Raw genomic sequence first — 140,372 nt, 5'->3', positions numbered from 1 at the left:
AAAATAAAAACTGTGTAAATAGATAGGCTGTGCAAAATAAAAAAAAGTTTCTAATATAGTTAGTTAGCCAAAAATGTAATGTATAAAGGCTGGAGTGAAAGGATGTCTAATAAAACAACCAGAATCCAACTTCCCGCTTTTCAGCTCTATAACTCTGAGCTAGTTAGTGACTTGAAGGGGGGCCACATGGTACATTTCTGTTCAGTGAGTTTGTAATTGATCCTCAGCATTCAGCTCAGATTCAAAAGCAACAGATATGACCCATGTGTCCCCCCCTCAAGTCTCTGATTTGTTACTGCCTGGTAGCCAGGGTAACCAGTCAGTGTAAACCAAGAGAGCTGAAAAGCAGGAAGTAGTGTTCTGACTGACAAGTTATACATCAAATCACTCCAGCCTTTACATTTTTGGCTAACTAACTATATTAGAAACATTTTTTATTTTGCACAGCCTATCTATTTACCCAGTTTTTATTTTTACACTGAACAATTTCTTTAAGTACGTTAGCAAGTGCAACATTTTTTAATCGGTTTACTAGTTCACATACATGTGATTTTAATCATCATATTTGCCTGATGTCAGAGTGAGTAAGGAAAAGAGGAATATATTGTAAAGCACTTCAGCTTTAAAGAATTCAATGCCCTTTATACTGTTTATCCACGGCTATTGTAGTAGCAATGTGCTAATATGTCTAGGGCTGTAAAGTCACGTGACATCAATGGCACATGCCACAAGAGATCACCAGTCCAGTAAGCAACAAATTGCCAGAAAACACCTTTAGATTTACAAGTATAGGGATAGGATTTGTTTGGTTGACGACTTTCAACATAGGAGATTATCCCTTATATATAATAAAAGGCTTTAAATGTATGCCCAGGAGCAGTAACCCATAGTGCCTTTTATTACATAACCCTCTAAGGTTCTTGTTACTAGTACTAGACCATTAAGGAGTTCAACTTTGCTCTTGAGATCAGAGGTACATTACTGTGCCCTAAATGAAATTGGTAGAACATTAAGGGAGCTTAACTGTACCTATTAGGAGCCATGGACAGATTACTTGTGCCTATGGCAATGGTCTTTAAAGGTTGTGCTCCACACCTTGTAATGATTTAAAAATACAACACAAGGTGCAGAGCACAGTGCTGCTGTGCACAAGGAAGCCTTGTACTTAATGTCTATAAGTAGAAGGCTCCACAGAACCTTGTGCCTACTGACAAGCAAGCTAGGGACCAGGCCCGGACTGGCAATCTGTGGGTTCTGGCAAATGCCAGAGGGGCTGCTGTAAGGTGCCATAGAAAGTCCGTATTTATTGGGCTGGTGGGGTCTGTTTAGGCCTCTGTGTGGGCTTATTGGGGCTCTGTGTATCTGAAATGCCAGGGCCTATTTTGATTCTCAGTCCAGACCTGCTAGGGACATTCCAAGTGGCACCCTTGTCCTGCTATCCTGCTCACTTTCTACCTACTCTGAATGCTGTACTGCCTGCAGTTGCAGTCCTGCTTTTAGGGTAGGACTACATGGACGTTTTCGGCTCGATCAGACGCGATGCGACAAAACACCGGAGTCAAATCGCATGCAACGGAAATAAGGTAAGAATGCATTATCGGATGAAGTTGTATGCGACTGTCGGACGCAGATGCTGCACGCCGCGTCTGCATCCGACAGTCGTGTCGCATCGGATCAACGCTGCAACTTCATCCGACAATTCTCTTACTTGATTTCCGTTGCATGCAATTTGACGCTGGCGTTTTGTCGCAACACGTTGGATTGCATTGAAAACATCCGTGTAGTACTACCTTTAGATTGATGTGGAACTCTTTGTGCTGCATTCTAGAACCACCAGGAGTGGAGAAAAAACAGGATACTTTGCACCTTGAACAAGGCTACATAAGTCCTTAAAGGAAAACAATACCCCTCAAACAATGTAGATCTCTATTAAAAGATACTGAGTAAAACAGCTCATGTGTAAAACCCTGCTTCATGTAAATGAACCATTATCATAATAATATACTTTTTTAGTAGTATGTGCCATTGGGTAATCATAAATAGAAAATTGTCATTTTAAAAAATAAGGGCCTCCCCCTGAGATCGTAAGATTCACTGTGCACACATACAAACCACATGTAAGGTCACATGAGCCAATTAACAGACAGAGTTCTGCCTTTTGCTTCCTCACTTCTTCCTGTTACAGTTAGGGGCACATTTACAAAGCTCGAGTGGAGGATTCGAATTAAAAAAACTTCGAATTTCGAAGTGTCTTTTGGGCTACTTCGACCATCGAATGGGCTACTTCGACCTTCGACTACTACTTCGACTTCGAATCGAACGATTCGAACTAAAAATCGTTCGACTATTCGACCATTCGATAGTCGAAGTACTGTCTCTTTAAGAAAAACTTCGACCCCCTACTTCGGCAGCTAAAAGCTACCGAAGTCAATGTTAGCCTATGGGGAAGGTCCCCATAGGCTTGCCTGAGATTTTTTGATCGAAGGATATTCCTTAGATCGTTGTATTAAAATCCTTCGAATCGTTCGATTCGAAGGATTTAATCGTTCGATCGAACAAATAATCCTTCGATCGTTCGATCGCAGGATTTGCGCTAAATCGTTCGACTTCGATATTCGAAGTCGAACGATTTTAGTTCCTAGTCGAATATCGAGGGTTAATTAACCCTCGATATTCGACCCTTCATACATCTGCCCCTTAGTGTTGTAGTATTTCTGGTCAGGTGATCTCTGAGGCAACACAGATATAGTCGCGAAATGGTGGTTCAAGGCAAGAGATGTAAAAGGGCAATATTTATGTAAATATATATTCCAGTTTGGTAAGATTCTTTAATATGTCATTCGATTTGATATAAACTATCTGTTGCTTAAGTATTCATTTTGGGGGTATAGTTTTCCTTTAAGGTAGTGGAAGACGGGGAGATTAGTCGGCCAGCGGCAAATCTCACCTTCTTTGGGCGACTAATCTCCCCCTGGCAAAAATACGAATCGCCGGTGGGATGGCATACATATCCGAAGTTGCCTCTCGAGGAAACTTCGGGCAACTTCAGAAATCCAATTCATATGCCATCCCGCCGGCGATTTGTATTCTTGCTGAAGGAAAGGCATTTCAGGGAAATTAGTCACCCGAAGAAGAGGACATTTGTCGCAGGGTGACTAATCTCCCTGTCTTCCACTACCCTTAGCTGTGATGCTATGCGTCCAGTATGGCATTAGTTCAAAATCACTAGTGGACATAATCCTTTTCTGCAACAATGTATCATGAAATCTGTAGAAGCTTGAAACTTTTTGAATCACACACAATTATGTGCACACCATCACAAACGCCTTGTTGTGTATTGTAGCCATATACACTACAGTGCATAACAAAACGTATTTAGGCAGTTAATTTATTTTATGTAATAAGAAATTCTAAAGCATTAAACACAGAATAAGGTTTTTTTTTATTAGTTGACAATATTCTAAAAAAAAATAGGTAAATAAACAAAATAACATGCCACTACCCAACCCTCAAGCTTGTCTCAACAATACATTACGTGGACCATGTTGCCCCTTTTCTGTACAGTTACCTTGGAGACTTTACTACAAAGAAATGGACTAAATAGTTCACTGTAAATATTTGCTTATGCAGACAACCAACTTTTCTTTATCTCGAATCCAGCGATCTCTAAACCTTAAGCTGGCCATAGATGCAAAGATAAAGTCTCGTACGTTTTTCAGACCACGTGGATCATCCCGATATTCTTCGTACCATGGACATTTAGTTGATTGGATAGGCTAGAAGATTTCTGTCTGCCTGGATCGATCATATCAATGGGTGACTGTCACTACTATTTGTCAGACATAACTTTCGTTCTTTTAATATTTTATTTAATCTGAATGGTTAGCGGCAGGTAAGAAGACTGCCACGTCCTATCATTTGTCGGATACAAGTCTATGGCCAGCTTAATGGAACAGTAAGACCAAAAAATTTAAAGTGTTTTAAAGTAATTAAGTTATAATGTACTGTTACCCTTCACTGGTAAAAAAAAAAAAAGTGTTCAGAAATATAAACAAGCTGCTGTATAGCCATCGGGCAGCCATTCAAAGCTGAAAAGAGAGAAAAGGCTCATGTTTACATAGCAGATAAGCACTGTAGTATTCAATGGCAACTTTTCTGTTCTCTTTTATTTAACCTGTGCCATCTCTCCTTTTTCAAAACTGAATGGCTGCCCGCCACGGCGACACAGCAGCTTGTTTATATAAACTATAGTTGTGTTTCTGAAGCAAAACCACCAGTTTTACCAGTTCAGGGCAACAGTACATTATATTTTAATTACTTTAAACATTTAAATTTTTTGGTGTTATTTTCTTTTAACTTCTTAAAGGGATTTGAAAACATTAAAGGGGAAGTATACCCTCCTGTTCAACAAATAGGGCTTGTACCAAACACATTGTTCATGTTGAACAAACCCAATAGGATTGTTTTGTCTTAAATAAGGATTAATTATGTCTTAGTTGGAATCAAGTACAAGGTACTGTTATATTATTACAGAGAAAAAGGTAAGGATTTTTAAAAATTTTAATTATTTGAATAAAATGGAGTCTATGGGAGATAGCTTTCCCGTAATTTGAAGCTTTCTGGGTAACAGTGTTTCAATAACACATCCTATGTCTGTATACTGCCCTTTTAAGATTACATTTTAAAAAATGTAACCTCCTTAGAATTTCTTCTCTCCCAGGTCAAGCGTTCTTTCCCTTTCAGGCTAAGGTCATACTATGTGGATGCCTACTTCTGTGTTTTTGGCCTGATATTCTCTTGTTTGTTGGAAATGTAAATATGATAAAGGGATTGTATCACACATGCTAGAATTTTTAACTAATTAAGCATTTTTACAACAAGGAAAGGAATTTCTCCCTTGCTTTACTATCTACACCAGGGGTGCCCAAACGGTAGATCAGGATCTACCAGTAGACCTTTAGCTGGGGTTCAGCAGATCTCAAGACAATGTCAACAAACAGCTTGTTTAAATCACCCACCTATTCATGATTTTCATTCAGATATTTATTATATTATGGTTACATAAGAAATAGTTGTTAAATATAGCAAATAAAAGTAATTTATATTTAAGTAATATTTTTCATGGAAGAGAATGCTATCAATGCTTTTATGGATGTAGATCATAATGGGACATCATCACTAAACGTAGATGCCACATTAGTAAAGTATGGGCACTCCTGATCTACACAATGGGAAGCAACTATTTTTGTATGACCTAAGAACCATATAAAAGAACCATTTTACCTACTCTGCCAGAATTCTAAAGATGAGATCCAGAAAGACCAACTCAATTTCAACCAACCACTATAGATTATCTACTTTAAATGCACAAAGTTACAAGTTAGAAAAGTATAAAATACAAACCTATGATCGAAAGCAGGAAGAAAAAATGAAGCACAAATGGCTTTATTGGCTTAGCTTTACAGAGTCACAGGTGTACAAAGATATGATAGGATGTGAGACCCCTGGGAGATCCTCCAATGAAACAGAAAACCACGTCTTAAGAACCTGATTCTAAATCATGACAAAAGTGACTTGGTTAGTGTTGCATGGTATGATTATGATGCAATTTACTCCTATAATTACTCCACTATTTGTTATTGAAACTCAGTGTCTGGTTGCAGAACAGACACATCAAAAGCTTGCAAGAGGCATGTTGTTTTATTTCTAAACCTTACATCTTTCTTAGTATGGAACAATGTATTTAGCCTATACTGCATTAAGTTCTAAATGGAAAACATTGTATCTGGCAAATTGTCAACTGTAGCATCACACTCAAACAACATTTTATGCTGTTTTTCCATAAAATAAAGAATTTGTTAAAAAAAAATCTGAAAGATGCTGTGAGCACACTGGAAGACCTTAGTCGCCCCAGCAACTAATCGCCTCTTCTTCTGGGCTACAATCTCCCCAAACTATACCTTCCCGTCGGCTATAATGAAAAATCGGCAGCAGGATGGCACTTGCAGCGCTTCGTTTTCTGAAGTCGCCTGAAGTTGCCTCACGAGGGAACTATAGGATCTGTTATTCGGAAAGCTTAAGATTCACTTCTTTGGCAATGTCACCAAATGAGAGGATCTTTGCCCAATTTGTGCATAGGGTTGCCACCTGGCCGGTATTTTACCGGCCTGGCCGGTAAAAATTATAGTTAATCCCAATGTTATTAATAGGGAAAAAAAAATAGATAGAAAGGCCGGTATTTTTTTCCAGAAAAGGTGGCAACCCTATTTGTGCAGGACCAAATAGGCTAATCCGATGCCTCTGGGCCAACAATTGAATCATAATGGATATCAATGCACAGATTTGGTTCTCGTCCAACGGGATTTTCAAACCTGTCTGATAGATATCTGTATGATTTTCAATCAGACATCTGTCAGGGAGGCTGTCTGGAAGGATCGATACATAGGCAAAGAAGCTGCTGAATCTGCAACAGAGGCAAAATTATGTTTTCATACTTTGAGTTAATGCCCTTTTTTATTCCAAGATGGCAATTTATCTGTTTTAGTAGCCACAGAGTGACACTGCCTGGTATTGGACAACTTATTATCTACAAAAAACCCTAGATCCTTCTCAATTAAGGGAACCCCAACATAATGCCATTTAGTGTATAAATCATATTTATATTATTTCTGCCAAAATGCATAATTGACCTTATCAACACTAAAACTCACTGAATTTTCTGCTTAGTTTTCTATTTTTATCAAATAGATCTGCCTCGTGGCAGCATACTGCATGAAACTACTCATGCACCATGTCTACACCATAAAGGTTTATCCTTAGACAAAATTGTAAATTTGAATCTAATAGAATTGCAGGATTGTCTGTTGAAACTGACCCATGCTCTAATTTACATGACTAGACAGTCAGACAGTTAAAAAGCCCAGCCAAATAAGCTCATGCACAGCCAGCTTAAATTCAGCTTTGTGTTAATATATACTTGATCAGTATATTTTACTTTATTGACATAGGCAGATTTAAGATGCCTATTTGGACCATTCAGACTTTCACAGATGATTTGTCCGTGTATGTTGGGCCAAGGGCAAAAGGTTTGGATTAGGCCAATATTTCCTACGTCAAGATCCGTGAAAGATCTTATAATTTAAGGCCAGCTATAAACAAAGGCATTTTTAATTGTGTTCCAGTGCAGTGGCTTTTCGTCTGGAAAAAATGGGTTAACTTCTGTGTTCCTCTGCAGTGCATTGCAGAAAAAGATATTAAAATGACCCATGTTTTATATAGATAGATAGATAGATAGATAGATAGATAGATAGATAGATAGATAGATAGATAGATATAGATCCCACCCAAAATGAGAGGAATAGGTTGGAGACATTTACTGGGACTTCCTATCTTCAACAGGGTATAAGAATGCCGCATCTGTCTTATCCTCTGTCTAATCCTCCCTTTGTATCCTTTTATTTGAGAAAGGGGGGACGTTTTGGTATACCCATCTGAGTTATTTACAGTTTAATTAGTGGTATGTTGATCAGATGGCAGGAAAGGGTTGTGTGTGCACAGGATGTACGTTTATTGCTGGGAGGGGGGAGAAACCCAAAACCTATTAAAGTTTCTTATTTCGGCCTGTTCATCCCCCACCATCACCCATACATTAACTCTATATTGTCTGACAGCAGCCTCAATGCTGGTGTCTAATTGCTTAAATATGTTGAAAGAAATGCACATTTGCTGCATATCATTTGCAAATGTTTAAAATGTGTGAAATGTATAGGTCATACCCCTCCCCAAAAATACATTTAACTTTATATTCATAGTGCTCTTTTGAGCATTTTTGCAGTTTAATTTTGCTAGTTTCTCTACTAGTTAATGGCTGGGTCATCACAAAAGCCAACAGTTTCAGATGCATCTGATTTAAAGGGGCTATGCCTCAATAATACGCACTGGGTAATCACTGCATAATATAGATAAATATAGGCAAAAACATCTTTAGTCTTGTTTAAATGTTATCTTTAGCAAAGCTATGTTTTCTTTGTATTGTAACATAATGGAAACTTATATAAATAGCTGCAAATGGAATTGTATTGTCAGGGCTAAAAAAGCTAATAACACACCACTGCTGCCCAGCAATGGTCAAAAGGAACCTGTCATCTGTCACAGCTACAATAAGAATGACATTATGAAGCACACAGAGCAGTGACATGCATACTTCTACTCGGACATTCTTGTATAAATATTTTTGAGTGGAAAACAGACCACACCATGTGCCTCCTACACTGAACATTCAGAAACATTTGCAGCTGTGGCAGACAGACAGACAGGGGCATTCACTGTTCCCCACCATGTGGCATAAAAGTTTGCTCCATGTTACGTTTAGTAAGGGCAGAGACACATGTGAAGATTCAATCGCCCGGCGTCAAATTGGCTCTTCTTCGGGTGACTAATCTCCCCAAACTGCCTTCCTGCCGGCTAGAATCTAAATCACTGGCGGGATGGCACTCGGAGCAGTTTGTTTTCTGAAGTCGACCGAAGTTTCCGGGCGACTTCGGAAAACTAAGAGCTCCGAGTGCTATCTGCGTGTGTCTCTGCCCTAAAAGGCAAGATCATGTTCTCCTCAAGTAGTTCTTTTTTTTTTTTTTTTTTTTTTTTCATTTAGTGTTGACTTAGTCCACAGGCAATTACAGGGATTATACATCATTCACATCCCCAGTGGTGCTTACAATCACATTATTACATTCCCACAGTCAATTATCCTTTTTGTATGTTGGAGTGTGAGAAGTAACTAGAGTAACCAGAGGAAACCCAGGAAGAACATATAAATGCCCACCTTTCTAATGCTTGCTCCACTTCTCCCCACCCCCATGCCACTTTCTCAACTGCTCTCATCCTCTCCTCCTGAATTCTCTTCCCTCCCCAAAAACAAATTTAAACCTGTCTTGCCGTGGCTGTCTCCTATTGGTTGTGGTTTTACACTATGTTTTTTACATTGAACCCATGCTAGCAGATTGCTTCCTTGTCTGCCCTGCACAAACTATCCACACTAGTATAGAATGCACAAGTAGATATATCAGAAAATCTCTAACCTTTGCCCCGTTTTGATGTGGATGATTTGTGCAGGTCAGCCAGGCAAGGGAGCAATCTGCAATGTCATTAATTTACAGAGAAGCAGGCAAAACATCCCACTTAAATTAGGTGGGTTGCTATGTTTGAGTAAACCCTTGCAAATAATTAGCCTTTTATTTATCAATGTTGGAGAAAAGAAGGATGTAACAATTAGTGGTGAAAAAAATACAAAATACAATTAAAAGGTAAAGAACAATTGCAGATTCTCTTTATATATCACAATATATGCATTATCAGGCAAGCTGTCTCTTTAAAGGGATCCTGTCATCGGAAAACATGTTTTTTTCAAAATGAATCAGTTAATAGTGCTACTCCAGCAGAATTCTGCACTGAAATCCATTTCTCAAAAGAGCAAACAGATTTTTTTATATTCAATTTTGAAATCTGACATGGGGCTAGACATGTTGTCAATTTCCCAGCTGCCCCAGTCATATGACTTTTGCCTGCACTTTAGGAGAGAAATGCTTTCTGGCAGGCTGCTGTTTTTCCTTCTCAATGTAACTGAATGTGTCTCAGTGAGACATGGGTTTTTACTATTGAGTGCTGTTCTTAGATCTACCAGGCAGCTGTTATCTTGTGTTAGTGAGCTGCTATCTGGTTACCTTCCCATTGTTCTTTTGTTTGGCTGCTGGGGGGGAAAAGGAAGGGGGTGATATCACTCTAACTTGCAGTACAGCAGTAAAGAGTGATTGAAGTTTATCAGAGCACAAGTCACATGACCAGGGGCAGCTGGGAAATTGACAAAATGTCTAGCCCCGTGTCAGATTTCAAAATTGAATAAAAAAAAATCTGTTTGCTCTTTTGAGAAATGGATTTCAGTGCAGAATTCTGCTGGAGCAGCACTATTAACTGATTCATTTTGAAAACATTTTTTTTCCCATGACAGTATACCTTTAAGCATGTAATATTGATGTTGTGGGTGCTGCCTTTTTAAAAGGTTTTATTTATGTGTTCCAACTTTAATGTAAGAAAGCAGTCAGATCAGAGATACATTAGTTGTCTGTGTATAAGCAGTGTCTCATATTGTCACAAGGGATCATTTCCAGTGATTAAAATTGCTTATCTAATACCCTTCTCCTATTTCTGTAATAGTTCATCATCGCCATCTTCTTCAGCTCCTTGTGTCTTCTCTTTGCTCCATTCCGGTCAGGTGCAAGCCTGATCTTGGAAAAAAGAAGACAGTGGCAAATCAGCTTCTACAGAAATACACTGGGTCTGTGCAGTTTTTGGTGAACAGGACCACTGGCCCAGGGAATCAAATGAAGGATTAAAATCACTGGGGGTTCCTAAGATTTGGCACCCCCAGTGATTATACTTTTCCTGCTTTTTTAAAGGTCTTAATAAAGTATGATTGGCAGAGCCCAGCTCAATATGTTGTCCCTTTCTAGAGTTTTGCTTTAGTTCACTTAGGTGGGGGTGTCTCCTAAAGGGAAAATGCAGCTTCCTCTTTACCCACAGGCATTTTTAACTTGCACTTGCCTTGCAGTGTCCTTATATGTTTCACCGCATTCTGCCCAATTATTTTTCAGTGTTGGTTTGTTTCCATGGTAATAGACTGAGAGATGAATGAAATCAATTAACACAGGAGTGCCCATACTTTACTAATGTAAGGTCTACTTTTAGTGATGTTGGCCCATTATGATCTACATTCATAATAGCATTGTTAGCATTCTGTTCTATGGAAAATATTACTTACATATTATATTGATTTATGATAGAATTCATATTGCTATATTTAACTATTTCTTATGTAATTGAATAAAATCTGAAGGAAAAGAATGAAACAGGTGGGTCATTTAGTCAACCTGTTTGTTGACAGTGTCTTGAGATCTACTGATCACCAGCTAAAGGTCTACTGGTAGATCCCGATCTACCTATTGGGCACCCCTGAATTAACAGTTGCTTTGCTTTGCAGTCAAATGCATTAAAAAAAACGCCATCAAGCTCAAGTAAAAATGTCTGTAGGAACATGGCCTTAGAGGCAAACCTCCTATTTAAAGCCTCAGCACTATATAAATAAGATGATACTAATAAGGGCAGAGACACACGTGGAGATTTGGGGAACATTAAGTCGTTCGGCGACAAAATCGCCTCTTCTTCGGGCAACTAACCCCCCCGAACTGCCTTCACGCTGGCTAGAATCAAAATCACCGACGGGATGGCACTCGGAGCACTTTGTTTTCCGAAGTTTCCCAAAGCACTCCGAGGACAGGACTTATGTTTCAGACAACATGCATGTTTGAAACACCTGTTTGATGTCCTAAATATTATTGGAGTTGGCTGCCACAGCAATATCTTCTGTATATCTGTAGCATTGACATAATCCAAAGGATGACCAAAAACTGTCCTTTATTTGTGGGGGTGGGTGGCTTGCAAATGAAAGGCTCTGTGATGCTAGATAAACATTACTTATAGTTCTCCAATATTTGCCTTCAGTTATTGCAATAGGGGTTAGGTTACTGGTTGGCGCCCTGGTATCTCTAGTTCTGCTTATTTTTTTCAGTTTACCTAAATTTAATTATTTCATGTATGTATTTCCTAGAAAATGCTAGCATTTATTTAACAGAAATTTCCCTAAATAATAAATGGAATTACAGATTATTCAGTGTGTAGACTAAGAAAATATTTTCAGAAAGACAAATAGGATTATATGCAGTTAAAAGTATAAAGGTATTTAAAAGCACGTGGGAACAAAATAAATATTAAAATAAAATCAAACTGCTAAAGAATTGTTCCCACAGCCAGCCACTAGTAGGAATTTGCAGCTAGTTCTGTGTAATGTGGTGTAGGATAAGCGCCCCTTTGAGATAGATCCAGAGATTTGAAAGCAAGACATATGCTGTGGCTGATAATGCCTTGTAAACGGCTTCTGTTTGGTAGCTATGTGCAATTTAACTAAAGGAGAGAGGAACGGGGAGTGGAGAGGGGAGCAGAACGAGAACAAGTTTGTCAGCAGGAAGTATTCATTGGGGCCTCTTTATTCTGGGGGCATAAAATGTGAAATATGCTAAGTTTATTGTAGCTTTTATTTAATTTAATGATCTCAACAACACCACTTCAAAGGCACAGAGAGGAAGCACACCTGAAAATCTCTCACCCTCTTCCCATTAACTCCCCCCCCCCATTTGTGTATGTCACACTCAAACGACTCAGCATAAAAGTTAAAGGAACATAAACAGAGGTGGGAGCCAAGCCGGTGGGGAAGCATTCAAGATGTCACCCAGCCCTTGACTTTCCAAAAACATTATAGTAATAGGGAGGGGCAGTAAGGATTCCCATGAACAACAAACAACATTTTCCTAAAGTATCAGTATACCCAAGAATAAATACCAGCAATGAAAACAGTTCTGCTGCATCATGCAGTTCTAGGAAATGCTTGATACACAGAGGGAATATGAGACAACAGTAGGGTGATGAGCTCTCCTCCTATACCTTTGTTAACCAATGTGCTTGCAGTCTTTTCTACTATGGGGAATTAACAGTAATCCAATACAGGCATGCAAATGCTCTACTACAATTATTTTCTTACCTTATGAAGAAATGGAAGGACTCAATACACAATATTACACTATTAGCAATACCCCTTAAGGTTGATATGTCAGTGTCACCAGTTTTATCACACACCCTGCCCCAAATCATTATAATAAATGCACTCATAGAACATTAGCAGTGATTTACAGTACTTTTTTCACTCACTACAACTTTTTCATTCACAAAGAAGCAAAAATAATTTGCTTGTTTTTACAAAGATAGTACACAATGTGGGAGGGGTGGAGAGAATTAGAGAATGAAGCAATACAGTATGTTGGTTTTACAGACGCATTCCAGACAATAACCCTCAGGGGAATTAGCACAACTCAGCAACATGCTATTACGGCTAAGGTTACACTTGGGGTTTTCTCTGCAAAGAAAACACCAGTACCCCAGATACTTCCTATGCCTATTGCCAGGGATTTAAATTGCATCATGTAGTCCCTGTAGACATGGGGAGGATTTCAGGCCAAAACACTTGTATGCATTTTCAACCACAATCCACACCGTGTGTGCATTAACAGGTGGATGCCTTTGAAGTTAATAACAACAGGAATTAATGGTACTGTGCAAAGTGTGAAATTAGCCTTAAGGGTGGTGGCACATGTGCAGATTCAGGGGAGAGTAGTCGCGACAAATCGCCTCTTCTTCGGGCGACTAATTTCCCCAAAATGCTTTCCCGCCGGCAAGAATGTGAATTGCTGATGGGATGGCATTGGGATTGCTTCATTTTCCAGAGTCACCCGAAGTTGCCTAGAAATCTGCACGGGTACCATCACCCTAAACTGGTCAAACACACCAAGATATTGCCACCCATATGATGGCAATCAGCTAGATGGATCTTCAATTAGTGATTCTGTGTCAGCACACAACTCCTCCACTGTTTCTGGTGCACGTTCAATGGTGGCCACCACACACCGTAGACAATTCAGTATAAACGAGAACAGCACCTTCTTAATGTGATAAAAAGGCCTTTATTCAAACATGGCACAGACCAATAGTAGCAACGCTTCAAGCCATCTCTGGCTCTTTATCAAGCTAGATGGATCTGCCATCATAGGAGCCTAGGCAGGACCATTGTGAGTGAACATGTTCAACAACCTTATGCATTCATGGTCCAATGGGATTTCTCAACCTGCACAATAGATATTTGGCTGACTCCATCAAGATATTTATTCAGGCAGGCCATCAATTTCTCACCAACATAGGCCAATAAGCTACCAAACTGGTCTGGAGCGGCTGAGTAGATTATCAGCTCATTTGGGCCTGCCTTTGACTACACTTGCAGTGAGGGACACTGAAAGTGTGTTGCACCAGTAAACACATGGAACTGAAAAACAGTTATGTACTATAGGTTGCCATAGGAGGATCTCCTTGGCCATCTGGACTGAACCTTATGGTAATGTCAGTCAGGTCTGTCCCTTCCACAAGGTCCATCCCATTAGGCCTCATGATGATCATCTTTACCATTTGATTAATTTCCATAATCTTATAATTTAAGGACTAATGTCCATCCTGGTCTTTTCTCCAACAGTGAATTTGCATGGGCTGAAAAATTCCCAAAATTGCCATCTGTGACAAAAGAAGAACTAAAGCAAATAAAGCTGTAGATAAGAAGAGGCAACTGGGGTTGGTGTAGTAGCCAGAATGGAGGAAAGGATAGTGAGAAGAAAAAAATACTCTCCCCCAGTGAGACAGGAAGTAGTACATTAGGGATTATCCAGACAAGCATGTTTGTCTTTAATTGAAGCTTGTTTAGTGTCCACTACAAATAGGTATTTGTGGTTTTCCAAATTAGGAAAAAAAATGCAAGCTGTGGTCTGATAAGGGCGCGTCTTAACACATTCCTCACCTGCCATCAGAATGTTTAGCAGTGTTTTCTTTGACTGGTGGCCTTTTATTTGTGTTCTCTTGCTCCCTTCAGGCTGTATTTTGCTTCAGATTCAGTAACCAGCACACTGACCACCTTAGGAAGGTGGTAATTGCCATACTTTCCATACATCTGAAGGCAACTAATAAGCATACATGCTTTGCCAGAGTGGCTATGGTTATCTCTGAGGTAGCACTTCCATCCCAAGTGATCCTACTGCTTGATGATAAAACTTCACCCAATTCCACTTAAAGGCTTTGCAATAAACCTCAGTGCCTAGATAATCATAAATATAGCTTTCCTTCTATATACAAAGTATATGAAAATTGCCTTTGCACACCCACTACTACTACTACAGAAACGTTCCCTCCTCTAGTAATTTGCGTGATCATTTTAATACACAGCCACGTATTCACTGTTTCATGTCCATACAAAAACATTAAAGAAGGTGTGCTTCACATGGAAATCAAAACATTAGGGAAATGGTTGGCTGTTTATACTTTTCAGGCCAGTTTCATTAGTATTGTCTGTAATCCAGTACTAACTCAGTATTATATTTTCTGTCAACACACAGGCAAAGCAAACCACTGCTTTAACTAGGCAAATATTGTGATTAATGTATGGTTTTCCACTTTACAGAAAGGTAAGGCATATCCTGGATGATATGCATTTGACAAAACATATGTTGCAAGTAAATACAACTGTGGCAATCATTTAGTTTCTTTGATAAAGTGATATGGAAAACATTATCTTTTTAATGTAAGAAAAGGAGGATAGCAAGAGATTAGGTTCATTTTTCAATAACCAGCAATTTAATGTTTACCTGTTGCTCTTTTGTTTAAAGTGCTGATAATGCAACGAAAATAACAGATTGTTTTTGCCATAGAAGGGGGGAAATTTACCATATTTGCCTTATACGTTGCATAAATATAAATAGTAACATAATTAGCCCAAGCTTTGTTAGCAGTGTATAAGATGTTGACTATGCTGATTTGTAATCTATGTAGAATGCTAATTTCTGATGACCTGAATCACAGCATTTTCTTTCTAGTATTTCACTTTTCATCCTTGAACCTGATAAGAATTGAAAAAAAAAAGATGAACAGTTGAACTGTCTTTATTAGGAAAAAAATCAATAAAAATTTAATGGAAATGTATTAACTGTTAAACAAATAATTATTTTATTTCATATAGTTGTTTATATATTTAGCAACTGATCTGTGAGTTCTAGTACCTCACCTTTTTTTCCGATTGGAGACAACAAATTGTTGCTGTGAGGTGCTGACAGATATTACCTGCCACGACTGGCTGAATCCATCATGACTTGTTTGCAGTAGAAGACAGGGTGCATTGTTGAGGATGCACATTTATATCTCAACTGCCATATCTAAGAATAATGAAAAGGAACTAAAGACAGTCCATTAATGACATCCAGCGTTAAGCTAAAGTGGGAAACTTTATATTGTCCCTTAAGGGCAGAGACACACGGTCAGATTCGGAGAGATTAGTCACATGCGACAAATCTCCTCTTCTTCGGGGCAACTAATCTCCCTGAACTGCCTTCCCGCCAGCTAGAATGTAAATTGCCGTCAGGATGGCACTCGGGTCGATTTGTTTTCCAAAGTCGCCCCGAAGTTGCCTCATGAGGAAGCGCTCCGTGCGTCCATCCCACTGGAGATTTACATTCTAGCTGGCGGGAAGGCAGTTCAGGGAGATTAGTCGCCCCGAAGAAGAGGAGATTTGTCGCCGGGTGAGTATTTTCGACGAATCTGACCGTGTGTCTCTGCCCTAAAAGAGACAGAAAGTCAAAATCAGTTAGGGGTGCCAAAAGTTAGGTATCCCCAAGTGATTGTAATCACTTACCTGATACCCCAGGCCAGTGCTCTGTTAGCTGAAAACTGCCGAGCCCAGGTTCTTCTCAGCGAGCACCACCGAACAATTCTCTTTTTCTTTCTTTCTTTCAAATTCTGGAGGTGAAGCATGTGCAGTAAAGTGAAAAGGCAAGCTTTTTTGTTAAAGTTCGCACTGAACTGCGCACCCGTGCAAAGAAAGAAGAAGCAGGAAGAAGATCACTCAATGCTGTTTTCTTGAAGAACCTCAGGCCGGAGCAGTTTTCTGCTGTTAGGAGCACTGACCTGGGGTATCAGGTAAATCAATAGAATCACTGGGGGTTGCCTAACTTTTGGTGATTTTTGCCTTTCCTTCTTCTTTAAAACAGAATTTTGGTTTCCAGTATGTATGTATAACTTTATTTATATGATGCTAATAGTATATTCAGAGCCGTACATTTTTACACTACAATAATAGTAGAAATAGGGAGGACAAACACTGCAATACATAAATATAAGTATACAGATACCTGCCCTGTAGAATGTCTGCAGATGAATTGTACTGTATTTTACACCATTTTTACAGGTGTCTATTTACCATCCCTTTATTTGATTGAGCTCATGCTTTGTCAGTTAAACTGACAGTCAAATACAAATACAATTTAAACAGTCCAATCCTTCTCTGTGCACTGGAAGATTCAATGGCCCCTACAGTTGCCTAGGAGGACGCTGAGCCAGAGAATCCTACATGCACATTTACCATTTTGGAACTTGGAAATTTAGAATCTACACTACTGCCATTTAATGGGTTAAATATACTAGGGCTAAATTCCTAATTATTTGGAAAGGGAGTTTGCAAGCAAAGATATAAACAACCTTTAGCCAACTGTATTGTCTGTTGGCTGGTAGGGATATTGGTCAAATAAACAATTTACTTAATTAAGAATCACCCATAATGAGGCAAGTTTTATTCTTCCTTATGGTGAACTTCCCATTTAATGCTTATTTTTATTATTAATAATGAACCCTGCCTTCCCTCTGAAACATGTATGTATGTCCCAATTTACTTAATTAAGAATCACCCATAATGAGGCAAGTTTTATTCTTCCTTATGGTGAACTTCCCATTTAATGCTTATTTTTATTATTAATAATGAACCCTGGCTTCCCTCTGAAACATGTATGTATGTCCCTGCCTTGGCGTTTGCATGCGTGAACTATACCAAGACCTCATCTAAACTGGAGCTATGCTGCCCCTTAGTGGTGAACTATACCACCACCAGGCAAATGAATGTGAAAAAACTAATAGTAAATATACATCTATGTAAATAGACTGAAAGGACAATTACCATTGAAATTAACATTAAGTAAGATATAGACAATGTATAGACTCAGCCGAAAGTATTTTAAATTTAGAACCCTCATTTTAAATTTTTCAGATGACAAGGAAAAATTTGTGTAAAAACAACTAGTTATTCAAAGGACTCAAGGCACACAAGTCTGTTTTACTTGATTTACTTTGAAATACAATATTTACTGTTTTAATGACAAGGCTTAAGCACTGCAGCATTAATGTTACACTATGGGGGGCATGCGCAAGGCCTCACATACACAACCTAAAACAATAAGTGATTGGTGTATGACTGTATGAGGTTCAGACTTGACTGTATGAGGTTCAGACTTGACTATCTGCAACCAGATCCAGGGCACAGTATGAATCTTGTTAATATTTTTAACTTAATGTTTCTAATAACATTCACAGAAGACAGGCAATGTTGGGAACATTAGGACAACATCATATAGGGTATATTGGTAATTTGGATCTAATACCTTAAGTCAACTAAAAAGTCATTTAAACATTAATAAAACCTAATCCATTGATTTGCCAACTTAAAATATCAATTATATCTTAGCTGGGATCTTGTACAAGGTTCTGTTTTATTATTACAAAAGAAAAAGGAAATTATTTTTTAAGAATTGAATTAATATGATAGTATATAGGAGAGATCTTCCCCATTAAACATTATATCAATTGTGACTCAAAAGGTATCATTTATCTACCTGTAGTTGACGGTGTAATATGTAGGTAGAACATATAGATTACTTAAAGAAAGGGTTAGAGAACACCTTACACCCCTAGATCTTGATAGAATAGAGGAAACAAATCCAGTTAACAAAAGAACATCAGCCATAGGCAAACATATTATGTATAAACATGGGGGTGACTTTAGCCATTTCAGATTCCAAGGCATAGAGAGTGTTTGCATTGTGGGACTTGTAGTTCCTTAACAGCTGGAGAGCCAAGGTTCCTGATCACAGAGCTAGGACCACGTGGAGGAGATATTAAAAGGATAATTGATCAAAGAGAAACATACTGGATATTTACTCTAAAAATACGGCACCCACTTGGCCTTAACAATGATTGGGAAGTAACTTGCTTTTGCCAACCATAATACTTGTAACAACTTTTTATTCAAAATGTGCATAAGTTGTTCGGCAAATGTTTCTTAACTTAATTTACTTTAATAACTGTTGTAACTTATATGATATGTAACAAGCAAAATTTGTTTTTGCTAAATTTCTTTTAATAATAGACATTTTAATAGACACAGGTATCTAAGGCACAGGATATTCTGTGACCTCACCTCTGATGAAGTGTCAGAAAGAGGCATGAAACGCGTCAGGTGACCACACATGTCATAGAGTAGGAGTACTTCCTTGATTGACGCCTGTTATTTTAAATAATACTTTGATAAAGTCATCTTTTTGATTTTAACCTCCGCCTACTGATTGTTTTCTCAAGTATATAGGAGATGAACTTCCCATAATTCTGAGCTTTCTAGATAATTGATCCCATTCCTGTAAGTGGGAGGATGAGCCCACAAAATGAAAACAATGCTTATGAACTTTCATGATTTACAGTGCCACAGTTAATAACCATTAAAACTGCACACTTCATATGAATAGTTTGGAACTCATCAATGAGTGTACTACTGCAGACGTGTCATTTTAGATGCATTGGCTAGATATTTTATTTATATTACAAGGCCAATGTAATTTTATATGGTAAAAGCCACCTAGGAATGAGCTGACTTTCCAAAGTAATATGTTTTGGGAAAGTACACATTATAAAAATATGTTAAATGGGTTGTTCACCTTTCAACACTTTTTCAGTTCAGTTGTTTTCAGAAATACAGACATTTTTCAATCACTATCTATTTATGACAGTTTTTCTATTATTGAAAGTTTTGTTTTTCACTAGTTGATTTTTCATTAGTTCTTTGGCCCTGCTGAGCACAATCCCTGAGTTTCATTAAATGCATTTGTTAGAATTCTGCTGAGAAATGTATCAACTAATGTAGCAAATTGTAACGGTTCAGAAACTGCACCTGGATCACTGAGTTGCCAGACTGAAACACCAGAGACAGGAACATCAACCTTTAAACTCAAATTTGTAGATAAAAACCGATAAAAATTAAACATATAACGCAACTGAAAAAAGTATTTATTTCTGGTGATCAATGGAAAACCCCTGTATTGTTTCCTATAAAATACCAAACTGTTTTTTTAATGAAATTTTAAAGTTTATGCCGAAGAACATTGTAAGGTGCAACACTGTATATCCTACAGGTTCAAAAGTAAAAATATAGAACCTCATAAATGTGAAGATCACCAGTCTTCTGAATAGTTTGTTACTAAATATATGTAGGATTACAAAACTATGCAGCAGGAAACCCCATAATGAAATTATTATGTACAATTTATTTTTTACCGGACAATTCATCCGGTTCATCAAGAAGAAGAAAGAATGTCAAACCAATCAAAGCAATGAAAAATGTATCACACTGCGAGATGGGATATCAGAATCCCAATTTCCCTTTTCTTGATGTGCAAGATGTCCATATTTTATGGGCACAAAAAAACATTTACCAGCAACTAAAAATGCAACAAAACATCTGCCAAAATTCAATAAAATTACTAGGATAAAAACAGAGAGATTAGATCAGTGTTAATTCTAATTTCACTGGGCAAATTTCCGTAGCTTTCAGAAGTAAAGATACGGAGGCATTTTATTGCCAATAGATTAGCCACAATAGTGCAAGCTAGAATGCTATATTTATTCTGTAGAATGTTTTACCATACCTGAGTAAAAAGCTCTAGAAGCTCTCAGTTTATTTAGGCTAGTACCGTTAGCCAGTACCGTAACTAGAGGGGACGGGCCCTGGTGCGTGACGCACAGCCGGGCCCCCGCCCCCCCTCCGTACGGCCCGCATTTCAGGGGCGCGGGCTGCCAGGGGGCCCTTAGGGGGTGCGGGCCCTGGCCCGCTCGCACCCCCTGCTCCTCCGATAGTTCTGCCACTGATAGTAGCTGCAGTATTAGCTTGGTGTGACCTAAAGTTCTGCCTGAGTCTCTCCCTAATCACTTATAGCTCTGGGCTCAGAGTACAGCAGAGATGGGAGGGAAGGGGAAGAGGAACAAACTGAGCATACCCTTGCCTGGGGCAAAGAGGTATAAGCTGAAGGCAGGAAGTCTGATACAGAAGCCCATGTGTACACACTAGATGGAAAGAAATGCAGTGTTTCTTTTGACAAAGGACTCAGAGCAGCTCTACTTTGAGGGTTTACTGGTATATTTAGGTGGACCTTTCTGATAACGCTTAATTCGTTTTCAACTTTCCTTCTCCTTTAAACACATTACAGTAAAAAAATAGATAACAGATAAGATAATGGTGGTGGCAGGAGGCAGATAGATTATTTCTATGCCCGGTTATGCATGAAGGACAGGCAGATCAGGGGCACAGTGCTCAATGTGGCTCTGGGATTTCAGGTTAGTAATTGAAGTCATATATATATATTTTTCCCTCTCTTCAATATTTTCCTCAGAAATTTATGTACCTGTTAAGAGTAGATCAAAAACATTTAAGGATGGAATGGGTTAACTGACTGAAGTCTTAATACACCTTATTAATTACTGCATAGGCTTCAAGTAGCAGGAACTGTACGTCAGTAGATATGCTTATGTAACTTCAACAAACACATGTTTAAATAACTTTAATTCCCTTTTGACAGAACAAACTTCCCTGCCAGGAGCTATACAGGTATCATCTAAAACATGCATCCAATCACCCTGAACAGATAGATGACTAATGTGTGGAAATATATAGGTGGTATACTTGCAGCACAAGATTAGGATCAATATTTTTAGAGAAAATATACATATTAAGACAGAGTAAGGGTCATTGTAAAACTCTCACTAAGTATTAGGTGCTGTTTGATATGCACACTGCTGCTTAAAGGGCATCTCTCATACAAAACCTTTCCCCCACGTGGTTCTTTGGCATAGGCATAGCTGGGCCAAGTAGTATCTGTACCCAAGTTAGGAGGACCCTCCCCCCAAGGGGCACCAATTATTATACTGTCACCTGGGCCCCTGGACAGGGCCTTGCCAATGAGAAGAAGTTTGCCCTAATGAAAAAAAGTTGTCTTACATGCCCAAAACCATACCCCTGATCCGCCATAGTTGTGTCCCATTTGCTGAACCCATGCCCACAATCCACGCAAACCCCACAAACCATGCAGCATGACCCACCCCCTTCATGACCCACATGGGGGCTCCACACTACAGTGCCTCCTGTACCTCCCTGATAGTGGCCCTGGGTGTATATACCAAACTTACAGATTACATACAAATATTGACTGATCCAAGAGGTAAAGCTTTTTTCCAGGTTTATCTCCCAGGTGTATACACCAAACAGAGTTTACATACAAATATTGACTGATACAAGACGTAAAGAGTTTGAAGAGAGATCTTTTTTCCCAGGTTCATCTCCTACTTCCTCATGTGCAGTGTTCCTGAGGGAGTTAATTCCCCTTGGTAATTGCACTGAGGTGAGAGAGTGAGGAAAAGGCAACAGCAGTGAAGAGTGCTCCAAAAATTAAGAGGACTCTAAAAGGAACTCTTTAGGTCTATAACGGGCATATAGACTTTTTTTTTTTTTTACAGCCGTGAATCCCAGTAGGGAACCTGTCATAGTAACTGACCCATCTCCTATATTAGTTAGTTCCCATTTAGTAGCAAGGGATTTTGTGTGCGTGTGTAGCTGCAACTTTCTCAAAAGCTGAATTTTCACTGAACATTTTCACTTTAAATACCAAACAACTGGCATGTTTGCTTCAGAAACACTACTATAGTTTATATTAACAAGCTGCTGTGTAACAATGGGGGCAGCCATTCAAGCACAGGATACACAGTAGATAACAGATACGTGCTGAAGAATCCTATTGTATACTACAAAGCTTATCTTTTATCTGCTGTGTTTCCTGTGCCTTTTCTCCATTTTCAGCTTTGAATGTCTGCCCCGATGGCTACACAGCAGCTTGTTATCTGAAGCAGGCCCACCAGTTATACTAATGCAAAGTAACTGTTCATTAAATTTTTAGCACTTTAAAACGCTTTCATTTTTTGGGGTCTGTCCATACAGTCACACCCTCCAAAACTGTCTTACTAGCTAACACTTAACAATATATTGCCCCTGTTTAGGCTCACATTCATGGTAAAGAACATGTATGGTGGGAGGCTGGATTGGAGGCTGCAGGACAAAAAAACTCCTTATTTTTTTTTTTTATTATTTATGAATAAAAGTGGCCATAGACTTCAAAAATACGCTCTTTCCTGGAAAAGATCTTTCCAAGAAAGATCTGCATTTCAATAGACACGTGTAGAGCTGAATCATCAGATACACAGGTAGAAACAATAGAATTCTACCTGTATCTGACGATCCAGCACTAACAATGGCCATTGTACGGGTGCCTACAAAGGTGCCCAATGAAAATTTTCTGGACAGCCCGATCGAGTTATTCAAGTTTTCTGCTGATATCGGTCGGCTTGTCTCCCACCATACACACGCCGAATATCATACGAAAATTCGTTCTGTACAACATTATTGGTGTGTCTATGGCCACCTTTAGAGTTACCTCACTTATGTAGGACATGGCTCTGTGCAGGGCCGCCATCAGGGGTGTACTGGAAGAAGGAGCCCCAAGAGACTTAAAAGTGTGATTACAGGTTGTAAATGGGAGGCTTGCAAGAGAGTTGGCAGGGGTTGTGGGTGAGTTTTGAGTATAATGGGCATGTCTTGGGTGGAACAGCAAACATTTATTTTATGTTTTCATTGGAGTCCTATTGTACTTTACTCAAGAGACAAGAAATAAGACAACTTTACATGAAAAGTAGGAAAAACAAGAACACAATTGCGAATGACTAGGAGAATGCAATGGAAACATTTTGGATAAGGATCATATTATGTAGATAAAAAACTCTTGATCAGCACATCTTCTTGCACAAATGGACAGACTTGTGCATGTTCATACAGTGCCCATGTATCACGATATTGTACATAGGTCCTATAAACAGCACCAAAGATGTTTAAAAGCCTTTATGTCAACATGGGTTAGACTCTGGACTAAAAAGCTTAACGTTAAAGTGATATTTAAAAATCTACTTTTTAAAATATGAATGTATATTAAAAGTTACCTATAGGTCACGTTGTCCTTTTTTGCTGAGAGGTTTGTTTTTGTAAGTTATTGTTAGTTGAAGTTTCTAAACCTGACTGTTTTTCCAACCTGACTGTCCCATCTCAGCCTGTCAAGTTAAAGTTTCTAATGCTAACAGACTCCTGCTGCACATATATGGCAGCCCCCTCATACAGGAACATGGGGCATCAGACAGGTAATGTAAGTAGCTTTCAAAGGCAATATTATGATAGATGTAAAAAAAGAGTTTAATTTCTGGTAATGTCAGTATCTCTTTAAAAAGCCTTTATTTCAGCATGGCTCTGGACAAAAAGTTTCAGGCCACAAATGGACTTTTTATAAGCTAAATAACAAATGGAATACACTTACCTTTTATAGACAATACGCCAGTGTCATCTAGTGATAACAATGTGTAACCACTTAGAACAGTACTCATCACAATTATGGCAACATACAATATATACATTGTCTATCCTTTTTTATCCGTATTCTTTTTATCCCAGATTCAATGCATAGAATCTGTAAAGAACAAATAGAAAAACAATTAAAACCACAAATCAATGAAAAATGGCAGTTCATATTCCCTATTTAACACAGATGGTATCAGCATTTCCTGCATTTCACTCTGAGATTGAGATCCTGCTTGCGGCACCACACTGGCAATCGGTCAGTTTCTCGGCACACTCTGATGAAGTGTCAAGTCTTCTGACACGAAACGCGTTGGATGTAAATCCCCTCCTTTGTAGTTTTAAAAGTGCATAAATAAAGCCAACACATTGATATTAACTTTACCAGACTCCAAGAATGCTTTGATCAGCGCTCCGCAGCGGTAACAGTGGTTTGATGTAGTAGCCGGTCAGAAGGAGCCGACACATTGCGAGAGCTGCGGCTTAGCAGGAGCTGGCGTGCATGGAATGAGCTCCGCCATTGCCACATCACTGTTTTTTGTTAACACAGATGGTATCAGCATTTCCTGCATTTCACTCTGAGATTGGGATCCTCCACACTGGCAATCGGCCAGTTTCTCGGCACCAGACTTCAAAGAATCATGGAAAATTAAATTGTTTGGCAATCACAGAGGGGAGCTCTTATAGTACCCTTAGATGAATACTATTAGGTCCTGGACTTTTGTTTAGTTTCACATGCTTGTTTTTTTTGAACTTCCATCTGAGTTGCCCATCCATCAAAAGTTATATTGTTACAATTGGATTTATGAAAAAGGAAGCCTGCTATCACATCATACTTCTCCACACACTTGGTTTTCCACTCCCTGATGTCCCCCCCTTGACAATGCCATAATGGGTAAATTCCAGAGATTTGGTTAAAAACTGGTGAATAGGATGCTTCTGGTTACTAAATTTACCTACTTAGCCAGGGGCTGCCACAGCAAGTTTGAGTAAATATGGAAACCTGGAATAGACATAGAAGGATTGAGTCTCTCAAATGAATACAATACAATGTCATTTGATTGTGGCTTAATATGCATTACCCTCTATAGAACTCCTAGGCAGTGGAAAAATCCTCCTTTCTCCCATCTTTAGCCTTTTTACCACCCTCCCCCATACTACTTGAAAACTAATAAAATCAAATGTTAAAAAAAGGAAGCCTTTATTAGCCGTGACCTCAATTGTGTAAACAGATGAAAATTAGGGGCAGATTTATCAAGGTTCGAATTTCGAAGTTAAAAATACTTCGAAATTCAACCATCGAATTGAAATACTTTGACTTCGAATATAGAATTCAAAGTTTTTTTCATCGAATTTGGGTATCCTGCGGTCAAAGTAAAATCGGTCAATCGAATGATTAAATCCTTTGAATCGAACGATTCGATGGATTTCACCGAACGATCGAACAATTTTACTTCGACTTCCAAAAACTTAGAAAAATGCTCATAGGCTAACATAGCACTTCGGCAGGTTTAATTTGGCAAAGTATTGAAGTCAAAGTTTTTTAAAGAGACAGTACTTTGATTATCGAATGGTCGAATATTCGAATGATTTTACTTCTAATCAAATTCGAAGTCGTAGTAACCTATTCGATGGTCGAAGTATCCAAAAAATTACTTAAAATTTCGAATTTTTTTACTTCGAAATTCCCTCAAATTCACTTCGACCCTTGATAAATCTGCCCCTTACTCAGTGGCGTAACTAGTTGTTACTGGGCCCCATAGCAAATTCAATTTAGGGCCCCAAAATATTTATAAGTTGGCCTATTTTACCAAGATATACTAAAATTGCTAATTAATTAGGGTCTCACTGGGCCCCCTACACTCCTGGGCCCCCCTGCAACCGCAGGGTCTGCTTCCTCTATAGTTACACCCCTGCCCTTACTGTCATCAAGCAATTGCCCTCCCTCTGATACTTCTTGCTTAATTTTTTTACTATTTACATATTTTAAAAAATAACTTTTGATTCATTTTGAATGTTTTATTCACTGAACTCTATTTCTATTAAAGGTGGGTGGCTTGATCATACACCTTTGGAACCTTGGCGTGTTTTATATAAAATAGTAAAACCTTTACATGTAGAAAAATGGTACATGTAGTGGTGAAACCCAGCCAGAGGGAGCCCATAGAACCTTTGCAGACTGCGACCATTCAGTCCACATGCAGTCCACAATCAATGCTATGCCCCCCACTTCCCATTAGAATCCCGATGCCTCATGTCAATGTTATGAATAGGAAAGAAAAATTGAAATATAGGAAAATTATCACTACCAGAGGGAAGAATGTAATCTGGCTGTGAACATGGAATGGGGAGTAAAAATGGGAGAGACTAGCTCATGGGGCAGGAAAGACTGGCACATTGTGTGGGTCTAAGGGCTATGGCACATCAGGAGATTAATCACCAGTGATGCAAAAGCTTTCCCACCGGCAATAATATAAATCACTGGTGGTAAAACCCATGTGTCACTTCAGCCTTCCAAAATCATCCGACATTGCCTCAAGAGGAAACCTTTAAGCAATTTTGGAAGACTGAAGCAACACATGGGTTTTACCACCAGTGATTCACATTATTGCTGGGAAACAATGGGATGGGAAACAGATTAGTCGCCCACAGAAGCAGAGATTTATCGCTGGTGATCACCTGGTGTGCCATGGCAGATAGAAGGGCAATCTCACACAAGGAAATGAAAGGTCGCACACCCTTGATTTGATTAGCCTGGTGCACAATATTAGAGGATCCGGCAACCTCACAATCAATATGGGAAGAAGATATGGGCACACAAGGCATTCAAGTTGCAGGGAGTGCCCTGCTTGTTTTATTGTGCGGAAATAACAAGCAGGGTACTCCCTGCAACTTGAATGCCTTTTGTGCCTATATCTTCTTCCCAGATGGAAGGGCAATGATATATGAGGACATAAGTTGTGGCTAGTGGCTACAAATCTCCTCTTCTGCAGGAGACATCCTCAAATACTTTCCCACTGGTGATCAAGTGACTCTCTAGGGTAAAAAAAAACATATCTGGTGCTTGATTTTTCCAAAGTTGCCTGGTGATGAAACTTTTGCCAACTTCGGAAAAACAAAGCAACTCCCATATTAGTGGCCCACAGAAGAGGAGACTTGTTGCGGGTGACATCCCCTAATGAATGCGTCACTGCCCTCACTCTTCACCGTCTGCCAGTCTCTCCTTACAACCCACACTATATGCGTCTACCGTTACTATTCTACCAATGTGCCTTTCTTTTTTACAGGCGACAACGTTCATATATTTGAAGTTGGGGCACGTCGACACATTTTCAGGCACAGCCACAATAACTATTTCTGGGCACCATTTACGTGGGCAAATCAGATATGTATTCAGGCAGGCTACCCACGTGTACTTAACTTTACTCGCTATTTATCATATTACTACAAATGGAAATAAATAAACGTATACTATGCACCCTCTATACGCTCCTATAAAATACGTTCGCTTCACGATCACGTGGTCTAAAAGACGCCCATACCGTGTTAGCACGTGACTTTCCGTTCTGACTAAAGATGGCGGCGCCCTTAGAGCTAGTGCTTAGCGCTGATGCTACTGGGCAAGTAGCGAACTGCACGGTTTGGGAGCCGGTAACCGGTTCTGTGCTTCTGACTTATAGAGGGGGTAACACTTCGCACCGGGGATTGGCGGTACTCGGTGGTCAGTACTTGCTGGGCGGACAGCTTGGAAAGAACTACATCAATGTGTGGGAGCTTCAGAGAAGGGTAATGCTCTTACTTTATATATTGTTTGTAGTGAATGAGACAAGACACGTTTTTATTTTCTTTCAAATAAATGCGGATGCTAGGATTTCAGATCTGTCTGCTTTTGTGCTTTTAAAATGTCTGTATTTAGGAGAAACCCATAGCGTGAAAGGTTTACTCGTGTACGTGCTGCATATATATTTAATATATTCTGAAATCCAGATATCATTTGTGTACTACTTGTGACTACTCCATTCCAGCTATGGCTGAACTACACCTACATCCCCTCACAGCCAAAGGCTGAGTATCAGGGGGGCACAGGGGGTACGTGTGTTTCGGGCCTGAAGTGGGGCCCGGAAGAGCTGAACTTTGACAGCGCATGAATAACCATCGCTCTGTCATATGTGCAGCTCTGGCCACTGGGAAGGCTGATACCCCCTTGGCTAGACATTTTATGGCTGATACCCCCTTGGCTAGACATTTTATGACATGCAAACATCCTTTGCCATCCTTACGTGCGATACTTATTGACCATATTCCGCCACTACGGAGAGGTGGTGATAGGCCTAAACTTTTATTACAGAAGGAAGCTAAGTAGATGCGAACTCTGGACACAGTGGCCCCAAGAGGTCTTAATGAAATGTACTCTTTGGCAAGCTTCATTTAATCTGTAATTTACAGTAAAAATATTTTTGAAAATGTTTTGATATAATGGATAGTGAAGCGGTAATGCCCTCTTAGCCCTGTAGGATTGGCATACCTTTGATGGGGTGGTAGTAAATGCCATTAATGGGTATATATGGACTACCACAGTCGATATAGAGATCTACTTAATCCTGCCAGTGTTTAGTTTTGTGGTTTCTTTCCCCCTATTTCTACTCTTTTTCTACAATGTGTCTAGATATATTGACTTAGATAATATTACGAGTTGTATTTTGTTACATTTTCTAAGATCTTGCTGGCAATGTTGATTGCTCAATAGATAAGCTTTTTGATACATTTCGATGAGACACTGTGGATGTCAGTGTGTTTTTAAGAAAAGTTTATTAGATAAAATCTTTTAAAAAAATTTTTTTACACATTTTTATATGTACTATTATATGTATTTATAGATTCTCACTTGATGGCCTAATACACAGATTTTGGATAGGGGCCTAGATATTTCAATCACAGTATATATTTGAGATGAGCACTGCCACTTTAAAGATGCACTTTTGGCTATATGAATGGTTCACACATATGTGAAATTGTAATGAGGGATTGACTCTGATTGGTTGAGGGGATGATATAATGACGCACTACACTTCCTGTCGTTATCCTGACGACGGCTCCAGGTGAGCCGAAACACGTTGATACACCATGCACCAATAAATAATGCTTTGATACACGCTGGATGGCGTTCGCTGTGAGTGCTTTCATGGACTGTGAATTCTCTCTCTCTCTCTCTCTCTCTCTCTCTCTCTCTCTCTCTCTCTCTCTCTCTCTCTCTCTCTCTCTCTCTCTCTCTCTCTCTCTCTCTCTCTCTCTCTCTCTCTCTCTCTCTCTCAAGGCAATTTAACCTTACAACAGCAAATAGCAATTAAAATGAGGTGCATGATTGGCTCTAAAATAAAGGGTTGCATAGTGGATTGCACAAACTTAATACTCCAAATTGTATGGATCAGGTTATGGGATGACTGAGAATGTTATTCATCAACAGCTGGTATAGAGTACCAGTGTCTTAGTTCATTGGGGCCCAATGGTGTCTAGCATGAAGCTAGTCTTGAATGACACACTTGGCTCTTCTAACATTTTTTATTTTGTTTTACTTCTGATGTGAACTAATCTATAATGTTTTTTTATACTTTTGGAGGAATGTAATCTTTCATTAGCGTAAAAAAGTTTGCAAGTACCTTTGTGAACATTAGATATCATGTTTGCATCCTTGTTGACTGATTACAGACCTCAATGACTTCCCCAATATTTTGAGCAAATGGCTTTTGCGAACATGCGCAGTGTATGTAATATGTATAACGCAAAGCATTTTTTGCGACAAAGTATTTAACTAAACTTGAGAACAGGTGTAAATGCTAATCATTGCTTAGCGATAATGGGCAATGTAATATTTGCCAGCGAAAGATGTTACAATGCGAACATTTGCAAAAACACCATTTTAAATAATGCTTGCGATTTTTAATTATATTCCCCCCCTAAGTCTGCCTGTTAGCACCGTCCATCATTGTTTCATCTGTTTCTATACTTTTAGGACCAGTTGCAGCAGAAGATTGTATGCCCAGGACCTGTGAACTGCTTGGCTGCTTCTCCAAATGGACTTTACCTAGTGGCTGGCATTGCAGAAAGTATTTACCTTTGGGAGGTGAGTTGTTCTTCAAGGTGTGGGATTTGCATGAGCAGGGGAACTCTTCTCAGCTTTCTTGTTTTTTTTTTTTTTTTTTTTGTTTTTTTTTAATGATTTTATTTGCGTAAAGAATCCCACACCCCAGTTCCTACTCGCTTTTAACATTTAGCGGTTCCTTTGTTTACACATCTTTTTAGTTATTCACCTATGTTCAAATAAAATGACAAATAATGAGCATAAGGCTATAAAGTTCTATATTGCTCATGTTCCCATTTGCTTGTCTTTACTGTCTTTATCAGGTCTGCACTGGACACCTCCTTGCTATACTAAACAATCACTACCAGGATGTAACCTGCTTGACTTTCACAGATGACGGCAGTCATATTGTATCTGGAGCCAAGGACAGTTTGGTTCTGGTGTGGAGCCTTTACAGGTAACAACTCCTTAAGCAGTATGTGCAGTTAAGTGCCAAAATAAAGTAAATAAGGAATATGAAGGTGCAGGTTCTTCAAACTCAGGCCTGTTACCCGAGTTAGTATTACAGAAGGATTATGACCATGTCAGACCAAGGCATAGTGGCCCATGGACAAAGGAAAGCTTTCCCTCTTTGTATTTTAGATACCTGAGGCATACAAACGTTATAATAATAACCCTTGATAGGGTGCTGCATCTTGCGAAGATAAAGATTACAAAATATTGATGGATGCAGGCAAAAACCTTGTCTGCTCTGCAACTTAAAACGTTTCGAATTTCAGTTTGTGAATTAGTACTGGTGTTCCCATTTGAAAGAAATTTTTGTGGAATACATATATAATTTTTGTGTGTAATTCCTCCATGGTAAATGATGACTGGCAGCAGTAACTTTCATTATATCTGTAAGTGCCTTAAAGGAATTGTTCAGTGTAAAAAAACATTTTATATTTTGCACAGCCTATCTATTTACCCAGTTTTAATTTTTACACTGAACTGTTCCTTTAAAGTGGACCTATTTTTACACTGAACTGTTCCTTTAAAGTGGACCTATCACCAAGACATAAAAATCTGTATAATAAAAGTTATTTTTAAATTAAACATGAAATCCAAATTCTTTTTTTTCTTAAAGCATTCATAGCTGTTGTAAACTCGTTTAAAAATCGAAGCTGTCAATCAAATATTGCCTGCCCCTCCTCTATGCCTAGGCATAGAGGCAGGGCAGGCGATTACTTTCACTTTCCATTCAGCACTTACTAGATGTCACTGCTCTTCCCAAGTTCCTCCACTCTCTTTACCATTTAATTGTGTAACCAGTGCATTGGAATGGACATCATGCCTCCCATTCTTGTGCACAAACAAGATTTTGAGATGATGTAAGACTTGCCTTAATAACAGTGGCAACAAAATGGCTCCAGCCTGCTTGCTATAATTATGAATTCCCAGACCGAAGGAAAAAAGATTCAAATACTTTACAGTGTAATTAGTTAATTTTGTGATAAAATAGGATTTGAAACATTTTTTTTGGGTGACAGGTCCCCTTTAAGAGCCAGCACTGGTTTTTATAATTGGGAATAGATCCAGGATAAAGAGTTAAAGAATTTTTGTTCAGTGCACAGACATCTAGTAGTTGTTATGCAAATATAGTTATAGTATAGCAGTAAAGACAGTGAAAAATAAACATCTGGAAGCTGAAAGTTTTCGTGTTACAAAAACTTTGTTGATCCAGAGAGAGAAAAAATTATTTAAAAACCTCTCTGAAACCATTTTTTAATTACCATTCAACCCAGCCCTGTATAAACATCATAGGAATTACAGCTTGTCAAGCAGTGGTCTATTCTGTTGTGGTAGTCCATAGTTTAGCTGTCCCTCAATTGTTTATGTTCTTTTAGTGCTTTGCAGGTAGAGACTTCCCGAGGGCCTGAACCTCGTTATGTATGGTCCCGTCACAGCTTACCTATCACAGATTTGCAATGTGGTATTGGAGGTCCACAGTCTCGAGTAGTCACATCTTCTCTAGATCAGACAGTCAAGGTTAGTATGTATGTGTTTTGCGGTACACGTTTTAAGTATCTGGGTGGCATAATTCTCCTAAGAATTCTACCTTGCAAATACTATGGCTAAACCATTTTAAACCAAAGTTCATAAGAACATGGTCAGGAGCCCTTATCTGGTTTGTATTTCTAGTGATTCGTCAGTGACTGTGGAGCACCATAAGTCAGAATGTGAGCTATTCTTTGGGGCATAAGCAATATGATTTGATATAGGGCTCTTTAGGCTAATGGAACATGGGTCATTTTCTCTACTGGTGTAAATATGACAGCTGAGATAATGACCTGTGTGCCAGACAGTATTTTCATGCAGCTGTAGCCATGAATATTCTGTGATTTCAAAAAAAGTGCTATCCCCTGTGTCCTGGAAGTCACTGCAACATTTTCTAAATACTGTTTGCTTCACTATTGTTTTCATAAAGTCTCTTGTGTATTTTCCAGCAGAGTGTCGGCATGTTCAGATATGAAGCAAAGTGTAAGCAATGTACAGATAAAACACTCTTAGATATTTATTCTTTCTTGCAGCTGTGGGAGATTTGCTCAGGTGACCTCCTGGTCTCTGTGCTCTTTGATGTTCGGATTATGTCGGTGGCATTTGATCCAGCTGAATATCATCTTTTCTGTGGCGGCAGTGATGGCGTTATATACCAAGTAGACCTCTACACTACGGTTTGTGTCCATAATGGCTTTATACAACTACACATATAAATGCATAATAACTGAAGTAAAAAAGACTTTGGGGGGAATTCACAAAAGTGTCGGGAACGAAAAAATGTCTTTAAAATGTCGTAGAAAGTGTCGTAGCAACAGCCGACAAATTCACAGAGCATTTCTCCGCCAGTTTTCCGACATGTGCGACACTTTTGAATTAGTGTCGTTAAAAGTGGGCGTGGTTTTTTCTGCGCCACTTTTCCCGACATTTTTATGAATTACTTGTAAACTCATTTTTTTTACCGACAATTTTTCAGACACTTTAGGCTCTCCAAAATGAAAATGTCAGACAAATTGTCGTTTAAAAAGTCTTGGTAAATGTCGTTTGTACGATGAAAAGATATACGACATTTTAGAAAATTGTCAGACTTACGAGACATTCAGAGATGGTAACATCTGCCTTTGTGAATTTGCCGTACGTACGACATTTTACAAATTTGTCGACCGCCACTTCTGGGTTACTTTTTTTACCGACACTTTTGTGAATTCCCCCCTTTGTCTTGCAGCCAGAGCAGAGAGAACGACAATTCCATCCTGAGCAGGAGATGGTGTTAAAAGGACACAGGTAGGAACAAGCATTGTAGGGGAACAACCACAGTCTATATTAATTCAGATTCATGGCACCAAAATTTAACTTTGTGAAAATAACCCCTTTCAAAATCTTCTAACACTACTGAAATAAAGCATTATAATAACATTTTCTTCTTTACTCTGCTAAACTCCTTAAAGTTGTGCCCTTAAATGCATCCTTCATCAGAGTTGAGAATTTGTCTGTTTGTACTTTCCCCTTATTGAATAAACCTTATTGAACTAATTTTCTGTTGCTTTGCTATGTATGCTAGCCAATAGGATATAGAGCTCAAAGTATTCTCGTGAACTTGTATTCAGAACTGAGTGTGCTTACTCCTAATCATCACTGCGATGACTTCTTGGTTTGTTAATGGAGATATTGGGCACTAACTACGTTTTTTCCAATAAAAACTCTAGCAGATTTACTAAAATATGAACTGGGGAATCTTTGAGGCTTCCCAGCTGTATTCATTTTCAATTTTTGCAATTTATCTTTTTTTTACCAGACAGGAGCTCTGGAACCTTGGAATGGTGAAACATAGCATAGTAATAATACTAGTACATATGTTGCCCCCCTGTCAGCTCTAACACAAAGCACATTTCAGTATGTTATAGAATGCATATTAGACCTTTTTGGTTCCCATAATATATGTGTTTTTTTTCAGGAACCAGGTTACATGCTTATCAGTGTCTCTGGATGGGAGCATGCTGATCTCTGGCTCTCATGATGAAACTGTCTGTGTTTGGGACATTCAAAGCAAGCAGTGTCTACGTACTGTCCCCCATAAAGGTGTGTGTGTGGGTTTTTTTTTTTTTATTTATTTATTTTTATTACTTTGATTTTGCTCAAGACTTTTAATAGTAGGGGGCATTCATTTTTGTAATATGTACAGAACCTAACAATGAAAATGACCAGATTTTGGATGTTAAATGACAAGGAAAGCTGCATTCACTGTCAAATGTAAATAACAACACAGGAATCATTTTGTCGGTCATCCAAAAAATATTCAGTATAATGTTTCAGAGCTCATAGAGACTTTGAAAAGGACAGTCTTAAAGGGCATGTACAAGATGCAGTAGTTATTTTAGAAAACGCTATTTCCACACCCGGAAAGTTTCTTTTATATTATATCATTTTCAAAACATTCTGAAACATGTTCTGTATCTTTTCTTAACTAATATTTTCATGCAATTTCATTTTCAGCCTTTTGTTTAATAGAAAAAGTTAATGTCTGACACATAATTTATATTAGATCTTGGCTTCTATCACTTGCACCAAATGTTTTTATGGCACACCTTCTTTTTCTTATAGGTCCTGTGACAAATGTATTTATAATAGCTGCTCCAAGTAACATGTTGCGATCAGAAAGTAAGCCGAGCTTCCCTCTACCACACTTCAGCAAACACCTGCAGGGGGCTGAGGGCTGTGACGGTCCGGAGAGTGGAGGGGTGATCCTGCGACTTGGGAAGCAGCAGGTATGTATTGTAACTGCAATTAAGTATTGCTACAGCTTAGTCATTCCTTTCTTTCTCCATGAATTTTTTTTTTTTAAACGTGTATTTAAAATTCTAGGGATCTGAGGAGAACACATACCTGCAGAGAGCAGAGCAGTTACAGTCCCTCCTTGGTGAAAGTGAGGGCAAGGTAAGTACATCCTGTGAGATCCAGGTTTACTCCCTTATTGTGTACACTATTTTCTGCTCTTTGCTCTCAATTGCATTTATCCTGGTATATCTGTATTTTCAGCCTCCCTCTAAACTACTCTACTACATTTCTTGTAGAATCTTTCAGGACTAGTTGAACAGCTTCGCTCTAGAACCTCAGAGCTGGAAGAGGAACTTAATGTGGTACGAAAAATCAACAAGGATCTCTTTGACTTCTCAGCCAGGATTATCACCAAACAATAATATGCTTGTTCACACATATATTTGAATCTTATATAGTAAGCATTTGGAACATATAAAATGACAGACTGAAATGCACAAACGAATTTTAATATTCTGTGCCAATTTTGGATCAACATACAAGTTTTGCTTAACACTTTCTGTGCTATGTACCTGTTATGACCGCAAAAGATTGACTCATTAATTATTATTTCACGCAAATGTATCAAACCGAGCTGAAGTTCATCTTCCGAATAATCAGCCTTAGGCATTAAATGGTATTTACTGATGACACGGATACTTCCCCAGTCATGTCTTTTTTTTTTCCATTACCATTTCCATTGTTTAGGGTAGTGACACACAGCATATTTTGGTATGGTAATTATTCTGACCCTGCCAGTGTCATTAGGGGTCAGGTGATAATAGTTTGGACAGTGGAGATTTTATTGTCTCTTGTTAAGCCGTGAAAGCTCTGTGATATAATTTAAAATAAGTAATGGCTAAACTATATGTGCACATGGGTGAACTGTTCTGACACGGCAGCATAAAGTACTACGTTTTGTATTTAGTACTTTTTTTTTTATTGTGTAATAAAATCTTTTTATACATTTTTAATCTGTTCTCGGCATTTATGAGTTGAATTGTACAGTAAGGGAGTGCAGATCTGTAACCTTGAAGTTTATTGTCCTTCAATGGTACAATAAACATGAGTACTTGTCAGTTTATGGTGACTTAACTGGTGCCCCATTCGTGATGCAAAACATTTTGGTTTACCATGCGCCTCCATATTTGTTCCTTTTACAGATTTGTAACATTTATCACATTTGCTATGGTTTGTAAGTTATTTGTATTGCTATTAAAAGCAGCGTTGACCTGTTCATTCTGTTCTCTGCCCTGGTGGCTATGGCTTTGGAAACAATGCAACACAAGCCAGACTTGTCTTGCTGGAGCAGACTGGTTTTTGCAACATTGTTTAAAAAATAACAACCAGGAGTTAAGCTAATGCAGTTTTCAATATTGCTAGCAGTCTATGGAATAGTTTATGGAATTATTTATTATTATTTCTGTTCAGACCAATTAAAATTGGTTTACTTTGTGTTATCTTCTTAACAAATGTATCTCTGTGTGAGTTTTCAGTAATGTTTCCTTAGTCTTTCTGACAGGTTTGTTAAATAACTCTATCCTAGTGTAAGTTTATATAGTATATTACATCATTAATCATTAATAATAATAATAGTAATGTTAATGTACCTCAACCCACTTACTAGGGTTTCTGGTTCTTTTGAGCAAGCAGACCATGAATCCACACCAATGAGCGTATAGTAACGTTATATATTGTAAAATAAATCAATTGATTGTTATACATAAATGATTACACTCGGACTAAACAATTATTACAATATTTACAGTTACACATTACACAAGTCTACATTGTTGTTACCAAAAAGGCAGGGGAATAGAGTTCAGCTTCATCTCTGCCTTCCCCTCTGGTCTTCATTCCTCACATGTTGTCTTGTCCCAGGTTCCTCTGGCTTTTCCAGCTCTCTAGCTGCCTCCTCTCAGCTGCCCAGCTCCTTTTCACATTTGTCCAGTGTTCTTTTATCCTGGGTTCTCACCTGCCACCACATAAACCCTCCCAACTGCCAAGATGCTGCATAAAGCCCCCAACTTGCCTACATCCTGTTGAGCAAGTTTTCTCGGATACAAAATCAGTTTTATGGTCCCCACAGCAGACATAGGCCTTAATATTCACAGGAAAACCTTTGTTATGATAATCAGGGCTTCATGTAAGTTCCCTGAACAACAGCTTTCATATTAAATAACAAAATCAAGATGGCAATTTCTTACACTAGGATCACCCACAAAGATCCATATGGATTGTTTAGGTCATGAAATAGTTTTTTGCCTAATAATTATAAAGTCTGGCTAATATGATATTCTTGATGAAGCAGCAACCTTCAAGCAAAAAAGTGTGTGTGTCCATAATTGTTTTAAAATCATTCACAGAGGCTGTTGGGGTAAGACCACTATTTGTGTTGTTGTTAGAGTAGAGGATAGATAATTTAAACCTTTATTCATCTGATGGGTCTTTTGTGGAAATATATGCCCCTGGATCTACTGTGTATTTTTTGCAGGCCAAGAGAAGCAGATTTACTTCATGCCCTTGCATTATTGATCGATGCTACTTCCGCTTGCATGTAGTCAACACAGCACAGATGTCAGGCCTAAGATGCCTCCTTTAGTGTATTTGGGCTGATATCTGCTTCAGCCCACGGAGCAGATCCGATGCTCTCGGACTACTAATTTTTGCAAGCTACAGCATTGTTTGCCTCGTAGCCTTCTTTGTTTTCCCTAGTGGTAAGTTTAGGGTTTTTTCCCCCCTCCGCAAATAGAAGTGAATTTGTGGAGTCTGAAACCATTTGATAAGACAGATACCTCAATAGAACTGTATAAAATTAACTCTCAATATTTAGTGTTGGGCACACCTTTGTTGCAATTCCCTTAATCATTGCTGCCCAACTTCTGTTTTACCAAGGGCTGTAACAGTTGTGGCGTACGGGGTGGAGGGCCAGTAATGGATGCCTGTGATAACCACCCCCTTTATAAAACAACATCCACTTTAAACCATACTCCTCTTATTACAAGAAATGCTAAATTGATACCCACATTAAAGGAGAAGGAAAGCTAACAAAGCAGTTTGCCAATAGATTAGCCACAATAGTGCAAGCTATAACACTATATTTATTCTGCAGAATGTTTTACCATACCTGAGTAAGTTGCTCCAGAAGCTCTCTGTATGTTTAGGATAACAGCTGCCATATTAGCTTGGTGTGACATCACTTCCTGCCTGTGTTTCTCCCTGCTCACTTAGCTGTGGGCTCACATTACAGCAGGCAGGGTGAGAGGGAATGAGGAGCAAACTGAGCATGCATAAGCCCTAGCCCTGGAGGTTTAAGCTGAAAACTGGAAGTCTGAGACAAAAGCCTATGTGTGCTCAATAGAAGGAAAGAAATGCTGTGTTTTACACTCACAGCAGCATTACTTTGAGGTGTTACTGGTGTATTTATATAGACCTTTCTAAAGAAGCTTACTTAATTTTAGCCTTTCCTTCTCCTTTAATGGTGGTAGCACACAAAAAAAAAATCAAGTGCTTGGTGCTCACTGTAAGGGTATCACGCAGCACTCATATGTGAAAAAATCCATATGCCTCTTCCTCCCCTGTGGGAAGAACAGCAACCCCAGCATTTGATTAAACCTTAGGGACCCACTAATAAGCATTTCCAAATGCTAACAAACCCCCACCAGGCTCACCTCCAATAAGCAGAGTAGGGCAGGCAGAGTTTAACGCACAGGCAGTATAGGGCAGGCAGAGTATGGCGCACACAGGTAGCATATGACAGGCAGAGTATGGCAGACTAAGACCGGCAGAGTATGGCACACACAGGCATTGTAGAGCAGGCAGAATGTCACACACAGGCATAGTAGAAGAGGGTAAGACCACTCTACTGTACAATGTAAAATGACACAATGTCAGTGCTGCTCCTACAGTCTGTTTGAGTTGTGAACAACGAGGGCACTGACAGTGTGAGGTGTGATCAATGTAGGTCCTTACAGGTTTGAATAATACATAGTTAAATCAGGTTGAAAAAAGACAAAGTCCATCAAGTTCAACCCGTACAAATGAAAACCCAGCATCCATACACACACCCCTCCGTACTTTCACATAAATTATATATACCCAAACCTATACTATAACTATAGAGTTTAGTATCACAATAGCCTTTGATATTATGTCTGTCCAAAAAATCATCCAAGCCGCTCTTAAAGGCATTAACAGAATCAGCCATCACAACATCAACCGGCAGTGCATTCCACAACCTCACTGTCCTGACTGTGAAGAACCACCTTGTACGTTGCCTTAAATTAAATTTATTTTCTTCTAGTCTGAAGGGGTGGCCTCTGGTACGGTGATCCTCTTTATGGGTAAAAAGGTCCCCTGCTATTTGTCTATGATGTCCTCTAATGCAGCGGTCCTCACCCTTTTTAGGCCCGGGGACTGGTGTAGATCCAAATTTTTTGTAAGGACCGGGGGAGGGGGTCAGCATCCAATTCTGTAGCGCCGGCGTCCAATTCGGTGCACTGTGTTAATTTCCCCTAGGCTCGGCGGCCCAATGGGGGCCCCTGCTCTAATGTACATGTAAAGTGTAATCATGTCCCCTCTCAAACGCTTAGGATGGTCTCACTGAGCAGGATTCAGAGCAGGAAGGCTACCGACCAATTCGTTGTATGTCGATTTTGCAAAGGAGGTCTTAAGGCACAAAAATAAAATCCAATTTTTACTTTATTTCCTGAAAAAAAAACAATCAATTGACTTTAAATCATTTACATTATGCTACTTTCATTAACATTAACTTAAAAGAACATTTTCTCAGGGCCTTCTTCTACTCGGCTTTAAAATCCTCTGATTTTTCCCAACTTCCAAAAGAGTCAGATGATCCTCTAGGCATTGTTATGTTAAAACAAAAATTGTTCCAGAAAAAATTAAGTTGTCTTAGAATTAAATTTTTACTTCTGGTCATGAAATATAATTTATGCTCTGGCCTTTGTTTTTTTTTGTTACATGAAGAGACCATTTTGAACAGTCCATTTTAACAAAACTTGTAGTTTGTGATCACAGTTTATGGGCTTTATGTGTTTTTTTTCTGTCAAAGTAACTTGCCATTTCAAATTGGTAAATAAACAACAAGCTGTTGGGGACATCTTATCGATGAACGAAAGGAGAGCGCTCACCCGCAGATTAACTGCTGATAATTATTTATTATTCACACTGCTTAACACAACATGTTTCGGGCTACTGGTGCCCTTTCTCAAGTGTAAAAAACAGATACAAAGTGAAAACATTTAAACACAGCCCTCCCACCCAGGTGATTTTCAGCATCCAATCCTGGATAGTAAAAAGATAAAACCGTAAAAAGCGTAGTTCAATAGGATGTTATTAAAAAAAACAGTTCAAATACCCTTGACAGTACTATTCAGTGCAAAAGAGCAAATAGTAACATTTGTGCCAAAATGTATAGATACAAAATGTCCACTGTGAAAGGTTATTCATTATATTTAATATGTCGAATATTGTATCATTGTGCAGGAATATACAAAAGAAAAGCTGTTGGGGACATGTTACAGCTCAGGCTAGCCACAGCAAAGGCAAAATAAAGCACAAGGTCAGTGTACAGGTAACAGATCAGGACTGTCACGCAAGCAATAGTTAATGCAGGAACAGAGTAAATGATCACCTCCTATGCTCAGAATGAAAAGTAGGGATTGGTAGCAAGAAACTGGCAATAAAGGTTGGCATCAGCAGACTTTACATTGTTGAATCGTGTACCATTAGGCCACATGCATACATTATCACACACTCCCCAGCCAGTAGTATGCAGACAAGTGGCAGGTCGGAGGATCGCATCTGGAATTTCAATACTCAAATTCTCAGTCTGGCTCAAACAGACTTGATGTCATTTTAAAATGCATCCTGGGCATGGTGGACAATCACCTTGTCATCTCCTTGAACTTTCACATTTGCTTGTTTGTTTCCTGCACTACTGATGGTACAGCGAGTTTTGCAGAAAATTAGACAGGATCTGGCATAAAGGATGCTGGTGATTGCATTTAGACCCACAACTGGCTTGGTTTACATATCTAACACCTATATGCAAAGGGGTATCTTGGAAATTTCTGCTGATCTCCTCCAGGGAAGTATGAATCAGCCAACCTCACCTAGATTCAATTTCTTTGCACAGACCTTCTAAAGCCCTGATATCTCTCCTAGCAAGTAGTGTGGATGAAAAATCAAAAAAAAATTGAGTTTGGAAAACTTGAATTCAGAATAACTTTCTATTACTCAATAAACCAGGTGTTTTTCAAATTAAAGCCAAATAAAGGTGATGTTTTTCAAAAATGTGTCTGTATTCCCTGACTATCCATCTCTGGGTATTTCAATGTTCCGTCTCTCTTTATGCAATGCTCTGTTACTAGAATGATAAGTTTTGTACAGATTGTTGCTAGCTGTAAATTATCTCAACATGGTGCAGGAAATTAAAACATACAAGATACTATCACTCAGTGACCAAACACAGTAAGAGATGGTATTTGATCCCGCAGCACATTTTCACATTTATTAAATAACCCAGAGCCTTGCTCTTTCACAGGTTAACCCTCTATAGATAGTATTTTTTTTTCCCAGGGAGTTTGTTTACTGAGAGAGGAATGAAGACCCATTTTCATACCTCCCGACATATAAGAAATAGAAAGATGAACAAAAAGATCTGCCATGCACAGCTATTTGTGACTGTGCCCCTTAAAGGAGAACTAAAGCTTAGCTAAAGAAATAGAGCAGAAATGTTGTACAATATGTTTTGTGCTTCTGTACCAGCCCCAGGCAACCACAACCAATCTTTTTAGCAGTAAAGATCTGTGGCTCCGAAGATGCTCCAGTAGCTCACCATCTTATTTTCTGTTGATTCACTGCACATGCTCTGTGCTGCTGTCTTAGTGAGCTTAGGGACCCACTCACAATATACTGTATATACAGAATAGAAATATCACAATATAAGGCTGATTAGTAATTCATAGAGATAATTACTACATGGCAGCACATAAACCAGTACAACTAGCATCAGAATTTAATAATCATCCCTGTAGCATCGGTTTATAATACAGGCAAACCTCATTTTCTGCTTGATAATTTGCTTAGTTTTTCATCAGTTTCTTAAAGCGTGTGAGTGTCGCAGACACTTTCCAAGATGGTTGTCAATAAAATCAAGAAAATTGATAATGAGAATATGAATCGTAGACGTACCAGTATAACAAGCATATTAACCCCAGATATGCCAGTACAGAAAATGGATATTTAGCACTCCACTAACCCCAGACAAGCTTGTAAGATCAATGCAGAAATAGACAGATTGAAAGCATTACCTCACCTACACTGGCACAAGGAGAATACCAACACCTAAGTCAATCTTTACTGTATGCCATGGTGTTTGTCTCTCTCTCTACCTCTATTTGCATGGCTTAAACTCTTGTAATATAGACGTGTGCTTTACAGTGGAACACACAGCCATGGATTTTTTTTACAGGGATCAGGGAGTGAAGAGCTGGCTTGAAAGAATTGAAGATGAGTGGAGAAACGTTGGGACATTTAAACTACAATCTGGGACAGCAGGCTGTGCTCTGAACATCAGGAAGTTGGGAGGTATGCATTTCAAAAAACGTATTTACTATTGGAGTCCTTTATGGTCCTTTAAAGTGCAACTTGTCCACCCATGTTCCAGCCATATAGTATGCAGCACCAGTAGTTTCTCAATTTAGTGAGATCAAATTGTTGAGCCATCTCAGAAGTGAAAGGAGCAAAGTATAAAAAATAGTGCATCGTCTTATTTCGATTTTTTTCCAGTAGATGCAACTAAGCCTGACAGAATTAGTGCACCAGGTGCAGTTTACTACACATTGTGAGCCACCCAGTATGTTCTCCCACTAAATGGGAAAATAATTGCCACTTCGATAATAATGACAAATAACCTGCAAAAATGTCACGTTTCTTCCCATGTCTGGAGCTATGTATCCTTCTTATTGGCTACATTGTACTCAATTGCAATGAATGGTTATTTAAAGCTGATGGTGGTAGGAAGAATGGTAGAGCAAAAGAATCACATTTTTTAAAAAGGGAGGAGTAAATGAACAGAAGCAAAAAAGATAACTCTAGATAATAAAGTGTGAAGAACAGAGAAATGAACAATGGAGTTTAGTGCTACACAATATGTTGGCGCTATATAAATACATGTCAATAATAATAAAATAATAGATGAGAATATTAAAACTGGAATAGGGCTTGCTCCTAAAAAGACAGCTAAGGGTCTCATGTTTGGTATCCATTCAGCGTGGCCTGAAAATACTGATTTTTCATAGTAAAAATGACGGGACATATAGAAAAGGGATAGAAAAAGACCAAAGGAGTAGTACAAAAAATCTACTAAGAGAGGTAATATGTAGGGGAGAAAAAGATAAAAGAAAACGCAGTAAAAGCTGAAGGAGATCTGGAAATAAAATGGTAGAAGGAGAAAAGAGAGGAAGAATGAAAAGAGAAGAGAAGAAGAAAAGGTGAAAAGGGAGGTCAGGGCAGAAAGGGAAGTGATTTAAAATGGGAACTGGTAGTGAAAAGAAGAGCATAAGAGAAAGGGTAAATTTTAGAACAAGAGAGGCACAGATGTGAATGGAGAGAGAAAAGTTTCACATGGCTTAGCCACTGATCCACATACATACAACAACTAAATAAGCTTCTGTGATTCTTAATTTTGTACCACATGGTAATTGTACAGTCCCACAGCAAAAAGCTTTTGTTTAGGTGTTCAGTGATGTGAATTGTGACTTATTTAAGGTCACTGGGCACTGAAAGGATAACCAGCCTGCTAGAGCAAAGTTGTGCATATTATCTCTGTCCTTTAATTAAATTTTTTATGCATTTCTGCCTGTAGTTGTTCATCGTAATGAAAATCCTGTACACAGACTCTACTGACATGTGGCTGGAGAGGGAGATAGGGGGCAGCAGCAACAGAGGGAGCGGGTCTGGACCAGTCTGGTTGTATTTTGCTGTTACAACAGGCCAAAACCCGCTCCCTGCACAAATCATTTGTTGCTGCCCCCAACCTCACTCTCTGGCAAAAAAAGTGGGGTAAAACTGTCTCAATCTTTCAATGTTGATGACTTTTATTTAAAAGAAATGCATATAGCAGTGCTGTCCAACTTCTGTGGCACCAAGGGCCGAATTTTTTCTGGCCTATATAGTGTAGGGCCAATAATGGAAGCCAGTGTTGACCACTCCCTGTTTTTAAACCACACCCATGTTACCACAAGACCACATTAATTGTGGTAACACACCAAAAAACCAAATGATTGGTGCTCACTGCAGGGATATCACTTATCACTCATATGTGAAAAAAGTTGTCATATTAAGACATACCCTTAAATCCATATGCCTCATCCCTTGGATAACACAGCTACCCAGAACATGATTAAACACCTTAGGGGCACCTAACAATAATGTATTTTCAAATACTAACAAGCCCCCAGAAAAAATACCAGGCAGGGCACATACAGGCAGAGTATGGCACACACATGCAGAGCAGGGCACACAGGGCCCACACAGGCAGAGCAGGGCACACACAGGTAGAGAAGGGCACACACAGGCAGAATATGTCACACACAGGCAGAGCAGGGAACACACAGGTAGCATAGGGCAGGTAGAGCATAGCACACACAGGGAGCATATGGAAGGCAGAACAGAGCAAGAGACAGGGAAACCTATCAGGACCACAACAAGATGTACTACATACACTGACACAGTGCTGGTGCTCCATTAGCATTTTGTATAAAGTGTGAACATCTGAATAATGTGGCAGTTTCACTCTGGCTCTCAGGTGTAAACAGTACAGGTCTTTAGGGGTGTGAACAATAGAGGTGTCACAGGTGTGAACAATACAAGGGATTAGTCTGAATTTGAGGTTAAAACAATGCAGGGGCCAGTCTCTGTAGTGATACAATTTAAATCTTAACCTCCCTTCATCAGGAAGGGAGGTAAAACCCCCTGAAACGTTGATCAATTGGTGATATAACAATAAAAAGAGGGGCACTGTCCCCTGCTGCAGAAAATAGTCTGTGTGTGGATCCGTGGATCCCTGCTAAGGGACCTGGCCGGGGCCAGCGGAGAACCAGCACCACAAATGCAGTGAGAGATAAACAGCGAGAGAGCGGTAGGTACAACACAATTCCATTAAAATCTTACACATAGTAAGCAAACACAGCAGATAGGTGGTGGGCCACGCAAGGAGGGGGTCGCAGGCCGCCAGTTGGACAGCCCTGGCTTATAGGAAACTATTATTCACTTTAATGCAAGAACATTCAGCTTTAGAGAAAGTGATAAGAAAACAGAAACCTGGCAAAAAAACATCAGTAGTGTGTTGCTTTATGGCAGGTATTAATATAAACAGATTTAATGTTTAAAATGACAGTATTCTTTTCAAAACAAACAAGTTTTCCATATTTACAAACAAGGTCTTGTAATTAATTGATGAGAACTAGACCTTTTTAATCTGCAAAAAGTTGGATAGTGCAAGGCAGTGACAGAAAAATAGTGGCAGCTAAATGTACGGGTGTGCACTTACGTCATAGTAAACCAATGTATATGGAGTCGATAAAAGCAAATCAATAAGCAAGCTCAATATCAGTTTCAATGCAGCCACTGCAAAGGCTAACAAGATTTATTTGTCCCTTAATGTTAAAAATTTTGTCTAAATTACTAGGTAATATATTTGTATTTATTTATTCATGCCCCCCCCCCCCAACATTTTAGTCATTGGTCTGTTTAAGATATTAAAGTTGTACATCAATTTAGGGGCCATCTGTACTGTCTGTGCCTCACTTTCTGCACAAATCAGGAAAAGAGAGGAGGCAACTGCCCACAGTAGCGGTGAAATCAGCCAGTGTAGCCATCTATCTGATTCTGGCCCCCTTGTGGCCCTAGCCAAAAAAGCTGATGTCGAGCTAGTGTGCCATTAATCTAAAACCTAAAATTGTTCATGAATTCTCCAGTTTATATTTTTAATAAAGGTATAGGACCTGTTATCCAAAATGCATAGGACCAGGGGTTTTCTGTATAAGGGTTCTTTCTGTAATTTGGATCTCCAAATGCTTAACATGGTTTCAACATTAGATAAACCCAAAAGGATTGTTGGAGGGCATATTTACATGCTGTAAAAAAAAATGTTTCTAATATAGTTAGTTAGCCAAAAATGTAATGTATAAAGTCTGGAGTGATTGCATGTGTAACATAATAGCCAGAACACTACTTCCTGCTTTTCAGCTCTCTTGGTTTCCACTGATTGGTTACCAGGCAGTAACCAATCAGAGACTTGAGGGGCCACATGGGTCAAAACGGTTTGCTTTTGAATGTGACCTGCATGCTAATGATCAATTGCAAACTCACTGAACAGTTAGTCCCACGTGTTCTGTTCTGTTATATTAGACATCCAGTCACTCCAACCTTTATAGATTACATTTGTGGCTAACTAACTATATTAGAAACATGTTTTATTTTGCACAGCCTATCTATTTAAACTGATTTTATTTTTACACTGAACTGTTCCTTTTAAACTCAAATTTTTTACTTTCAAATTATTTGCCACAAATCTTTTTACCTGCACACTTGATTTCGCTGACATATATCAGCACTATAGCATACCTCCCAACTGTCCTGTTTTCAGTGGGACAGTCCCGATTTTGACAGCTCAACCTGCATTTCGGGCTTGTTACTGAAATGTCCCGACTTTCTCTTTGATCTCCTGCACTGAACAGCCATAAAAATATACAAAGTTACTAACCAGGTGCACTTTTCGTAACCTGCAAAATGTTGTAAAATGAACATGGTAATTAGGGGGCAACAAAAATTGGTGTGGTCAAATAAATTGCCATGCTATTTGCGCCAAATATTTTCGTCCCTCTATTTCTATTTCAAAAATGTTGGGAGGTATGGTATATGACAAATTGGGAGGAGGAACTAGACCAGGGGTGCCTAAAAGGTAGATAAGCATGTACAAGTAGACCTTTAGCTAGAGATCAGTAGAGTCAAACAGCTTGTCTAGATCACCCTCCTATTTCATAAATTTCATTATGTTAAGGTTACAAAAGCAATTGCTGTTTGTTAATTATAGCAATATAAATTCTCTCATAAATCAATGTAATATTTAAGTAATATTTTCCATGCAGCCCCACACCCATTTTTACTAAGCATTAGAATCAGAGCCATATGTTCCAAACAGTCCCGCAAACTAGCTACATCTTTACAGCAACAAGAGCTCTGGACAGAAGCTATGGGGTGGAGATGGAGTGATACCCATGGGCCCACCACCTGGAGAACCTGCAATCTGGAAATAATCATGCAACCTAAGGTATTGCCCACAGAACACCATATCTTTTCTTTTTTTTCTTTGCTACCCTCTGTTATACCCACTTCCTCCTCCAACATACTTTGGCACAACTGATACAGTATATTACAAACCGTATTTCACAAGCCGAGTATGTGTAAATATAATTACTTATGACATATTACATTGCTTATGTTACATCTCCATGATACCATTCTGTTAAGGGTATTTCATTGTTAAAAAAATTTTTCTTAAAAGCTCAATAACATTTTTAAATGAAAAAAAAAATGGCATTATTTGAATAAAATGGAATCTATGGGAGATGGCCTTCCTGTAATTTGGCACTTTCTGGATAATGGATACCATACCTTTGGCAGCTCCTAATAAATTGTCTGGGTCCAAGACTTCTTGCACCAACTATAGTAACTGTAGCCCTACCCTTAACATCCAACAAAGGAAGAAAAATGAAATCATTGCATACAGTAGACTATGCTTTCCCAATGTATTATATGGCTTGTGTGTACTCTGCATGTCTTATCAGATTAGCTTTGTATCCACCAGCAAATTGATTTCTCTCACTGCTCTGCTAGAAATCATTATAACTCTTGACATACAGTGGAGAAATATCTTAATCTTATGTCCCTGTCTTACATACATCATTCACTCTGCTAAGGCAATTTGACCCAAAACCTCACTAGGTATTAACCACTTAATATATATAGTTTAGGCTATATAGTATGAATATATATATACATATATATATATATAGCAAATAAACGTTCTCCGAATACAAGCTTCTTTCTGTTTTATTGACAAATCCTTTATTACGACATTAAGCACTATGATAAAAATGGCTTTTACAGCCTATAAACAGCATTTAGCCTAAACAAGCATTTGCTTTATGTCTTTGATGGCCCATTGCTAACTTAAAGTACTGCTTTATTTTAAAGCAGTCAGTAGTTTATTCCTCACTATTATCAAAATATATTAACATTATCTGGAGTTCAAGTTGATTAAGGCACATTGGCTCTTTCTTTTATGGGAAGACTACAGTCACTTTGGAATCTCAGTTGCATTCATTGTCTCCAAGGTTTCATAAGATGCTTTATGTTCTCAAAGAATAATTGTTGTTTTGGTTGTATGGGATTCCTTATCCGGAAACCTGTCATATAGGAAGCTCCAAATTACGAGAAGGCCATCTCCCATAGACTCAAATTTAATTAAAAAATAAATTTAATTTAATAATAAAACAGTTCATTGTACTTGATCCTAACTAATATATAATTAATCATTACTGGAGATAAAACAATCAAATTGGGTCTATTTAATGATTTCGGGGTTTTTTAGGCGACTTAAGGTGTGGTTAACCAAATTACGGTAAGACCCCTTATCTGGAAAGTCCAAGGTCTGGATAACAGGTCCCATACTGCATAGACAAGACCATGTAGATTCATAAGGAAGTGTCTATTGTATCTGATAGGAACAATTTCTTATGGCATGATATTATATTATTATATTATTATGATTATAAATGTGCCTGAAACTGCTTGTGGTTTTGTGTAAACAGTTCATTGAGCACTTACCACTACTCACTAGCAACCTAAATATGTTTGGAAACCATCATAAAAAATCAATGTTAAGATAATCCTTTATTAGGAAAATACTTAAAAAGACAAAGCCAAAGTAACACCAAAATATATCAATATTGTATGCCCTGTCATGTACATGGGTAAAAGGGCTGCTGCTGCCTAGTAATTAGAAGTCTCTTCACTCAAGGGCAGGGAACTACAAAAGACAGAGCTATATTATATAGTACTCTGACTAAATATAAACACCACTGTGCAACATTCCTTATGCTATGAATCCAAAAAGAATGTATGCAATGAACCCAAAAAAAATTAAAAGTAACCTTTAAAAAAAAACATTCCTACTGCTCCAAAGAAGATTAATTACAGGTTTAAATCTGATCATAACCACCTTAAGTATACACTGGTTCTGATGGGTAACCATAAACCAATATAATATATGGTATATATACAGCTTTAATTTTCATACACACAAATGCATTGGGAACATTGTTCATTCTGTTCCAAATCGAAACAAAAAGAATGTATCAAATATGTGTTATTCCTTTACAGAAAGTGAAGAAAATGGAATATTAGGCTGTTCTAAAAAATAGCAGTGTCTGCATTCTTTTTTATTAACTCATACATTCACTGTATAAACTGAAAATGTTTCAAGATTTTGCTTTCCTTTGAATCACTGAACTAATATTTAGTTGTATAACCAGTGTTTCTGAGAACTGCTGCACATCTGTGTTCCATGGAGTCAACCAACTTCTGGCACCTGTTCCATTCCCCAATTCTTCTGCATTTCTTGGTTTTGCCTCAGAAACAGCAGTTTTGATGACACTCCACAATCTTAATTTCATCAGTCCACAAAATGTTGTGCCATTTCTCTTTAGGCCAGTCAATGTGTTCTTTGGGATGGGACTGTGTGGGGGCTTCTTGCTGATAGCTTGACTTCACATTGGTGTCTTCTAATTGTAACAGTACTCACAGGTAACTTTAGAACTTCTTTGTTCCAGGAGCTGATTATTGGCTGTCTTTGCCATTATGGCTATTCTTCTATCCATTTAGATGGTAGTTTTCCATTTTCTGCCACATTTTTCAGGTTTTAGTTGCCATTTTAAAGCATTTGAGCTGAGGAGCCTATCATTTTCTGCACTTCTTTATATGTTTTCCCCTCTCCAATCAACTTTTAATCAAAGTACACTGTTCTTCTGAACAATGTCTGGAACAACCCATATTTTCAGAGAGAAATGCACTATAACCGCATTTGCTGCCTTACTTCCTTAAATAAGGGCTGTAATTTAAACCTATTTTTTCACAGAATAAATGACCTCACTAATTGAACTCCACACTGCTATTACTGTATTTGGAACAAGCTATTATTATTTGGAACAAGCCTCAATTAATGATTCAATTACACAGAATCAGCAGCATGCATGTCATGACTGTTGGGTCGGTTGGTTTTCTATTACTCTACTACAACTACTAGTAAATTATTTGCCATGTAGAAATAGTTTCCATTAGGTAAATGGCACTGCACAACACAGAACCAGTATCAGATTCCCACTGCTTCTATCAATGATTACAAGGTTTGCCTGACCACCAGTAGGTAAGTGCACTAAGAGTATAATCCTTCTCTAGAAGATCACATAGTTTCATAGAAGAGTAATAGAAGCAAAGTTTATTTTCTCCCCTACTTTAAATAGGCAGAAATATCTGATATACTATTTGCTCATTGTGTGTTTGTGAAAAAGAAAACTTATTTACTATGAGGAAGGTGCATGTCCTGCAATGATATATATATATATATATATGGCACAATTGTTCCAATTAGTGCCTTATAATGGAATCATTATTACTTGACAGTGTCTCAATTTATTGAATAATTTTTAAATATTTTTTTGTTACCATTGTTTCCTTCCCCACCGAAAAAAAAATATTTGCTTATGGTTGACATAGCAAAAAACAAATATAACATATGGGCTAAATTGTTGTGAATTTCAGACTTGATATGATAAATAGTCAAAATAAATGCTGAAATATATAATAAAAAGTGATGGTATATTTAAATCACTACTGCCCTGCAAGCGGAATATCCAAAACTGGGGATGGGCGGTCAGGCAAGAAAATACCCTCACAGCTGTCAGCTCCATTTTTTCAATCACTGAGATAATGGCCCATTTGAAGTTTTGTCAAGTCATTTACTGCTCTTTACAACTTGGTAAAAATTGCCAGGTCATTTATTAAGGCATAGAAATGCTAGGATTGGATCATTAGCTCACTGATGAGATGATATTTCTGAACCTTTTAGAATTGTTTTAATTTTTATTCATTTCAGTCCATCTGCTCAGATGAAAGATAAAAGTGCATGCTTTCCAATATTATTGTATCATGCTGTGATGTCGTCATTGCACACATTTTCACTGTGAATATGCTGAATATTTTGTAGGCACACACAGCATAATTCACATCAAAACATCATATAGTGATGGGGCCCTTTAAGGTACTCAAGGTAAAGATCTCATGGGAAGGGCCCCTGCAGACACCCCAAGAAATTGTTGTCAAACTATCCTAAAGCAGGTAAACTTTAATATAATAACAGCAAATATGGAAGCAACCAAGAGAGCTTTTTATTTCATACTCATTGCTGAAAGATAAACACACAAAACCCCACAACAAGAAAAAAACTTCTTCACTAAAGATATCATATCATCTGCCAGCTTGACCTATGATTGGTGAACCCTTCTAAGTAAAATAGAACCATGTGGCTCATCTCTTCTGCTGATGGCCCATTACCCCCAGACATAACCATGATCAGCTCCCACCTTGCCTATCCCCATTATAAACCCATCCTTTATATGGTATATGTCTGTGAACCAGGTTATACTGTGGCCCTTGACAGGGCTCCCGATGCCCCCACCCTCATCAGCTCTAGATGTAAAAATAAGGGGATCTGACACAGGGGATAGGGTATAGGTGTTACCAAACAGTAATAGCAGGGGGTGGGCGGCACAGGGGGCACATGTACATGCAACTGCTTATGGGCTGGTGGAAGGGAGGGGGTGATATCATTCCAACTTGAAGTGTAAAAGTAACAAATGACTGAAGTTTATTAGAGCACAAGTCACATAGGGGGCATCTTGGAAATGAACATCCTATCTAACCCCATGTTAGATTTCAAAATTAAAAATAAAAAAAATCTGTTTGCAATTTTAAATAGAGTAGCTGGAGTAGCACTATTATCTTGTTTTGAAAAAAACAGTTAATAAACGTGAGACAAATGACATCCAAATAGTGTATAAAGCCGCTACCTACTTGCCTTAAAAGAATTAATTGCACTATGCAAAATAGTAAATACATTTTTTGTGTTTAAGATTTTTTGCTGAAATCAGAAGATTAAATCAGTGGAACCACAACTGTATAAGAGTAATGAAGCAAGATAGGGGGTGGTGGTAGGGGACTCGAATGGCACCCAATGGCACCCAGCCAAAAAGTATTGCCTTGGGCACTGATATTCTTTAGCTTGGCTCTGGTCCACAGCAATGCAGCCAAAAAGCCCCATGAACCTAGCAGTGCTATGGGGCTCATGCTAACAATATAATTATTTATATATTATAAACAAAAATAATAATATAAATATATGGTGCTCAGCTTCCAATATCCCGGACATATTCATGTAGAAACATGCACCCCAAGAATGGTGGTGGTTAGTCCCATGCACTAGGGTGAGCAGGGCCGGATTTGTGGTGAGGCCACATAGGCCCGGGCCTAGGGCGGCAAAAAATTAGGGGCGCAGCCGCATTGTGGGGACCTGTGCGTCTTTCGTTTGCCGGTGCTTACTCGCAGGCGCGCGTGCGCTTGTGAGGGGAGTGTGGGTGGGCGATAGGACCACGTGGCCGCCCGATCGGACTGCACGGCCAAGGGTGCACGCCCGAGAAATCCGGGCTTGAGGGTGGGACATAAAAAGCCTAAAAGCCAGATCCAGAAGTTATGGGTGATTGTAGAATTACCCTTGTACAACAGCCCTGTTCTTTGATAGGGGTAAGATAGTAACATAATAACATAGTAAGCTGAAAAAAGACACACATCCATCAAGTTCAGCCGTTTAACTCTATATATAACCTGCATAACTGTAAATTGATCCAGAGGAAGGCAAAAAAAACATTTATACCTGAGAGGGGGAAAACTTCCTGACTGAACTGATTTAGCACATTTGCCTTTTCTATATATGTTACAACTAGGGTTGCCACTTATTTTAAGGCATTTTGCCTATTAATTACATTGGGATCAAGCTTAATTTTTACCGGCCAGGCCGGTAAAATACCAGTCAGGTAGCAACCCTAGTTACAACCATACTGGTACCATTATTTAAAGGAGCAACACTCTCAACCCACATCTTTTTACTGTTAATATATTTATAAAACATTTTGGGGTTAGCCTCAGCCACAGTGTGATCATCATTTCCAAACTCTGCCTTCCAGATTGTGGTTTTACAATATTTATTATAGTGTTTATATTCATTTAATGCAGCTGCTGTCCCAACAGACTTGTAGTTTTTAAATGCCTTCCTCTTCTTTCCTATTAACTTCTTTACATCTATATTAAGCCACTTAGGGTGCTAAACAAAGTATAGCCACTGAAATTAACTGGCCAGTCATGCGACTAATTCAGCCATGTTTCGGCCACACCAATCACATCATATTTTCCCTCCAGTGCCAGCACCTCCAGCTCTCCCATTTTAACAGTTAGACTTCTTGAATTTGCAAACATACATTTAATACTTGTACCATATTGAACATGACATATGGTCCTCCCTATCCTTAACAGTACCCCCAGCCAAATCTCCACCCCCATTTTGCCTTTGTTTGGCCACTACCCATCTAACCTGTCTTCCACGTAATCCTTTACTGAACCCTCCCCCCCCACTCCTAATTTAAATCCTCCTCCAACCCTCTAGCCATCTTCTCCCAACACTGAGGTGCAGCCCATCCCTGGCAAAAAGTTTGTAGCCGGCTGACAAATCAGCCCAGTTGTCCAAAAAACTCAAAACCCTCCTCCCTACACCAATCTCTCAGCCACACATTAATCTCCCTAAGCATTGCTTGTGGCACAGAAAATTACCTTGGAAGTCCTCACCTAGTTTTTTAAAATCATTCTTGAGGACTTCACTGCCTCCTCCTAACTTGTCATTAGTTCCTATGTGTAAGGTTTTTTAATAGATAGGAAATATGTAGGGTGGAACTGCTATAAACCAGTACCATTATCATTTATTTACATACCACCATCTGTCTGTGTCACAGGGAAATTTGGGGCTGCCAAATGATGCCTTTAAAAATAATCACTTTTGTCAAATACAGTGCAGACACTGGTAAGAAATCTCCTTATTTAAATGGACGATTCAGTGGGTCTAAACTTGATTGCTGACAAAAATAAGGTGCTAATGTGATTACTGGTTGCTTCTACAATTGTAGCACAATATGGTTGCGCTGAATGCATTCTCATAATTCTATACTAGCCTGTTCAAGAAATCTTTTCTGGCAGGGACAGAGTTAACATTTCAATGGGATACGTTTGCCCAAAATCTATCACTCAGAATTTACCCTCCCACCCTCAGCGCTTTCAGGAGGATGATTTAATTTCTGGGAGAGACTCTGCTGGCAGAGTGTCTACAGAAGCTTTTAGTTTAATAAGTTGCATTTCTTTTTTCTTATAGGAATATTATTAGAGATAAAGCCAGCACTGCAAATTATTGGCCCTAACATACTGTAATTATCACAAGAAAAGGTCTTTGTCTGCCTGGATATATGGCATTCATTTTGCAAGGTGTTTCCATGTATTGAATAAATAAGTATTTTCTTGTGCATATTTTGCACAGGGAGACAGGACTGTGTTCCCGTATTGGCTACTGTTATTACTGGCAAGGCAGTTTCATTCAGGTCTTGTTGGCTAGAATAAAGAATTGCCCTGGTGCTATAAATCTTCAGCATTGACAGATTACAGTGTTCTGGGGAGTTAATTCAGTCAGCCAATATTTGCATCTCAGGGAACATTATTCATATATAGAATGGCAGGTTCTTGTTCCATTTTATAAATATATATACATTGCTCTGTGGCTACTGCAATCTTCTTCCCTAACATTATAATCAGCCTTGGTTTAGCAGACTAAAAGAAACACCATGTTGGGTATCAGCAGCCTCAGATAAATGAGTGTGGCAGTAACACAGGGGCTCTCCAACTAGTCATTTTTAGCAACACACAGAAGGGATGCCAGGTCCTCGGTGCAGTGTACACAGCCTTTGGCATATTAAAAGGAGAGGAGCCCTGCTAGTAATAATTTGTTATATATCATCTACTGTCTTGCATGTAAAAGGGAGCTTATCAGTTGTCAGAAGCACATACAGGCAAAGGGGTGGCTCTTGTTTTTGAATAAAAATGCTTAGGGACCCCCCCCCTTTTCCTTGGCACTAGAATCTACATACTAGACACCTTTCACTATTCTAAATCAGCTGACAAGGAGGGGTTTCCTCAGTCTCACACAAACACACACACACAGTAAAGATTCATCCTCTGTGTTACACATAAAAAGGCTCACTAAGCCCCCTATCATTTGGCTCAGCAGTTGACTAATTAATCTCAATAATTATGGATGTTGTTACTGGCAAAGATGAACAGTTTTCTGTTTTCACATTTCTTTAAATGGCAGATTTGGTAATTCGCTTTGCTGTTCTCTTAAAGGGAATACGGTAGTCTCACATTAAATAGTTTTCTTTCAATAAGCAGCATCACGCCTTCTAAATATATACGGTTCTATTTGTATGGGCAATAATTATATTTTATGCATATTATTATTTGTGTTCTTTATGTACTTAAGAGGAAAAACATCACACTCTCTAGATAATACAAAGGTCCAAGACTAGCAACCCTATGGCTTTTCTATAAAAGCTACCAATGGTGTTCTGGTACAGCTCAATACTTGTGTCTATGGTTTTATGGAATCTCAGATAAACTTACAGTAGTGAAGGAAACTGGCCTGTTTGACAGTAGAGTTAGATAACACAGATGTCCATGTGTCCGAGCAAATTGTGTATGTACCCTTACTTGAATTTTATCTCTTTGCAGCAAGATTTAAGACTGTAGAGTAGGGGTCTCCAACCTTTTTTGCCCATGAGCAATAGTCTGATGCAAAAAGAGCTGGGGAGCAATGCAAGGATGAAAATGTTCCTGGAGGTACCAATTAGGGACTGTAGTTGGCTATTTGGTAGCCTCTGTGTGGACTGGCAGCCTACAGGAGCCTATGTTTGACAGTACATCTTATTTTCATGCAACCAAAACTCACCTTCAAGCCAATAATTCAAAAATAAATACTTGCTTTGTGGCTACTGGGAGCAACATCCAAGGGGTTGGTGTGCAACATTTGCCACTGGTTGAGGATCACTGTTGTAGAGTATAAGTCTTCTAAAACAACAAGATGACCCTCTCATTTTATAGGCCAGCACCAGAAGCTTTGATGTTGATGTGTAGGTCGGCACACAGGTAGTTTTGTGATTAAAGCATTTTTGTTTTGCCTGATTTCACTATTTGGCTTACAATTCCTGCTGTTAACACCCAAATGCAGTATGTATTTTTTGTATTGTCATATACTGATATTTTCTCCCCATAGATATTCATACAGTTAGCTTTTTCCTGCACAATGAGTCTATCCCAAGTAATACGCCCTCCTACACAAATTTACAGATAGTAGATGAAGTTGAAAACTACACATCTCAAATTCATCCATGCAATTAGCCTAACTTCTAGCTGATCCAGAAGAGTGTGAAAAAAATACTCCCAAACTCATCTCAAAAATGTACAGGAAAAATAAATTTAAAGGAAATCTATACCCCCCCCCCGAACAATGTAGGTCTGTATAAAAATATATTGCATAAAACAGCTCATAAGTAAAACCCTGCTTCATGCAAATAAACACATTTCATAATAATATACTTTTTTAGTAATATGTGCCATTGGATAATCATAAATAGAAAATTGCCATTTTAAAAAATATGGGATTGTAGGATTCATGGTGCACACAAGAAAACCAAACAAACCATACATGTTAACAGACAGAGTTCTGTCTTTTACTTCCACAAGTCTTCCTGTTACAGTTAGAGCTGTAATATTTATGGTCAGGTGATCTCTGAGGCAGCACAGAAACTATCACAAATATTGGTTCAAAGCAAGAGATGTAAAAGGGCAATATTTACCTAAATATATATTCCAATTATTTAATATGATATATCAGTATTTATTTTGGGGATATAGTTCTCCTTTAAGATTGAAGCCTCCATAGTTCAAAATATGTCACAGACCTTGATGAATAGAAATTTCTGTTGCACATACTTACTGTTAGCTAGTAGGTGACTTTGTGGTCTAATGCATAATAACAATCACACTATGTACAGTAGCTATCCTACCTAAGCAGCGTGTGTCCTTTTATACATTCATACATAGTTGTGTAAATACTATCGACATGTTGTACTATTCCACAACCCTAAATTTCTGATGAGTTAGCAATTTCTGTTTTGTTAAATACAATAACTGAGCTTTCTGCTCTTGCAATGTCTAAAACATTATTACATTGTTTTTAGAGAGTAATATAATTATTTATTATATGGGAAAACATTTCCCAATACTACTTTTGTGGTTGTGCGCATATAAGTATGAAGTGAATGCAAGCTACCGCATTTTTTATTTATGGGACCTTAGAATAATGGACATTTAGCAGATCTGGCTGAGTAACTGGGGCTCCTGACAACAAAGGACACAATATAGACATTACAGTGTGTACACTTAAATCCTAATACTGTCACCTAATTAGATCTTCCCTATAATCATTTATCCTTGCTACTCTGCTCATTTTTCTCTTTTGTCCCTAATTACCCCTCCTGTTTCCTTTTCTCCATCTCTTTTCGGCAGTTTTCCTTAGAGCCAATTAATATTTATTTGGACACAATTCAGACAACAGATTTCTTCCCACACTCTGATCCAGCCTTATTGCTTTTTGGGGTGTATGTATTAATTTCCTTTTTTCATTGCAGTCTTAGCCTGTTCATGAATTCGTATTAATCCTGATATGGCCAGTCATCTTGCCTTTGCAATAATGTTGTGTGTACAGTTTGTGAAATGTTTTCTGTTTGACCCACCCCAGTAAGATCACCCCCATATATTTAGTGATCACATCCTGCCCCTCAGTTTTCCCTTTACTTTGTTGTGCCCCTAGGTTATAGGTAACCACACATACCTTATCTCCATATTATTCTGCCTGTCAGACCATCATGGTTATACTCGTTACTCGTATTGCTCCTTTCCCGCTGCTTGTCCTTCCCTTGTACTCCAGACTGTCTCAGATATCTGGCAGAGTCAGGGAACTCTCTCATCTGATGGATCCAGACGCAGTGATCAGAAATAAACTCCCTGTTCCTGACTAACAGACAAAAGGCAACTTTTAAGGTCTACACTCTCCTCTGTCCCTTCCACTTACTTCTACAGGTATCCTTCTTTATCTTATATCTATCTACCTGTTTATAAATCCTCCTTGTCTCTCCCTGCTCTTCATCTGAATCTTTCTTTCCACTTCAATTTCTGGTCCTTTTCCTGACTGACCATTTCATTCTTTCTTCTCCATCATTATTCCACTACTTTTTTCCATTTTCTTCTTCTGTTGTCAGAAATTCTTCTCTTTTTCTTCTTGTTTTCCGTCTCTTATTCATCAATGTTTTGACCTGCTCTCCCTCTGGTATTTCTCTCTATCCGAAGCCTTTTCTCTCTCTCTCTCTCTCTCTCTCTCTCTCTCTCTCTCTCTCTCTCTCTCTCTCTCTCTCTCTCTCTCTCTCTCTCTCTCTCTCTCTCTCTCTCTCTCTCTCTCTCTCTCTCTCTCTCTCTCTCTCTCTCTCTCTCTCTCTCTCTCTCTCTCTCTCTCTCTCTCTCTCTCTCTCTCTCTCTCTCTCTCTCTCTCTCTCTCTCTCCCTCCCTCCCTCCCATCTCTCTCCTCTGTCAGTATCACCAGACTCCAGCTTACAGAAACAGAGCAGAGCTCAACTCGTCCTGCATGAAATGCTCTCTTTTTCTGTGACCTCTGATTTTCAAATTTACTTTGTTTCTTCTTTCCTTTTTGTTTATTTATCCTGTTATTATATTGTCTGCTTTCATTTATTCTCTGTTTATCTCTGTTGCCTGTTGCCTATAACCTCCCCGGCCTTTTCTACTCTCCACTCTTCCCTCTTAAGTTTGCCTCCTCTATTGCATTTTGGATACATTCCATGGATATTCTGCACTGGTTTTACCTGTACTTGGGGATATTCTGCAGCCTGGTACCATGTTGTGGCCACCCGCAACCTTGCCGTATCCTTGCACGTATAGGGCACACAGTTCGCCTTGGTGCTCTTCTACCCTCGTATGGTAACTCACAGGCTAGGATTCAGAATGTGCTCTCACGGATCAGCCGGACCAGTTGGCTTCCTTATAACCTAAGTTTGGAGGTAGTCTCTGGAGCCCCTCGAGATAGAAACCCTGCTTCACTGACAAAGTGGTTGTGCCATGTGCTGGTGGCACAAGGGATTGCAGCAGTGTTGGCATTCCCACAGTCACAAGAAGAGCTACTACAACTGGAATTTCTATCCAGTTTTTTGGAAATCCCATTTATCAGTATTCTGGAGCAGGATCAGATTGTACCACTGACTACCAAGGTAATTCCATTTCACAGTATTTCTGTTTTCACCTCAGCAAATGTGCACCTGTTCCAGTGTGGACAAATATATTTAAATACCCATGGCTGATATTGCAAAATAAACTAATATATGCTAAAGTTTTCTCTTCTCCTGGGTGCACCTAACAGGCATACCAACCTTTAGTTGATCGCGAAATAACCCAATACTGGCTAAAAGTCTTGCAACTTTAGCAATGAAAGACCATTCACCTTTTCCACAGACAAGTGCACAAAATCATAAGACATATATTAATTTGTTTTTAATTCTCATTGTGCACATTTATATGACATTTGGACCTAATGTAGAAAACATTGCATCTATTTTGTTACAAACCGGGTTACAAAGCTCTGGGACCTCCAGCGCGCATGCACAAACGGTGCCACGTGACACACATGCGCGACCGGTGCCGATTGGCATGCATGTGTGGACGCCGCAAATGCCGGCGCGTCTGCACAGAAAACGTACGTGCTGCACGTACCAATCAGAGTTAAAGTTTTACCCACACAAATGGGTATCACATTATAACGAGGCAGATTGTTTATTCGCTCAAGGTAGTGTGGAATGATGTTTTTAAAATGTACTAGTTTATCCTAATTGCTTTTTGTTCTCTTTTTTTATAACCCTCGTTCGTGTTTTATTCAAAAAAATAAAAAAGGTGGCAAGCTTTTTATTTTTTTTGAAAAAAAAAACACAATCATGCATTAAAAAAAACCTCTTCCATGGAATCGTGGAAAAAAAGAGAAAATTGTTTTTTAAAAAAAAATTACAAACACACTTGGCCCTTTTTACACCTAATAATAATTCTGCCCAAAACATTGAGTATTCATAAAACTTTATGAAATAGGCACATGCTTGAAAAAGGGTACTCATTGATCACTCTGCTGTTTGTATGTTGATTTGAAAAAAAAGATAATTTTAAGATTGATAGAGTGCTGTAACATTGTTACACACACATATAAATGTGTAGAACTCACAGGGTGTCATTTAATCCCTATTGCTAATATATGCAATTTATTGTGAATATCTTCCTTATATTTCCTAGGGGTTAGACATGACATACAGTGATTAATGAAATGTGACAGAAAGTCCTTTCAGCGATAACACTCTCAAATACAATCAGAAAAGACCTCCCAGAAAGTCCTCAAGATTTATTCATCAAGATTTAGCAAACATGAATATAACTTAAGATATATAAATGCATACACATAGAAATAAAGAAGAGATTCAATACTCTGTATTCTGATGTTAACTGCATGGGTTGAAGCAGTACTGGCCTCCTTTTTACAATTACTGGGACTGTTATGTATTATATATATATATATATATATATATATATATATATATATATATATATATATATATATATCTATATATATACTAAATACCATAAAGGAGCATTATTACAAAGCAGGCCTTCTATATGACAGCTCTGGTCTGAAAAATAAAAATTCCAGCTACAGGAAGGGGATATGGAAAAAACTGATTTTTTCTGTGTGAGACAACTTGGTATCAGTTTTAAACATTGTTAACCATCTTGACATTGACATTTTGCAGAACCCATTTCACCTCCAAATGGATACAAAAAGCTCAGCGGAAAACCTCATGGAAATTTTCTTTAGTGTTCTGCAGAACAGTAGTTGGGAGGAAGTGGATATCATTACCTGCCATCCCTGGGATAGTGCCAGTATACAAAGGTACTTGACAACCACTACCTTAGTGTCTAGAACCATGCTTAATATCCATCCTGTGGATGAATCTGCTCTGGTTCCCTTCTTACAGCAGCATTTTGAGTCCACTAAGAACCCTCAAGTTCCTATGCTACTGTATGGTTGCGATGCCCAAAAGTCCTCCTTGGTGTTTGGTGTAGCCAGAGACTGTGGATTAGAAGCACACGAGTTTCACTGGATGATAGGTCATCCCCTTAATGTGGAAGAGATGAAGACAGAGGGGATGCCTCCAGGTCTCCTGGCCTATGGAGAGGTCAGTCGGCCTACCATGGAAAAGTTTATACGTGATGCTGTAGGCCTGGTGACCAGGGCCATCTCTGCTGCTGTGCATGTCAGGCCAGATCTTGCGCTCATACAGAGTATGGTGAACTGCAATGACAAGCAAACCAAGAAGAGTGAGTCTTCGGGCATGTACCTGTCTAGGTAAGGGGGCATGAATATTTTCAGTCCTAGTGATTTGTGTGTTTTGACATGATCCTTGATGTATAATATATGTAAAAAAAAACTATTAACTTTATGAAATGCTAACCGTTGCTAATTAAAGTAAATGCAGCATATCCTCATTTGCAGTTCTGTAAATGTACTCATTAAATTTGCAAATCTATTTAAAGATGCAGCAACTTAGGTATTAATGATGTAATGGATGCATGATCAGAGAAAACTGACTAAATTATTTCAGAATGATGCCAAAGAAAAGTTATAATTCACCTTAACGTTGAACTAAACCCTAAAAATAAATATGGCTAAAAATGCCATATTTTATTTACTTCACTTATTGCACCAGCCTAAAGTTTCAGCTTGTCAATATCAGCAATGATCCAGGACTTCAAACTTGTCACAGGGGGTCACCATCTTGGATAGTGTCTTTGACACTCACATGCTCAGTGGGCTCTGAGCCTCTGTTGAGAAGCTAAGCTTAGGGGTCGACGCAAATTATCAAGCAAAAAATTAGGTTGATCTGTAATATAAGTTGATGCTACAGGTCTGATTATTAAATTCTGATTCTAGTTGCACTGGTTTCTGTGCTGCCATGTAGTAATTATCTGTATTAATTACTTATCAGCCTTATATTGTGACATTTCAATTCTGTATATACCGTATATTGTGAGTGGGTCCCTAAGCTCAGTAAGTGACAGCAGCACAGAGCATGTGCAGTGAATCAGCAGAAAAGAATATGGGGAGCTACTGGGGCATCTTTGGAGACACAGATCTTTACTGCTAAAGGGCTGTGGGCTGGTACAGAAGCACAAAACATGATGTACAACATTTCTAGCCGACTTCTTTAGTTAAAGAGATTCTGACACCAGAAATAAATCTTTCATAATATTGCCTTTGAAACAACTTATAACTTTGCCATAAATTATTTGCACGATGCTTTTATATTACCTGTCTGATGGCCCATGTACCTGTATGAGGAGGCTGCCATATTTGTGCAGCAGTAGTCTTTTAGCATTAGAAACTTTAACTGACAGGCTGAGATGGGACAGGTTGGCAGTCAGGTTTAGAAACTTCAACTAACAATTACATACAAAACAAACCTCTCAGCAAAAACATGACCTATAGGTAACGTTTAAGGTACATTCATATTTTAAAAGTATTTTTTTAGTGTCAGTATCACTTTAATTCTTCTTTAATAATAATGTATTACTGAATTCATATAAATAACCAGTTAACGTACTCAGAATGTGGGTTGTCCTGAAGAAAAATCTTAAATAAATGATTCCCAACCCCAAATATTAATTGCAATAGCAACCTTATTTTTCATGTTACACGTAGGGGCTGTTTCTTCTGCATATATGCCATACTAAGTATATATATACTGTATATATAGTATGGCATCTTTGCAATGGACAATGTTAATTTTTTAAGATATTGGTGCTACTGCTAGACAGCTGTATGTAATGTCTTGATTGATGTTTTTAGCTTTACATATCTTGCATTTCAGTCAGCATGCCTTGGATGCAATGGTCCCACTGGAAAACCTTAGACTATGGGTCCACTTACCAAACAATTATTCCTCCTCATGCAACCTCTTTATTCTCCTAGTCTCCTTTCTCTACATACTATACTCTAGTCTTCCATTAGGAAACCTCGTTGTTCCCATAGAGAAATAGGGAATGACCATGAAATAGACCAAATTGTTAGAAGCAAGAGGGTCCACTCACACCTGGGCCCCTGTGAGTTTTCCTGGTATCCCGGTGGCTCTGGCCATACTGGGCTTGAAAAACATAATGGAATTTATGTTAAACTATATTCATATGAAACTATAAATAATCTCCCCTGTGAGGGGTCCAATTACCACTAAATGTACATGCAGGTAACAACACATGTCCATGTCCAAAGGCAGATAATAGCTATTTAAGAAACTAAACCTGAAACAAATATACTGAGAGTGTGTGGCAACCACTGAGAGTTTCTACTAATGATGATTTTTGTCCCTGACTCTTGTGCAAGAGAACAAAAAGATAGTTAAAATTCCAACTCAGTTTCTTTCAATTTCATAATCAATACAAAGAACTGAAATACAAAGAAGTGAAAGCTCCAGAGCTCTGATAATTTTGAGTTATCTAAGTAATCCTTTAGACGTGCCTATAAATCAGAATGCTGAGCCCCATTCTATAACATTGGCATAATTATTGTTCCGTTATTATTATTAGTATCCCTTATTTTGCCCAAAGAGGCATTTTAAAATCAGATATTGAACTATACTGTTCTGCTTTGCTTTCTAAATAAGTATGAGGAGCAAAGAGAATCATTAAAAGACTCAACAGTTACCATGAGCCAGCTTTGTCCCATGTAAAGAGCAGTGGAGACTTATCCATCAGGGTTGAATTCCTCAACATGGTGGTCCTCTCTCCTGCACAATGATGTCACAAGCTGTCTATGTGTTGTGTGATGTATTCGAGTGTCCCTGTTGCGCAAGGCCCTGACTTCCACTGCTGAAGTCTGACTCTACAACCCCTTTGCGCAAATAAGGGAAGAGGTGCCCAGCCTCCACCAGCCTAGGATAAGTCCCAGCAACAGACAATCCTTTAGCAACTTGATGTGGTCCACTTGGAGTTGACAGACTTACAGTGGCAGGCCCTGAGTGCTGTGCTGCTGTGACACTGGTGGGTATATGCCTGTGATGATGAGAACTATGGATTTACTTTAGCTATTGATCACCCCATTGAGTCCCCCCCACAGCCGAAAAAGGTAGAGGAACATTCCCACAGCGTTATACTAGGAAATCAAATGCTTACATAGTTACATAGTTAAATTGGGTTGAAAAAAGACAAAGACCATTAAGTTCAACCCCTCCAAATGAAAACACCCCTCCCTACTTTCACATAAATTACAGTATATATACCCATACCTATACTAACTACAGAGTTTATTATCACAATAGCCTTTGATATTATGTCTGTCCAAAAAATCATCCAAGCCACGCACTGACATTAACAGGCATTAACTGAATCAGCCATCACATTACCCGGCAATGCATTCCATAACCTCACTGTCCTCACTGTGAAGAACCACCTACGTTGCTTCAAATGAAAGTTATTTTCTTTTAGTCTGAAGGGGTGTCCTCTGGTACGGTGATCCTCTTTATGGTTTAAAAGGTCCCTTGCTATTTGTCTATAATGTCTTCTGATGTACTTTTAAAGTGTAATCATGTCCCCTCGCAAGCACCTTTTTTTTCAGAGAAAACAACCCCAACTTTGACAGTCTACCCTCATAATTTAATGATTAAGTTTAGTCTCTGCACTCTCTCATTTCTTCTACGTCCCTCCATGTCAGTACACATGGGCATTGCCCCTCCCAGACCTGGAGGTAGGACCTATAACATAGCCAATCAAAATGAATCATGACCTATAAGACCACATGACTTCCTCCTCACCACAGTTATTTTTTGTCCTACTGGACAGGGAGGTAGGATCTCCCTCCTCACTTTTTATTTTTTGTTGAATTTTGAGAGAAATCAAACACAGTTTTTGTTTTTCTTTTGTATTCTCTTTTTGTTTATTTATTTATTTATTTATTTTTTACCTCTGTGTAGACACAGAGGGATGATTCCCAGATAATGGAGAAGATTTTACCTGATGCCTCAAGACGCATAATCTGTAAATTATCGCTTATTGGGAGGAAATGCAGGTGTGGGCATATCCATGGTCCTAGCCCTGTGCTAAAATAGCCCCCCTGCTATATGCCCAGCGAGGCACAAGATTCAATCTAGTGCTTTTTGGGAAGAGACACAGTTGTGGGCTTCCCACATTATTATCTGTGAGCCTTTTGTTTTTTCTTCTGTATTTTTATTTATTTATTTTGCTTATTTTTACCTCTGTGTGGACACAGAGGGATGATTCCCAGGTAATGGAGAAGAATTTACCTGATGCCTCAAGACGCATAATCTGTAAATTATCGCTTATTGGGAAGAAGTGCAGGTGTGGGCATATCCATGGTCCTAGCCCTGTGCTAAAACAGCCCCCCTGCTATATGCCCAGCGAGGCACAAGATTCAATCTAGTGCTTTTTTGGGAACACACACAGGTGTGGGCTTCCCACATTGTTACCTGTGAGCTTTTTGGATTCCCCTTTTCTTTTGAGTTATGTGAGACTTTACAGAACTCTACAGAACTTCTGCAAAAGGGCCGTGGGTATGTATATGGGCTAGTTATAACTGCCTGAAGCTGGTGAGTATGATTCTTCATTATCTACTATGTGTAGTGCACTGGGAAGTCTGCATGCTAATTAGCTAATTATGTCCCTCAGCTGAGAGCTATTGGGGCTTTGGCTGGAGTTTCCATCCAGCTAATTAGCCACTCTGATAAGGTGCAGGTGTGCCTTCGCCCCGTTGCTATTGCTGTTTAATATTTTAAGCCTTGTATGAGCCTGCATCCTCTGTGCAGACACAGAAGTTATATTGGCTCATGTTACTAAGGCACCTCCAGGAAGGGCTAGAGGTTGCACTGATCAAGCAATATGGCACCTCCTTCCTTCTTATGAGTCTGCTCTTAACAAGCAGTGTTCCACCTGGATATTCCTGCTGACAAGCCTGAGCTATCTGGTAAGGTGCCTGTGTTCCCCTGACTTCTTGTATTATCTGAAGTCTTATGTTGTGAGCTGGCGTCCTCTGTGCAAAATACATTATTGGCTCTTGCTACACTTTAAGTACTGGCTGGTGAATCCCTCTGCCTAAGCAGTGTGGTACCTGAATCCAGAGATTTTGATTTCTCAGTATCCATTGTGTATTTGAAACATTAATTTCACTGGGAAGTCTGCATGTTAATATGCTTAATATGTCCCTCAGCTGAAAGCTATCAGGGCTTTGGCTGGAGTTTCCATCAAGCTAACTAGTCACTATCTGGTAAGGTGCAGGTGTTCCTTTGGCCCCTTTGCTATTGCTGTTTAATATTTTAAGTTTTGTATGGGTGAACCTGCATCCTCTTGGCTGACACAGTGGTTATATTGGCTCATGTGCTCAAGCAGTATGGCACCTCCTTCCTTTATTATGAGTCTGCTCTTAACAAGCAGTGTTCCACTGGACTGGATATTCCTGCTGACAAGTCTGAGCTATCTGGTAAGCTGCCTGTGTTCCTTCTTATATTATATGAAGTCGTATGTTGTGAGCTGGAGTCCTCTGTGCAAAATGCAGTTACAGAAGGTACTAAGTCTGCATGTTAATAAGCTAATTATGTCCCTCCGTTGAAACCTATCCGAGTTCTAGCTGAAGTTTCCAACCTGCGGACTTTTCATTGCTATCAGGTAATGTGCAGATACTCCTCAGTTTGCTACTGTTGTTTCTATTGTCCTCTGTGCAGACACAGAGGTTATATTTGCCTATTATTACACTGGGTGCTTGCAGGGTTGGCTGGAGGCTTGCACTGCTGAAGCAGTATGGTAGCCCCTTCCTTCCTTACAATATATATATATATATATATAATGGGTTATCATGTGACATATTTTGAACTCTGATGAAGTGCCAATAGAGAGGGCACGAAACGCGTTAGTTCGCACCACTTACCCACTGCCTGTCATCACTTATGCAAGTTGAATAAAGCCGCTTTTTTCAAAGAATAAGTGTGGCGAGTCTTGATGTGGACGGGCCAGCGCTGATTAGCGATACACAGATTTTGACAGAGGTTATATTTGCCTATTATTACACTGGGTGCTTGCAGGGTTGGCTGGAGGCTTGCACTGCTGAAGCAGTATGGTAGCCCCTTCCTTCTTTACATTGAGTCTGCTCAGTGCTGTAACCTGATGTCATTGGGCCCCACAGAAAATTCATTATAGGGCCCCTGACATATCCAGAGGTTGTGCTTTTTTACCAATACGTATTGAAATTGCTCTTTATTTGGGCCTCATGGGTCCCTATACCTTTTGGGCCCACCTGCAGCCGCAGGGTCTGCTTCCTCTTTAGTTACGCCCCTGAGTCTGCTCCTTAGAAGCAGTCTGCCACCAAAGATCTGTCTGGATTATTCCTACTGTCTAGTGCATATTATCTGGTTAGGTGCCTGTATTCCTCTGACTTCTTGTATAGTTGTCATCTGAGGTCTTAGGTTTGTGAGCCCGAGTTCTCTGCGCAGACACAGTAGGGAAGTGAGCTCTTATTACAGCTGGTATTTCCAGGACCGGCTAGGGGTTTGTTCTGCTGTAGCAGCATTGTGCCCCATTTTTTCCTATGATGCTTCCACACTTAACAGGCAGTGTTCCGAGTTATATGGTGTCTTTTTGTGTGATGTAGGCCTTCTCTTAGATATTCTATTCCCATCTGGTGGCTTTTGTTGGATGCTCAGTTGTAGTTATACTACATCTACTGAGTTTTTGTGACTGTAGGTTTCCCTTCTTTAATTGTTGGTAGATTAAAGGGCACTTACTGTTATGTCTATTGGCACCTTAACATGCTTGAAGCCAGCTTGTAGTCTATGGCCCTTGTGTGGCCTCGGGCATCTCGCCAGGGAGCTGGGTTTGTGTGGCCTCTGGCTTTCATTATGGCCCTTGGCTTGGGTTAGAGCCCTTGTTTTGGTCCATGGCTTTTTACCATGGTCCTCGGCTCCTGGCCTTTTACAAGGGCCCTTGTTCTGCTGGCCTGTTGCATGAGCCTTTGGCTCATGTGGTCTTTTACCCGTGGCACATTTGTTTGGTTGTCCTTTTACCTGGGTTATTATGGCTGCGGGCCTGTTTTCATGGCCCTTAACTTGGGTGCTTGCTTACCTTTTACCAGGGTTCTTGGGCTGTTTGCCTTTTCTGTGGCCCCTGGCTAAGGTGGCCGCTAGTTTTTATTATAGTCCTTGTGGGCTTGTGGCTGCCAGTCTTGGCTGTGACCTATGGTGCATAGGTCACCAGCCAGGCTGTGGCGGCTGATAGGCATGGTTACTATTCTTGCTGTGACCCTTGGTGGGCATGTCTGTTTGCCTTGCGGCAATCCTTGGCAGGACAACAGCCATTGGTTTTGTCTTGTCTGCAATCCTTGCAGGTATGGTTCTGGTTACACCAGCAGTAGGCATGATTGACTATTTGGTTGGATCTAGCATGGGTTGTACCATCAGCTGGTGTTTGCTCTGAGTTTCACAGCCCATAGCTAATTTTGTTGCTGATTGGTATTCAGCAGCTGATGTTGGTCATATGTTGGCTTACAGCTAACCTTTTCTTCTGCCTTACATGCATTGTTTTTGGTCTTGTATGCCACTGCTTATTATCAATAAGGCTGGCTTGTGGATCAGGGTTTTGCAAGTTCAACAACTGACATGCTCCGTTGTGGCATGTATGGAAATTAACTTTTGTGTCAGGTGCCAGTGCAGTTGGTTACCTTGTCCCTAAGGGTGGCATTCACAATAGCTGGCTTATTTACTATTGCTTGTGTATTAGAATTCCACTCTGGTTTTTTGCAAACACTTCAGCTGACGGGCATCTTGGCCTGCTAGTGTGACAATGGCCTTGCACATCTATGTTGGAATACATAATAGCTGGCTGGTCCACCACTGGTTGCATGTATGGTGGCTGGCTCTCTGCCAATGGATTGTGCATCATTGCTGGTTGGTACCAGTTTTTGTAGGCTATAAGCTTCTGGCATGCCTGATTTTGGATTGTGATCCCAGCTGTTGGCTGGTTCAGTAGCTTCTATGTATGGTCACAGGTTTGGTTCAGTTTTTGCATAAACTGTAGCATGGTGCAGCTTGAGCTGTAGTGGCCTCGGCTTTTGTGGGTGTTTTCTAGAACTGTAATTGGCTTGGGTCCCATTGCTTGCTTGTGTAGCAGTTGGCTGGGGCAACAGCATAGCTTACTGGTAGATGGCTTTAAGTCACATTGGTTGGTTCAGTAGCTTATCCTTGTGCTGTTGTATACCCAGTTTAGATTTGGTGGTTGGTGGAGCTACTGGGCTGTACCAGCATGGCTCTACAATGGTTACAATGATATGCTGATTTATGATAACCCAGAGTTGGTGTTCATTTAGTTAAGTCTTCATTAGGTATTATTAGCATGGAGTTAGTGGATCTTGGACTGATCTCTGGTGTAGAGGTGACTCCGGTCAGCACTGGTTTGAGCTGCTTCCATTAAGATGCAGGACCAGGCTAATGTGGGCCAAGTCTTTTTAGGGCCACTTGCTATTGCTGAGGATCGTGTATTTCTCCAGCACTGGTGAAAGATGCATTCAAGTTGTGTTTAGTTTCTGATCTGATTGATTTCCTGGTGGTTTCTAGGGTGTTTTGGTTCTGAGATGGCTATTGCCATCATTCTGGTTTTGTCCTAAGGCACCTTTTTTGTTTTAACAGTTGCAGGAATTTTGTTCTTCCCCAGTGGGGTTTTGTCAGATAACCATATTGCAGGTATCCCTCTAGTCACTGAGGGAACCTTTTTAAACAGAATATGTTTATTCTTAATCTGCAATGCTTGATCCTCAAGTACCGGTCTCTGTAATTTTGTGGTTGATTTTGTAGCTCTTGTTAATCGTTTACCATGTCCTAGGACATGTTCTTGTGCCTTTTATCTACCCTTTTCAGGAGATATACATTTAATCAGCTCCCCTGTTGGATGGATGTGATGCTGGCCTTTTCTCAGGGCCTCCTTAGCATCAGTTTGGTTTTTGCATTATGTTGGTTATTCCCACCCCTTGTTTTCGGTGCATGGCTTGGTAGATCCCATGTGTACTGACATGGAGGGACGTAGAAGAAATAGAGAATTTTACTTACCTACTTGACGTAAATTCCTTTTTTTCTAGTCCCGACATGTCAGTACAGGGTTTCCCATCCCAATTATTTATTTTGGTTACTGTACTGCTATGGCAAAAGTATAACTGTGGTGAGGAGGAAGTCATGTGGTCTTATAGGTCATGATTCATTTTGATTGGCTATGTTATAGGTCCTACCTCCAGGTCTGGGAGGGGCAATGCCCATGTGTACTGACATGTCGGGACTAGAAGAAAAGGAATTTACGTCAAGTAGGTAAGTAAAATTCTCTATTTATATCCCTCTTAAGGACTGGAGTCCAAAACTGCACTGCATACTCCAGATGAGACCTTACCAGGGACATATAAAGAGGCATAATTATTTTTTATCCCTTAAGTTAATGCACTTTTTTATGAAAGACAGAACTTTATTTGCTTTAGTAGCCACAGAATGACACTGTCCAGAAAAAGACAACTTGTTATCTATAAAAAACGCAAGATTCTTCTCATCTAAGGAAACTCCCAACACACTGCCATTTAGTGTATAACTTGCATTTATATTATTTTTGCCAAAGTGCATAACCTTGCATTTATCAACATTGAACCTCATTTTCCAGTTTGCTGCCCAGTTTCCCAACTTAGACAAATCACTCTGCAAAGTGGCAACATCCTGCATGCAACCTATAGTTCTGCACAATTTAGTATCATCTGCAAAAACAGGAACAGTAATTTCAATGCCCACCTCCAGGTCATTAATAAACAAGTTGAAAACCAAAGGACCTAGTAAAGAGCCCCGTGGTACTCCACTAACAATACTGGTCCAATTAGAAAATGTTCCATTTACCACCACTCTTTGTAGTCTATCTTTTAGCCAGTTCTCTATCCAGGTACAAATACTATGTTCCAGGCCAACATTCCTAAATTTAACCAGTACCCTTCTGTATGGCACTGTATCAAATGCTTTAGCAAAGTCTAAGTAGATCACATCCACTGCCATCCCAGAATCGAAGTCCCTGCTTACCTTCTCATAAAAAGAAATTAATTTAGTCTGGCAAGATCTATTACTCATAAAACCACGCTGGCACAAACTCATAATATTGTTATTTGCTATGAAGTCCAGTATCTTATCCTTTATTAACCCTTTGAAAAGTTTTCCTACCACTGACATCAGACTGTCTTATAGTTTTGAGGCTGAGAACTGGATCCCTTTTTGAATAGTGGCACCACATTAGCAATTCGCCAATCTCTTGGCAATGAATCCTGAAAAATTAAAGAGGTTTGGAAATTACAGAGCTAAACTCGCTAAGAACCCTGAGATGAATAATACCATCTGGCCCCAGACCTTTGTGTATATTAACATGTTCTAGTCTCTTTTAAATTTCTTCATGTGTGAACCATGCTGTAACAACCTCCGCTTACCCTGGTGGTCCAGTTGTGTGTCCTCTGGCATGCGGGGCCCCCGCCATGGCTTTGGCGGGTACGCCCGCCACATGCATCCTGTTCCTTATGGTGCCGGCTTCCCTTTGGCGCGTGCGCTTCCGGGTTTATGCGCCGGCGTAATGACGTCTTGCACAACGGAGCGATCGGACCTTTGCCTGTCCCACGACTACTCTACATACTCCAATCCTGATTCCGGCCTGTCTGACTATTCTACTCTGCTTGTGCCGGCCCAGCCTGCCTGTTCCACGCTGTGTTGTCTGGCCTGCCGTCCTGAGGTGTTCTTCCATTCCAGTATCCTGGTGAGACGATCGTGCCCTTTGCTCATCCAGAACGGTTAGCTTTGCTCCTCTCTCAAATAAGACCTGGCGGCATCTAATTAGCCGAGGGCTCATCCCGAGGTGAGAGGCGGCGTTTATAGGCAGAAGTGAGAGCCGAGACCAGGGAGCTTAGCTTGGGTTCTGGATTTAGGGTGCCTCTTCGTGATAGTACAACGGGCCCATGAGACGGAAGAAAATGGAAGACGCTCTTGCTATCCCGCAAACTTCTGAGCTGCTTCTTTCTACTCTCCTCCAGCGCCTAGAAAAACAGGACTTCATTATCCAGGGTCTACGTTCCCTCTCCGATAGGCTGGATACAGTTCAGCAAGCCTCTGCTGCGGTTCCTGAGGGGTTTGCCCCGTCTGCTACTCTGCGTAATAGAGGTTTGTCCCATGACACAAAAATTCCCTTCCCTGATAAGTTTTGTGGGGATAGGAATACATTTTTTGTTTTTCAAGAAGCCTGTAAGCTTTATCTTAGTTTTTTCCCTCACAACTTCCCTACTGGTAAGGATGAAGTAAGGTTCGTTATGACCTTACTACAAGGTGACCCACAAGTCTGGGTATTACGATTACCCTCCTCTGACCCTGCCCATCTATCCATAGAAGCATTTTTTGCTACCATGGTCATGCTTTACGATGACCCGGATCGTGCTAATTCTGCCGACTCCACAATTCTAAAAGTCCACCAAGGGAGTCATGTTGTTGAAGAGTATTGTACGGAATTCCGCCGCTGGTCAGTTGAGACAGGGTGGAACTATACAGCTCTTCGTAGTCAATTCCGGGTCGGGCTTTCTAGTTCTTTCAAAGATAGCCTGGTTAACTACCCTCCTTCATCCACTTTGGATGACCTTATGTGTTTAGCCATCCAAATCAATAGGAGGCAAAGAGAAAGAAGGGGTGAAGAGGGTACAGATCTCCCCATTATATGTAAGGACGAATCTCCAACTCCCTCACTTCCAAGTCCTCAGAGGGAACCCATGCAATTGGGAGCTACACCTCTATCCTCTGAGGAGAGGGCCCGAAGGCAATCCCTGGGTCTGTGCATGTATTGTGGGGATAAGGGTCATTTCCTTAAAAACTGTCCTAAGAGGCCAGGGAGACCTCAAAACTTAGATGGAGAGAGTAAACTCCATTTGGGTAGAGAGATTTCCTCTTCCCAATTCGCCTCTAAAAATTTGTTACCTGTTGTTTTGTCCTGGCCTGTTGGTTCAGTTCAAGTTTCAGCCTTGGTGGATTCTGGGGCTGGGGGGAATTTCTTAGATGCTGAAGAAAGGCAGAAAGGTATAATATTCCCCTTACACCTCCTGTGAAGGTTTCCGCAATTGATAAAAGCCCACTGGGGTCAGGTCTGGTAACTCAAAGATCCAAGGCATTAACCATGTCTGTGAACAACACTCACTGTGAAAAATTAGCTTTTCACGTTATTGGTGGGTCTTCATCACCGTTAATCCTGGGGTTACCTTGGCTTCAGGTACATAATCCTCACATGGATTGGGTAACTGGGGAGGTTATTCAGTGGGGGTCCAAATGTAAGGATTCATGTCTCGCTTCCACTCTCATGGTGGCAGCTGCTTCCCTAGTGAAACTCCCTCCTGTTAAGTCTCGTTCTGGGATACATTCGGCAGTTACATCCACTTTGAAAAGAGCAGCTAATAAACCCCATAGGGAGATACCCAAATATCGGATTGGGGACTTGGTTTGGTTATCCACGGGAAATATCTAACTTAAAATTCCATCTCTTAAGCAGGGCCCAGGTTTATTGGTCCATACCCTGTAGTGGAAATTGTTAACCCAATCTCTGTCCATCTCAAGTTACCCGATATGTTTTTATCTAATTTATTTTATTTTTCTATGTTGAAACCTGCCTTACAGGTCCACCAGCAATCCTGTCCTCCTCCTGTGTTGGTAAAGAATCTGGCCAAATCGGATGTTAGGGTTGACGATCTTAGGAGACACATTCCAGGTCTCCTGGTAAGCTTGAGGGTCCAGTGGCCCTTCGTAGAGGGGGGGGGGTAATGTAACAACCTCCTCTTACCCTGGTGATCCAGTGGTGTGTCCTCTGGCATGCAGGGGTGCCCACCATGCCTTCAGCGGGGACGCTCGCCGCATGCATCCTGTTCCTTCTGGTGCCTGCTCCCCTATGGCACGTGCGCCAGCGCGCTTCTGGATTTATGCTCCGGCATGATGATGTCATGTGCAACGGCGTGAAATTCAAACTATTTAAAGGGGCCTTTTATTGAAAATCACTGTCCGTTGATAGGTTCAATTCAATTTGTTTCCTGGGTGCTTAGTCTATTGATTCCTGTTTGTTCTACCGTGTTTTGACCCTTGTCTGCCTGTTTGATTTCTTTGACCTCTCCAATCCCGACCCTTGCCTGCCTGTTAACTCTGAACTCTCCGATCTGACCTTTGCCTGTCCACTGACTACTCTACGCTCTCCAATCCTGATTCCGGCCTGTCTGACTATTCTACTCTGCTTGTGCTGGCCCGGCCTGCCTGTTCCACGCTGTGTTGTATGGCCAGCCCTACTGAAGTGTTCTTCCAGCTTACCGGCCCATGTGTGGGGCCCTCCGATGGGCTTCCTCGATCGATATCCGGCCCGAAAGTCGTGTGTGTGTCCATGCAGATAAGCACACAGTTCATAGGAATTATTGTTTTTAGGCGAGTTTCTTTGGAATGGTACTTATGCATCTTGCATTTAAATGATCCTTTCCCAAGATCTCAATAAAAGCTTGTAACAGGTCCAAAGACCCCCTGTCATGTACAAAGTATAAGACCGTTGACAAATAATGACTAATTTTCTCAACGACCCAAAAAGAAATTGGCAGGCATTGGAGCACACGCCGTTCCCATAACTGTGCTCTGTATTTTAAGGTCAAATTTATCATAGAAGACAAACTAGTGTGTATAGTGTCATATAATATAAAATATGTTAGTCTGAGAATACATTTATTATGTTCCTTTTTCGTTATTAAATTAACATTTGAATAGATTTTATAGCAGTAGCTCTCAGTGCAGGTTGTATTTATCTTTCATAACTGAGAAATATTTCACTATACCACATCTGCCTTCATACAAGAAATCTGATTGCAATTTGTTTTATATTTTTAGTTTTATTATTTGTTTTAACTATTAGATTCATAATTGATTTATAACATGTGTTCCCCTATTAATGTGCTAACTACGCAGAGTGCCCACCTTTGGGTTAGGCCCTGTAAATATACTGTCAAAGATAGTGATGAGCGAATTTTTTGCCAGGCATGGATTTGTGAAATTCCACACTTTGCCATCATGCGCCGTTTCTCGAATTTTTTTGCAGTTTCGCAAATTTTTCAGTGAAGCAAAACTGGGTAAGATCTCTTGTTGAACTTGACGTGAGGGGAGTTTGTACCGCTCCAAATTTATTAGCGTGAGGTCCAGGGCATGGGGCACCCGGGCCATAAATTTTGAACGGTGAGCAAGTGCTAAATCTAATTATGTACATACCAGGAATTGTGGCCATAAATTGTGAACTGAGAGATTTCGTATTATAGCGCCAGGATTTGTGTTTATTTTACTAAAGTTCCACAAGGACCATCTTGTTATCCCATTGGATGTTTACTAGGTCTTTCTGGTCCAGAAATTCAGTCTGACAATGCTATTGTGATATGTGACATCATCAGGCCAATGCGATCCAGTTGGTTAGCCTGCGAGCCAAACAATTGTATTTGTGCAGTTTTGCATGTTGAAATCAAACAAAGTCCAATCACTTGGCCCACTGGTCACATACAATCACTCACAGGTTTGACTGGTTGGGCAATGCAAGAGACAATTTTGAGAAAACTCAAATTTTTCCAGCCTAAGTAGGTGCTACAATATAGCTACAAGTTTTTAAATATGAAACTTGAACCAAAGTTGTCTATGCAAACGTAGATCAATTTGTTTGGCCTGATTGTTTGGTGATTTCACAGGAAGGGCTTTCCTTTTTTATTACATGCCAAGCTGATAAAAACTTCAGCTTACCAGATTTTATGACTTGCCTAAAAGATTCTTGTTAATACATCTTTATATATTAAGGTATCTTTTTCTTGAAAGCAGAAAAGTTCACTGTTGGTAAAACTTCTTATCAACTTTACCATACACATGACTAATATTGACCTTGTATTCTATACCCAGGTTTCTGGCTAACACATCCTTCTCTGGACAGACTGGTCAGATCTATGTAGCAGATAATCTCATCCACACTGAACATCACTACAGAATTTGGAGCCTGGTAAGAGACTCATTGGGAGATCCAACATGGGTTACTGTGGGGGGCTGGCGAGAGGGCAGAATGGAGGCAGAGGAAGGTTTATGGCAGAGCCGAATCCAACAGTGGGAGCCAGCACCAGGTGGCTTTGTCCGCACTAAACTAAGAGTGGTTACTTTGGTAGAACACCCTTTTGTCTTTACCCGTGAAGTGGATGCAGATGGCAGTTGCCCAGCGGGCCAAATGTGTCTTGACCCACGAACAAACAATTCAGCAGTTTTAGATGTTCTTTTTGAGGAGCTTACCTCACCAAATGGTTCAGTGCCACTGGAGTACAAAACTTGTTGTTATGGATACTGCATTGACTTGCTAGAAAAGCTCTCTGAAGACCTGAGGTTTGATTTTGAATTGTACATTGTCGGGGATGGAAAGTATGGGGCACGAAAAGGTGATCGATGGACAGGTCTTGTTGGTGACTTGCTGAGTGGGGCAGCTCACATGGCTGTGACCTCCTTTAGTATAAATTCAGCTAGAAGCACAGTTATAGACTTTACCAGCCCTTTCTATTCTACTAGCTTGGGCATTCTTGTGCGAATGAAGGACACTGCCTCTCCCATTGGAGCTTTCATGTGGCCATTACACTGGTCCATGTGGGTGGGTATCTTTGTTGCTTTGCACATCACTGCTCTGTTTCTTACCTTTTATGAATGGAAGAGTCCATTTGGAATGACTCCACATGGCCGAAACCGGATGAAAATCTTCTCTTACTCCTCAGCACTTACCCTTGTCTATGCTATCCTTTTTGGGAGGACAGTGTCAAGCAAAACACCCAAATGTTATACAGGCCGAGTTCTCATGAATCTTTGGGCCATATTCTGCCTTCTAGTACTGTCCAGCTACACTGCTAATCTTGCTGCAGTCATGGTGGGAGATAAGACCTTTGAAGCACTTTTAGGAATCCATGACCCCAAGGTATGTAAGCGAACTACAAACCAGTTCCATAAGATAAGCATTTTTGTATTTGTGATATTACTTCATATTGAAGATGCATTTGTGTCCTTGTAGCTTCATCACCCTTCTCAAGGCTTTCGCTTTGGAACAGTATGGGAAAGCAGTGCAGAGCAGTACATCAAGAAAAGCTTCCCTGAGATGCATAACTATATGCGCAAGTTTAGTGTCCCAGCAACATCTGATGGTGTTCACTTGCTAAAGTAAGGACTTAATTTTACAACATTCCCATAACATACTAGCTTTAATGGGCTTCTAACTTAAGGTGATCATAGACGTTAAGGTTTTTTCTCCCTAACTGATTTTAGTGCAATCCAACAAATCCGTTAAATTATTGCGAGGTTAGTGGGCCCCGAACGATGAAGCATCTAACGATTTTTCATCGGACATTGGTCAGAAAATTGATCACGTTAGAAGATTTACATCGTTCACAGTGAAATGTATCCATTGTCCAATAGTTTTCAGAGTCAAGCAGGCAACTACACACAGTTTTCCTAGCTTCAACAAGACGGCATCGCATTTTTGTTGTTGGACAGATTGTACCTTTAAACAATTGTTTCAGGATAAGCTTGGTCTTACGATAACGAAAATATCTTTTAAAAATCTTAACATCTATAGCCACCTTAACACTAACTCCAATGAATTCTATAATACTGACAGTTGCTGTGTTTGCCTATTAAGATCTGTTAGATGTTGGCCCTAACACATGAAGATGATATCACAATAGAGTTGTGTCGCAAGCTAAAAAATCGATTAGTTACTTGGTTTCACTGTACTCAATAGGACAACAGGAATTTTTTGTACAAAAGATAAAGAATGCAAAAGATAGCTCAAGGCTTTTTTTATGAGAGCTTTAGGGTTGTGGAAGCAAGGAAACAAGTGAAAGCATGAGCTTGTGACAATTCTGCACAATAAAGTGAATACTGAATGAGATCAAGCAAATTAGACTAGAATGGGATTTGGGTGATTTATGAAAAGTGGTTTTGTCTAAATATGCTGCAAGGGTAGGATGGACTAATGCATTTTAGTGACAAAACCTTTAAGATGTTTGTGCCTAAAAGCAAACTACAGAAAGCTCTCAGATGTAGTAGAACAGAGTTACAGTGTATAGCTCTGAAAACCTCTTGCAGACAATTACATGATAGCAGGCCCGGACTGAGAATTAAAAAAGGCCCTGGCATTTCAGGTACACAGAGTCCCAATCAGCCCACACAGAGGCCCAAACAGCCCCACCAGCCCACTAAATACTGACTTTCTATGGCAACTTATAGCAGCCCCTCTGGCATTTGCCAGAACCCACAGATTGCCATTCTGGGCCTGCATGATAGTAAGCAGTAAAGTATGGAAGTAGCTGGTTGAACCCTGAGCCTAATTCATTAATATGTAACCATTAGAAGAAGCCTAGGTGTAGGTTACCAAAATTTTACAATTAACATACATTGGAGAAAGGGGATCAATCAACTGTGTAGGGCTGACAATTTGACAATTACATTTGATTAGATCTCCAAGACCAATCTTTTTTTGTGTGTTTCTAAAGCAATGCTCAGCCAGTGGCGCTTTACCAGTATAGTTGTTCTTTAAGATACAATCAGATATTCTTTTACTAAATACTGAGTCAAACAAGACATAGTTAATTGTTAAAAAAACAGCACAGGGAAATTTTTAGTAAAGTGCTGTTTTTGTTTTTTCGTTTTTGCATCATGCCCTGCATTTAGTAAATTATCCTAGTAGACTTTTGCACTTTGTCCCTTGCACGTATAAGTAAACGTGCCTACGTGTTTATTTCTTAATAAGATTTGTCTCTTAGGACAGATCCTCCAACTCTGAATGCTTTTATCATGGACAAAGCACTGCTGGAATATGAAGTTTCCATTGATTCAGACTGCAAGCTACTCACTGTTGGCAAACCCTTTGCAATAGAAGGTAATTGCACACAGTGTAATATGGGTTAACCATAGTGGGGATTAGTAGAATGCTAATGGCCTTTTTTTCTGGTACAGGATACGGGATCGGACTTCCCCAAAACTCTCCTCTAACCTCCAACATTTCAGAATTCATTAGCCGCTACAAATCTTCAGGGTTTATGGATACACTACATGACAAGTGGTACAAGATGGTGCCATGTGGCAAACGGGTTTTTGCTGTGACAGAGGTAATCTACAAGGGGTAGCAGTGAAACAGTGTGATTAATGCAGTACCATTTTTGTAACAGATGTTTGCCCATGTACTGAAAGATCTGGTTTGTAGTGATGGGCGAATCTGTCCCGTTTCACTTTGCTGGAAAATTCGCAAAACTCCGGAAAAATTTGCGAAACGATGAAGCGAAAAAAGCATTATAGTCAATGGGCGTGACATGAGCGACAATATTTTTTTTTCATTTTGTCCAAATGCATTCAAGGCAATGGGCATCTGAAAAATTCTGACACGTCTATTTTTATGCGCACCACAATTTTTTTGTTGCTGCAAATTTTCCATGGCGAATTTTCACTGCCATTTCGCAACAACATTCACCCACCACTACTGATTTGGGCTACTGTTGTGTGACCATATAGCCCACAAATCTGATTATATGTCTGTTGAGTGATAAAATGTTTACACTGTATTATTACTCCATTTCATGATATACAGAGTAACAGATATTTACTGATAAGTATTTTCACTGCAGACTTTACAGATGGGAATATATCATTTCTCTGGCCTGTTTGTTCTATTGTGCACTGGGTTCTGTGGATCTCTCCTCACATCATTGTTGGAGAGGGTAGTCTATCACCTCATCCTACCCCAGATCAGGAGAAGACGTAGGTTCAAGTACTGGCTCCACACTAGCCAGGTAAGAATGAGTAACCACTGGTTTGTTTTAAAGGACTGAGGATTGCAGTTATCTCATCTAATTATTGTTTTACCTCCAAATTTTAAGAACATTAATTATATTTATTTTCTATTTGTCTTTACTCTTAATCTTTTATGAAGGTAGCTTTGCCACCTGTCTGGTTTTGACCCAGGCAGTCCGGATTTTGTCAGGGTCTGTCTGGGTCAAAATTGCCGGCCCATATTTCCAAATTAGGAAAAACAGGCAGGATTCCCTGAGATTGACGCTGCAACAGACCAATCACCAATTGCGATGTCATCACCCCTCCCCAACCTCACTTACTCACCCCGCAATGCCACCACCCCGCTCAGAGTTAGCTGTGGAGAAAGGTGTCAACCTTATATGAAGGTATTATTGACTCAGTTTGCAATATTAGTCATGCCTATGCAGCCATAGACTGTTTGACCTCCCTAAGGACCAACAGTATGTTTTATGATAATCCAGTCACAAAAAGTGTAGTAGATAGCAGTAAATTACTAAGGAGGCACAAAACCCTTTTTTTCTGAGTTTGACCAAAAACTTTGGTATGGATTTGGCTGAATACTGAACTGAATCTGAACCCTTGCCGGGGAGTGAGCAGAAAAAGCTGGTACGCATGCAGTAAATTTTTCGGATTTGGTTTAGCCAGGTTCTTGAATTTGGCTGAACCCTACTAAAAATGGCTTGTTTCTAGTCAAATCCCAAACCGAATTCAGGATTCTCTGCATCCCTATATATTAGAGTGAAAAGACAAACTTAGGAGAAGGAAACCCTTTTGCAAAAAACCCAGTACCCCCCACCCGAGGTAGACCCCCCTCCCTCCTTCCCCAGGCTAACTACCCCCCCCCCAGGGAAATGCCCCATATTCCATACCTACCCCTCCGCGCAGATTCTTACAGCAGAGTTCCACGCATCCATCTTCCACATCCTCAGTAAGCTGACTGGGAGATCGGTATTTCCACGCATGCGCAGTTGGAGCAGTTTGCTGGATTGCGACAACTGTGCATGCGTGGAATTACAAAGAAATTACACAGTCTGCTTACCGAGGACACGGAAGATGGATGCGCGCAACTCCGCTGGAAGTATCTGTGCCGAGGGGTAACTCCTGGGGAGGAGGAGGGTCTACCTGGGGTGGGGGGTACCGGGTTTTTTGCAAAAGGGTTTCCTTCTCCTTTAAAGGAACAGTAACACCAAAAATTAAAGTGTTGTAAAGAAATGACAATATAATGCAGTGTTGCCTTGCACTGGTAAAACTGGTGTGTTTACTTCAAAAAAACAACTATAGTTTATATAAATAAGCTGCTGTGTAGCCATGGTGGCAGCCATTCAAGCACAGGATATATAGTAGATAACAGATAAGTTCTGAAGAATCCCCTTGTATACTAAAGATATTAGCTGTTATCTGCTGTGTATCCTGTGCCTTTTCTCCTTTTTCAGCTTTGAATGGCTGCCCCCATGGCTATACAACAGCTGGTTTATATAAATTATATCTGTGGTTCAAAAGCATCAGTTTTACCAGTGCAGGGCAATAGGACATCATAGTTTTCATTACTTTTTTTTTTACTTTTTTTTTTCAGTGTTACTGTTCCTTTAAAGCTGTTGAAGGACAGACCACTGACGATTAAAGAAGCAGAAGAAGATATTTGGTCCATTGTGCGTGTCTTACATTTGGCACCACCCATTTGATTTAAATTTCCTTCTCCTTAAAAGACCTGTCTTCTACTAATATCTATTTACCTGTTGTTGACTCCTCTGTCCTTTTTTATCTTTCAACTATTTTACATTGGTTGCCTAAATTTGGACTCACCTTGTTTTCATAAACTCAATTATTTTCTCTCACTGACAGAAGATCCACCGAGCTTTAAATTTTACATGTGAGGATAAAGATGTGCTTTCTACTAAGTCTAATAAACGGTAAGTAACAAGTAAATGTAATGGTAGAATCAATATATAAAGCTTAATTACCTTTCAAATAAATTGGGACCAAGTTCTGAAGATCCACAAGACAAAAAGACTCATTGTGAGAGCTTGTGAGACTACAGCAATACTGACATACTTTTCTGTATACCCATGATCCACATTCAGATGTAAAAAAAAGCTGGAGAGCGACATAAACATGAAAAAAGTTCCTGGGTTTGCCAAATATGGCCTGTAATTGGCTATTGGTAGCCCCTATGTGGACTTGCAGCCAACAAGAGGTTCTTTTTGGCAGCACACCTGGCTTTTATGCAACTAATGCTTGCCTTCAAGCCAGGATTTAAAAAATAAGCACCTTCTTTGAGGTCACTGGGAGCAACATCCAAGGTATCCAACATCCATTGTGCAAAAGTAATAAAGTGTATACTTTTAGTAATAAAGTACTCCTATAAAAATACAAAATATCAGTGTTGAATATAACAAAGATCATAACGTATAAATTAAAATGTATACAAATGTAACAAACTTATACAAATGTGCCTCACGAGGAAACGTCGTTGTCCATAGAAGAGCCAGTTTGTCATCAGCTGACTAAATCTCCCCGAATCTTAGCGTCTGCCCTTACCCTAAACCTCTGCAGGTTATCAAATATAGTGATGTGTCACTCTGTAAACATCAAATGCTGAACATAGGGTGACATATAGTTATTTATGGGTTTTCCCATCCTAGCCAATCAAGCCAGCTACATCTTCCACATGATAGCACAAGACTCTGACCCATATATATCCCACAATATCAGTGGGTACATAAAATAAATAAATAAATATATATATATATATATATATATATGGGACCCCAAATTTCAATATCCAATTAAAGTGATTCACAAAAATTAATAGGTCGAGCATAAATTGAGAATCAACCATACCTCTTACACACAAGATATAGATTTAGAAGTGGAATTGCTCAAACCATGTGCCACGTGCAAAAGTAAAGCCACACAGACACAAAAAATATACACAATATATCATACACATAGACACAATAATCATATACTTCATTGTAGTCATGTGGAAGACCCAAAGTCAAATATTCATATGTTAGTGTAGGTTAGTGTTGGGCTACTCACCATTCAATCAAACAAGTGAAATTCCCAATAAAATATTAATGATACAACACTGGGGAATATATATCCATCCAGGGACAACTATAATGGCTAATCAAGCAGTTATATCAAGCACTAAATGGCAAGAAACTTCAATTCATAAATACCCCACAAATATCAGTGCGATACACAATATAATAATAGTTATGAATAGTAAAAAATAGGTCCCAAAGTATACTTAAAATGACATCTGAATGTTGATGGGTCAAGCATAACCTCACTGTCAACCATAAACCTTCTTCTTAAGGTCTAGGTCACAAAACTGAGTCACTCCAGTCTCCAACAATCCAATCATATATGACAATTAGAAATATGTGTAAAGGAAAATACAAGCTTGCCTAACACAATTAGAGCTTGTTGGGATCACTAATGTCAATCGAAAGTAAGGCGATATCTAGAAGTCAAATATTCAGTATATTAACACAAGTCCTTATTAGACCCATATATGTTAGCTCATAAATACTCCCCATTTACGCACATTCATAGAGTCAATCACTACATTCAATTAATATCCTGTATTAGAATGGTTCCTAGTTTTTTTTATATAAAAGGATATAGACCAAAACATCTATCTCTCCAATAAATTACTACCTGAATTGTTGTGGTATATATAGATAGATAGATAGATAGATATACCTACTATACTGTGTATATATATATATATATATATATATATATGCTTTTTGTATTATGTGATTATTCCTCACCTGCACCCGGGCAGATGCTATTTGGTTTTGTGTGCACCATTCCCTCTAGTTTTCTCTATCTATCTATCTATCTATCTATCTATCTATCTATCTATCTATCTATCTATCTATCTATCTATCTATCTATATCTATATATATATATATATATATATCTTTTATAAAACATGAGACTGTTAGAAGTTATTTAGGCTTGACTTGATGGATTTATTAAGCAATCAGTTGTATAACTAAGGCTGTGCCTAGGGCAGCCCTGGATATACCACAAATAAATCTAAATGATAAAGGGCCTGAGAAAGATAAATGACAAAAATTAAGATAAAGACTAAACTGTAAGCCTCGCCATACAAAATAAATAACTAATACCAACTTAAAATTGCATAGAATCTATCTAGAATCTATAAAATAGGAAAATTGTATATAAAGTTGAACATCCCGTTTAAATGTACTGGGAACGGAGAAGGGTGGTGATGAATAGTTTGACTTGGAATTGCTAATAAGAGACTGATTTCTGTAATTACAGTTTTGATTATATGTTGCATGTATTTGTGGGAGGCTTCTGAATGGGAGTCTTTGGTACTCCCTATTTGTGCTAATGATTTTCCATCTACCCTTCAGCAACATTTCCACTGCATCTAAACACTGTGTCACTCTAGCCACAATTCCTTATGTTGAGTAGTCACTGGCTGTCCTCCGAGAAATACAGCATTTACTCTATCTGTACACCTTATGACTACACTGTATTATTTTTGTACAGGTCAAGACAAACCTGCTCCAACCATAAATTTAATTACTCACTTGGAACCCCCCAGTCAGTTGGGTTGTCAGATACACAAAGCAAACTGGAAAGTTGTCCAGAGGACCAATTAGAATAAAAATGTGATGTTTGCCAATTTGGCAGGAACACAACAAAATTATTTATAAATTTCTTCAGTTCTGTTGTCGAGTCATTTCTCAACCTAACATACTATTCAATGGTGTACTAAACCATCGAAACCCGTGCCATCGTGAACCTATTGGACCTGCCCTCAACAGATGTCTTGGTAGACTATATATCACATTACAGTATTATAAAGAAAATGTTTTTTCTTTTGTTAAGTCTACAGTATGTTTTCCTCCGCCAGGGTTTATTCCTCCTTCATTTGAAAAAATTACTTTCTCCTGAACCCCTATTCTTTCGACACATAGTTGCAACATACATTTATCAACTATTTATCAATTTACTGGATTGGCTATAACATTCATCTCCATTTCTTAATTAAAACTCGTGTTAAAGTATAATCAATGTCTCCTTCTGTAACTAACTGCTTTGATATAATTGCATATTTGGATGACAAAGGACTAAACATTCCCAGAAGGAATTCGATTAAAATGATAATATGAAAAGCATGGTGCATGGGCCATGGTTGTCAGCATTACTGGCTCAAAGCACTATGGCCTTGGGACTGATTCTGTCTAGTGTGCTGTACATTGGTTTGTATGGTTTGCCTCAACCTATACCAATTAATACTGGTTAATTGATTGGTTAATTTCTGATTTAAAGTAACTCTAGTGTGGAAATAATGGAATCCGCATAGTAAAATTGAAACAAAGGAAATTAAATAAGCAGAACTATAATTGTTGCTTCATGCTACTAGCATCTTAAGAATCATTCCAACGGGTAAATAGTTCTGAAATTAGGGATGCACCGAATTCAGGATACTGTTCATGGTTCGGACAGGTTTTGGCCTTTTTCAGCAGGATTCAAATTCAGGTGATTCTAAGTAACTGGCCAAACTGAAATCTTAAAATAATTTGACTTTTTGACATGCAAAAAAGGAAATGTCATCCTTTTTCTTTTTGTAACCATTTTGTACCCTAATGTTTGGATCCTTCATTAATCCTTAAAGGAACAGTAACACCAAAAAATTTACGTCCTTTAAGGGTCAGTCCACATGAAAAGATTCAGGGAGATTAGTCGTCCCAGCGTCAAATCGCTTCTTCTTCAGGGCGACAATATCCCTGAAATGCCTTCCCCCTGCCCTTCTGGTGACTTCGGAAAACAAAGCACCACGTGTGAATTGCCGCAGGCGATTTTCATTTTAGCCGGCGGAGGGCAGGGGTAAGGCAGTTCAGGGAGATTGTCGCCCTGAAGAAAAGGCAATTTGTAGCTGGGGCTACTAATCTCCCAGAATCTGCTCGTGTGGACTGACCCTAAACAAATGTAGTGTTGTGCTGCACTGGTACAACTGGTGTGTTTGCTTCAGAAACACAACTATAGTTTTTATAAAAAAGCTGCTGTGTAGCCACACCAGATAACAGATTAGCTTTTTAGTTTCTTCAGACCTTATCTGTTATCTACTGTGTGTCTTGTGCTTGAATGGCTGCATCCATGGCTACACTGCAGCTTGTTTGTACACAAGATAGTTGTGCAGAGCAACAGCACATTATATTGCCATTCCTTTTAATTTTTTGGTGTTAATGTTCCTTTAACAAACGATTTTGCATTTGACTGAATCACAAAAAGTCACAATTAAATCACCCGGTGCATCCCAATTTGAGATATATTAAAACAGCAAGGTCTACATATAATGAACAGTGATTTTGGAACCAACTGACATTTGAAGTCAGACTCTGGTGGGGATTTTTGCAATGACATTGTTAATATTGAATGAAAAGTTTACTATCTTTTATACGAAAGTTTAAAAATATAACAAATTAACAGAGATGGTTGTTTCTCATCTCACCTTGCCTCATAGCAGAATAACCCATTTCCTTAATAAAAAGACATGGAACTCTATGCTAGGCACTCCCAGTGACCAAAGGTTCTACCTTTTCCCCAGGCAGGTAAACCTCACCCTTAAAGAATGCACTGGCCCAGGGCACTTTCAATTAGAATTCTTCACAGTTGCTTTCCCCCAGCTCTTGAGCATGTGTCATACAGAATTTTTCAGAGTTTACTGTACTGCAGATTTGCCCAACTTGAACTGGCAGATAGTGGAAATGATACAAGGAACAGTGAAAAATGACTTGTAGTGTGATGCTCTGAAGGAAAGTATGCACTGGTCTGGCAGTTTTTCAGAATAATTATTTTAGAATGATGCCAGCATCATAATACAGTACATTTTAAGCCTACCACCTTCCCTTTTAACCATATATCATCTGTTTTTCCCTGACTGGCTAGTGATAACCTGCAGAAAGATGCCACAGGGAATAACCTACGTCGGACTTCTGCTCACAGAGAGAGAAGAGTGCACTTTAACTTGGAGATGGTCAGTGCTAGAGAAGGTCTCTGTGAGAATGGGTGCCCCCAAGGAAACAAACAGGAAGAGTTAAAGGAACTTGAAGTGAAGATTGAGGGTATGAAGGAACAGCTGAGAGCTGCCCTGGTGAGGAAGAGCCAGCTTATGGTCATCCTACAACCTTCCTGCACTCACACTAAGACAGACATCTCAGAGAAGAGATGATAAAGAGTTTGCCTGTGCAGAGAATAAGCTAATACTTTTTGAAGGCTTGCAGTGTAATCCTTTAACCTTTTCAGTGAGGAGTTGCTGGCAGTTTGTCACTTTAAGGGTTAACGCCAGAGGCACAGGAAGCAACTCTATCTTTGTTCCTATGCTGTTACAATAAGGACACACTCACATGCTTTTCATTGTTTTACTTGAGATGCTGTAAATACTAACTGGAGTTTAAACCGATGATGAAGCTGACAATTCTACCAGGGTTAATCGACATTAACTCCATATGAACATCATTATACAATCTGTGTGATGCCAAGTATTTCTACACTGCCATATTTTACTGCTCAAACCAAACCCTCATCATATCTGGAAATCACTTATCCAATCAAAGAATTTGTACATTGGGTCATGTGGTACAAGTTAAAGGGAGTGATTGAAGGATATATTCAATAAATTATAGGATAGATAGATATACAAGTATGGGAACCTGTTATCCAGAAATCTCTGAATTATGGGATGGCTGTCTCCCACAAACTCCATTTTATCCAAATAATCCAAGTTTTTTTTAAATTATTTCCTTTTTTACTGTAATAATAACACAGTACCTTGTACTTGAGACATAATTAATCCTTACTGGAAGCAAAACCAGCCTATTGGGTTTAATTTATGATTAAATAATTTTATAGTAGTCTTAAGGTATGAAGATCCAAATTACAGAAAGATCCCTTATCTTGAAAACCCAAGCATTCTGAATAACAGGTCCCATACCAGTATATATATACATAGAGAGAAAGAGAGAGGGAGAGAGAGAGAGAGGGGGGGGGCATGTAGGCAGATGCCTAAAAAAACTTTATCCAGAAAGCTCAGAATCTCCCATAGACTCCCATTTTATTGCCAATAGATTATCTGCAATAGTGCAAGATAGAATGCTATATTTATTCTGTAAAATGTTTTACCATACCTGAGTAAAAAAGCTCTAGAAGCTCATTGTTTGTTTAGGATAGCAGCTGCAGTAGTAGCTTGGTTTGACATCACTTCCTTGACAGAGGATTCAGATCAGCATTACTTTGAGAGTTTACTGGTATATTTAGGTGGACCTTTTTGATAAGGCTTACGTAGTTTTAACTTTTCCTTCCTCTTTAAACAAAACCGGGAATGTTTGTCCATATATTGTTATATATTTAAGCTGGCCAACTACGTCAAAGTCATCTACAGTATGGCCAGTCCTACTCTCAACTTCCAAATTAGAAAAGGAAAGAACCGTTATCCGGAAAGCCGCAGGTCCCAAGCATTCTGGATCAAGGACCATGTCAGCCCCTCTACACACTTTCCAATATGAAAATGTACCACAATGAAAAAGGTCTGGGTTTAACTCACCAAGTATAAGAGGAGGTTCAGTTGTACTTCCCTGAACCTTCAGCTTAAGGAGCAGATCCAAACCATGTATATGATTGACAAGGACTAATCCTTCACACAGATGTGTAAATAAAGCCAACATTTTATTTGGTATTCATGGCATAGCCCTATACTTTCCAGCATGAACCAATGCTTGATCTAATGTTTGGACATTTGATCAGATTGATTCCAGTGGCCAAATTGAGAAAATGTTTGCTTATTTGAAGAGCAGACCTTTATTTGTTTAGACAACTTTGTTTGTAGGTCTTGATTTCATTCTTGTGCTTTTTGAGGTTAAAAGGTAGATGACTAAATGGGCAAGTCAACCTCTCTTTGGGGGTCCTTGAACTACATATGTCATTTTCCCATATATATTTTATTGTTTACAGGTTTTTAATTCACCCATAAAACTGATGGTAACCATAATATATATTTATTAAAAAAAAAAAACATTTCCCTTATTCTCTCTTAGGGTTAAAACATTTTTTTTTGTATTAGATTTTTCCTGGGGATTGGAGATTTAGAAGAGATTGATGAGTTTTAGATGTAAGAGGAGAAGCTTCCCACTGTAATACAAAGCCCATTTGATTGTACATGTACATTGATAGCAATCTCCATTGAGAATAATGCATGTCCTTGCTGTACCTCATCTCCATACACTTGTCTTTGGAATATTTTAAATGTCTTCCATTTCCACAAAATCAGAAGCATATTTGACTGTTCCTTCCTGCATTCTTTGTAATATGTGTTTATACTCAGAGAGGGGGATCTGTCACCCAAGAAAATAATTCCAAATTCTTTTTCATCATGTTAGTTAAGCAAAATAAACTATACTCACACCATACATATTTATTATTAAAAAATTTTCTTCAGTCTTGGAATTACACAATCACAGCAAGCAGGCAGGTGCTATTTTGTGGACGCTGTTATTAAGACGAATTGTGTATCACCCCAAAATCTTGTGTATGTGCCAGAATGGGTGTATGAAACAGAATGGAGAACCTAATGCACATGTGCAGTGCCCTTTTATTATTTAGACTGCTTGAGACCTTGGGATTACACAAACTCATAACACTGATCTCCTGTGTAGGTATTGAGAGTTACCCCATTACAGACACAAGTTTAACAAGGGATGGTGGCGACATGTTGCAACATACAGTAAAAGGTAACACCAGACACCAGACAGAATTAATGTGCATTGCCTGTTACCAGTTCTGTCATGAAAGAGACGGGGCACCAAACCATAACATCTTCCTGCTCAAAGGGTAACTTTTCTTCATTGACATTACGTGGAAGATTTATCATGGGTCGAATTGAAAATTCTAATTTAAAATTTGAATTTTCAAGTTTTTATATAATCAAAACTGTCAAATTCGAGTAAGGATTTCAAATCCAATTAAAGTTTTTTTAAAAAATGTTTAATTCGATCTTCGAGATTTATCATACGCTGGCCCTTTTTTGAAGAACTCGAATTCGACTATTCCCCCACCTAAAACCTGCCGAATTGCTGTTTAAGTCAATGGGAGACGTCCATGGATAAATTTGGAGTTGTTTGCAGCCTTCCTGACATTCAAAAAAACTCAAATCAAGTTTTTAAAATTTAAATCAAATTCAATTCAAATTCGATTTGAGTTTTCAGGTCGTTCTTATTCACCCAAGTTAAAAAAAATGTGATTTTTATAATAAATTTCAATTGGTCCAATTTCGAGTTCATGGGAGTGTATGGGAGTTTTAAAAAAACTCACAGGAATTCGAAATGCGACCCTTGATAAATGTGCCTCCCCAAGACATTAATTAATGTTTGTAATTCTTGATTTGGTTTCAGTGTAAGACTAAGGGGCATATTTATCTAGAATTGAATTTGTGTGTTTTCTACCTTGGAAAAAACTAAAATTTTGAATGTTTGGGTATTTATGAAAAAAACTGAATGTCTAAAACTCGAATGAAAAACGACAGGGAAAAAAAACTGTAATGATCGAGTTCATGTCCCGAAAAAACTCAAATCGCTTAAATTGATCGGGTTTATGTCCCGAAAACTCGAATTGATCAAGTTTTCAGATAAAAACCCTCAAATCAACCAAAATACTTGAGCTTTGCCTAGGACAACTCCCTTTGACTTCTACATGACCTCGCCAGTTTTTACATTAGAATGTTCAAGTTTCTTTGCTTAATAAATACAAATACAAACAAAGTTTTCAAATGTGTGAGTTTGGGTGCAAACAAAAATTTCAGTGGTGGAAAAAAATCTAATTAGATTTTGATAAATCAGCCCCTAAATGAAGCGTGGTCTTTAAAAGGAAAAAAAAAGACTGTTGCTATGAAATGGTATTTAAAATTTCACCTTGAGACAGGCAAAAGTAAATTACTTTAATCTGCAACCACATAACATTTTTATAGGTGTGGTTCACTTTTATGTTAACTTTTAGTATGTTATAGAGTGGCTAATTCTAAGCAACTTTTCAACTGGTCTTTATTTATTTATTTATTTATTTTTTTTTTAATAATTGCCTTTTTCTTCTCATTTCAGATTTCAAATTAGGCTCACTGACCCCATATAAAAAACAAATTCTTGTAAGGCTACAAAATTATAACTATTGCTTCTTTTTATTGCTCGTATTTCTATTCAGGGCCTCTCCTATCCATATTCCAGTCTCTTATGTAAATCAATGCATGGTTACTAGGAAAATGTGGACCCTAGCGACCAGATTGTTGAAATTGCAGAGCTGCTGAATAAAAAGCTAAATAACCACAAATAATAAAAAATAAAAACCAATGGTAAATTATCTCAGAATATCACTCTTTTCATCATACTAAAAGTTCATTTGAAGGTGAACAACCCCTTTAATATAAGGTGGCCTTTCCTTTTATCTACAAAGTATAAAGAAATACATGCGATGGACATTGGTGTAGAAATTATTTTCAGGTGATTCTTTAAAAAAGTAGCTATTAAAATATATATACAGTAGGGATGCACCGGATCCAGGATCGGGATTCGTCTAGTATTCGGCCTTTTTCAGCAGGATTCGGAAGAATCCTTGTGTGTGGCCGAACCAAATTTGCATATATAAATTAGGTGCAGGAAGGGAAATCACATGACTTTCCATCTCAAAACAAGGAAGCAAAACATTATTTTTCCTTTCCAGCCTCTAATTTGCATATGTAAGGATATTAGGATTCAGATTCGGCTAAATCTTTCACAAAGGATTCGGGGATTCGGCCGAATCCCAAATAGTGGATTTGGTTCATCCCTAATATACAAGTATGGGATCTGGTGTTTTATGGATAAGGGGTCTTTCACTAATTTGGATCACACTATTTTTAGTATTATATTTTTACTAAAAATAATTGAAATATTAAACCTAATAGGATTGTCTCAAATCCGTAATTTGGATCTTTCTGCATAATGGGTTTCCAGAGGACAGATCCCATAAATGTAATATAAATGCAGTCTTTTTTTTACCTCTTACATAGTATTTCTTGGGCCATGTTTGGACAATTTTGGTCCCACTTACATTTATTTACTCATTTATGTTTGACGTGCCTACTCTATAGCAATTCTCTGTATAGATAATGAGGAAGCGTAATGTTCTGTTACACAGTAGTGTTGCATGAGGGTTAAATAAAAATGCATATTAACATAAGGGTTTCACTTGCTACACAGCCAATACATGTGTCATTCCTCCATGCTAGTTCCTTACAGAAAGGGGCTTTGGTTAGACATAATTATGGGACACAACAATATAAATTCTATTGTTTAGTAAACTCCATCGCAAAGAAATTGCTGCAGGAGGCATATGCCTTTTTTTACATTTACATTTTATGAGCTGTAACCCTTCTTAATTAAGAAATCATATGGTGTATAAATGGTTCAGAGGCCATGTAAAATTTGCAACTGTGTAAAAGAGGAATAAGAAGAAAACGGAGCAGTGTTTTCATTGAGTTACAATGGGTAGGAAGCCGAAGACATTTAACATTTCTGCTTCAATCACTTTGGCATTATAAAGGAGTAACTGTGACTCTAGGACTGGAAAATGGCACTTGAGCATGTCATTTTCTAAATGTCTTGCGAAATCAATGAACGGTGTTTGATCAATATAAATGTCTGGAGTGTAACATGTAATATATACCAAATCATTTGGAATAATAAGCCACAGGATCAGGGCTGCATCGGGAATCAAGGGGCTAGGCGCAGAGGTGATTAAATAATTAACTTTATGGTCACCTGGACCCTTGGAAGGAGAATAGAATGGGGTCACAATGAAAAAAAAAAAAAAAAACTTTTTTCAGACCAGAGCATTTTGATTAAAAAAGTTGATTGGAGAGGGGAACATGTATAAGGTAGTGCAGAAAATGATAGGCTGCTCAGCTAAAATGACCTCAAATGCTTTAAAATGACAACAAAACCTGAAAGATGTGAAAGAAAATGTAAAACTACCATTCAAACGGATAGAAGAATAGCCAAAATGGCAAAAACTCAGCCAATAATCAGCTCCAGGAAGATTAAAGAAGGTCTAAAGTTACCCGTGAGTACTGTTACAATTAGAAGACACTAACGTGAAGCCAAGCTATCAGCAAGAAGCCCCGCAAAGTCCCATTGTTAAAAAAAGACGTATACAATTTGCCAAAGAACACATTGACTGGCCTAAAGAGAAATTGCGTAATATTTTGTGGACTGATAAAAGTAAGATTGTTCTTTTTGGGTCTAGGGGCTGCATACAGTTTGTCAGACGACCCTCAAACACTGAATTCAGGCCACAGTACAGTGTGAAGACAGTGAGCATGGTGGCACAAGATATGGGGATGTTTCGCATACTATATGGACTGTATATAAAGGGTTCATACCATACATTTCTTAATTGTCAATTACTAATAGACATTTCCAAAAAACGTGTGAGAATTGGAAAAAAGAGTTTTAAAGGAGAAGGAAAGTGTAAATGTAAGTTTAGCTCCAGTAAAAGTCTTACCTTTAATCTCTTTTACAGTATTTTTAATTTGCATATTTACAGGCATTTATCAGTTTCAAAGCCACTTTAAAAAAATCCAACTAAGGGTAAAAAAATTTCCATCATACTGCTCTCCTTCTACAAGACCAAGGGGCAAATTTACTTACCTTCGAAGTTGCGCCAGCGCTGGCTTCACCGCACTACGCCAGGGCGTCACTAATTCACTAAAATCCAAAGTTGCGCTCAGGGAGGCAAAAGGTAGCGAAGTTGCGCTAGCGTTAATTCGTCAAGCAAAGCGAAGTTACGCTAGCGATGCCTAATTTGCATGGACGTATATGTAGCAGCAAATACATTACACTACACAAGCCCGGGAAAGCTTTATAAAATAAAATAGAGTTTTAATTTTGCCCTATACATGTGCCCACTGTATAGGTGCCATATGCCATATATCAACCTTAAAAAAGTGAATTATTTGAATAAAATGTCTATGGGAGATGGCTTTCCTATAATTTGGAGCTTTCTGAAGAACGGGTTTTCAGACAACTGATCCCATACCCGTATATCTACATTTATATACACATTGTTTCCCCAACACACAGACAGCACTAGGCATTTTACTTTGGATATTAGATTTATTATAATATTTACAGACACCATTTATCAATTTTCATATAGCTTCTCTGGTACAATTAAATAGAAGAGGGGATGGGCTTGAGCAAATTGGCTTGCCTTTATCCCATATTCACTCAATTTACAATAAAAAATAAACAATATAATCAACAGGCTCAGTGCAGGAGATAAGCCACAGTCCCTCCATTAGTGATGTGTAGGGAGCGAAGTGGTAAGGTTGTGGCACGCAGGGTGAGGAATTGTCGTTCTCTGCTCACTAACTGCAATGGAAACACCACAGTAGTTCCCAGAAGCCCAAAATATGCAGATTCTGCAATGACCCTGATGTGCCCCAGCCCTTATGGAAGCCAGTTGCCTATCCCATACACTGCTACAAGGACAAACTAAGTTTCTCCTCTTTTATTTACTTTGATCAGACTTTATTTAATCCTTTAAATATTGCAACATATAGACATTTTGCTATTTGTATCCCAGCGGTGAGAGAATTAATGGCCATAGTAATAGCAAATGTGGAAAGGAACCAGCATATGTCCCCCACAGACATAAATTAAAAACTTGAAGCATATAGCTCTGTCATCATACAGATTGCATTCTGCTAACATCTACAGTTGCATACATACATTGTGTAAACATATGTATACATTTACATACAGGCAGCACCCCCCTCTTCCGCCATATAAGGAACAAAAAGTGCATTGGGGGAAGAAAGATAAAAAGTCATCACACACTCAATATACAGAGTCTCTCTGTCTATGGCCACAGATAGAAAGGCACATATACTTATACACACTATATATACCTCCTGCCTCTTTAAATTACAACTGCATCGGACCTACAAAGGTGATGCCCAACTAAGGTGATACAGACCATCCAACCATTTCCTTGTAATACACTTGACATTCCAAAAGATGTGTAGTGCATTTCAGATTCTGTACACAGTGTCAATTTGAGTTGCATCCCTTAAACAGGATGTGAAAATATGCAAGAGTATAGCCCAGTCCCTTGCAGCGGGTGCAAAGCTAATCTACCCCATACCCTGTGTATAATGGGCAACAAAACAACTTTGACTATTAATGTTTTTATAACTAATAAGAATTTCTGTCCTAAGCAATGTACCCTTCCAGAGAGACATTTGATTCTTAGAATTCTATAGAAAGCACTGACTGGTAGTGTGATGTATGTGTACATGGCAACATTCATATAACCATACATATCCCAAAAATTTGGCTTAGTTTTGGTTTCCATCATAGTATGGAAATGTGAATATTTCATGTACCCTTGTATGCAGCTAAAGTGTGATTTAGGAGGATTCTATTAGAATGTGAATGAGAATGTCTTGTAAAGCCAATGTGAGTCAGCCTAAACCAACTCATGCATGCGCTGGTGTGTGACTTTGCTCCTGGCTCCATTAGCAGGGTTTTGCTCCGTATAATTCTGAAGAAATTATTCCATAGCAGTAAGGGACTACCAGCAAAATATTTCGTTGCGAGTCTGCTTACAAGTCCACTGCAGGGTGCTCTTTATCATTTGCACTCTGGGAGGTGGTTTCTACACGCTGTAATGCAGAAGCAGCTATAGTGGGACTGCTCTGCTCGGACTCTAAACTGGTTGCTAAGGATCTCACAGAACTACAGTCTATTATGGGAGATATCATGCTCCCCTGAAGCTCAGTCTGATCTGTTGAGCAGGAATTGTGGGGAAAAATCAGAACAGGAGGAGGATCTCCAGTTTGTGTTACTGCAGCAATTTCCGGTGTATGTGTACCAATGCTTGCTTCTTGGGCTCTATCTTGTGGTCTCATGGACACAGCAGGTAGTATCCCAGTTACCACTTGCTGTGAGGTTCCAGTCACCTCTTCAAGCAACACATCACTTATAGCCCCTTCTGTAGTGCTGTAGTCACTCGCTACTGGCTGCTGACTGGGATCTCTAGGAGCTTGTGCAGGTGATGGCTCTGATGCAGTATTATTGTTGAGATTGTCCTGTAGGCTGGTCTGATTTTGCCCTGCTTGCTGGTTTTGAAGAAGCATCTCTTGGATTCTTATCTGTTGCAAGATGGCAGGAAGCTCGTAGTGATGGAAGAAATAGATCATTGAGTGCTATTGAGATAAAATTAAAAGTGCAATTACTGAACAAACTGAAAATACCAAAACATTCAAAATATTATATATTTGCAGTATACAAAACTAAACAAGTATTGCCCAACATACTGTATAAGTTTCTCAGTAAATCCACAATAGCTTAATTTGAAAAAAAAAAAAATTACCTATGGATTTTGCCATCTCCATAAACTAATTTAAAACATTTTTTAAATTATTTTTTTATCTTTGTAATAATAAAACAGTACATTGTACTTGATGTTAACTAAGCTACATGAATCTATATTGGTAGCAAACAATCTATTAGATATATTTAATATAACAGATTTTTAGTAAAATTAAGGGGTTTTTCCCTTGATTTGGTCACCAAATCTTATCTGACAAATACTAAGCCCCAAACATTCCAGATGGCAGATCTCGTAACTCATTCTGCCTGAAGTTTTAGATTTGTCAGTGAAATTTATATTGAAACCAGTATCTGTCTGTCCCTTTGCTATTGGCTTCTAAGCTTCACAGAATACAGAAATTCAGCTCTCCTCCAGTCAAGATCCAAGTTCCCACAATGCCTTGCAGACTTTTCTTATTCTGCTTAAAGGAACAGTAAAGGGTTTAAAGGAGAGACAATATAATGTACTTTTGCCCTGCACTGCAAAACTGGTGTGTTTACTTCAGAAAGACTACTATAGTTTATATCAGTGTTCCCCAACCAGTGGCTCGTGAGCAACATGTTGCTCACCAACCCCATGGATGTTGCCAACAGAGGCCTCAAAGCAGGTGCTTATTTTTAAATTACAGGCTTGGAGGCAAATATTAATTGCATAAAAACGAATTATACTGCCAAGTAGAGCCTCCTGTAGGCTGCCAGTCCACATTGGGTGTACAAAATAGCCAATCACAGCCACTATTTGGCATCCCCCGGGACTTTTCTTCATGCTTTCCAACTTTTTTTACATTTGAATGGGTAAAAAAAGGTTGGGGACACCTGGTTTATATACTGTAAACAATCTGTGTAGCCATTCAAGCACAGGATACACAGTAGACAACAGATAAGTTCTGAAGAATCCCATTGTATACTACAGAGCTTATTTGGTATCTACTTTGTATCCTGTGCCTTTTCTCCTTTTTCAGCTTAAATGGCTACACGGTAGTATAGTTGTGTTTCTGAAGCAAAAACACAAGTTTTACCAATGCAGCACAACAGTGCATTATATTTTCAGTACTTTAGGACACTTTCATTTTTGGTGTTACTGGTCCTACAATTTTATTAATAACAGAATAGTGGAATGAATTGTGCAAACTGGAGTCCTGGCTGGAGGAAAGAGGATAACCTATACAGTGCTGTACGAGTAGCCAGGAATATAAGAGGAGTAACATTTTAAGAGGCAGACAGACATAGCTTTCAATTGCAATTACATTTACAGACACAGAAAAGTTACTTAGAATTTCATCTTTGTTCATTATGTAAGAAATTTACTTTGGGTGAAGATACAGATAGATCAAAGGAAATTAAAATCAGGACCAAAACAAGGGGTAAGTGATAGAGGTAGAGAACATTAAGCAACTCATTGTCTTTCCTCCCTTTGTCAGCTGGTCTGCTTTATGACGTCCCATCTTTGAGAATTCCATCTTTGGTTATTGTGGAAGGACATATGCTTTTTTTTTTTTTTAGATTTTGTGAAATGTTAAATTATTAAATAATTTATCACTATATAATAAATAGAAAACACTCTTTTTTCATATATTTTGTTCAAAAACTAATGTGGGAGTGGTTACTGAAATCAAGTGGTAGAGGGGAACTTTTTCATTCAAACAATTGCAATTTGGCACACTGAGGAACAATATCATTAAGGAGCAAATGTGAGTTCCGATTTTAATAAAAACTCACCCGTGTTCTATTTATTCCTATGGGGTTTTGGAAGCGCACCCATTGATAAATATCCTTTCCAAAATCCCATAGGAATGAACAGATCGTGGGTTAGTTTTTTTATATTAAAACCTGACCCTAAGTGTTGCACTTGCATATGTTACCTGTATATTATCTTTAAAACCGCATGGGTTTGATTTTTCATTTAAATTGTCCTTTATTTGGACATGCTTATTATATACTGTTAGTAACAGTTTTCACATTTTATTTATCATATTGAATCTCACAATATTATTTTTTTTTACCTTGTTAATTTTGTCAAACCCTTTACTACATTTTTACAATTTGATAAATTAATTGCTGACATTCTGTTACAGTGCTAGAAAATGTATCAACTAGTGTATAAAATGTTAACAGTAAAAATGTAAAAATGTGAGGGTGCTGCTATGCTGATCCTTTAGTGAAGGACACATGGGGGGGGGGTTAGTAAGTAGTATTCCCATGAATGCCTTGCAACATCTAAAGACATCATACTCTATATAGGATACACAAAATTAGGTCTTTTTCATGCAACATATTGACAACTTTAATGGAAGCCCTAACTACATTAGACAAGATCAATATCTTCATTTGGAAGTGTCTTTTCTACATTTTTAATCAGTTGCCTCTTATGGATAATCAATGGATTGATACAGGATACCCCTTTAATCCATTACTTCCATCTCACTAGTCATCTAGTGCAGAGTGCTGTCCAAGGTCTGCTGATTGGTAAAGGTATGTCTTAATTAGTGGTGTAAAGATCAAAACCTTGGTCAGAAATATAAGGAGTGAACCTTTATCATGACTGTATATGTGACAACACTATTAGTATGGCTCCTTCCCATACAAAAATGTCAAAAAAAGGTTTTCCAGGGATAAATACAAATGACTACAGACTATTTTGGAGACCTTGGTAATGACAGGTACCTAATGTAAATATGATCATTGTGCTTGTTTCTTGAGCGATATGTGAAACTACTGGTGCCAATTAAAGATAAAATGACTGAACCTTTTCAGACACTCAAGGAGAAAATAATTATTTTGACAACAATTCATAAAGGGTTGCTTATCATATTACATATTCAAGTAATAGTCAAATTGCAAGCCACTATCATCTGCAATATAACAGTGCAGTATTTACAATATTCTATGCCCATGACCTTCTTCTCTAGAACTAGAACTATTAGCATGGCACAGACAAATTTTTTGTTTAATTTGCTGGACCATTATGGGAACTAGGGATGGGCGAATTTTACCCGTTTCGCCAAAAATTCGCCGCCAGCGAAATGTCGCCGACGCCCATTAAAGTCTATGGGCGTCAAAAACATTTTGTCCCACGGCGAAATTTTTTTGACGCGCGTTTTTTTATTTTGACGCACACCACCATACAAGTCTATGGGCGTCATTTTTTCAGCGAAACAAGGCGAAAGAATTACCCCATCCCTAATGGAAACCATGACCGGTACTATTGCAAAGGGAGTCATATACTAAATGGAAATACAAAGGAGTGACCAAACTTCTTGTAACAGAAGGTCCCACTATCTTGGATCAAGGCTTTCTCTGTTGAGTTGTTCATCACAAAGATGTTTAAAAAAAAAATAATAAAAACATGCCCAATCTGCCCATTTTGTGTACCACTGTTATCACATAACTACACAGTCTTCCTTGCTTTCAACTGCCAAAAGAATTTGAGAGGTATGATGGAAAGTGATTCTGAGCCAGCACTACTGCTCAATCTCTAATATACTGTACATAAACTACTGTAACCTGAATAAGCATGGGTTTCTTTCTTGTCAATTATTTTGTGTTAGGGAGCTGCTATCTGGTTACCTTCCCATTGTTGTTGTTAGGCTGCTGGGGGGGGGGAGGAGGTGATATCACCCCAACTTGCAGTACAGCAGTAAAGAGTGACTACATTTATCTGAGCACAAGTCACATGACTGGGGGCAGCTGGGAAAACAGGATTTTTGATACTCACCGTTAAATCTGTTTCTCTGTAGTCGATAAGGGGGACACAGGGACAGATGGGATTAAGCTCCACCCTCTAGGAGGCTGGACACTTAGAATAAAAAAAGGAAAGGGGCGTGCCATTACCATGGCTTAACCCTAGCTAGAACTAAACCATTCAGTTTGTACCAAAGAGACTGCTAAACAACAAACATAAACTGCAGAAATGGTAAACAGGAAGAAACTTTTCACTCGCGGACCAATAGATCCAACTCGCTGAAGGGCGAGAAGCCCTGTGTCCCCCTTATCGACTACAGAAAAAACAGATTTAACGGTGAGTAACAAAAATTCTGTTTTCTCTGTCGGACTTAACAAAGCAGCCCCAACAAAAACAGGATGGGAGCGAGGTAATGACATTATTGCACCACAGAATGCAAAACCTTACGGCCAAAGGAAGCTTCGGCTGAGGAAAACGTGTCGAGACAATAGAATTTTGTAAATGTGTGCACAGAGGACCAGGTAGCAAAAGGGCATCCAGGACAATGTTGAGATCCCAACCTGGAGTCGGATGGCGGAATGGAGGGGCGACATGAGCCACTCCTTGAAGAAATGTACGGACTAAGTCATCCATGTCCAAACGTGACTGAAGCAAAACCGAAAATGCAGATACCTGTACCTTTAAGGAGCTAAGTTTTAGGCCCAACTGCAAACCTCTTTGGAGGAAGGATAATATTCTAGGAATGAGTATACAAAATAAAAAAGATAGGTAGCACCATCCATTGAAAGAGATTTAGTCCCAAATGGTGGTGTGCAAGGTCAAATATCATATATAATTAACCAGAAAAGGAAAAAGTATGACCCATAGTTTTGCACCTTCCCACTCTTTTAATCTGAGGTCCCAATGATAGGAACATAAATAAAACCTAACTTTTATTATTCACCTCTAAAATTGATACCAAACAAAAGAAACATATATTACATTTAATAAAAACAAGGTTAGGTGCGGAAGCTGAATAGACACGAAGTCAGCAGCTACTAAACGGTTTTCAAAAATTGAGAAAGTTATTTGGGTTTCAATTCACAGTAAAAACTGTTTCCCCACGTCTAACTCAATCAGCAGCAAGGTTCTGGTGATCAGCGGTACACTGGCGGACCCGAGTGGTATCACAGGTCACTCAGTAACCTGGTATCGAGTTAAGCCAGAGTGTGGCAACACACAGTTTTTGCAAAATAACTGTACTCGTGTACATATGTGTGAAGGTGAATTTGACCTAAACGTCAGCTTAAGTGAGGTTGCATCGAGGGGGGATCATTTGGCCCAATATTCTACACCCTCCCAAACCTTCCTTAGCAACGCCTTCCTATATCGTGGCTGTAGGAAAGTGGCGGCGTGATCAATGAAGGAACGAACCTTCCGGTGTCAAGTACAGTTTCCTGGAACAAGATAGAGCAGACGCACGCCCACGGCAATCTCCTGAAGATAACGCCTGGTGCTCAGTAATAGAGGGTACGGCAACCTCAAAATGTAGTCAAGAAACAAAGATACCGGCACACAAGGCTTGCTTGCAGGGAAACCCTTGTTTTAATTCAAAAGTGCGGAAGTGCAACGTTTCGGGGACACGCCCCTTTCTCAAGCATACGGAATCATTAGTGAACAAGGTATATATAGGTAAAACAATTAAAAAATTTGCATGATAATTAGATTTACATAATTAGAAAAATAGTTTTCTTTTAAAAGTGAATCAAAATACAAAAGTGCATACACATTAAAACAGTAGCAGTCCACATCTCGCCTTTCCACCCAGGGCTAGATAATTATTCCCTTTCCCATACATGCAGGGTGAGTTATTTTGCAACTTTTCGTAACCATTAATTGCCATTTTGTTTCTAGTTCTACTGACTGCTACTTTGTGAGTTCTTTCTTCTCAAGAAATTGTTACTGCGTCAAAATGTTGCACTGTATGTTTATACTATTGATTTTGCAAACAGACTTCATCACAATTTTTAAGGCTTTCTAATTTTTTATTGGAATCCGGATCTTTTCACTAATTATGGACATTATCTGGTTTTATTATCACTTGCACAGGAAAGGTGAGATGTGGACTGCTACTGTTTTAATGTGTATGCACTTTTGTATTTTGATTCACTTTTAAAAGAAAACAATTTTTCTAATTATGTAAATCTAATTATCATGCAAATTTTTTAATTGTTTTACCTATATATACCTTGTTCACTAATGATTCCGTATGCTTGAGAAAGGGGCGTGTCCCCGAAACGTTGCACTTCCGCACTTTTGAATTAAAGCAAGGGTTTCCCTGCAAGCAAGCCTTGTGTGCCGGTATCTTTGTTTCTTAAGTACAGTTTCCTCCCACACCACCCTTCCTTTACCGTTCGCCCGGAGAACTCAGCACTGTAATCCGACTAGCGCCATAGATCGAGCCCACAGCAATGTGCCGTAGCACACCAAGCCACCCTTCCGACCTTCCACCCTTCCGCCTGTTCGCCCACCAGTCTCATAGAATATGGAGAAGCCGCACACCACACACTCCCAAAGGTTCTTATCCTGGTGCCCAGTGATAGAGGAATCGGCAGCCTCACAACAAGGGTAAGAAGAATTTCACCGGCACACAGGAATTGTAGTAGCAGGGCAAGCCCTTGCAATTTTATTATGCAGTAGTGCAACGTTTCGGGGTCACGCCCCTTTGTCAAGCATAGTGTGGACAAGTGCAGACATGATTTAAAGGGTGTGCAATTAACAAATTAGCATATTTAACAAGCAATGCTGTGAAAAAAGTACTTTGCATTGAAAAAGATTTTTACATATCAAGATGCCATTTAAAATGCAATGTTAAAGTGAAAAAATATGCATCCAGGTGCCAATTAACAATACACTGATATAAAATTTCATAGTGGAAAATGCAGTTAAAAAGGACAATGTTAAAAGATATTGCAGTAAAAACCTGTTTAGTAGAAAAATTTAGTGAAAATATTTTTATCAAAAATGCCCATCAAAAAGAACATAATAAAAGATCAGTTAAAGTCCATAAGTGGTAGTCCTTTATTTTGACTTCACGTAGTGCTGGAAGTGATGAAATATAAAGGTGAATATCTAAGAGAAAATTTTTAAAAAAACAATATGGCAACACAAAGGCCATGAAAAAAAAGTTAAAATTGTGACAGCTAGACAGATTCGATTAAAAGAGTAACAAATACTTAAAATAAGATAACCCTGCATCCTAAAGGGATGGGGAAAAAAAAGGACACTTTACCTGTCCCTGAAGGGATCTCATAACAAAGTTTTTATCTGAAAGGAGAAGGAATAGCATTAGTATATATTTCTACCATTCCATAATTTTATAAATAACACGACATATTGTACTCCTCGTTAAGCCCCTTCGGGGCCCTGCTTTGCACTTTCCCCTGCAGGAATTGCGGACACTGCAGTGGGATTATCCCTGGGGAGTATGTCACACATCCTTTGCAAGGTTCTAAACATTCGATTAAAGGTTTTTTCACCTGTGACACCAGCAATGTGATCTATTGCCTGAAATGCCCCTGTGGTCTGGCCTATGTGGGCCAGACATCCAGATCCATTAAAAGATTATATGAACATAAGTCCACAATCAGGAATTATCAACTACCTGCCGTTGGTCAAACAACTTTAGGGACACAAGCAACTACTACGGATAAAGAAAAGGAGTTGGTTAAAACTAAACGAGAAACCCTTCTAGCCAAACACTTTTTCACACATGGCCACAGGGTGGTGCAGCTCCGCTGGCAGGTGTTAGAAAAAGTTATGTGTAAACAGGGCCAAGATATCAAAAGAGCTCTACTACAAAGGGAGTGCTATTGGATCTGGGCATTGCAAAGCAGGGCCCCGAAGGGGCTTAACGAGGAGTACAATATGTCGTGTTATTTATAAAATTATGGAATGGTAGAAATATATACTAATGCTATTCCTTCTCCTTTCAGATAAAAACTTTGTTATGAGATCCCTTCAGGGACAGGTAAAGTGTCCTTTTTTTTCCCCATCCCTTTAGGATGCAGGGTTATCTTATTTTAAGTATTTGTTACTCTTTTAATCGAATCTGTCTAGCTGTCACAATTTTAACTTTTTTTTCATGGCCTTTGTGTTGCCATATTGTTTTTTTAAAAATTTTCTCTTAGATATTCACCTTTATATTTCATCACTTCCAGTACTACGTGAAGTCAAAATAAAGGACTACCACTTATGGACTTTAACTGATCTTTTATTATGTTCTTTTTGATGGGCATTTTTGATAAAAATATTTTCACTAAATTTTTCTACTAAACAGGTTTTTACTGCAATATCTTTTAACATTGTCCTTTTTAACTGCATTTTCCACTATGAAATTTTATATCAGTGTATTGTTAATTGGCACCTGGATGCATATTTTTTCACTTTAACATTGCATTTTAAATGGCATCTTGATATGTAAAAATCTTTTTCAATGCAAAGTACTTTTTTCACAGCAATGCTTGTTAAATATGCTAATTTGTTAATTGCACACCCTTTAAATCATGTCTGCACTTGTCCACACTATGCTTGACAAAGGGGCGTGACCCCGAAACGTTGCACTACTGCATAATAAAATTGCAAGGGCTTGCCCTGCTACTACAATTCCTGTGTGCCGGTGAAATTCTTCTCGCCCACCAGTCTCTACAGATAACCGTCCCTGCCTAACAATTTAAAAATATAATTAAAGGAAGCGCCTGACGCGCGTTTCGCTTGCAACCTGCGGGCTTTGTCAAGGAGGAAACTGTACTTGACACCGGAAGGTTCGTTCCTTCATTGATCACGCCGCCACTTTCCTACAGCCACGATATAGGAAGGCGTTGCTAAGGAAGGTTTGGGAGGGTGTAGAATATTGGGCCAAATGATCCCCCCTCGATGCAACCTCACTTAAGCTGACGTTTAGGTCAACTTCACCTTCACACATATGTACACGAGTACAGTTATTTTGCAAAAACTGTGTGTTGCCACACTCTGGCTTAACTCGATACCAGGTTACTGAGTGACCTGTGATACCACTCGGGTCCATTCTGTCCGCCAGTGTACCGCTGATCACCAGCACCTTGCTGCTGATTGAGTTAGACGTGGGGAAACAGTTTTTACTGTGAATTGAAACCCATATAACTTTCTCAATTTTTGAAAACCGTTTAGTAGCTGCTGACTTCGTCTATTCAGCTTCCGCACCTAACCTTGTTTTTATTAAATGTAATATATGTTTCTTTCGTTTTGTATCAATTTTAGAGGTTAATAATAAAAGTTAGGTTTTATTTATTTTCCTATCATTGGGACCTCAGATTAAAAGAGTGGGAAGGTGCAAAACTATGGGTCATACTTTTTCCTTTTCTGGTTAATTATATTCGAGGAATGATACAGTCCATGAAGGAAGATTCTGCAGAGGGAATGGCTGTCTCCCTGCACCAGTTCCAATAGCTACGCCAAACTCTGTGATATGCCTTAGAAGAAGTAGATTTGCGTGACTTTAACATGGTGGCGATGACATCCTCTGCTATCCCCTTTCGTCTCCAGATGGCTGCCTCAACAGCCATCCCATCAAAGTGAAGAGACCAGGATTGTGATGAGCTATGGGACCTTGAAGTAACAGGTCGCTCCGCAGGCTTAGTCTCAGAGGTTGTGCTATGGACATCTCTTGAAGATCAAAGAACCACGTTCTCCGAGGCCAAAAAGGAGCTATCACGATGATCGTGATGTGAGATTGTCTGATCTTCTTCAGCAACCAGAAGAAGGAAGCATGGGAAGTGGAGGAAAGACATAGGCGAGATCGAACTGCCAGGGCTGGGTCATGGCATCTATTCCCACTGCAAGTGGATTGCCTGAGAGCGCAAAGAGGGCTGGCACCTTGCGATTGACTCTGGAAGCCATCAAGTCGATCTCGGGGACACCCCAATGACTGACCAGCTCCGCAAATGTTTCCGGGTGAAGTTCCCATTCTCCTGGATCTAGTAGGTTTCCACTGAGGAAGTCTGCCCAATGGCAGATAGTCTTACTGAGCTGGCTTCCGCCCAGTTTAGTATCTGTTGAACCTCTGCCAATGCGGCCTTGCTGCGTGTTCTGCCTTGTCTGTCGATGTATGCAACGGTAGTGGAGTTGTCGCTCTGCACCCTTACAGCCTTGGCTTGGAGGTTGTGCGACCAGTGTCTGAGAGATAGTTTTACCGCTCGTAGTTCCAGAATGTTGATTGAGAGTTTAAACTCCCCGGGAGACCATAGACCTTGTGCGGACCGACAGTTCCATGTTGCGCCCCAGCCCCGAAGTCTGGCGTCTGTCGTTATCACTAACCAATCTGGTGTCGCCTCGGATTGTCCTTCGGATAGGTTGGTCGGTCTGAGCCACCAAAGGAGAGACTCCCTTGTTGAGGCGAGAAGGGAGATTCTCTGAGATAAGGATCCTCCTTTCCATGTGGCTAGGATGTTGGATTGAAGCGGACAAAGATGCAACTGTGCGAAGGGGACCGCCTTGATCGAAGAGACCATCAGTCCCAGAACCTTCATCAATAACTGTATGGTGGGTCTGGGGGTCTGAAGTAAGATGTGTACCTGATTTCTTATCTTCTCCTGTTTCTCCGAAGATAGGCTCACTCGCTGTGTACAAGTGTTGAACTTGAGGCCCAGTAATGTCATCTGGTGACTGGGGATCAAGTTGGACTTGTTCCAATTGATGGTCCAGCTGAATTCTTGTAGTAAGGAAATAGCCTTCTGAAGATCCCGTTTGCTCTTGTTTTCCGTCCTGGCCTTCAGGAGCAGGTCGTCCAGGTAAGGAGTCACCAATATGCCCTGGAGTTGTAGGGTTGCTGCGGTCACCGCCATCAGCTTGGTGAAGACCCTGGGGACTAATGAGAGACCGAAGGGGAGCACTACAAATTGGTAGTGTCGCTTTCTGAAGGCAAACCTCAGAAACTGGTGATGAGGTGGCCAAATTGATGGAGATAAGCATCCTTGGCGTCCAGGGACATCATCCACTGATCTTCTCCGTCCCCCGTATTACTGAACGAAGAGTTTCCATTTTGAATTTGCCCGATCTGATGAAATTCTTGAGGAATTTTGGGTCCAACACCGGTCTGAAGGAGCCGTCTCGCTTGGGAACCAGGAACAGATTGGAGTAGAACCCTAAGAATGTCTCTGAGGGATGCACTGGGATGATCACTCCACTTTGTTCCATCTTGTGGACACAGTCTAGGAAGGCTAGAGCCTTGGTCGGACTGGTAGGGAGTCTGGACATGAGGAATTTTCGAGGAGGGGGAGAAGAGAAGTCGAGGTGATAACCTTCTGAAATGATCTCGTTTACCCAGGCATCTGAAGAGTGCCGGAGCCAGACCTCCCGGAATTGCAGCAGTCTGCCCCCTAAGGACTGCCGCGATCCCGGACGGGGTGCCCCGTCAGCCTGAGGCAGACTTATTGGCTGAAGTCTTGCTGTGGAACTTGTTAGTCTTCCATGAAGGACGTCCCTTGTCGGCTTGCTTAGAGCGAAAGTTGAAGCATCTGGGAGGACTGTATCTTCTAGAAAATCGACTAGACTGTCCTTGAAAAATGTGGATTTAGGAAACCGAGCGTCCACAGTCGGAGGCATTGACCACTTTTCCACCAGGTCCCTATGAAAGGAAAATTTTCGAGTGGCCTGAAATTTCCGTTCTGGGGAGTTCCATTCTTCTTGGACTATGCTGATAAGCTGTTCATGAGAAGGAAAACAGACTGAAGACTTGTGTTGTCTCTTAAACAGGCTGGCTATCTGAGACTGTTGCTCTGTAGATGGGGTGACCTTAAGAATCTCAGTAACCCCTTGAATAATACGGTCGATGCTGGACATCGCGGCCCGTGGTCTCCACTTCTGCTTCCGAAGAGACTTCGGAAGGGAGCAGAGAGGAGTCTAGTGTGCCCCTTAGACTTCTCTGATCTTTTGCACTTGCTGCTGGATTTGAGGTCCAGTTTAGCTAGAGCTCTGCCTAAGGTATTTGCAATGGAAGGAAGATTCTGTAAAGAACCTAAGGACTGAGAAACTTGAAGTGCCCAAAGGCTGGAGGTTCCGTGGAGGATCTAGGAGAGGGAACTTGGGGAGAAACCTCTGATATGGGGGACCCAGAAGGAGCCGCCGTGGTAGTATTGTCACTAAGATCAGGGTTGGCAACCAGAGCAGGGGAGGAAGACAGACCTTTTTTGCAAGACCTGCAGAGGGGCTCACCCTGACCTCCTTGAATTTTTGCTTGCCATTTTTTGCAGGCCAAATAGGTAATTTGTGCTGTTGCTTTTGCTGGTGCTCTTCCCCCCCCACCCTCGGGAAAAGTCCTCCTGACTTACCCTCTGCCATTATAGCAGTGTCTGAAGTACCTGCTGGATGGCTGGAGAATCTCTGCTTTGGAGCAGAAAAAACAATTTCTGTATAGCGATGTACCCTGGTAACCGAAGGGTTAACTTGTGCGTGTCCTGTAGGGAGAGCCTGTCCCCTGTCCTGTGGCCCCCTGGAGCTTGTATCGTCATAAGCGAGGCGTAGGCAGCGGGAGATGGAAGGCAGAGGAAGTGAACGCCTCCTAGAAAGCGCGCCTAACCATGCGTTCCATCCGTAGCGCAAAACAAAATGGCGGTGGAACGCATGGCGCTCCTGCACTCAAAACGCCGGTAAAAGAGGCGAGAGGGCGCGGAAGATCGCTGCGCATTCCAGGCTGCAAACCCCATGAGGAGAGCAGAGGGGGATATAGTGAACGGAGGAAAGGTAGAGGGAAGCCGTCTCACCTGCCTAGCCAGTGTACCAGATGATAAGGTGGGGAGAGCAACCAGAGAGTAAACCGAATAAAAGGGGGTCATACTCACATTCTAGCCGCATCGGTCAGGCCCTCTGCTCTCCCATCGCGGAATGCAGGCATGCCTGGGAAACAAGTCGGTATAGCCTGTTAAGGCTAGGTAATGACTCCGGTGGGAATCCCACGTAGGAGGCATACCACAATGGATACAGGTAGCCCTGTTCCGGGTAAACACCTCATCTGGCAGTATTCTGACACGATAAATCTTGTGATGAAATTTGTCCATCGTCCTTGGAAGCAGGACACTTAAAAACTGGATGGTTTAGTTCTAGGTTGGGTTAAGCCATGGTACTGGCACGCCCCTTTCCTTTTTTTATTCTAATTGTCCTGCCCCCTAGAGGGTGGAGCTTAACCCCATCTGTCCCTGTGTCCCCCTTGAGATGACAGAGAAACTGACAATATGTCTAGTCCCATGTCAGATTTCAAAATTGAATATAAAAACATTTTTCTATCTTTATTAAATGAAACACATTTTACAGGGTGCTACCTTGCATCTGTACATTCATTTGTAAGTTTGCCTGCATCTTTCCATAACACTTTCTGTCAGACCAAGTAAGGTGATGTAATCTGACAAGTGGCTTGAGCTCGTGGTCTGATACAGACAGGGTTTGACCAGAATCTGAGAAACACTTAAAGGAATTGTTCAGTGTAAAAATAATAACTGGGTAAATAGATAGGCTGTGCAAAATAAAACATTTTCTCAATATAGTTAGTTAGCCAAAAATGTAATGTATAAAGGCTGGAGTGCCTGGATGTCTAACATAATAGCCAGAACACTACTTCCTGCTTTGCATCTCTCTTTAAAGGGAGTAACCAATCAGTGACTTGAGGGGAGGCCATTTGGGTCAAACCTGTTGCTTTTGAATCTGACCTGCATGCTAAGGATCAATTGCAAACTCACTGAACAGTTATGTTCCATGCGGGGTCCCTTTAAAGAGGTGGTTCACTTTCAAGTTAACTTTAAGTATGTTATAGAATGGCCAATTCTAAGCAACTTTTCAATTGGTCTTCATTATTATATATTTTTTTTACAGTTTTTTTATGATTTGGCTTTTTCTTTAGACTCTTTCCAGATTTCAAACGGGGGTCGTCGACCCCATCTAAAAACAAATATTCTGTAAGGCTACAAATTTATTGTTATTGCAACTTTGTATTATTTATTTTTCTATTTAGGCCATTTCCTATTGATATTCCAGTCTCTTATTCAAATCAATGCATAGTCACTAGGGTCACTTTGGATCCTAGCAACCAGGCTGCTGAAATTGCAAAATGGAGGTGCTGAATAAAAAGTTTAATAACTCAAAGACCTCAAATAATATAAAATGAAAACCAATTGCAAATTGTCTTAGAATATCACTCTGTTCATCAAACTAAAAGGTGAACAACCCCTTTAAATTTGCTGACTAACTCAGAGTTAGAGAGCTGTAAAGCAGGAAGTAGTGTTCTGGCTGTTATGTTAGACATTCAATCACCCCAGCCTTTATACATTAAATTTTTTGGCTAATTAACTATTTTAGAAACATTTTTTTTATTTTGCACATACAAACTGCTCCTTTAAGAGTACAGAGCAGTTATAGAAAATGTATAACTTCCCTAATGCTAGCCAAATACATGCAACTTGCAATCAGGACAAACGCATATTATTGGATGAATTTCAGTGATCAAACAAATGGACAAAAAGCTTTGTGACAAGCAATGTCCTCGTACATGTACCCAGTATGTGCAATGGTCAGCCTGCTGCAGTAACAGATCAAGTAGACTCAGCAGGTGAAACTGCATTTGCTCTTTGCCTTACTGACTCAAATTGTAGAACAATATACCCTATCATAGGGTAAATTGTAAGTAAGGAACAAAAAAGAGGTATAGTTACCTGAATGAATAGCCATGATGTAACAAGGGCAAGGCTGCTGTATTGCCCATTAAATCGATAGTGATAAGCGTAGAATGCAAAGTGATAAAGATAAAAGAACCTGTAAGGATGACAGCAAAACAGTGGAATGATATATGTATTCAAGTTGGCTTTATTGGTGTGCCCTCCACTGATTTACATTTTTATGTGCTTTCTTACCTGAGCCAGTGTCTCTTGCTGGTGTTTGTATGGCAGCAGATGGCATCATACTGATCAGCTAGCCACACAATGAGGATTATATAGAAAGCAGTTGTGGTATCATTGAAAAATTCTGACATAATGGCTTCCATACCTATATTTAAATAATAAATAAAAAATATAAATAATACTAGCCTGTAAAGAGAATTAAAACACCTTCAAGAATAAGTAACACCAAACATGAAATTCCTTATATTAATTTAATTATAATTATTATATTATCCTGTAGTGGTAAAAAAAATTGCACGTTTACTTCAGAAAAAAATACTACAGCTTTATATAGGTTGAACAGAGCAAAATAAACGTATTTACACAATGGATAAAAAAAAATATACTCTGTACAATACAGTGGCTTTAATGCTTACACAGAACATAAATGTGCTTAATTCTATTAATGGCTCTCTACAGAATTACATAATGAAAACCTCTCTCAGATGAAATAAGACATCTGTTTGTAGGTACTGACAACAGATAATCTGTAAAAGAAAATATTTGAATTTTCTGTGGTTACTAGTCTCTTAAGAATAAGTGGCCTTACCGACAAGAGCCAAGATCACAGTAAGCAACGGTGCAGCAGGAAACGCAATACTCATATTCATCTCTAACATCTGCAGCAAGTCAACTGTGCAGGAGGGAGAATAAAATAGGGGTTAATTCTTCATATGTTCAATAACATTTCAAATCCAACACCAGCTCCAGGGGCAACAACACCAGCTCCCCCCCCCCCCAAAGGACTGAAATGGCATACCAGATACGGGCCAGTGCCCCTATTAGCAGAAAACTGTGCTGGGGTAGTCCCCATCCTTCAATCTTTCTTTGCACAGGCATATGCGCAGTATATTTAAAAGACGGATTTTAAAGGGATACTGTCATGGGAAAACATGTTTTTTCCAAAACACATCAGTTATTAGTGCTGCTCCAGCAGAATTCTGCACTGAAATCCATTTTTCAAAAGAGCAAACAGATTGTTATATTCAATTGTGAAATCTGACATGGGGCTAGACATCTTGTCAGTTTCTCAGCTGCCTCAGTCATGCGACTTGTGCTCTGATAAAGTTCAGTCACTCTTTACTGCAAGTTGGAGTGATATCACCCCCCCCAACAACAGAACAATGGGAAGGTAACGACAATAATTGACAATATGTCTAGCCCCATGTCAGATTTCAAAATTGAATATAAAAAAATCTGTTTGCTCTTTTGAGAAATGGATTCAGTACAGAATTCTGCTGGAGCAGCACTATTAACTGATGCGTTTTGGAAAAAACATGTTTTCCCATGACAGTATCCCTTTAACAAAATAGCTGACGTTTTTGCTCTACTGTGCATGTGTCAGCCACTGGAGTTTAAAGGAAAAAGAAGGGAGTAAGAGGTTTGCTCGCTTGCAAGTAGCACGGGCTGGTGTAGTTTTCAGGTAACTGAAGCACAGGAATTGTGTATTTACAATCCTTGGGGGGGTTAATATTTGCCCCCTTGGATTGGAGCTTTTCTTCTCCATTAAGGTGCATAATAAATGGACAGTTTACAAAAAAAATGTCAGGCAAAGCAACAGATAATACAGCCTGGGCACTATGTCAAACAAGCAAGTCATATGATGAATCATGATGTCATGGCACACACAATTTTCAGACAGAACAAGGAAACTAGTTTGCAATTGATATTGGAAAAAGAACCCCACACCTCTAATAAGCATTAACACAGAAAATGTTTCCCTGTTGTTTTAAAAGTATGGTAGTTAAAAATGACATGAAGCTTTCAGTTAAGTCTTATATGACTAATGAAAAAAAAGTATTTTGTAAGTTCAAGTATAATGGTACGGTTCCTTCAAAAGGCTTACCTGAACATTTCTTCCATTCTCTCAACTCTGCCAACTACCCATAGCTATATAATCCCTTTACAAAAAGTCAACTAGAGGAATGGCCACAGATACAGCATAAAAAAAAACAACAACCCCTTAAGTGTGTGTTTATAAATTATATAAATTGGTACTGTAATACTATACAAGCACGGGTGCTAGGATGCAGTAAGCGCAATTATGCTACTTAACTGTAGGGCATAGCGGCATCTGCAAGATGATAAACAATTTTTAATATAGCAGACCAGGGAGGCTAGAGTTTACAGTATAGAAGCAATGTCACTTACCAATAAACACAAAGATTTGATGATGAGAATACCGCAGGAGCATTGAGACTGAGAGTGTCTACAGGAAACAAAACACAGATAATGGAACCAAAATAAGGATGCACACTAAACGTTGTCGTTTATAATGCACCTATACATAGACACAGTGCCCAAGTTATAGTTTCAATACCTACCAAGTTTTTTTGTGTTAACAACATATTCCTCCTACCTTATTAAATTAAAAGCTTGTACTTTGTTGTGGTACAAAAGTAAACTTGACCTGCTCTTGGTGTATGTACATATTAATGCCCCAATATACAACAATAAAAAAACTGCATATAAACTGCACCGTTAAACCAATGTCCACCAAAAAACAAATCTGTTTTTTTTTACCCTAAGTCACTTTCTAACACAAATTTATGTTTATCATTGCTATTAAATGTATCTATACAGAACAGTGCATTTAAACAAGTCCTAACAGACTACCTTGTGCAGGCTCGCTTCCCCTGTATACACTGCAGTCAGATTTCTTCACCAAGAATCCTCTTGTCCCTGCGTCCACCACTGGGTGCCTGAGAACACTAGATAAACACTACAATAGAATACCACCGCCACTATTTGCAGTTTTTCCAGTTTTAACACAGTCTGTTGCCCATCAACAACCAGGTCTTAAAATATGCAAAATTTCATGCATGAGACTCTCCTGCTTTTTTTTTTTGAGAGAGTCTTATTACCTGCTTTGATAGCACCAGACTGGAAAAAAGCACCCTGCCATTTTCACAATAAAACACAAATGTAAGCTTTAGCCAATCTATTTGTCCACAAGTGAAACTGTCCCCTGTCTGAAATCCACCCAGCTACCCCACCACCACCTATACTGCCATAAACAACTACCTGGATTATCACTGATGCACAAATCCCAGTAACAGTCGCCTACCTTCCTGCTTCCCCAACGCTACAGCAGGAAAAGACAATATGAAGGATGTAAAAGGTTGGAAGAGGGGGGCAGCTAATATAAAAATGTGATGCTATAAATGAAATGGCAAGAAGGGGGAAGAAGAAAGAATGCACTTTACTGACAGAAGGTGACAGCCTGATCCTGAGCATGAAAAATATATAAAAGAAGCAGGATTAGTTAAAACATGTTTGTTGAGTGGAAAAGAGAGGCTGTAAATTATTTTATAAATAAATTGCTGTGTAACAAAAAAATGGCAGTTTTTGGGTTAAAAGAGTTGGGGTTACACAAGACAAACAGGGCACAGTGTAATTTTGGCAATGGAAACAAGGTGTGAAAAATAGAGTGAAGTTTGTTTTTTGGTGGACATCGCCTTTATCTAAATATTAGTGCAACTGCATTCATAGGATACAATCCTACTATAAAAAAAAACCTAGATGGTTGTATACTTATTGCTGGTCTTAAAAGGGTAGTATGATCATTTCACAACAATTGAAATGCTGTATGCCTGAATTCACATCTCATTCCCTTTGAGAATAGGTGACCCAACTCACGCATCTATATTATGCATTTCTCAAACTGTTTTTTTAACTCGTTTTTGTCGTATGTAGCACATAAACTTACAAATATAACCATGATGACGAAGGCAGCAAGGTAAGAAGTGCGAGCCATCCACATACTGACAAAGCGATAATGTTCCCCAGAAACCACATTCCTTAGGAACCCTAAGACAGAAAAAGATATAGGTGTCACATGACATGGGCATGTCTTAAAAATAAAAGAGATACAAGCAGAATACCAGTTTACAGTCATCTGTTACCTTTATTTTCTTCATTTTCTGCCAGGGCCTTCACACTAGACATAAGAATATCATCATACCCCAGAAACTCATCCAGCAAAAAGCGACTGAATCGGTCTCCAAAGCACAGATCACGAGTTGGGTCTGTCACATATAGTAAAAGAATCACATCAACTTAGCATTTCATTTTCTTCCAGTATCACCAGCTAACGTGAAACTTATAATGCTATCTTGTTGGCATATTAGAGACATTCAGCAAGATTCCATATGTGGGTAGAATTTCTTTTTTACTGTAATGATTATTTTTCAATCAACTACACAGGGAATCTCCTGTTCATCTTTGAGTCAGTCATTCAAATCATTGAGATAAGTGGGGTCCTAAAAACCAGATAATGTTTAACTTTGAATCTGGTTTCAGAGCACTACAATAATAAATTTTAAAAAAAAGGATAGAGTCAAGGTGTTGTAGACCAACACAGTCTATAACGCACCAAATGCTAACTTTAAGGTTAGCAATAATTCTTAATTATGATACTCGAGGTTTAAACTGGGACCAGTAAATATTTTTAATATTACTAGTGAGAAACAAATTGTTACAGTAAAATATGGCATATCTAGTGAAATAGCCTATTTCTGCCTTGAACCGTGGTGAATGAATGGCATGTTTTTTTCATGCTTTATCTGTAACCGACAAAGAACTTGAATTCAATTCAATTAAAATTTTGTTTAGTGCAGCATTACTGGTTAATTCTAATTGAAATGCAAACTGGATCCACCCTGCTGAGAAGAGGTTGTTTGGATGCTTCTTGAACACACCCATACAGCACCTGGCAGTGTCTCAAACAATGTAAATATCTGTTATGTTAAATGTCAATTTGAAATAATGAATATGTAGGCAGAAAATGTTTGGTTAACAAAACATAATATTTCCCAGTTGGGGCATCTCAATAATGAGAACTCATTTATGGCAAAACAAAAGAATTTCTATGCAAGGAAAGAAATGATTCATTAGTACCAATGGTGAATGTCATAAGCATACTTACCTAGTGTTACCACCATAACAGGGATGTTTAGCCTCTGCCTTGTGCTCTGCGACAGCCGTAGGAAGCCATATTCTAGGGAATACTCCACTATGTACTCTTCTTGCGGCCACACTAAAAATAAATATTTTCTTTATGGCACATCGCATCACTGGATATGTTACAGCAAATATAAGTGAAGCTTTTATTACAACTGTAATGTCAGTTTAGAAGACTGAGGAAAATGATTTAGCACAGCTATTGTTTAGAAACATACCTTTGCTAGTAGCATCACTGAAGGACAGTGTCTGGCTCTGGTTTTCAGAGGCCTGTGTAACACTCTCTAGAGATGGCTTCAGGAATACTTTGGGCTCAATATCCAGTTCAAACTACACGGAAGAAAAACATGGGGAAAATGAGAACTTAACCACACTTAGCATCCAAAGTGAACATTCTCCTAACCAGATGGCACAGTACTGGGTTCACTAGGTATTTTATTTCACTTATGCCAACATGCATAAGTATACTTCATTGTTATTAATGAAATTTGCTTGTGGGGTCAGTCAACCACCTAACCCCATTCAATACATCTGAACATAAGCAATGTAACTGGCAGTCTGCAAGCAACAAATTGCTCTGGTTCATGTTTTGGAAAAAGTACAAGCTTGCCCAGCTTTGCTAAGATTTGTAAAAAAGAAAACATGCCAGTAATATTTGATTGCTCCAGAGGTGGCAACCTACCAAAATATGGAAAAACTGCCTCTACATTTAATTGGGGGACATTTAAGTGTTAATTGTTAAGTTTTTTCTGTTACCTTCATGGAGCTATTCTGGTACATTTCCACACTCATCTCTTCCTCCTCCTCCTCTTCCCCAGATGGTTCCTTCACCAATCCTGGAAATGTATCACTGTCATAAAATTGTAAAAAGATGGGTGCTCTGCTTGAATTCAGCTGAATTTCTACTCGCAAAATTCCATCCCGAGGCCATTTCTCTCGAACATGCTCCAAGCAGTTGATTGGAGAGCGGGAGAATGCTATGTGGATATATGCCAGGATAAAGAGTACCAGCAGGGCCTAAGTAACAAAAAAATATGTAATAAAGCAGAAAGCACTCTTACAGTTGCTCAATACTAGTATTAAAAAAAAACTCTACAACCATTAATCCTCTACAACAATTTGTTGCATCAAGCCTATTAGGCAAGGATCTATGCTCATTCAATTTATCATTTGAAAATAACCTTTTAACTATGAACCTCCTCACATACCAGGAAGTCTACAAAGGATGAAAAGTCTTGCATCACTACACATCACTATTAATGTTCATATAGATATGACAGATTAGACCGTTTTCTCTTTTTATAATAGCCCCAAATGTAGACACAAGTAGCTGACTTATTGGTTACTGTAGGTTACTTATTATACTTGTATGAGTGAGTGGGATTACACTAACTGGAACAAGGTGAAGCAGAGCACACTCTGGTATCTTTGTAAAGAACGCCTGGTGCACAGCGTAGAGAGTACGGCAACCTCCAATGTATTACTGAAAATAGAAAAACGCTGGCACTCAAGGCAAGTGAAATGCAGGGTTCCCCCTTGCTGGTTTTTTTTGTGCAAACGTGCAACATTTCGGGGCATGATAAAGGGGTTTGCCCCGAAACGTTGCGTGTTCGCACAAGAAATAAACAGGCAAGGGGGAACCCTGCATTTCACTTGCCTTGAGTGCCAGCATTTTTCTATTTTCATTTATACATGAGTGGCATTACACATGATTGGGATTACACGTATGAGTGGGATTATACAGTCATAAATGTACTGTATAATCCCACTCATACATGTAATCCCACTCACTCATGTTATCCCACTCTCTCATATGTATAATCCCACTCACTCATACATGTATACCACTCACTCATGTATAATCACACTCACACATATATAATCCCACTCATAAATGTAATCCCACTCACTCATATATGTAATTCCACTCACTCATACATGTGGGATTCCACTCATACATGTATAATCCCACTCTCTCATACATGTAATCCCACTCACTCATATGTATAATCCAACTCTCTCATACGTGTAATCCCACTCTCTCAAACATATTATACATATGAGTGAGTGGAATTACATGTATAAATGGTATTATACATTTATTAGTCAGTGGGATTATACATGTATGAATGAGTGGAATTATGTGTATGAGTGAGTGGGATTATACATGTAGGAATGAGTAGGATTACACATACTTGCTAATAAAGCTACATTACAAAAAGATGAGCAAGGTCATCAGGCGTGGCTGGATAAATGATGATGTAGCCGAGTAAATGGCCACCTGGTTGAAGCAGTTCTTGCATTGAAGAAAACACTGCGGTGCAAGCTAACGAAGGGGCAAAATACAGCGACAATGATGCATTTTGTATGGGGAATATATGCACAACCTAAAGACATGGTAAGGGTTTATAGGGTTTACATGTCCTTTAATCAAATAAGTATTTTATTCCCAACGTTTAAAGAAGAAACCCCTTGTTAAAAAAAAAAAAACATACCCCTCCCACCCCGCATAGACCCCCCCCTCCCAGTCTAGCTGCTACCCTGGGCAAATGCCCGTAACTTTTTGCTACCCCTGTGGTGCAGATTCAGGGAGCGGAGTGCACGGCAGCCATCTTCCAGGTCTTCGTGTCTTCTTCCAGTGCTTCAGCAATTTCAGTACATTTCGGCAGATGAGCTGTTGTCACAAACCGGGAAATTGCTCCAACTGCACATGCACCGCTCCGCCGGTCTCATTCTCAGATTACCGAAGACCCAGAAGATGGCTGCTGTGAACGCCGATCCCTGAATCGACACTGAGGGGTAAGCAAAAAGTAAGGGGCATTTGCCCCGGGGTAGCAGCTAAACTGGGGGAGAGGAGGGAGGGGGGTAGGGTTTTTTTTAATAAGGGGTTTGTATCTCCTTTAAAATGAAAAATATTCCGTTGTATCCTAAAGGTAAAGAATTTAACCACATCCAGGCCTGAAAATAGCTCTCAAAATTTGAAAACTAATTAGGGCAAAGAAAATGTAACAAAATGAACTGTTTTGGAAGTGGTTGCAAAAGTCCACTTTTTCCTAGCAAAAGGGCCTCTTGCACTAAAGCAGAAATTTGAATAACATTTGAACAGACACAATAGCCATCAAAATCAAAGTGCTTAATGAAAAGGTAAATTAAGTAATTCTGGGGGGTTTGTCACACAGGCAATAGTAACAAGAGCTGGTGATAAAATGCCAAACAGCAAACAAAATTGTAGCTAGGAAATGCTGACTTATATTTCCAGACAATCAGCAATCACTTATGATCAGTTTATAAGTTAATAGGTGAAAGCAAAGATCTGATTGGTTGCTATAAGTAACTCCCACGGGTACAATTTAGAACCTGTTAGTAGTTTATCTAGAGTTCCTGACTACTGATGAGCTAATTTTTTCACTGAGTTTTGCCTCAAAATGCCTCACTATACTGTTACTTCTTCAGATCTGAATCTAAGTATGACTGCTGGCTGTGCACAAATAGGAGGTAATGGTAATAGTGTGGGCTGCCTGGGCACCACACTTGTCTGGGCAATTTAAAAAAGCAAGGAATATTGCTGCCCAGTCATGCATGCTTGCACACTAAGGTACAAACCTTATTCAAAGAAAGGTTTTTGCATAACGGGCAAATACAATTCTAGATACTTATGCACCTGCCCTTGTATAGTCAGAAAGGAATACATCCCTCTGTGAATAGGAAGTGGCAATATCCATGATAGTTGTATTGTAGGATGACAGTCAATTCTAATATTTTTAGAGGAAGGGGTGCAGAGAGCAGCTTTTCAAACATGACAGGTAACACTTCCTTGCATCAATTAGCAGCTTCACTTACAAAAAAATTTTGAACTTAATGGACTTTTTATTTTTTAGATTCAACTAATGTGTTATTATGATATAACCACTAGTCATAAATGTTACCTACTTTTATTCTGGGTAAATGTATAAAAGTGTCCTCTTTTTTTCTTACCGAGTTGTAATCTCTGGTTTGTTAATAGTTAAACCAGTTTTGCTAAACACAAGAAAGTCAGTAATGTGTATAAATTCATGGTGCTCCAGTTGACAAAAGTAATGGCATAATGTTGGAAGTAAAGGTAAATTTATTTTAAAGGAGAAGGAAAGTCATCCTGCACTTGGGGGGTGACAAATGTTAGGCACCCCCAAGTGATTATATTGACTTACCTGAAATTCTGGGCCGGTGCTCCTATCAGCAGAAAACTGCACCGTCCCGGGGCTATACCAGTGAGCACCACGTAGGACTTCTCTTCTATTTTCTTTGCGCGCCTGCGCATACACAGTAGAACGAAAAGCGGAACTTTAACTAAAAAGTCAGCTATTTCGTTCAACTGCTCATGCGTTTGCCTCAGGAAATTTGAACTAAGAAGAAGCTCCATGGTGCTTACTGGTATAACCCAGACACTTGATAAAGGGCCAACGCCCGAAACATGTTGTGGAGCACTTTTCCCAAATAAAAGCACTTTGCAGTCATAGCTACTGCCTTGGATTTGTCCTGCTTTCTATTATAATACTGACTGTATCAATTTGGGTGTGGACACAGGACACCTTGCAGGAGAATCCACCTACATATACTAAAGGTGAGCTACAGCCTATTTATAATTGAATCACTTGGGGGTACCTAACATTTGGCACCCCCAAGTGCAGGATGACTCTCCTTCTCCTTTAACATGCGTTGTTCTAATGTCTATTGAATAAAATTAAATATATAAAAGAATAATTCTTCAACTGAACAAGTTTATTACAGATGTGATGCTCCTGTAAGTGACATGGAAAGCCTAACTGAAGTGTAAAAGTAGGAATAATGGTTAACAAAAAGAAGAAGGTTAGCTATAATATTTTGATAATAAGTCTGTATGGGAAACAAGAGAATTGCAAACCAATTGCAGTGGTTTGTTTTAGGGGTTGTTCCTTGTGCCACTTTGCTTGGTTTTTGCCTTTCTCGTCAAAGGGTCTACAAGTCTGCATTGTTGCACATACTTACAGCAGCTGATAAACACATTACAATTTAACTAAGGATATATGACAAAATATCTAGGCCACATGAAATATAGGATTCTTTATATATTTGCAGCCCCCCCCCCCACAAGCAATTTAGTGGATTGAACTCTGGTGATCAGAACACAGAACTGATGATTGAGAACAAAAACTAATGAATTCATTTGCACAATGTCTCCACACATATCTGATGGAGTGTCTCTATATTATGTATAAACAATCATCAAAACATTTATATTTATGCTTCAAATCAATGCGTAATGATTAAGGTGGTAGCAGAAGTGGCTACTGGGGGAGATTAGTCACCCAGTGACAAATCACCTCTTCTTCGGATCTCCCCAAAATGCCTTCCATCGGCTAGAATGTAAATCGCCGGCGAGATGGCACTCGGAACGCTTCGTGTTCTGAAGTCGTCCGAAGTTGCCTCACGAGGAAACTTCAGGCGACTTCGGAAAGCTGAAGCAATCCGAGTGCCATCTCGCCGGCGATTTACTAGCTGGCTGGAAGGCATTTAAGGGAGATTAGTCGTCTGAAGAGGCGATTTGTCGTTGGGCGACTAATCTCCTCGAATAGCAGCGTGTGTCACCACCCTTAAGCTGGCAATAGACGCAAAGATCTGATCGTACGAATTGAGGATTCGTGCGATTTTTGGACCGTGTGTGGAGAGTCTCGACATTTTTCGTCCAGCGGAGATCGGTCGTTTGGATTGATCGTCAGACAGGGAAATTTGTCTCCCTGTGCAGGTGTCAAAATGCCCAAAAATACCTGCGCTGCAAACAATGTCAATTGCTGCATGCAAAAACAGTTCACAGAACCACACAAAAATGCAGGAGGCTTTTTCATTCGATTATGTGATTCAACTGGTTTGCAGTGACAAACATCGATTGCAGCGTAATTGTATTTTTGGCCACTGTTTTCTGTATGGGACTATATTTCAAGTGGACAACATATAAATTTACCATTTGACACTGCCCTTACACTCACTTCATGAAAATTGAATATATTTTAAAAAACAACTGCACACAGTGCCCAGCACTAATCAGAAGTACGTGCAGATGAAAATTAAATAATAAAAGGAATTATAGCATTTATCTCTTTTAATTAAACTTAATCTTAGCTTACACTAAGATGTTGCAAAGCGCAGATATTTATAAGGGTCACATGAGAATGCTTTTATATTATTAAGTTAAGGGCACAGCTGGATTTATCAATAGCATAGCAAGGGAGAACCCATCTATCACATATTAAGTGTCAAAAATATTTCTTGTGGTATAAATGTTAATTTTACAATAAAAAGGCAAGTAAGCACCCAGTTTCTCTGCAAGAAAATAAATCGCTATTTGTTTCTCCTCCCTGGACCAAAGGACAATTTACAGAGCTGTGTGCTCCCCTGACACGCAGTAAACCTAGTGGAAACCACTTGTTGCTATAACATATTATCAATATTGATATTAATATTATAATAGAAATACATCATATCAAATTTTAAAAAACACATAGCCGAGTTCTATGCAAAAGGATTATAAAAAAGTAAGTTTTTAAAAAGGAGGATTATATAACAAAAAAGACAATTGGCCTCATTTATCAATACTGGGCAAATTTGCCCATGGGCAGTTACCTATAGCAACCAATCGGTGATCAGCTTTTTAAAGCCAGCTGCAAGCAGTATAATGAATGTAGCAATCTGATTGGCTTGCCATGGATTACTGCCCATGGGCAAATTTGCCCAGTGTTGATAAATGAGCCCCAATGACTTTTATAAGTGACACTATCATAGACTAAGATTTTCTTATAACCTTTTACATGGCAAATACATATAATTCAACATACATTGAAAAACAATGTGATCTATTAACAAACAAAAGGGACAGTACAGTGATTGTATTTATTTCCTGGTATAAACATAGCACAGACTTTGGAGATTAACCATCATTCACATCAGTCCCTGACCCAGTGAAGTTTACAGTAGAGTCCTGCAAGGTTCCAATTGGAAGTACCATGTACTGACCCAGACCCACTGACCTCTAATCTGACTCGCCACACAACACATCCCACTACCAAGAGCCACTACCCAACCCGAACCCTATAAGTCAAACTTACCTTCAGATCCGGGACCTGCAGAACCGGAAGTTTCCACCACCCCATTCATCGTGAAAGGTAAAAGAAAAAAATTGCCTGCAGTAATAGGGAGGGAGGGTGGGAGGGACCAGTCCCGCACATTTGCCAGGTACCTAAGCAGGTTACCCATGGACTACCTGTACGGTCAGTGAATTTGGGATTTTCTTCCAAGAACCAGACCGCTTTGGGGGTATTCCGTAGGTACCCAGCCCGATACAATGTACCTGCAGCCATCACATTCAGACACACTGTGGTCAGTTTTACAGTATCAGGAGGCAATTAACCTGACTATGTTTTTGTAGTGTGGGAAGAAAAGGAGCAAATGGAGGCAACCCATGTTGACACACGAAGAAACATATAACAGTCATTTTGTAAAACACTCCCACCTCAACACAAAAAAAAAAAAAAAAAGGGATCTGTAAATTAAAATGCCTTTCTCATTACCTTCAGAAGAACAAAGAACTCAAATATTCTGCGAAAGGAAGGGGGAAACAGTCTTGCATAGGTCACAGCCATCTTGAAGAACAAAGCATGGAAGAGACGATCTCGAACATTTATCAAGGGATTCTGGTTCATGTTAGGCGTTCGAACACGGTTGCCATTTGCGTTATTGAGAGGAATATTACCCTGGTTCTCAGACATCTCTGATGATGGTTTGGGGTAATCAAAAGTGCCTGTACACAAAGCAAAAGTCAGCCTCTTCATCAGATATAATCAGTAATAATAAACAGGGATGTGTATCCACAGCATACAGATTACACTCATCTCTCTCTCTCTCTCTCTATAATGCACAGACACCACATATCACTATTCTCGAGGGTTAATAAATGTGGGTCAGGGTATAGGGTAGCTCTACAGTCTTTCCATATGGCTGCAAAAAGATATTAAAGTGGACTTATTTTGTGTGGGTGCAGGACAAGGACATGTGTTACTAAACCTCTACTGAGGCCATTTAAGGGCAGTACAGTGAAATTTACTGTACCTTAAAGCATACCGCCCAACAGTGCCACTTTTGCCGGGAAAGTCCCGGTTTTCTTATCACAAGTCTGCAGTCCCGCAGCGCCGTTAACGTCTAGCTCCTTGACTCCTGCCGGAGAGCTAATCAGGACGTCACAAATATCATCTCGCGGTGTCTGTGACGTCACATAAGTACAGCAGCGTAGTGACGGTACACGTTGCAGCCGTGAGGCGAGTGTAGAGCTATGGTTGGGTACGGCAGTGGCACGCTAGGATAAGATGATAGAAACAGGCAGTAGCCTGCGCTGGGCAAAACAAGCTGGGGGCATCCGCTTACAATTGTTATTTTTTCTGCTTGCAGCTCCAACAACATGTATTACATGTGCAATCGCTCATTAGTTCATTTTTTTTCTGTCATAGATACTTGTGCCAGGGAGGAACGACAAAAAAACACATTATTTTCCTGGTTGTTTCCAATATAAGAGCCTATGCTCTTGGTTCACCTTTGAGTTAACTTTTAGGGGCAGATTTATCAAGGGTCGAAGTGAATTCAAGGGAATTTTCGAAGTAAAAAAAGTAATTTTTTGGATACTTCGACCATCGAATAGGATACTACTACTTCGATTTGAAGTAAAAATAGTTTGAATATTCGACCATATGATAATCGAAGTACTGTCTCTTTAAAAGACTTCGACTTAAATACTTCGCCAAATTAAACCGGCCGAAGTGCTATGTTAGCCTATGGGGACCTTCTAGACCATTTTTCTAAGTCTTCACACATCGAAGTAAAATCGTTCGATAGTACACTAAAATTGTTTGTTTTAAACTATTTAATCATACGATCTAATGATTTTACTTTGATCGTTCGATGGCCAAATTCGGTGAAAAATACTTTGCCTTCGATATTCAAATTCAAAGCATTTTAATTCGATGGACGAATTTCAAAGTATTTCACACTTCAAAATTCGACCCTTGATAAATCTGCCCCTTAGTATAATATAGAATGGCCAATTCTAAGCAACTTTTTAATTGGTCTTTATTATTTTATTTTTTTTAATAGTTTTATAATTAATAGCCTTTTTCTTCTGAGACTTTCCAGCAGGGCCGGGCCAAGGTATTTTGTCACCCTAGGCAAGATTTTCAATGAGCGCCCCCAGCCGCTGTCCCAATGTACCATTATTCCATCAAGACGTAAGGGCAACATTTTTTACCAAATAAACCATATTAATTCAGTTGAATTTTTCCTATTTTTTTTATAATGGAACCTTACAACAAATTAATGATTGTAGCTTTTGTTTAATGTATTTTGAAATGTGAAATACACAGCAGTATGTGAAATACACAGCAGCCACAATCCTAACAAAAAAATCATAGTGCAACAGCCCAATCATACTCCACCAGTCAACCCACACTTAAACTAACACCCCTGTCACTGCACAACAGTCCAAAATGTCGCATCAGTCCATCTCCCTCCACACAGCACATCCACCCCAGAGTCACATCACACAAACAGTCACAGCACAGCAGCTCAACCATTATACCCCAACAGTCACACTCACAGCACACACAGCAGTTGAAAAGAAAAGCGATGGAGAGATTTCCGGTTGCCCCCAATGAACCGCAGCTCATCCTGCGCAGTAGTTTCTTCATTCCTTTCCTGTGCCAGAAGACAGCCGCTAGAACCACTGCGGAAAGTCAGCATCCGAAGTTTAAGCCGCACTAGCACTGCCTACATCCTGACACTTCTTCTAGCTGCGTATCCTGCCTGACTCTAAACGATCACAAGAAGAACAGACAGCACATGTGCAAGGAGCGTATAGTCTGTAAGGAGTGCTGTGCTCACATTACTAGAAGGTGACTTGTTGCAGGCAGATTGCCTCACTGACTAAATGTTGAAACAAACCAGTTGAGAAATGGAACAAATGTTTTAAACAGCACTAAGATGTGCGCCCCTCCAATGACTGCGCCCTGCCTACCCCTAGTTCCCGCCCTGCTTTCCAGCCTTCAAATGGGTGTTGCTGACCCCCATCTAAAAAACAAATGCTCTGTAAGGCTACAAATGTATTGTTATAGCTACTTTTTATTTATTATCATTCTAGTCCTTTCCTTTTCAAATTAATGTAATTTGGACCCTAGCAATCAGATTGCTTAAAATGCAAATTGAAGGGCTGCTGAATAAAAAGCTAAATAGCAAAAAACTTAAATAATAAAAAATGACAACCAATTGCAAACTGGCTCAGAATATCAATGTCTACATCATACTAAGGGGCAGATTTACAAAGGTTCAAGTGAATTTTAGAAGTTAAAAAAGTTCGAATTTCGAAGTAATTTTTTGGATACTTCGACCATCAGATAGGCTACTACGACTTCGATTCGAAGTAAAATCGTTCGAATATTCGATAATCGAAGTACTGTCTCTTTAAAAAAACTTTGACTTCAATACTTCGCCAAATTAAACCTGCCAAAGTGCTATGTTAGCCTATGGGGACCTTCTAGACCATTTTTCTAAGTCTTTACACATCGTATGCTAAAATCGTTCGATCATATGCTAAAATCGTTCGAATCGTTCCATTTGAACGATGTGATCGAACGATTTTACTTCGATCGTACGATGGCCAAATTCGGTGAAAAATACATCGACTTCGATATTCGAAGTTGAAGTATTTCAATTCGAGGGTCGAATTTCGAAGTATTTATCACTTCGAAATTCAACCCTTGATAAATCTGTCCCTAAAAGTTAAATCAAAGGTGAAAAACCCCTTTAATGTTACCAGAAGTACAAATCATTTTTTTTAACAATAGTCCGTTTCATCTGATTTTATACCGGTTGCAAACACAGTTATTCCAGCAGAACTGCTTTTAACAATCTGAATTAAAAGAAAAATAGTTTTTTGTGCAAACGAGCGCAAAGTGAAATTGTCTTGTTTAGTGCTTTGTTTTGTATTGTTGAGAGGCTTATTTATTAAAGGTTGGATTTCACTGGTTTTTGTAAACACAACTAAACTCACAATATCTAAAACCACGATTCTTATCGAATTTATAAAAAGATCCAAATATTAAAATTATGAACACAAACAGCACTGAACAAGTTTTTCGGACAAATAATGGGAAAGTCCAAATTGTCCGGTCTAATAATTGGTTAAAATAAAGAATGTTTCTAATATAGTTAGCCAAAAATATAATCTATAAATAAAGGCTTGAGTGCTAGATATATCTAAATGTTAAAAATATGTTAACCAATACTAATGTATGTATATTTATGCATATAAGAATGTATCCAGGTAAATATTATAGTTTGTACATATTTTCTTGATATGTTAGAGCTGCCAGCTAGGGCTATAGAAAGAGTATAAGAAAGCAATGTGATGTATTGAAATCCATCAAAAGTTTATTATAAGGATACAAATATATTGTATTTCCTTGACAAGACTGGCACAGATCAGAGAAGACAGAAATAATGGAACTCTATGGAATATGTTACAGGAGTAAAAGACAAATCCAAGAATTGCTTTGAAATTGTAAAGTACAAGACAAATGTGACATGAACCAGAGAAATTACACATAAAAAGTTGAAACTTAAATGAGTTAGGGAGGGACTTTGATGACAGGAACACAGCTTGACATGGAATCTATATGCATGTTGTCAGTAGTAATCTTTTATCACAGAACTATCACCCGTTAAATAGAGAAGCACATAGAGGCATGAAGCAAGAAATACAGTAATTACATGCATTCATATACATGCATTTATATACATAAAATGCATGCCTCAACTTTATATGAAAAGACACACACACTTTATATATATATATACAGTATATATATATATATATATATATATATATATATATATATTTTCCAAAAAAGAACCAGCAACACCGGGATATTTTTCAAAATCAAAAAACGTGTATTTAGTAAAGCATGTCGTAGCCAACGTAACGTTTCGGTCACTGCTAAGACATGCTTTACTAAATACACGTTTTTTGATTTTGAAAAATATCCCAGTGTTGCTGGTTCTTTTTTGGAAAATGTATGTAAGCTTTAACCGTGCAACTGGATGAGGTTTGGAAGCGGTGTGCCGCCCATCACACTAATATATATATATATATATATATATATATATATATATATATATATATATATATCCATAAAAAGAAACCAGCAACTTCAGGGTATTGTTCAAAAATCAAAAAAGTGTATTAAAGAAAAGCATGTACAGCCAACGTGACGTTTCGGTCCCTATTGGGACCTTTCTCAAGGCAACCACACCTTCCAATTAGTGTGCTTTATATAGCCAATCAACTAATTACATCAAACCAGTGTAACACATAGAGGAAATAGCAACAACGTGATTGGTGGACCTTAAATGTTATCATATAATAGTGCAAATATGTAAAAATGTTTTTAAGAAATTTAGACTAAAGTGTAATGTGCAGATATCATAAGTATATATTAATAGTGTAAAATACAAGAACACCAATAATAAAATTACTTTAAAAACATTAATAAACATATGTAGCTAAGTCAGCCATAACGGTATAAATATATATATATATATATATATATATATATATATATATACATATATATAAAGCCCAGCATCAATACATACACTGACCCCTCCATACACTCACATGGTTGTACACTAACTATAGATTTTATGCTTGTCCAAGAAATCATCCAAGCCCCTCCTAAAGGCATCTTAAATCGGCCATCATAACATCATCCAGCAGTTGGGTTGTCACCTCACCCCTTTAAAACCATACATATATGGAATACACAACCTGCATGGCTAATTAACAATTCATTTTAGATGCATGCTGCATGGCTGTACATAAATCAGTTCAGTCTGCAGCATGCATCTAAATGAATTTTGGTTGCATGTCTCTGCACACTCTGCAGCTCATTTATATCCCTCTTAAGGACTAGAGCCCACAACTGCACTGCATACTCCAGGTGAGACCTTACCAGGGATCTGTAAAAAGGCAAAATTTCCCATAGGCTATAATGAAAAGTCGTCTGCGCAAAAGCACACGCAGCGACCAGGTCTGGAGTGAGAATGAAATTAGGCCCTGGCATTTCAGGTACACCGAGGCCCAAGCAGCCCATACAAATAGCCCTCACCAGCCCACTTAATACTAACTTTCTATGGCACCTTATAGCAGCCCCTCTGGCATTTGCCAGAACCCACAGATTGCCAGTCCGGGCTTGGTCTTATGGAATCTAGCTACAAATAAATGTTTATTTATACTAGTACGGTAAATATGGTATACTACTCATTCAATGTAAACAAAAATAATTAGAAATAAACTATGCATAAATATGACTGCAAATCCTACATGCTCCTTCCTTACTTTTTTTTTGCACATTTAAAGGGGAACTAAAGCCTAAAATAGAATAATGCTAGTATTTTGTATACTAAATATAAAAATGAACTTACTGCACCAGAAGCCTAATCAAACAAATGATTTATGCTTTCAAAGTTGGCTGAAGGGGTCTGTCATCTTGTAACTTTGTTAAACATCTTTGCAAGACCAAGACCCTGCACATGCTCAGTGTGGTCTGGGCTTCTGTTGGGAGGTTAAGCGTAGGGATTGTCATAGATTATCAAAACAGCACAAGTTAAATAATATCTGCCATAGAAGCCGATACAGCAAGACTGATTAATAATTGGAAATATGCAGACTGTACTGGGTCTGTCGATACAAATCTCTACTCTACAGGGAAACAAACAAAGCTGCTCGAGTTCTGGGAAGAGCTCCCCCCTGCCGTTTGAAAGTATGACTGTTTCCCTGCAGAGCAGTTAGGGACCATCTGACGTTTCCTATCTGCAGCAGTCAGAGCAAGTAAATGAAGGGGGAATTTCACTGCAGTCAGTTTTTTTATAAAAAAAGGGTACACATTTTTTAATGAAAGTACATTGGAGATAGATTTCTTTTTTATTAAAGAAAGTAAAAATAGAATTTTGTTTTTTTGCCTTTACATCACCTTTAACGCGATATGTAGAATATGCACATATTCCACTGGTGCTTTGTGTATTGGTCACACTTTTGCTCTATGCAGGACTCCAGTTCTTAAAAGGTAGAAAATTAGACTATGCATGTACAACCCTCTCCTTTGTTCCTTCTGGTGACTGTTTTGTTAGCAGGTGTCCATTATGCAGAGAGATTGTGGTATTCTAATTATCTACCTCGCAAGGATGAATCATGGAGTAGCTTTAGTCTCACTGTTTGCTCTGGTTAGCTCTTTAAGTAATAAAAAACACAGATTTTGTAACAAAACCCTACTGGAATGGCATGCCCAAAATTTGAAAATTGTCAAAGATATAGTCGATGACATCTTCACGGTGTTGCCTAAAGACAAGTTTCTTCAGAAATACCCGTTTCTGGCCGATGATCCTATGCTGATGATTCAAATTGTTCACTATGCCACGACGGTGATGCGACATCTTTCCATGACAGATAAAGATAACCCATTAAACCTATTGTGGCCTAGATCTCATACAGTTAGAAATGTCTCTCAAATTTATCGCTTCCTTAGGACCCCATTATCAACTGAAACACCAGACACATTCTTACTCAGATGGACTTCTGTACTCCCACATACTGAGGCCTCTCAAATACTTCAATATCACACAAAAGCAATGCAAGCTATCTCGGTTAGCAAATATCAGGAAATGGCCCTGCAGATATTGCATGGCTCTTACCTTACTCCACTTAGACGGCATCATATAGGTACTTTAAACTCGGATAACTGCTTGAGATGTCATCAACCCCAAGCTGATCTTATACATTGTCTCTGGCTATGTCCCAATATTCAACAATTATGGGGGGAAGTTCAGACATACTGGAAATCTCTTACTCAGCTAACAAATAATTTTACGCCAACTTGGGCGATTTTTGGGGTACCCCCTCTACAACTGAAACTTTCAGGATCTGAAAGGCAGCTGGCAGAAAGGCTTATGGCTGCAACTCGGAAAACTATTCTACACCATTGGCTTTCCCCGTCGACACCCCCACTATCTCTGGTTAAACAAAAACTTCATTACATCTTTCACATGGACTGGCTAGAATCTACTACGAACAAAGAACGATGCACTGACAAATTCTTTTCGGTATGGATGAGTTACATTCAATCACTCCCTACTCAAACCAAACACTTGACGATATATGCATTTAGATATACTACATGGTATGACACGGAACTATTACTTAATAATGCTATTGTACTTGAAACCGACCAATATATCCAAACTGCCTTACGATCACAGGACCAACGTCCACGAACACCCCCCAGGAGTCACCACATTAACCAGATGATAAGGACGAGCTATCACTAGTTGTTTGCTTTAAGTCATGTGTGTGACACATATAGTTGTATCATAATATGTTTACCTTTCCTCACTATTGCCTATTATATGGTAATCTATCTTTCAAATGTTGTGTGTATATTCCTGTTATGCTGCCTCTGGACCCTGTCCACTAATTTCTTTTATATTTCCGAATCCCTTTGTATTTTATTTTCTTTGTTTGTTATAAAAATTTTCAATAGAAAACTTTTAAAAAAAAACAAAAAAAAAAAAACACAGATTTTACTTGATTTAACAATAGGCAAAAATAATGGCCAGAACAAGCCCTATTGACTGAAAAGAGGACACACAGCCTTGATAATTCGTTTAATAAAGAGTTCTACAATGTTTTGCAATGAGCCGTTTAAGAATGAAAGTAAAACCACTCAGCGTAATACATCCTTCATACCCTCCCTGCAGGAAGGACAATTATGCTTTATTTTGTGAGCTTCACCACACCTTTAGTCCTACACACACACACACAGTCATGTTCACAAAGTATCTCACTTCCTCATTGTTGTGGATTTCCCCAAATCTTCCAACAACCTAATTCCTCATTCTGTCACAGGCTCCCATTTTCACAAGATTTAAGATTTGCACAAACACACATCATAAGCCAGTCATTACCATATGGAAAAAAAGAAAATTAACAGCCTTCAATCACTGGAAAGTGAGGAGCATTTCCTAAAGTCTTCACTCAGAAACTGAATGTTTGAATGTGAAACTGAGCTTTGTCTAGGTCCCAGGCCTGGGAGCCATTTTATAATCCATGTGTATATTAAAAAAATCTGCAAAATTTTTTAGTGATCATACTGTAAAATCAAAAAAAGACTATATAAAGAAAATAGATGTGGGATTACACCTCATACCTCAGTGTCCAAGGATACAATCTTGTGCTGGAGGAGGGTGGGTGCTACCAGAAGGTGAGCCAGTGAATAAGGATCCCTGGAGGGGAGATTAGAGCGAAGCTTTAAAGGGACCCTGTCACCCAAAGAAATAATTCCAAATCCTATTTTATCATGTTGGTAAAGCAAAAATACTTTGCTTACACTATATAAATTATTTAAATCATGTTCATGTTAGCCTGGAAATTCACAATCACATCAAGCAGGCCTTTGCCATTTTGTAAACACTGTTTTTTAGGCAAGCATCGCATTATCCCGATATCTTGTTTACTGTATGTGACAGAATAATGTCCATACACTGGTTACAAAATTAGATAGTGAGGAGGGAGGGAAAATGTGGTAGTGCAGTAACATCAAGGAAGCGCATAATGGAAAGAGAAAGTAAGTGACTGCCCCGCCTCTATGCCTAAGGCAGTGGTGGGCAAACTTATTAGTCAACTGAGCCAAATATCAACAAAACAGCGATTGAAATTTCTTTTGAGAGCCACATTTTTTAAACTTAAAATATATTATAGGAAGGTGCATTGGTTTGAACTTAATAAGAGTATTCCTAAACATCTCAACATACCTTTCTCAACTCTTGACACTACATCTTCTTTCACTCCACGTTTCCTAAAATTAACTTAATAAACTTTACTTAAAGTTTTAAGTCTTAGTAAACCGTTGAATAAAACTAGATACTTAAGACTACATACTTAATAAGGATATTATTTATTGATAAACTTAAATTCCTTACTATTTACCTTAAAATTACATTGTAAGGCTTACAATACAGAAAATAATCCTCTGCCAACACTAATGTGAGCAATCGCCTTGCATCTCCTTGGAAAGTTTGAGTAAGTCAGGTTTGTATGTTGTTGTTTTTAATTTTAGGCACGTTTCCAGGTTCTCATCAATAAAACGACTTCTCAATACTTTTGATAAGGTTCATGCTTGAAAATGATTGTTTACATAAATATGTAGACCCAAATAAGGAAACAACAGCAAACGCTAGTTTTTTCAGTTGATTATATGAGTCAGGAATACTATTCCAGGTGTTAAAAATCAACATATCTTCCTTCTCCAGGTCTTTCAAAGTGCTGTGAACTAAGTTCACATTTGTTTTTCTCGAATATTTCTACAGTATATCAGCAGAAAGACGTTCAAATTTCGAGCTCCACAGTTCTTTGTTTTTTAGATCCAGCAATTGCATTTCAAAGTTGCCAATGTCAATATTAAAGGGAGAAAAATGTAATTGTTACAGTAGCATCAAGAGGTTTTTTTTAACAAAGGCTAACGTCGCTTTGCTGTTTCTGAGTTCCTGAAACCTTTTGAGAAAAGCTTCCCTCACATTTAAAAGTGTTGTTTTAAAATAGCAAATGTCAATCTCAGAATTATTTTCTTGGCAATGTTTCAACAGGCTTGGAAAGTTTCTCTTTCAAAATCTTGAGCAAAAAAAGATAATTTGTTTTCGAATGAAATAACTTCTAACATAGAAAAAATTGTGTTTCCTTTCCCCTGTAGTTTATGATAAAGCTGATTTAGATGGGACGTAATGTCTACCATGAAATACAATTTTTGGATCCACTGATCGTTCTGGATAGTGAACATCCTTCTCAAGGAAAAATGCTTTAATTTCTGTTTATAAGGAAGCAAAACGTTTTAAAACGTTTCCTCTCGATAACCAATGTACCTTGTTATGCATCAGAAGATCTGCGTACTCACTCTCCATTTCATCTAAAAATTCTCTAAATTGGTGATGATTAAGAGCTTTAGCTATAATGGAGTTGATAATCTTAATGTGTCTGCGCAGTGGCGGAACTACCGGGGGTGCGAGCGGGCCAGTGCCCACACCCCCTCAGGGCCCCCCGGCAGTCCGTGCGCCACTAACAAATGCGGCCGTACGGAGGGGGGCTGGGCCCAGCTGCGCGTCACGCACCAGGGCCCACCCCCCTCTAGGATCGCTACTGTGTCTTTATGTATGATGCAATGGTAAGTAAGTATCTCGTGATTCATTTTTTGTTTCATAATAGCAACAAAACCTTTTCTTATGCCGGTCATACTATTTTGTCTGTTGAAATTGAGACAATTTTTTTGAGTGGAATGTGATGTTTTTCAATGAACTTAATTACAGCATTTGCTATATCCTCTCCACGTGTTTGACCTTTGAGTGGCAATAATCCTTAAAGTTCTTCTTTAGGACCTGTAGTTGAAATAAATCTTACAAAAAGTGAAACTTGCGCTGTATCATTTAAGTCACAAGACTCGTCAACTGCTATTGATAAAGTTGAAACCAATTTAAGATCTTCAACTTGCTGGTTGGTTATATTGGAAGACATTTTGACTGTTCTATCTTTCACTGTTTTATCAGACAATGGCAACTCTTTTTTAGAATATTTTTTTTAGAATATCTTATTTGTTCTTAAAATCTCTAAATAACTCTTCCGATGCATTTATAAAACAACGTTTTATGTATTCGCCATCTGCATATGGTTTTCCTCTCTTAGCAATCTCTTGACTAACCACAAAACTTGCAAAATTAACATTGTTGGAAGATTGCATCCAGTGATTAAATACAGAACTTGATTTTTCTTGACTGTACTGAAGTTCCTCAACTGCTTTCTTCCTTGCATCACCGACAGGATATTTATTACTAAATGACAGGTGTTTAGTTTTAAAGTGTCTCTCCAAATTTGATTTCTTGTTATGCGCCAATTTTTCCTTACAAATAAGACAGGTCGGAAGGCCATTTAAGTTTTGAATAAATTCAAAAGTCTTGGTACATTCAACTTTAAATTCACGTTTTTCGTCCGTTTTTTGTTGCTTTTTCTTTGTAGCCATGTCAAACAGGGCACCTATAAAAACGTTTCATTTTAAAATAAAGCCACCAACACCAAATAATGAAAACTCTGTCTACAATTGATTGAACAAAAGTACCTGTAGATCCTACAGTGTAGGTCAGTATTTGCAGCATAACAGCAGATTCACCCGTGCGAGATTTGCGGAATTGACTGCTGCTCATTGCCTGAAGACATGGTGTCCCTGACCATTGATCCTGATCCTATGCTAAACATGCCTACCATTGCTAATTCCCCCCATAATTACATGTTCAGGCAGCCAGCTTGTCCTAATATTTATGTGTGTTCACACCTCATACAAATTGCTGAAAGGGCACCACCATTGTGTCACTGTATGTAGCATACTGTCCTGTCTCCTGCTCTATTCTGCCGTCCCTATGCCCTGTGTGTGCCATACTCTGCCTTCCCTATGCTCCCTGTGTGTGCCATACACTGCCTGCCCTATGCATCCTGTTTGTGCTATACTCTGCCAGCCCTATGCTCCCTGTGTGTGCTATACTATGCCTGCCCTATTCTCTGTGTGTGCCATTCTCTGCCTGCCCTGTGTTCCCTGTGTGTTTCATACTCTGCCTGCCCTATGATCCCTGTGTGTGCCATACTCTGCCTGCCCTATGCTCTGTGTGCCATACTCTGCCCTCCCTATGCTCTCTGTGTGAGCCACATGCTGCCTTCCATATGCTCTCTGTGTGTGCCACACGCTGCCTTCCCAATGCTCTCTGTGTGTGTTTCATACTCTGCTTGTCCTATGCTCCCTGGGTGTGCCATACTCTGCAAAAATAGAAACAGTACTTTCAATGTCCACCTCCAGGTCATTAATAAACAAGTTGAAAAGCAAGGGACCTAGTACAGAGCCCTGTGGTACTCCACTTACAACACTGGTCCAATTAGAAAATGTTCCATTTACCATCACTCTTTGTAGTCTATCTTTTAGCCAGTTCTCTATCCAGGTACAAATACTATGTTCCAGGCCAACATTCCTTAATTTAACCAGTTACCTTTTGTGTGGCACTATATCAAATGCTTTAGCAAAGTCTAAGTAAATTACATCCACTGCCATCCCAGAATCAAGGTCCCTGCTTACCTTCTAATAAAAAGAAATTAAGTTAGTCTGGCAAGATCTATTACGAATAAAACTATGCTGGCACACACTCATGGTTTTATGATTTGCTATAAAGTCCAGTATCTTATCCTTTATGAACCCTTCAAAAAGCTTTCTACCACTGACGTCAGACTAACTGGCCTAAAGTTTTGAGGCTGAGAACGGGATCCTTTTTTGAATAGAGGCACCACATTAGCAATTCGCCAGTCTCTCTGCACTATGCCAGACCTCAATGAATTCTGAAAAATAGTAAAGAGGTTTGGCAATCACAGAGCTCAGCTCTGGCCAGCCTGGGATGAATACCATCTGGCCCCGGACCTTTGTTTATCTTAACATGTTCTAGTCTCTTTTGAATTTCCTCATGTGTGAACCATGCTTCATTAGTTGTATTACTAGAATTGGGACTATTAAGAAGGAAACCTTTGTTAACTGGTTCCTCATTCGTGTAGACAGACGATGTTTACTGTATCTCCAATGTTAATAAATACGCCCCTTTGTGTTGCTGACATACTGAAGATTTAGATGGCCAGATCATGCCAGAAAAAGTTTGGCTCTTTTGCTAAAATCTCAGGTACGTAACCTGCCAAAGGTCTCAAGAGCTGGACTCTAAAATCTCAGGTTTGTAACCTGTCAAAGGTCTCAAGACCTGGACTCAAATCGCACCCAGATGTGCCCGCAAAGTGATAACAAGATAACATCCAAGATAGAGATTAGAATAGCTGTATTCTCTAAGTGATTAGAGAGCACATAGCTGAAGCTAAATGGCACATGGTCAGCCTAGATATGATTCACCATATTCTTCAACGGATTCAAAGCCTTGCAACAACAAAACAAAGCCTTACTGTGTTTAGGAACATGAAAATAGCAGGGCTGCTCATTTTTGTGTATAGTAGGGCTACCAGAGGCTGTGAAGGCCCTTATGCCAAGATTTTTATAGAAAAATGACTGCAAGAGACACTGAGAAATCACACCTTCTTGCCATAGTTTGTTGTGGAAAGAGCCCACAGAATTCAATCGCATAGGCCTCTACATTATGAGCTCCAAGGTACAAAAGGGGGTATTAATAAAAAGGGAGGTTAATAAATGAGGCCTACAATGTTTTGCAGTGAACTGCACTATAACTATATATTTTGCCAGCTTCAACATCACTAAGTTGATGGCATACTGGGGTTAATTTCCAAATATTCTTTATTATTTTCCAAAGAGAAGAGTAAGGCAGATAAGGTATACAACATATTTTCATGTAACATACAGTTTCCTCTATGATTAACCAAGTATATCGTTGGAGAAGGGAGAAGAGGGTTGTTAGTGAGGATGAGGACAAGGGAAGAAAAAAAGAAAAAGGGGAAGAAAAAGACACATCCCGAGTTTAACCCAAGATCACATTGCTCAATAAAAAACCAACAAAGTATTACACAGTACAATCAGATCAGGCTAATGGGGCATACTGGGTTAAGATGGGCAAATCACACTAGAAGATCTGCTCTTTTGCTGAAATTCTGGCTTCAAAGCCTGACCAGACATTATGAGCTTAATTCCAAGATAGGGCTCACCCACACTCCCTGTCAAGTGATAAAGGGGTTGAAACATCTCATGAGCCTTTTCTCCAAACTTTTATCGATGCAAAAGCTAAAATTAAGGACATCCTCACAAACACACTGGCAGAAGGCAGTAACATCATTGTCCAAGAATAGATTTAGCAGTCCTCGGACAGGATGTTCAAGTGTTTAGAGAGCACACAGCTAAATCCATGCAACAACAACAAAAAAAGCCTTACATGACCAAGCTGAAAATATATATTTAAATCAGCAGTGATGCACACATTTGCATATTATAGGCCTGCTGCAGGGTTGTGGAAGCCCCTGTCTCCCACAGCTCTTTTAAATTGTTAAGTTGGCTGCAGAGACAATGGGGAAGGACACCATACCTTATTGTGGATATACCCCATCAGATCCCATAACATGGGCGTTAACCTGGCACTCCTCTACAAACTCTGATTCTAAAATGTCTTTATTATCGAGATACAGATGCTACCCTACTAGCTGCTTGGGAGAAAGCACAGTTACAGTATGGAAATGTTCAATCTACCTTGACTTCTCAGTCAGTGCTATAAAGAAGAGATCTTTCACCAAGGTGCAACAGGGGTTGAAAAAGAAATACTGTATATTAATGCAGGATGATTTACCCCATTTGTCTGAGCATTGTTGAGAACAATACTATTCTCTTGTTCAGCTTTCCAGAAAAAGAACAACAGAGGAAAGATTGCTGCTGCCATGTCAAGTTTAGCAAAAAATAGCTAATTCTGAGTATGAAGAAACACTTTCACAATGGCTTTTTTGGGGCTAATAATAGGGCTGAAGTTGAATAAATTAATGTTTTTACAGAGGAAATCAAAAACAGAACATATTTGTATAATGGGGCCATGGTTACAACCAGGAAATGTGTCAGTACTGAGTACACATTCCTTTAGGATTGGTGCAGCTACAGTGGCAAAAGTTAATGGAATGATTGAGCTGCAAATAAAACATCCAGGAAGATGGAAGTCTAAGGGGCAGATTTATCAAAGGTCGAGGTGAATTTTCGAATGAAAAAAAAAAATCGAATTTCGAGCCATTTTTGTGTACTTCGACTAGGGAATAATCCAAATTCGATTTGAATTTGAAAAAAATTCAAAAATTCGAATATCGAAATTTATCATGTACTGTCTGTTTAAAAATTCGACTTCGACCATTCGCCATCTAAAACCTGCCAAATTGCTGTTTTAACCTATGGGGGACCTCCTAGAACCTATTTGGAGTCAGTTAGTGGACTTTGAAAAATCTAAGGTTTTTTTGGGAAAAACTTTGAATCGAATTCAATCGATTTCGCTATTCCTTCGATTCGAATTCGGCCGAATAAGGACCTATTAGATCAAAAACTGACCTATTCGACTAAAAAAACCTTTGACTTGGGTTGGTCTTTTTAAATTCGAATTTCGACGTTTTTTTCAATTCGAAATTCACCCTCGATAAATATGCCCCTAAATGTTCTAAGAAATGCCTAAGGCCATGTTATTGAGATTACTTATTAGAACGCAACATGAAGGTTTTCTGTAATTAAGGGATCCCTTTTTTTCTTTTCAGCCTGTAGAAGAAACCGGTTATTGCTGTTACCCATTTTATTGTTACAGGATTACTGAAGAAGGTATGGATATATGCCAATTATTTTATTCACTTGCCACATAAAAAAAGGTGAGCATCATCTTTTACAAGGCTGCCTATATGTGGAGGGTCCTAGACATCCTGTGATCTATGGCAATAAGAATAACACAGACTAAACAAAGGGCCACATGCCTAGGTCCTTTGGTCATACCAAGGTGTATATAGCAGGGAGCTAACGCTCAAATAGCAGTTAACAAAAAAAGAAAGAATGAAACTAAGGGACCCAGGCTTGGAAAAGTCAACACAACACACAGGTTTTGTTTCTAT

At 39.1% G+C, this 140,372-nt stretch overlaps 3 protein-coding genes across 7 annotated transcripts; 2 read left to right on the top strand and 1 right to left on the bottom strand.

Annotated features, from left to right (window-relative positions):
- Positions 1 to 27,856: 27,856 nt before the first annotated feature.
- On the top strand, positions 27,857 to 36,190 carry wdr18.S (WD repeat domain 18 S homeolog). Its single transcript, NM_001096038.1, is given in 10 exon segments — positions 27,857 to 28,072; positions 30,297 to 30,407; positions 30,689 to 30,822; positions 32,252 to 32,393; positions 32,936 to 33,079; positions 33,628 to 33,686; positions 34,357 to 34,481; positions 35,004 to 35,167; positions 35,265 to 35,336; positions 35,474 to 36,190. Coding segments are annotated over 10 exon segments (1,287 nt in total). The 5' UTR covers positions 27,857 to 27,862; the 3' UTR covers positions 35,600 to 36,190.
- Positions 36,191 to 59,144: 22,954 nt separating this feature from the next.
- On the top strand, positions 59,145 to 88,360 carry grin3b.S (glutamate receptor, ionotropic, N-methyl-D-aspartate 3B S homeolog). Its single transcript, XM_018243612.2, has 9 exons — positions 59,145 to 59,845; positions 61,421 to 62,016; positions 76,652 to 77,696; positions 77,790 to 77,935; positions 79,540 to 79,655; positions 79,733 to 79,884; positions 80,398 to 80,562; positions 82,427 to 82,494; positions 87,531 to 88,360. Exons 1-9 carry the CDS (start codon positions 59,420 to 59,422, stop codon positions 87,811 to 87,813), a joined length of 2,997 nt encoding a protein of 998 aa, XP_018099101.2. The 5' UTR covers positions 59,145 to 59,419; the 3' UTR covers positions 87,814 to 88,360.
- Positions 88,361 to 94,757: 6,397 nt separating this feature from the next.
- tmem259.S (transmembrane protein 259 S homeolog) lies at positions 94,758 to 124,903 on the bottom strand. 5 transcript variants are annotated; one of them, XM_041575022.1, is made up of 13 exons: positions 124,742 to 124,903; positions 124,204 to 124,433; positions 117,380 to 117,640; positions 116,842 to 116,953; positions 116,589 to 116,699; positions 115,567 to 115,689; positions 115,371 to 115,471; positions 113,813 to 113,870; positions 112,212 to 112,295; positions 111,635 to 111,767; positions 111,437 to 111,536; positions 103,993 to 104,027; positions 96,663 to 96,873 (listed from the first exon to the last, which is right to left on the bottom strand). In XM_041575022.1, the coding sequence occupies exons 2-12, from the start codon at positions 124,399 to 124,401 to the stop codon at positions 104,010 to 104,012; spliced, it is 1,299 nt and encodes a 432-aa protein (XP_041430956.1). In that variant the 5' UTR covers positions 124,402 to 124,433; positions 124,742 to 124,903; the 3' UTR covers positions 96,663 to 96,873; positions 103,993 to 104,009.
- Between the last annotated feature and the right edge of the window lie 15,469 nt (positions 124,904 to 140,372).

Source organism: Xenopus laevis, chromosome 1S (assembly GCF_017654675.1).
Source record: "Xenopus laevis strain J_2021 chromosome 1S, Xenopus_laevis_v10.1, whole genome shotgun sequence".
NCBI lineage: Eukaryota > Metazoa > Chordata > Amphibia > Anura > Pipidae > Xenopus > Xenopus laevis.
Note: the sequence above shows the minus strand (reverse complement) of the source record. Positions and strands in the feature narration are given on the sequence as shown.

Coding starts and splice junctions, on each gene's coding strand:
- tmem259.S (XM_041575022.1), bottom strand. CDS start 124,401: ATGTCTGAGAACCAGGGTAATATTCCTCTCAATAACGCAAATGGCAAC. Junction 115,690..116,588: donor TGTTATGGTGGTAACACTAG/GTAAGTATGCTT, acceptor TATATGTGACAG/ACCCAACTCGTGATCTGTGC. Junction 113,871..115,370: donor TCGTCATCATGGTTATATTT/GTAAGTTTATGT, acceptor TGTTTCCTGTAG/ACACTCTCAGTCTCAATGCT.
- grin3b.S (XM_018243612.2), top strand. CDS start 59,420: ATGGATATTCTGCACTGGTTTTACCTGTACTTGGGGATATTCTGCAGC. Junction 79,656..79,732: donor CAAACCCTTTGCAATAGAAG/GTAATTGCACAC, acceptor TTTCTGGTACAG/GATACGGGATCGGACTTCCC. Junction 80,563..82,426: donor ACTGGCTCCACACTAGCCAG/GTAAGAATGAGT, acceptor TCTCACTGACAG/AAGATCCACCGAGCTTTAAA.